The 127,203-nt window shown below is 49.4% G+C and overlaps 1 protein-coding gene and 1 long non-coding RNA gene across 3 annotated transcripts; both read right to left on the bottom strand.

The window, feature by feature from the left end:
• Window positions 1–28,928: 28,928 nt before the first annotated feature.
• Window positions 28,929–48,557, bottom strand: CSF1 (colony stimulating factor 1). 2 transcript variants are annotated; one of them, XM_059375670.1, is made up of 10 exons: window positions 48,399–48,557; window positions 47,932–48,178; window positions 44,654–44,776; window positions 43,349–43,411; window positions 41,570–41,740; window positions 37,990–38,137; window positions 35,702–35,832; window positions 35,100–35,152; window positions 34,706–34,764; window positions 28,929–31,049 (listed from the first exon to the last, which is right to left on the bottom strand). In XM_059375670.1, the coding sequence occupies exons 2-9, from the start codon at window positions 47,968–47,970 to the stop codon at window positions 34,719–34,721; spliced, it is 774 nt and encodes a 257-aa protein (XP_059231653.1). In that variant the 5' UTR covers window positions 47,971–48,178; window positions 48,399–48,557; the 3' UTR covers window positions 28,929–31,049; window positions 34,706–34,718. The 2 variants fall into 2 exon arrangements, with proteins under 2 accessions (XP_059231653.1, XP_059231652.1); XM_059375669.1 differs by having other exon boundaries at window positions 35,702–36,735; window positions 48,399–48,554.
• Window positions 48,558–55,013: 6,456 nt separating this feature from the next.
• On the bottom strand, window positions 55,014–58,193 carry LOC132000702 (uncharacterized). The gene is made up of 2 exons (XR_009399434.1): window positions 58,047–58,193; window positions 55,014–55,278 (listed from the first exon to the last, which is right to left on the bottom strand). It is a non-coding gene; the product is annotated as an uncharacterized LOC132000702 (long non-coding RNA).
• Between the last annotated feature and the right edge of the window lie 69,010 nt (window positions 58,194–127,203).

The following is a 127,203-nucleotide window of genomic DNA, read 5'->3' as shown; positions in this document are numbered from 1 at the left end:
GTAAAATTTATTTATAAATAAATAAATAAAATCTTAAAAAAAAAAAAACAAAACTTTCAGAAGAAAACAGGAGAATCTTCATGACCTGGGGGTTAGGCAAAGCATTCTGAGATTTGATGAGAAAAACATGATCCATAACTATATTGGACTTCATTAAAACTTTGAGGGGCTCCTGGGTGCCTCTGTCAGTTAAACAAGCGCCTGCCTTCCGCTCAGGACAAGATCCCAGGGTCCTGGGATTGAGACTAGAGCCTGAGCCCCCTCTGTCAGGCTTGCTCCCTTGCTCAGTGGGAAGTCTGTTTCTCCCTCTCTCTCTGCCCCTCCCCCTGCTCAGGTGCATCCAGGCACTCCTCTCTCTCTCAAATAAATAAATAAAATCTGGGAAAAAAAACACACAAAAAACCTTAATGAGATAGCAGCATACATGTTAGAATGGCTAAAATAAAACCCCTGACAGTATATACTGAGTGCTGTTGAGGATGGTGTCATACATTGGAACATCGTTCCAATACACTGATGGTAGGAATGAAAAAGGGTACAGCCGCATTGGGAAACAATTGGATAAATTCTTATAAAATGAAACATAAATTACCTTATGACCCAGTAGTTGTGCTCATGGGTAGTTACACTAGAGAAATGAAAGTTTATGTTTGCATAAAAACCCGTTCAAGAATATTCATAGCAGTTCATTCATAACTGCCAAACCCTGAAATAGTCCAAATGTCCTTCAATAAGTGAATGGATACAAAAACCAACTGTGGTTTGTCTATACAATGAATTAAAAAGTAATAAACTATTTCTATATAAAACAACTTTGGTGACCGCCGAAGGTATTAAGCTGAGTGAGAGAAGCTACTCTCACTCTCTTTTGGTTAGTATTGGCATGGTATATCTTTCCCCATTCCTTTACCTGTAATCATTTTTATTCATATATATGACCTTTATTATATTTAAAACAGGTTTCATTTAATTGGGTCTTGTTTTTCTGATTCACTCTGGCATTTCTGTCTTCTCAATGGCATGATAGATTTTTGTCATTTAATGTGATTATGGCTATAGTTGTTTTAGGGTCTATCATATTTGTTGCTATTTTCCACTCATTACCCTTGTTCTTTGTCCCTACTTTTGTCTTCCACTCTTTCTGGCTTTTGAAGTTTTAACTGAGTTCCGTTTTCTTTCTTTCCTCAGTCTGTCGATTCTTCTTCCTTTTTATTTATTTTTTTATTTTTACATAATTATTTATTTATTTGACAGACAGAGATCACAAGTAGGCAGAGAGGCAGGCAGAGAGAGAGGGGGAAGCAGGCTCCCCGCTGAGCAGAGACCCTGATTCAGGGTTCAGTCCCAGGACCCTGGGATCATGACCTGAGCTGAAGGCAGAGGCTCAACCTACTGAGCCACCCAGGCGCCCCAGTTCTTCCTTTTTAAACTTTTTATAGCGATTCCCCTAGAGTTTGCAGTATACATTTATAACCAACCCAAGTCCATTATCAGATAATGCTGTACCACTTCATGGGTAGTGTGAGTGCCAACAAAATGTTCCAAATTCCCCCCTCCAAACAATAATCTGTTGGATTAGTTCAGAATAAGAAAAGTAAAAGTTTTTTTGTTTTTGTTTTTTTGCTTTCACCTACTTTCTTTTCCTCTTGTTTCCCCTCTTTTTAATGTAAATCTGAGTTTCTGACCTATATCATATCCTTGTCTCTGAAGGACTTCTAACATTTCTTGCAAGTCAGGACCTCCTGACAACCAGTTCCCTCAATTTTTGTTTGTCTGCGAAAGTCTTATTTCTCCTTAACTTTTGGAAGATCATTTCACAGAGCCCAGAGTTCTATGTTGTGGGGTTTTTTTTCCCCCTCTTACCATTTGAAATATTTCACTCTGTTCTCTTGCTTGCACGATTTCTGAGAAGCCAAATTCATTCTTATCTTTCCTCCTCTTTGGGTAGGGTGTTTTTTCATTCCCTTCTTGCTTTTATCAAGATTTTTTTCTTTAATTTTAAGCAGTTTCAATATGATATGGTTAGGTGTAATTTTTTGTTGTTTGTTTGTTTATTTTTTGCATTTATTCTGACATGAATTTGGAGGACATTCTTAGTCATAATTGCTCCAAATATCCCCCCCCCCTTTCTCTTTTTCTTCTTGTGGTAGCTCATTATGCAAATGTTACCCCTTCTCTAGCTGTCCCCTAGTTCTTGGCTGTTCTGTTCCTTTTTTTCTTCTTCTTCTTTACTCTTTTTCCCTTTGAATTTTAGTTTTGGAAATTTCTATTGACTTATCCTCAAGCTTGAGAGTTTTTCCTCAGCTGTCTCCTGTCTACTAACGAGCCCATCAAAGGCATTCTTTATTTCGGTTACAGTGTTGTTGCTGTTTTTAATCTCTAGCATTTCTCTTTGATTCTTTCTAAGACTTTCCATCTCTCTGTTTACATTACCATCAGTTCCTGCAGGTTGGCTCCTTTTTCCACTGGAGCCATTAGCATATTAATTGTAGTTGTTTTGAATTCCCAGGCTGATAACAGGACACCCCTGCCATATCTGAGTCTGGTTCTGATGCTTGCTCTCCCTCTTCAAACTACGGTTTTTGCCTTTTAGTATGCCTTGCAGAGTTTTTGTTTGTTTGTTTGTTTTGGTTGTTGAAAGCCTAACCTGATGTACTGAGTAAAAGGAACTCTGGAAAACAGGCTTTTAGTGGTGTGGTGGTCACGTGTTGTGGGAGAGGAAGCATTCTTGTAGCCTGATGATTAGGTCTCAGTCTTTTAGTGAGGCTGTGCTCCTGGGCTATGGACTTCCCACAGGGTTCCCCATTCTTTCTCCCTTAAAGTGGAATAAGGGCTGGAATTGGGTATTTCCCTTTCCCCTGTCAAGGATTAAGCTCTGGGAAAACCCCGATAGGTTAGGCTGTGGTAAAATAGTTTCTCCTGGGAGCAGGCCTTTGTTAAGGAGAATGGAATGCTCTGGCATATTTCAAAATGGTCACTTTTTCCCTTCCTGTGTTGGAAGGAAGCACAAGGGGATTTTTTCTCTGATAGCCTCAGCAAGAACCTGGTACAGCTTCTAGGGCTAAAACTCACAAAAGCATGGGCATTCTCCATGATTGGCGCCCCCCCACCCCCTCCGGAGTTTTAACTCTCGGACTTGTCCACACTGATCCCCAGCAACTTGCCAGCTACAATTTAGGTTCTCCTCCCCCAGGACTGATTCCCATGGAGCTTTGTGCTACTTGAAGTTGGAGCTGTGATTCTCCGTATGTACCTGTCTCTCTCTCTCCATTCTGGGGGGCAGCGGTGTGCTCTGCGACCTCAGTTTTTTGATGGATCTAAGAAGAGTTGATTTTTTTCAGTTTGTTCAGCTTTTTACTTGTTGGGTGGACAGGCTGATGATTTCCAAGGTCCTTCCATGCTGGAGTGGAAACCAGAAATCAACTTAATGTTAGTTTAAAAAATAAGGCTCTTAAAATGGTTAAAAGGTAAATTTTATGTTAGGTGTATTTTATGGCATTGAATTTTTTTTTAAAATAACATTTAAAAAAAGAAAAGAATGACACACTTAAAAATGAGACATTAGTGTAAGGAATAAGGTGGGTTTTCCAAATGCTTGCAAGATACTACTACGTGATAATGCCATCAACACATCGGACTCGTCGTGGTTTGAACTGCTTTAATTTGCTTTACTTCCCATGTTCTTAATTTTTAATTACAGGCGACCTTTCTGTTGGTGACCCATCCTCTAAACCTTGGGCCATCTTGGACCACTCTGTCTCTCCAATAGTCATTCAGTTGCTACGTCATGTCTATTAGGTTTCCACAACTCAGTTGTACATCCATTTTCTCTTTTCCTTCCCTCTTGCCCCTCTTCTGGTTTATCACCACTGGTCCCAGTTTTGCAATTACTTTCCAACATGTCCTTCCTTAAGAATTTACTTTAGAGTCAAACGGATCTGAGTTTAAACCCTGGCACTGCTTTTAACAACAACAACAACAAGATTTATTTATTTATTGAAGAGAGAGTGAGCAAGCAAGTGTGGTGGAGCAAAAGGGAGGGACAGAAGCAGAGGGAAAGAAAAGTCCAAGCAGACTCCCGGATGAGCACAGAGCCCTAGGCAGGGCTCCTTTCCATGACCCTGAGATCCTGAGATCACCACTGAGCTGAAACCAAGAGTCTGATGCTCAGGGCACCTGGGTGGCTCAGTGGGTTGGGTCTCTCCCTTCCGGTCAGGTGATGATCTCAGAATCCTGGGAGTCCCGCATGGAGCTTTCTGCTCAGCAGGGAGCCTGCTTCTCCCCTCTTTCTGCCTGCCTCTCTGCCTACTTGTGATCTCTCTGTCAAATAAATAAATAAATAAAATCTTAAAAAAAAAAAAAAGAGTCTGACGCTCAAGGACCGTATCTCCCTGCCCCCGCCCCACCCCAGCACCTAACACTTCTGACCTTGGGTGTAATATACTTAACCTCTTTGCCCCTCAGGCATCATCTGTAAAATTGAGGCGAGAATAATACTCAATTCCCAGGTCTATAGGGTGAAGATTGGAAAAGCCTAGGAGCCAGGCACTGGGTCTTCAACGCCTTATCTGTTACTTTCATCGAATGAGATAATGTGTATAAAGGTCTTGGCATGGTGCTGGGTACAGAGTAAGTATCCAGTCATTGCTGGCTGCTCTGTATGATTATCTTTCATCTCAGTCCATTTTAGACACTACTGTCAAATTAATTTCCCTAATGAGCACTTTCGATTACGTCCTTCTTACTCAGAATCTTTCTCTGACTCCCTCCTGCCTGTTGAAATATGTCTAAACTCTTGTGCCAAACATTCAAAGCTCTTGATCTGTTCCTTCCTACCTTTCAAATGTTCCTTCCTAAATTTCACTACTCACTGGACCTGACGCATCCCCCTGGTTTCCCCTCTCTTTAGCTTTGTTCAAACTGTTCTCTCTCCCTGGAATGCCCTCCCACCTCCCATCTTGCTTGGTAAATATTTGCTGAGTAAATAGATAGTGTCCTTTGGAAAAGCTCCCCTAGAGAAGACCGTTCTAATCTGTGCTGTATAGCCCTCCTGTGGTGGAGACACACAGGGCAGGCTCTGTTTATTTTCAGCAGGCCTCTCTGTGGGAGAGACATATATACAAACGAAGAGGTTTTAAACAAGTCAGTCCTGTTCCACATCCCCTCAACCCCTCCTGAATCCTGACGCCACATGAAACCAATGCCGAGAGAGGGTATTGCTCAACTCTTTTTGCCCAGCTAACCTCTCCAATCAGGGCATATTTATTGAGTACCTACAAGGTGCAACTTACTGGGGACAGTGGGAGTGGGGGATCAGAGCACATTTAAGACCATCTTGCTAATGGAGAGAAGGCCGACGCAAAGATGGCCGCCAGTAATTGGGAATCCAGAATCCAGTTCTAAACTCTGTGATGCCCAAGAGAAGTCTCACCAGGATGAACTTGTGCACAAGAGAAGGAGATAAAGAGGCTACAGAGAAGGAAGCTTTGTGACAGCCCTGACTGGGGTGGGTCTTCATGCCCCTGTACTTGGAGAATGTATGGTATGCTAAGGCAAACAGCTGATGTGTGCCGGGGAAATGCAAACCAATGACATTTTCCATTAGAGGATGAGCCACGCCCAGGGCAGTTTCTTAAAAGGCAGATACCCTAAAACCACTGGTACCTTGCTGCTGCTAAAGGAACAAGTGCAGGTGAAGGGTTTTTTTTTTCCCCCCAAAGTCCACCTCCCCACACCCAGTGCAGTCCATTTGGTCCAGGGAAGCTCCGTTGTTTAAATACTAAGACATCATTAATGATAGCAGGAGTGATAAGCAGGGGTTCATGAAAAAAATGGGTATATAAGTTCTCTCTTTTTTAAATTGGTTTTTATTTATTTATCTGAGAAAGAGAAAGAGAGAATGAGCACAAGCAGGGGAAGAGGGAAAGGGAGATGGGGAAGCAGGCTCCCCCATGAGCAGGGAACCCAATGCAGTGCTAGATCCCAAGACCCTGGATCATGACTGAGTTGAAGGCAGATGCTTAACCACTGAGTCACCCAGGTACCCCTGCGTGTATATGTTCTTGTAATTCTACATAAGTTAACTCAATATCAAAGTTCTTGGCAGGTCTGTAACCTAGGTTTTATTCCCAAAATGTTCTTAGCTCCTGGGTAACTCAGGATGAGGTAGGAGCTCAAACCTAAAGCAAAGCTTTTGAAAAGGATCTGGGTTGAACCCGGTTCAACTGTCTACTATCTCTATGACCTTGAACCTCAGAGAAGGGCTTTGTGGTTCTACTTCCTCTTTTTGACAAATGGGGTGATACCACCTAGGTTAAGGGTTGTTGTGAGGATTTAACGAAATGTTGTGTGTGGAATGCCTAACAGAATTGCTGGTTATTATCACCATAGCAATTATCAGACATCTCCCCACACCTCATCCTGTCCCCAGACTCTTCCCTCCAAAGCTGCCTAAGCTACACATGTAACCACTTCCTCGGTGCTCTCCTCACACCTCTAAGTAGCCATAGTGGTAAATAATAATAACAGCAACAAATTCTAACAGCTGTTAGAGTGGGCCTAGGACATGCCATGCCCTGAGCAGGGTAGGGGGCACTTGGCAAACCTCATCTCCAATCCTCAATATATCAAGTCTACAGAGCAAGCCCCTGAAGCTGAGAAATGAGAGGTTGACTTGTCCAAAGGAGATAGATGGGCTCAGAACTCAGGTGTTCGCTGTCCAAAGTCTATACTCGTCCCACTTGACCTTATTTTCTCCTCTGGAAAGATAATCTCCTTTCTGGACACGAAGACCAGAGATAGCGGCTATCCCTTAGCACCATTCAGACCTTTCCTAACAGTCTGCCTACAGACCATTCACTCATTCACTCCACAAACATTAATTGAGTGTTTACTAAGTGCTAGGGATGTAAAATTGATTAAGACTGTTCACAGATCTAAAGAGTTCACATTGTGATGGGGAAGAGGGATCCATAAAAGGAGAAGAGGGGAAGTCAGCGATTAAAGAAGAAGGCCCAGTGGACCCCCAGAGTCCAGGGGGAGGGTTCAAGGGAACAGTGATGGCATCAAGAAAACTTTCACAGGAGGTGATCTGGGTTCATTCATTATCCTGCTCTTTATCTCATTCATCCCAGAAACACATTTTAAGCAATGACTATGGTTCAGGCTTTAGGCTAAACCCTGGGATTAAATATAGCTGGGGCTGGGTTCAGTCTACGCCCCTAAGAAATGTATGCCTAGCCAGGAGGGATGGAATTAATGCTCTAGGCCAAGGGTAGCTACAGAGGCCAAGTTTCTTTTAAAAGAATTGTTGTTGGGTTTTTTTTCCCCCCTTTTTCCTGTCTGGTCTTTTGGCACTTTAAACACCTTTGAGGATATCCCACAGACCATGCCAAGTAAAAATAGCACATCCCAAACTACATTTATGTTTTACGACATTCTCCAGGGGAAGAAGCCATAATTCAAAGTTCCATCAACGTCGTTTAACCGAGATGTTAGTTATAGAGATAGCGCCCGTTTTGATGTATCATAGTTCAAATTATTACATGCAATATCACAAAATGCAGTATTAGGTATGTTAAAAAATAACATAATAAAACAATAAGTGGGGGCACCTGGGTGGCTCAGTGGGTTAAGCCTCTGCCTTCGGCTCAGGTCACAATCTCAGGGTCCTGGGATAGAACCCTGCGTCGGGCCCTTTGCTCAGCAGGGAGCCTGCTTCCCCCTCTTTCTCTGCCTGCCTCTCTGCCTACTTGTGATCTCTGCCTGTCAAATAAATAAATAAAATCCTAAAAAAAAAAAAAAACCCGCCTGCTCTTTGCCCATGGTTGTCCTCTCTGGAGTGGACCATGGTGGGGTACAAAGTAGAGGTCCGTTAACTATGTGACTCTCGTCTCCTAAATCATTCCTTCCACCTAGTGAGTCTCAGACCCTGTAGGCAAAAGCAGATTCAATAAAAAGTCTTCCAAAGTGAGGAAATTCAATAGATGATAAAGCTGTCCTTTGATATTACAGTCAACTGTATGGCCATTTAGAACAAAAATAAACTTGGAGCCATACTATATGCCTTTATACTAAAATAAAATCAAGACGAATCTGAGATATCTAAACTTTGAAAAATGAAATTCTAAAAGTGCCAGAAGAAAACATGGGAAGGTTTTTTTTTTTTTTAACTTTCATAATCTTAAAGTAGGAGAGGGTTGAAGCCATAAGAGAAAGTATTGATAAATTCAGACACATAAAAATAAAACTTCTCTGCATAGCAAAAAAATCACCATAAATAGTCAAAATCAAATAACAAACTGGGCAGGGGGGAGTATCCGAAACTTAGAATATGGCACAAAGGATAGCATATATAATGATATATCATACCATTTATATTAATATATATTTATTTATATTAATATTGTTTATATGTAATAGATTATATATACAATAAAATATAATGTCCTTATCATATAAATATAAAATTATCCTGTTTCATATTGCAGGTAGATCTAATCAATTAGAGAGGAAATATATATCTATAAAATTTATAATTTTATATAGTAAACATATTAAATTTTCTTCAGAATTGCTAGGATCTCGCTGGGGCTCTCCAGGACCTCAGTTGCTTGCTCAGTGGAGTCCCTTGGCCACTGTCTTCATTAACTTGTCCCCAACACACTGCCTGGTTTGTCCTCCAACAACATGAAGCCTGGGCAAGGGCCACAATTGCATTAGTGCCCAGATCTGGGAGATATGCCTCTCCCCTCTTCTGGACTCAGAAAAACACCATGCCGCAGGACACCCTGTGGGGTAAACATTACCTCTGAGAGATGGCAGATGGGAGGGAACTGACAGAGGATATCCCATTCTCCCCATTCTCATCAGGCCTGGCCCCTGATATTCACACAACCGAGTGATGGTCTGTTTCTTTGTGAAGCTGTGAGCAGCTTGGTAATGGCGCACCTGGTATTTGCTTTCCCTACTCTCTGGCCTCACTCCCATTTCTCCCTTCATTCTTGCTGTCCTGGGATTGCACTCCCCCAATAAAGCACTTGCATGTGAGCTTTGTCTCAGCCAGTTTCCTAGGCCATCTGAGTCAAGACCACATATAAAGAGCTATTGGAAGGCAGTATGAAAAAGCCCAACAATGTTAAGGACAAATAGGCAGATAAAAATAACTAGTTCACAAAAAAGTAACTGCAAAGGCAACTATAAATAACTCTTTAAAAACCTGAAAAGACCCTCAACCCTACTCATGATAAGAGAAATACGAAGTAAAATTATAATGATCTATACTTTTTTATCTATCCCGTGGAACACTTTGATAACATAGTATGCTAGCAAGACTATGGAAATAGGTATTGCTATGACCTCTGGAGAGTAATTTAGTAATATCTTTAAAAATAAAAGAAAATTCAAAAAAATAAAAAATAAAAGAAAATTCACATACTCTGGAACCCACCAGTTTGAGCTCATTGTTGCTTTCTTTGTGAAAAGTCTGGAAATAAACCTAACACCCATTCGTTAGAAACTTGTTCAGCAAATTATGGTGTAACCATAAAGGGACAGTTATACAGCTATTAAAAAGAAGAAAGAGGAGGTTTTTTTTTTTTTAATGTACTGATATGTAAAGATCTTCACCTCATATTAAGTAAAAATATCTGCAAAAAGCTACCCAAGAAGGTTGCCTCTGTTAGGGCCACTAACAAAAGGGCCACTTTGCACCTTTTGTACCTTTTGAATTTTTCTTTTTTTTTTTCTTTCAATATTTTATTTATTTATTTGACAGACAGAGATCACAAGTAGACAGAGAGGCAGGCAGAGAGAGAGAGAGAGGAGGAAGCAGGCTCCCCGCCGAACAGAGAGCCCGATGCGGGGCTTGATCCCAGAACCCTGGGACCATGACCCGAGCCCAAGGCAGAGGCTTTAACCCACTGAGCCACCCAGGTGCCTCTGTACCTTTTGAATTTTTAAACCACATGGATCTTTCCTTGCCGAATTTATTGTTTATTGCATAGGTAAGCCATATCCATTTAAAGGGCACAATGTAATAAGTTTTGAAAATTGTATACATTTGTGAAACCACCATCCCAAGCTGGATACAGAACATTTAGGTCATCTCCCACGGATTCCTTATGCCCTTTGCTGTCTCTCTCTCTCTCCACCCTGGTCCCTTGCAACCCCTGACCAGCCTTCTGTCACTAGAGGCTGGTCTGCATTTTATATAAGGGGAATCGAGCCGTATCTCTTTCATATCTGGCTCTCGCACACCATAGGATGGCTTAGAGATTTATTCACGTTATTTTGTGTATTTAAGAGCTTGTTCCCAAATAGTATTTTGTTGTATGGTTGTACCATATTTTGTTTATTCAGCCACCGTTGGTGAACATTTGGGTTGTTTGCAGATTTGGGTTACGCGAATAAGGCTGCCGTGAACCTTTACCTGTACATCCTTGGGTGAAAATATGTTTTCTTTTCTTTTGAATAAATACCTCAGAGTGGAAAGGTTAGATTGTAGGTGTGTATATGTCAATTTCATAAGAAATGCCGGTTTTCCAAAGAGATTGGACCCTTCTCCATTTCCACTACCAGGGCATGAATTCCAACTGCTCCACATCCTTGCCAATATTTGGCATCTTTGGTCTTTTAAATGTTATGATATATGTATAATGGTATTACCTATTTTACTTAATTTAAAACATTGTTTTATTAGAGAGAGAGGGAGGGGCAAAGGGAGAAGGAGAGAGAGTCCTAAGTAGGCTCCAAGCCCAGTGCAGAATCCGATGTGGGGCTCGATCTCACGACCCTGAGATTGTGACCTGAGCCAAAATCAAGAAAGAGTCAGACGCTAAACTGAATGAGCCAACCAGGTGTTCCTTACCTATTTTAAAAGATACACTTAAGATTAAAATAAACAGATAGATAACAGCTTATAGCCTCTACCTTCAAGTCTATAAATAATGAGATAAGAAAGGCGGGTGTTGAAATTTTGAGAAGGGAGGTGTATTAGTTTTCTATTGCTATGTAACCAATTACCACAATATACTGGCTTAAAAACAACCTACATTTATTATTTCACAGTCTCTCTGGGTCAGGAGTCCAAGCATGGCTTTGCTGGGCCTTCTGCTCAGGGTCACACAAGGCTACAATCAAGGTTTTGGCTGGGGCTACATTCTTTTATGGAGCTTGGAGTCCTCTTCAGACATGGCTGTTGGCAGAATTCAGTTCCACTGATTGTAGGACTGAGCTCCCTGATTTCTTGCTGGCTGTCATCTGGGGCCTGCTCTCAGCGTCCAGAAGTCACCCACATTTCCTGGCATGTGGCCCTCTCCTAGGCTTCCACAACATGGCGGCATACCTTGAAGGCCAGTAGGAAACACTTTCCCTCTCTAGTCCTCTAGTAAGACAGTCTTATCAAACCTACCATAATCACAGAAGTATCACTACCACTACCTTTGCCACACACATTCTGCCCACACTCAAGGGAGAGGCTTACACAGGGACAGGATGCATAGGGGGACATCTACGTCTGTTTGACATATGTGTCAGACTTAGGCAGTGGTTCTCCGATTTGAGTGAGCATGAGAACCCCCAGAGGGGCCCATTCAGTTAAGATGAAGTTAAGATTCCTGGGCTATATCCACAGGGTTTCTGCCTCTATCAGTCTGAGCTGGGGCCTAGGAATGTGTTTGTTTGTTTGTTTGTTTTTTAAAGATTTTAATTATTTATTTGAGAGAGAGCATGAGAGGGGGAAGGTCAGAGGGAGAAGCAAAGCTCCGCACTGAGCAGGGAGCCTGATGTGGGACTCGATGCTGGGATTCCAGGATCATGACCAGAGCCGAAAGCCATCACTTAACCAACTGAGCCACCCAGGCGCCCAGGAATGCGTTTTCTTAGTGAGCAGTTAAGGTCTCAGATATGTTTTAAGTGGGTGGTCCCCAGGCCACACTTACAGAAACGCCGTCATGGAGGTTAGTTCACGGCTTTCGAGGTGGCACACTTGAATCTGAGCCTTCCCTTTGCCCATGAGCCAGTGACATTGGCCAATTCCATCTTTCCTTCTTGAAGACTGAAGGAGAGGCTGGGTACTACTTACCAGCAGAGCCCTACAGAGGCAAAGACCACTGCCAGGGACAAAGAAGACCAGGAAGTAGAGAAACCCCGAAGACAAAATAGTCTATAAGGACATTGCGAAAAGGCAAGGCTAACAAATCAAAGTAAAACCCACTGGCAATATAAGGAAGTTTTCTTTATGGTTCTATCACTTACTAGATGTAAAACATTGACACATCGCGTAACTTCCTTGGGCCTCAATGTCTGCAAAATGAGGATTATAATACCTGCTTCCCAGATCTATTACCACATGTCAGTGAGACACTGCTGGGGAAAAAAGCAAAAAACAAAAACCAAAAAAACCTGCTTTCCAATATCTGCCAAATCCTACCCGAAAAACCTAGAATCTCAAAAAGGATTCCAGACTGTCAAAATATTACCACAAATGTTGGTGCTTCTGTTTCTCCACAGAGACAAGTAAAAGAAAATAGGCAAGTAAAAATAAGAAGAAATAATGATAAATGTAAAGGGCAAGAAAAGATCATACAAGTATATAATTGCTATTACACGTCAAGGGGACAAACCTCCCTATGAGGAGAAAATAAATTTAAAGTCTGGGTTATAAAATACATACAACTATTCCTTACCTATAAGAAAACTAATTAAAACCAAAAGACTTGGGGCACCTGGGTGGTTCAGTGGGTTAAAGCCTCTGCCTTTGGCTCAGGTCATGATCCCTGGGTCCTGGGATGGAGCCCCGCATCGGGCTCTCTCTCTGCTCAGGAGGGAGCCTGCTTCCTTTCCTCTCTCTCTCTCTGCCTGCCTCTCTGCCTACTTGTGATCTGTCTGTCAAATAAATAAATAAAATCTTAAAAAAAAAAAAGACTTTTCAAAAAAAAGACCAAAATGATGGGCGTATTCTGACTATGTAAAAAACAGAATGTCAAATAAAGTAGATTTTACAATCACAAACATTAAAGGTGACAACATACATCAAACAATAAGTGCCTAACAATTCTCAAGTTTTGGGTCCTAAATAATATAGTAGAGACATAAGCCAAAAGCTGGTAAAAATTAAAGAGAAGGAAAGAAAAATATAGTTGCATCTGGATTCCTTGGCACTACATTAGTTAATTTCCATTTTATTTATATATTTATTTTTAATTTCCATTTTAGAAAGAGAAAATGTAGCAAATTAAATCAGAAGTGAAAAAGAAAACTATTTTTTTAAAGTGTGTACTTGTCTAACAGTTGATGAAAAGATAGTCGATAAAGTTTAATATTTATTCCTCATTGAAGCTTTGAAATAAGATGTGGAGATTTTTATTCTTTGAGGAGAAGAACCATGTACTCTTTCTGAAGGGTCAATGTCACACTTACTAGTGATTGAGGATGGTTCCTCCCGTTGAAAGCACGTAGCAGAAGTGTCACCCAGTGCTGTTCTTTCAACATGGTATTGGAATTGCTGGAAATAGCTATTTGCGCAGGACATAAAAATATAGAGATTTAAAAAAAAATAGTACTTTTTGTAGTTGACATGATTATATACCTGAAAGTTCCAAGAAAAGCAATGCCTAAATTACTAGAAATAATAAATGAATCCAGCAAAGATGTAGCCAAAAGAAACCCCACACAGAACAATTTTATTTCTAGCTGTTAGTGAAATACAGCCATGTATTAATAAAAAGATAAAATAAAGAAGAGAGAAAGATTCCATTTATAACCACAAACCAAAAATGAATTTGGTTGAGGGTTTTCTTTGAGCCACAATATATATTCCAAGATGATTATTAAACCGTAACAGGAAAAGGAAAGGAGAATGTGAACAAATGGAGAGATATACTGGATCATTACTGAAAAACAAAATCCAATAAATGTGACAGTGTTTTCAAAGTGGATAGATTTAATGCAATATTAGTTTAAGGCTTTATAAAATACTTATAGAAGCTGAATAATTGATGTCCCTCTTAGAGAACAGTGGGAAAAAGCAAGGACTCTCTCACAGGATTGAAAATGCATTGTAAAAAGCACATTGATCAAAATGAGGTCCCCAAAGAGTTAAAAAAAAAAAAAAAATCAGTGGAACACCTCCGCGTGGTATAGCATCTTAAGCTTAAAGCAGAACCAGTTCAAAACCAGTTCAAAATTCCCACTGTTCCTTCTTCAGTCTGTTTCCATCTCAGTATAGGCAAAACCACCCTTCCAGGGGTGCCTGGGTGGCTCAGTGGGTTAAAGCCTCTGCCTTTGGCTCAGGTCAGGTTCTCAGGGTCCTGGGATCGAGCCCCGCATCAGGCTCTCTGCTCAGCAGGGAGTCTGATTCCCGTTCTCTCTCTGCCTGCCTCTCTGCCTACTTGTGATCTCTGTCTGTCAAGTAAGTAAATAAAATCTTTAAAAAACAAACAAATAAACCCACCCCTCCAATGGTCTGGCCAAAATAAGTGAAGTCATCTTTGACCTTCTTTATTTCAAGTCAAAAATAAATCCAGAACTCACCAGTTCTCACTGGCCCACCACCTGTGCCCCTGAAGGAGGCCCCCCAGCCTTCTGTCCTTACCATAGCTTGGAGCCTCCTCACAGACCCACTGGCTTCCCTTCTCTCTTGTGGGCTTTCTAGCACCCCAGCCAGAGCACGTCAAGAACTTGATGTTCCTTTACAACTGTTGCTCTCTTCTTGCACCTGCTTTCCCCCAGATATGTGTGTGTGTGTGTGTTAAAGATTTATTTATGTACCTGAGAGAGAGAGAGTTCGAGCCAGCACGTCCATGCGTGGGGAAGGGGCAGAGGGAGAGAATCTCCAAGCACACTCCACACTCAGCATGGAGCCTGAGTAGGGCATCGATCCCATCACGCTGAGGTCATGACCTGAGCAGAAACCAAAGTCGCTCAATGGACTGAGCCACACAGGTGGTACCCACCCCTTGCCCCCATATATGCATGCTTGTTCCTCCCCTTCCTTCTTGTCTTTGCTCAAATGTCATCTTCTCAGTGAGGTCGTTAAGTTCCCCTTTGGAAATTTCAACCCCATGCCAGTCTCCTTAACATTTTTCCTACCTTACTTGTTATTTATTTATCCATCTATCGTGTGTTTATTTAAAGATTTTACTTATTTATTTGACAAAGATCACAAGTAGGCAGAGAGGCAGGAAGAAAGAGAGGGGGAAGCAGGCTCCCCGCTGAGCAGAGAGCCCGACATGGGGCTCGATCCCAGGACCCCGGGCTAATGACCTGAGCCGAAAGCAGCTGCTTAACTGACTGAGCCACATAGGAGTCTATCATGCATTTTTAAAGAATTTATTTCCCTCCTTCCTAATCCTTCACCGGAATGTTGGCTCCATGAGGGTAGAAATGCTTGTTTTGTTCTTAGCACCTAGAACAGTGCCTGGCACATTGTAGGTGCTCAAAAAAAATTTTTTTTTTTGTCGAGTGAATGAAACAAAACAAATTCCTGTGGATCAGATGTCCTACTTTATATACTTAATTTAAAACAAATGAGAAACAATACAACAATGTAGAAAGAATTCATTGTTCACTAATTGTTCAGGCAATGGGATAATAGAAAGGAAGTTCATTACTTTATGCCATGTGTTACTTTAGAGAAATACTTTATATCACATTGAATAGCAAATTTCAGAGTAAAATGTGCACTAGTATTTTTAAGAATAAGGAAAAATCTTGTGTTTGAAGGAGTGATAAAGGTCAGACTACTGAAGAGATGACAAATATTGAGGACGAGATAGAGAAATAGGAATATATAGACATAATTCTTAAAAAACAAAGATTATTTAAAAACTTATGGTAGACACGGGCTATAGAAAAAGTAGATGTGAAAATATAATTATTGGAAGCTTATCCCAAAATAGGAAAGAATGGATGCATATATAGTTGTGTCTGGATTCCAGTTTGTAAGTTTCCAGAGACGAGTAGTTTATTAACAAATAAAAAGGAAGAAAAACATCACATAGAAAATATACGGCCTTGAAAGCAATAAAGAAAAACATATCTAAACAACTTTAAGATAATATTCTGGAACTATTAAGCTTGTAAAAACAAATAAAAATGATAAATCTCGTGTTAACAGGACTACAAGGCCCTATGTACCTACATGTTGCTGGTGATGTTATGTTCGGGTAATTCCTTAAACAATCAAATGATATGTACCAAAAGCTATAAAAATTTTCATACTGTCTGGTCATATCTCCCGGACTATTTATTCCATTTTCGGAAGCTGACCCACCAGGAAGTAAATGAAACACCGAGGCTCTTGTCATTATTATGCCCTTGGAGTGACCTGCCCACGTGAGTGAAGTGCCTGGAAGCAGGGGTTGGTTGGAGAATCAGGCCGGGCTAGATCGTTTGATAGCATCGGGAATTTATAGCCCAGAATTGCTAAACCAAGTGAGATTTTACTCAGACTCATTTTTTGGTTTTTGACTTTAATCTGGAAGGAGGAAGAAGGAAGACTTTCAAGGCGTTCACACTGGAGATGCTGGACTGCCTTGGCCAGGTTGCACGTTCCAAACCTTGGGGCCAGACAGGCCGCCGGGCAGCTCACTTCCTCACCCCTAGGAGTCAGCCTCTGGGCCCTGGCTGCAGGCTCTTCTGCTTGAATTTCTTCCTGGGACAGAGGGCTGGTCCCGAATATGGTCCAAATGGGATCACTGGGAAGGAGACACAATGCCTCACAGACTCTGCTGTGGGGAAGACAGATCCAGGAACACACCCAGGAATTTAGGAAGTGGATAGTGTTTTGTTTGGTTTTTTTTCCTTCTTCTTCTAGTGAGAGCCTGCCCATTGGTTGAGCATGGGTAGTGTCAAAATTAAATCCTGATGCTCCTGCATTTTCCCTGGGAACAATGACAAATTTGGCTGCTGCTTGGGGCAGTGGATGGGCAGAAGAAGGGAGAGACTGAGTGAAGGGGTCTGGAGGGGAGGGAGAAATGTCTCCAGGGCATTTTTTTAAAGGAAGCTTTGCTATGTACTGCGCTGTGTGACCTCCTCCTCTCTGTCCCCAAGAGAATTTTGCTAAAGACTGACTCATCTTTTAAGGCTTTTTGAAGTCAGATTTAGATTTCTTCGGAATGTTGTCCTGTGATGATCTGAGGGCAGAAGCAATCCCCAGATATGGGATTATTTATTCACAGAAGCATTTATGAAGTCTGTACGGGATATGAGGCACTGTACTAGGAGCTGTAAATATGGAGGTAAGCAGGGTACAGTCCTCGCTCTCAAGTCGCTCCCGGTACCCTAGAGAGACAGGCATATATAAAATTAAAAGGTGAATGGTCAGTATTAAATAATGATAAAAGTGGCAGCCTGAATAATACTTCCTAACAACACATGAATGGTCTTCCCTGAGGATATTACCTGATCCAGGTGAAGCTAAATGGAATCATGGGTGTCCTTACAAGAAAGAAGCAGGTGGAAATGTGACCCCAAAAGAGAAGAGGGCCATGTGAGGGGAGAAGCAAGAGGCCGAGGGATGTGCTTTGAATGCGGGGTGACAGGGCTAGGAATGTGGGGGACCTCTGGAAACTGAAGAAAGCCAGGAAAAAGATTCTCCCTTCAGAGGCTCCAGAAGGAAGCAGCCCCATTCAAGACAACTGAATTTTAGGCCATTGAAACTGGAAACTGATTTCTGACTAATGTTTTCCAAAACTGTACGAAGATTAGTTTGTGCTGTTCTAAGCCACCGAGTTTGTGGTAATCTGGTACAACAGCAATGGGAAATGGACACACCAGGGTTCAGGGCAGTAAGGAGCACAGAACGGAACGGGTGCTGCATCATGCTGTCGACACAGTGCATACAGGTGTCCGAAGGGAATTCCAAGAGGAAAGGTGTTGGCCACAGATGCTTCCGAGTGGAGAAGGACCATTCAGCCAGCACTCTGAGGAGAAATGAAGGAATCAGCCTAGGCCTATACAGGCGTATTCCCCAAGTACACATTTATTATCTGCTCCGAGCCAGGTCTTGTGTTGAGTTCGATGGGGATCTGAGGATGCATATAGCAGAGTTCTTGTCCTCAAGGAGTTTCCGGTCCAGCAGAGGAAAACCTGGCACGAAAGCCCTGGGGTGTCCTTACTGTGGACCAGTTCCCTCAAGTCTCTGGGTTCGGTTCTTTCTGGGTAAATCATAAAAAGAGCTACTTCACCAGATGTTGTGAGGACCAAATAATAAAATATGGGTAAAGCTGTTTTGTAACCTATGAATCATATTCCAGGGCTGAATACCAGGCTCTTCATTACCCTTCTGGGTCTGCAGATCTCCCTGCTTCCACCACCTTCACCTTAGAGAGGCTCCCAGCAGCTCCATAAGGCCTTCAGAGTTGAATCCTGGCTGGGGGACAGCAATCAGGGCTCACCTCACGATCAGAGCCGTCTAAACCACAGGCGCAGACTTAAGCACTGGGTTTCAGTCACTTTTTTTTCTTCCTTTTAAAAAATACTGCTCAGGTGAAATCTCTCTCCCTTTTTTTTTTTTTTTTTTTTTTTAAATGAGGAAGTTGCTCATTGTCAAATATGTGAAAGGATGAAGAGAATAGTTTCTGGGAAAGATGATCTGTAACTGTAAGCCAGAAAGTCAAATGCTTTGTCAAGTATGCTGTTTGGCTCTCTGCTGATATTCCCTATCAGATGATATCGTGCTGAAAAATTGGTGATGAATGTTTGCAGTGGAACAAAAGTCCCAGCTCAGGGTTTGGCTCCTGGTGAAAACTAAAGAGGGAAATCATCAGTTTAGAAGTTGCAAGTGTCGTCACTTCCTGTTTGGTTCCTTTCGGCTCCACAGAGGCGAACCGAGTGTCTCCTCTGTCCGGCCATGTGCTGGGCGAAGGGCAGGCTCTGGGGGTGGAGTTCACACCTGGTGAGGCTATGGATCAGGTGTGATTCCTCTGCCTCAGTGTTTGGACTTTTAACTCAAAGGGTTATAATTTTTCGGGAAGATTCTAGAGCTCATTTCAGATCTTGCTCCCTCTGTGTAGCTTCACTGATCCTTAGCTGAAACAACTCTGTCTCTCTGTGTCTCTTTTTCTCTGCCTCTGTTTCTTTATGTCTCTCTCTCTGTCTCTCCCTCCCTTCCCCGTCCCCTTTTCTCCAAGGATGGCCTTTACTCTGCATCTCCCAGGACACTTCATAGTTCAAATATTTTCCTCCACAATCCCTACGTTAGAATGTGCTAGAAATGCAAATATTTTGACAACCAAGCAACAGCTTCTGAAATACTTTTGTATCCCCCCAAATAATAAAAACAGCAAACACTGGCATAGTGCTATTTCCCAGGACAGTTTAGAGATAGGTACTATTATCATCCTTACTTTACAGATGAGGAAACTGGGCTATTCGATGACTTACCCAAGTCTCCTTGGTCAGATCTTGTGGACCAATTTCCAGCTCAGAAAATGTGGTCTCCACAGTCACACATCTTGTCTCTTCCATTCTCCCTGGCCTTGTCTGAAAGTTTTGTACGCCTGTGTCATCATCGACACACGTGCCGTTATGGGCTCATCCCTTTGAACGCTCCTCCTTGCCTATCTTGTACATAGCAGATGCTCAGTAAATAATTGTGGATTAGGTGAATTGGCTCAGAAAAATACAGAAGCTAGAAGAATAAAAGAAAATCTGTAAAAGTTGTAATGATGTGGGAGGCATTTCACGATTATAATATTAAGTATAAAATTGCTCTAAAACTGGATATAGGGGCACCTGGGTGGCTCAGTGGGTTAAAGCCTCTGCCTTTGGCTCAGGTCATGATCCCAGGGTCCTGGGATAAAGCCCTGCATCGGACTCTCTGTTCAGCAGGGAGCCTGCTTCCTTCTCCCGCTCTGCCTGCCTCTCTGCCTACTTGTGATCTCTGCCTGTCAAATAAATAAATAAAATCTTAAAAAATAAAAAAATTAAAAAATATAAAGCACATAATTCTTATTTAAAAAACTGAATATACATCACGATATTAACCATATAAAAATATAAACATTGTACTTTATTTTGAACTGGAAGGAAATACAAAAGAATGTTGACAGTAGTTGTCACAGAATGGTGCGGCTAAGAGTAAATTTTTATTTTCTTATGTATGCTTTTTGTCTTTTCCCATTTATGCATCATTGGCTTATGGGAACTTCATAAACAAAAAAATGAAAGTTTGCAAATATATCATCCACTTAGAGGAGAGCAAGAACAACATGACTGGAAGCTCGCCCTGGTGATCTGTGGTCTCCCTGGGGGGTTGAGTGGAATTTAGGTTGTGGTATGGATTTCACAGCCTCTGTTTGTGAGTGTGTGTGTGTGTGTGTGTGTGTGACATCTGTGTTACAATCTGATGGTATACACGGGAGAACATAGTGTAAATGATTACTTATGAATGAGAAAGTGAAAGATTTCTCCCTTTAATATAGATCAAATGGCCCATGGGCTTTGGAGGAAACTGGTCCTAGAAGAGAGAGTAGATTGCCAACTTTGTTCAGGGACTTGATGTGGGTTAATCTCAACAGGAAGGAGAAGGTCGAGATCATAGGTGGAATTCTCACTTCTTGCTCTATCTGGGTCAACCCTGCAGCCTGGTCCTGCCATCCTGGCCGAGGGCCGCTTAGGCTCACCTTTGGTGGTGGGCTACTGTATTGGTCCAGCTCAGTTAGCCTTTCTGATATGTTCTCTACTCTTTTCTAGGCCTGTGCACATCAGCAGACTGCTGTCTGTGACCAAAATGACCATTCAGAGACATCAAACAACCTGTCACCAACCAGCCACTGACCAGTAATTTGCTCAATTGGTCAAACTGCCTTTGTTTGTTTAGGTTTCGGCTCAGAAGGTAACATTTTGTGGTGGGAAGGGTGGCTTCAGGAAGATCATGACTTCGCACATGGAAGTAGAAGTTTCACAAAATATTTTGAATCATTTTTTCCAATTATAAAAGCAATATGAACATTTTATTAAAAATTAGAAAATGCAGAGAAAAGAGAGAAAAGAAATCCCCCATAATCCTAACTTTAGTGATAGCCTCTATTAACATAACTGTTCTTGTAATTAGTGGTTCCTCCTAACCTTTTCCCTCTGTATAGATACATCACGTACTGTATGTATATTTTATTCCTGCTTCTTTCCCTTAAAATAATATGATAAGCTTTCCCCGTATCTCTCGATATTTTGAAAACTTTGATTGCAAAGGACTGCATAAAATTCCACGGTAACAATGAACCATCACTATGTAACCATTCTGGTATCAGGCATTGAAACTGTTTTTGTGTTTTAAAAATAAAAATGTTGTGATGCCTGGGTGCCTCAGTCAGTTAAGCATCTGCCTTCGGCTCAGGTCATGATCCCAGGGTCCAAGGATGGAGCCCCAAGTTGGGCTCTCTGCTTGGCAGGAAGCCTGCTTCTCCCTCTCCCATCTCAGCTCCCTCCTTGTATTCCCTCTTTCACTGTGTCTCTCTCTGTTAAAAAAATAAAATCTTAAAAAAAAAAAAAAGAAAGAAAATAAAAAAGAATAAAATTAAAATTAAAAATGTCATTAAAAAAAAAAAGAGAGACAATCAGCCCTGGGTATCTCTTTCTTAATAGATAAGAAACAAGTGACAGAGAAACACATTAGTGACACTTACAACGCATTCAGAAAAATCTGGATTCTAGGAAACTATAGGACAAATGAACCAGATTTTTAGGGACTGAAACTGCCAGAGTGGGGGTGGGGGAAGAGATGAGCGAAGGGAAATCTAGGACAGAAAGAGGCTTCAGAGGCATGTCAGTCACTGGCAGTGTATGAATGACATTTGGGTTCACATGCAAACAAACTCCGAAAAAATTTTATGAGACTGAAAATTGAAACACCAACTTAGATATTTGATAATATTAAGGAATTATTAATTTTTCAGAGGTGATAAGAAGTTTTTGTGGTTATGTTTTAAAAACCAATCCTTACCTTTTAAAGATGCATGCTAAGTGTTTTACATTTGAAAGGATGTATTTGGGATTTGCTTTAAAATAATGGGAAGGGGGCAGGAGATGGTGAGTGGGGGTAGAGGTGGGTCCAGATTTGCCATAGTTGTTGAAGCTGAATGAGGGGTGTGTGAAGATTCGTTTTACTGTCTCTTCACTTTAGCGTATGTTTGATATTTTCTAGAATTAAAAGTTAGAAAGGAGAACCAAGGAAAAGGAAGCCAGCATCTCTGAAAGCCAAGTGCTGAGCTGAGCTCTGGAGGAAACTGCCCTGTGCTTGAATGAGACAGACTTCATTTAGTCCTACCTTTTACACACTGGCTGTGTGTCCCTGGACTTTTACTTAACCTCTCTGAGCCCTAGAGCCATCACTTATAAAACTGATGTTATAAAGTCTGCCTCATAAGGTTGTTGTGAGGAGGAAACATGATCTTATCTGAGAAAGTGGAAACCTAAGTAACGTTTGAGTATTTTATCTCAAGCGATGAGTAGAGCATAAGGTCCAGGAGAATCTGCCCATTTACCCTCCTCAGGGAGTTAAGGCTCCTCAGTTTTTCATTGACAGCTCAGAGTGAGCCTTTCATAGAAAAACACTCAGGTACACCATTTTAATTCCCTTGTTATTTCTTTTATTATACATTTTTGAATAATTTTCTTTTTGTTTATTGGGGGAGTTGAATTATTTTGTTTTGTTTGGTTGTGTGTGTGTGTGTTTTGAATTGTTTTCTTGGTGGTTATCCTAAGGATTACCATCAGCATTTTAGAACAATCTGGCTTAGATTACACAAACTTAATTTTTAAAATATTTGTAATGTTTACTTTTTCTCAAGCATTGTGACATGAACAGTGAATTGAGTACACTATTTATATTAAAATGCTGTTCTGAAAATTTTCAAAAATCTGCAAAAGCATAGATTAGATGAAAACCAACTCCCATGCAGCTGTCATCTTACCTTGAAAATGGTCAATTCATAAATGATTTGGGTTCTGTTCCCATGGAATGAACCTGCAAACTGAGACTGCACAGTGGGTTTTTAAAATGATTTCATGGGGTGCCTGGGTGGCTCAGTGGATTAAGCCTCTGCCTTCTGCTCAGGTGATGATCCCAGGGTCCTGGGATCAAGCCCCGAATCAGGCTCTCTGCTCAGTAGGGAGCCTGCTTCTTCCCACCCCGCCTGCCTCTCTGCCTACTTGTGATCTCTCTCTCTCTCTGTCAAATAAATAAATAAAATATTTTAAAAAAATGATTTCATTTATTTATTTGTTTTTTCGTTTGTTTGTTTATTGAGAGAGCAGTTGTGGGGGAGAGGCAGAGGGAGTGAGGAGAATTTCAAGTAGACTTTGTGCTGAGCACAGATGCCCATGACTCCTGGCTAAATCAGGAACCCAACACAGGACTTGATCCAAGAACTCCGAGATCATGACCTGAGTGCAGTCAAATGCTTGACTGACTGAGTCACCAAGAGCCCCATCCCTTTCCTTCTTGGACTCCTATTATGCATCTGTTGGTGTGGCTTGTTCTTCTATCTGTCTCTGAGGCTTCACTGGTTTTCCTTCTTTCTGTTATTCAGGCAAGATTATCCCAGTGGATTTATCTTCGAATTCACTGATTCTTCCTCTGGATGTCCAAGCCTACTGTTGAGTACCTCTGGTGAAATTCTCCTTTTAGTTATTGTACTTTTCAGCTCCAGAACTTCTATTTTGATCCTTTTTTGTAATTTCCATATCTCATTGACATTCTCTCTTTGGTGAGATATTACTCGCGTATTTTACTTTAGTTCTTTTTTTTTTTTTTTAGTAATTTATTTTTAAGTAATCTCTATGCCCAACATGGGGCTCGAACTCATAACCCCGAGACCAAGAGCTGCATACTCCACCCACGGAGCCAGCCAGGCACCCCTTCCTTTAGTTCTTTAGACCTGGTTTCCTGTAGTCTTTGAACACACAATACTAGATTTAATACCTTAGCCTAGTAAGTCCAATGTCTGTGTGTCCTCAGGGACAATTTCTATTGAATGCTTTTCCCCCCTCACGTATGAATCAACTTTCTTGTATCTTTATGCATCTTGTAATTTGCTGCTGTTGTTGTTAGAACCAGATTTTCAAAAGTATATAATGTAACAATTCTGGAAATCAGATTTCTACTCCCTCCCCAGGGTTTGTTGTTGTCGCTGCTATAGTAAAATACGCCAAACATAACACAGGCCTTGGGCCAAATTCTCTTCAAGACTAAAGCTGTTCTTTGGGAGACTAGAGACAACTTCTTACGTGTAGGCATGGAGGTCGTATGAGGAAAACCAACGTGGACTGGGTGTCCACAGGGCACTCTAATAATGACGCCTCTTTGAGGTTCCTGCAAACCTCAAAGGCAGAGGGAGGGTTATGGCCTCAGCCTTTTCTCTGTCTCCTCAGAATGATGAGAGTGTGTCAGACCTATGGACGTCACAGTGATCCTGTCATCCTCTCTTGTGCGATTCCAGCCTATGACAACCTCCTCTGGAGATCTGGCTGGTTGTATGGCAAGCATATTTCTAGTCTCTTCTCCCAAGAACGTCATGATCAGGCAAAATAAGAATAATGTCAAAGCCTGCTGCCAACTAAAGTGATCAGTGCCCAGATGTCACCTGGGCCAATAATTAGCCAGGGGCCTGGGAAATGCACAAAGGGTGGACAGGGAGAAAACACAAGGGTCACAAAGGATCCAGCCCAAGGAAATCAGTAGAGGGGTTGCCAGTCAAGAAGGACCTTCCTCTCCTCCCCGCAAATAGGGGTGCTTGGGTGGCTCAGTTGTTAAGCATCTGCCTCTGGCTCAGGTCATGATCCCAGAATACTGGGATCGAGCCCTGCATTGGGCTCCCTGCTTGATGGGGAGCCTGCTTCTCCCTTTCCACCTCCCCTGTGCTTGTGTTCCCTCTCTCACTGTGTCTCTCTCTGTCAAATAAATAAATAAATAAAATCTTTAAAGGGGGTGCTTTTCCTGAGGCCCAGGTGGTGGGCACATACCTGGGAAGGACCCTCCTCTCTTCCTGGTAGACGTAGGGTTAGCAGTAGGGCCAAATATGAATCTGAGTAGGAATCTGTCATAGGTACCCCTGCCCGGTGCCAGACTAAACAATCCTTCTGAGGGGAAGAAGAAGGAGGACACTAAGGCCCTGGGGACCCTCGGTGAGAAGTGGCCGTTTGTTGTGCCAGATGTAATGAGCTTATGTTAAATGCCCACTAGACTGTGATCCAACAAGGCTGACAAGACCTTGAAAACAGCCAGGCTGGGGTTCAAAGCTAGCTTCTGCCACTTACCACCTTCTGTGACCTTGGCCAAGTTCTAAGTGTCACTAGACCTTAGTTTCTACATCCGTGAAAGAGCGTGTTACCACCCACTCATGGGGCTATTGGAGGATGGAATGACGTTGCATGTTTGACAGAGCGCCTCACTCACACCAGGCAATTAGTCAAGGACAGTTGTTCATCTTGTTGGCAGCGCTGGATCAGGAAGAGGGATAGACCAACGCCACACTGCTTGAAATCTTTCTGTGCTTTCCTCTGCCTTGATTTTCCTGCAATCCTGCACGGCACTGTACCCTCTGGTGTAAGCTCTCCCGGCATCTGTATCTTCCAACCTCTATTTCAGCCTTATGCTCACTTATTTGTGTGACTGACTAATACCGGTCTCCCTCACTGACTCCTTGGCTCACCATTCTATGCTCAGTATCTAGCAATTCATGGGGAAAGGGATGAGTGAATAAAGATAAGCCTTTGGCCTCCGCAGACCTTACTAGGTGCACATGCTGGAAGGAACCAGGCAGCAGAGTGGCTGGGGGCAGGTGTCTTTGACCTCAGAACAGTGCTGGGACCTGGGAGCCCCAGCGACTGGAGCTCAGCTTGGGGCTCTCACCCAGCTCTCCTCCAGGAGTGTTTTTGGACAACTGCTTGACCCAGCCTCCTCCACTTCTCCCATCTGTAACCTCTCCTGCCCCAGTGCCCCCCAGTCCCAGAGCTGCATCAATATGGACTCCGGATAAGGTCATGGGGGTCAACCTGCGGGCCTTCCTGTGGTCTCAGACCAGGGATGGCGCTCTATGGCAGCCATAGTCCCTGCAGGCCTCAGTGACCCTCTCTGTGGGTCAGTCACTTTGCCATGGGGCTTTTCCAGCCAACGTGGTCCACCTTATTCCCTCAGCAGTCCCAGCCTCCAGGCCAGCAGAGCCCGGTCACAGGCCCTTCCCAGAAACCGAAGTGGGAAACTAGGGGGCAAATGTGCTGCTCTGGCAGAGGGGGACTTCACTGGAGTAGGGGAAGGTGGGCTCTTCTCCCTTGGCTGCCCAGCAGCTGACCTGGGCACTGCCCATTCCTCCATCACATTAGCACCTTGTTCAAGGTGTCATCAGACGCCCAGCCAGACCCCAGGCCACCACTGGTCCCTTCCTTACAGGGCCAGCCTTCTATAAGAGGTTAACCTCAGGCTTCTTCCTCATCATCTCTGATTCACTTTCCTGTCTCTGGCCGGATAATGGTTTGGGGTTTGGCCAGACCCTTCTCTGGCGTACTCGAAGACAGAGTTCCTGACCCTCCCTGCTGATGGGCACCTACGGCCTCCCAGAGCCACTTTCCTCTGGGTCTCCTACCTGTCCCCTACCTCTGCTCAGAAATCTCTGAGCTACAATGTGTCTGAAACCTCACCCAGTTGGGAAACAGCCAGCTCTGCCAGCTTCTGCTGAGACGAGTCAGGCCATGGTAGGCTCCTGGCTCCCTGGTGAGACGAGTCAGGCCATGGTAGGCTCCTGGCTCCCTGGTGGCTGGCCAGAAGGGAGCTGTGCTTAGACCGGGCCCTCAGGGACCACTTGGCAAGGATAACACCAGAACCCTCTTTATTTGGGAGCAGCCCTTTCGAGTCCATGTGGTCCCTTCTGGTGCGTCCCCTCAGACGAAGTACACCTGATTTGTATTCTGAAACCAGTTCCAAGGATGAGGAGGAAGCCCAGGTTCAGAGAGGGCACATAATTGCAAAAGTCCGCCCAGCTCAGCAGTAGGAGAGCCAAACCAGCTACCTACGTTCTCTTGCTCTGAATCCAAACTATTTTTCCATAGATAAGAAACTCCTCAAGCAGCCGCTTGCAACCTGGGAAACCCAGGAAAGTCCTGCTGAGACTCTCTGGACTTTCTTTGTGGATGTTTCCTGAGGCTTCTGAAAAGGGAGGTGAAGGGCAGCCATGCTTTTTCTTGGTTGGTTGGGGTTTTTTTGGCCAATCTTTGCTTTAAAGTGTCCATTCCATCCATAGCCCAGTGATTAGTGAGGGTTCTAACCTAACCTCATCTCCATCAGAAGGCCAGGAGAACCTTCCTCTGAATGTTCCTCCTCTCCTTGGCTAATGAATGAGTATAGTTATTCAATATACATTCCATGGATTAGGACCAAGTAAGGCCCTAGAAAAGGACATCTGAGAATTCTGGTCAGAATTTGCATTGTTATGCCTTGTTCACTCATTCAGTATTAACCTTTCGACACGCATTTATTGGACACTTACTGTATGCCGGGTAATCTTGGGCACTGGGATACACTGGGAAGGTTGCGGAACATTTCCTCCTACAGTTCACGGCCCAGTGGGATGGACAGACAAATTTGCAAGCTCTCAGTTGGTGGGAGCACAGAGGAGGAAGGCACTAAGCTTGGGTGGGCCTGCGGGGCCTATGACAGGGCAGAAAGGCTTCTCTGAGGAGGTGATTTTTAAGTTGGGCTTCGGAGGAAAAACTATGAGTAAGCTTTTCTGAGGGGCTTTTCATGAAAGATGGGATAAGCTTCGGGGAATGGATGAGGAATAGGATGGTAGTTGGCGGGGGGGTGGGGGTTAAGATACACAGAAGGATGACACTTAGTCCCTGGCCAAGTTTGTTTAGGGCCAGTCCTGGCCCTATAACCTTGGTCCCCTAAGTGCAAAGACCCAAAGTTTTCAGTCAGCATGCTCCAATAAGATTTCTGTGATGGTTTGAAAGATCTTCCGTGTCCTCCAACATGGTAGCCACACGTGTGGCTAGTGAGCCTTTGAAATGTTGCTAGCATGACTGAAGAACTGGATGTTTACTTTTATTTCGTTTTAATTCATTTCAAAGTAAATAAACACCATGTCAGACAGTGCACCTCTACGTGCTTCTCACCCTGGATCACATTTGAATCACTTAAGATATCTTTCAAATTTCTGATGCTTGGTGTCTGCGTCTCTCCCCGTGAGATTCTGATTTTCTTGATCTAGGGTGGGGCTTTTAGGGGCAACAACTCAAGTGACTCTCAGGTGAGCAGGGGTTGAGAACTACCGATCTAAAATCTTGTCTGCTGCATCTCACGGGTAGGGAGGGCCTGGTTTCACAGGGCTACTTAGGGTAAGTGTCTGGGCTGTGCTGGGCCTTCAGTCACCCTGGCCTTTCCCAACACCTGTCTACCCCTCCAGGCCACAGTGCCCAGTGGGAGGATCAGGCCCTAAGACCCTTCACAAAGGATCTCAAAAGAGACCTGTTGACTCTCCCTCTGCCAGCCTCACCCACTCCCTAGTAGAGGTAGCACTCATCCACCTGAGCCCTGCTAGGCCGTAGTCTCCTGTCCCTGGAGAGCAGGGGACAGCCAGGGTCGGTGTCAAGGAGCCCCGTCCTTGCAGGCCTGGGGGCCCTTGGACAGAGCCCAACCAGCCATTTTCCCAGGCTGGGCGAAGCTGGGCTGGAGCAGGGGCCACGGGCCAGGCCTGAGGTTTGGCTGGTTTCTGTCTACTTTCCCACTAAACAGATATGCCAGTGAATGTGTTTGGGACAGCAATGATGCAGGAGGTTTTGGTAACAAGACTGCAGCTTGGAGAGAACCCTCTTTCCCCATGTATCCTGGAAAAAGTTTTCTGAGCTGGGGCTCACCCAGCAGCTGCTGCCCGCCCACCCCTGTTTTTGCCCCCCACGCCCCAAAAGCACTTTTCCATGACTCACACATGGCAGCTTGTGCACTTCTTTTATTATTAAATATATAAGCAGCTTCCTATTTTTTAAATAGATATTTAAATGACTTTATATAAAATAATTCACCACTTCCAAGTATAAAAACAAAATCTCACAGTGTGTGAGCCAATGTTCCCTCTCAGCTTTCTCAATGAAAGGATTCCTGTGCAGGTAGCCGGGGGTGGGGCTCCCAGAGGTCTGGGGGCCTTCCCACACCTGTGTCACCAAACGCCCACAAAGAGCTTCTGCAATGGGCTGGATTTGCTTTCTTCACTTTTAAAATACTATACGTTTGGGATGGGAGAGGAATGCCTTTTTTCTGTGTTTGTATGTTTTTTTTTCCCTTTCACTTTCAAATACATATTTTCTGGCATCAAATATAGAGTCTGTGACTAGTAGGAGCCCCACAAGGCAAGTTCCCCGCTGCCCTTCCTTCAGCAGAGAGCAGCAGGGCAGGGGAGGGGTTGCGGGCAGGAGACCCCCACTTTTGAGGGCAGGAAGAAAAGTTCATGGGCCCTCGTCCAGCGGCCAGGAAGGCCGGGATCTCTCACTGGTGGGCCCAGGACAGCAGGAGAGGAGGGGCACAGCAGCACAAAGGGACCAAGGCGGGGTGATCAATGGCCCTGACACCTCCTGCCAGCTCTCAGAGCAGTGGCCGTGGGCTGGCCCAAGAAGCTGAAGCCCTCAAGGCAGACTTGGAAGTGGATGCCTGGTCTCTTTCCCACCCCGGCTGGCCTGGTCAGAGAGATAGTGGAGGGGCGACAGCTGGGGAGATCACTGCCTTCCTGGGTGGGGAAGGAGAGGGTGGGAACAGGATGGGACCTGGGTGCCATGCTGTGAGGTCGGCACAGGCTTGCTGCTGTGGTGGGGCCAGGGACTGGTATGGGAAAGGAGACCAGGTGGCAGGGTCGGGGTGCAGACCTCCTCCCCCAACCACCTTGGCACACCCATAACTGCGAAGACCCAGTTTCCGTGGGAGCGCCCCCTGCAGCCTTCCCCCGGGGGTGGGGGGGGGGTCTGCCTCTGCCCTCCCTTCCACTAGTCACTTCCCTCTTGGGAATGTCAAAGTGCAAGACGCAGAAACCTGCGAACAACAATAAGGATGCAGCCTGAAGACCAGCTCCGGCTGGAGGCCCAGGCGTTTCTCCTGCCCCACCCACCCTGGGGAGTCGAAGCCTCGGTCAGCAGAAGGTCAGGGGCTTAGGGGCTCCCTCAGTCGACACACAAGGCCAGCTCGGGCACTAGGCGCAGGCTGCTGGCAGGAGGCCGGAGGGGCGGGAGGATGGACGGACGTTCGCTCACAGGGATGGACAGGGCAGGCTGTTCAGCAGGCAGGTTCAGTATTCACAGTGCAATGGCTTCCTTCAGGAGGGGAGCCTCTGCGCAGCCTCCCGGAGAAGCTCTGGCAGAGCTGGAGGGAAGGTGGGGCAGATGCTGGAGCTGGCTCTTCCCCTTGGCCTTGGAGCCAAGCCAGACAGGTCCTGAGGGCAGGGTTGACCTCCCCTCTCCACCTGGCAACCAGCAGAAGACACCTGGGCAAGCGGAGGGTGTAGGCACCCCCCAAGCTGTCAGCACGGACCAGCAGGCCCAGAGGCCTTCTCTTCCCGGCTTTTGGGCTGCACATCTTGACGGGAAATCTAGCCGACGCTGGCCCGCCCTGCCGAGCTCATGCTTCTCTCTCCGGAGACAAGTCCCTGCTTGTCGGTGTTGGGATCCCTTGGCACCAGGCAGTCCTCTGAGCACCAAGGCTCTTCCATTCCTCAGTGCCCATCCTGCTCTCCCAAGTCCTTTGGGCATCTGGGTCCCTGGCCCATCACGGTCCCTGAGGCACAGAGGGTCCTCAGCGGGGCTTCCCAGCCTTCCTCTAGTGAATGGGAGCCTCCAGGGCCCATGATAAACATTAGCAGCGTGGGGGACATCCTCCAGCCCTCTCGTAGTCAGTCCAGAGTCTGAGGGTCGAGGGCAGAGGGACCCCAGCCTCGCTGCTCTGGTCTAGTCCTGGCAGGCAGGAGCTCTTGTGGTGGGCAGGTCACATTCCCAGGAGAACAGCTGGGGGGGAGGGGTGGTGGACACTCCCATCACATCTCTCCCGTGGAGAGACTATCCTATGTGCCCAGCTGTAGGGGAGAGAAAGAAAGACCAGTCAGCTGAGTGGGAGTGGAGGGAGGGGTCACTGAGGACATGAGTGGGGGAGGCTTAGCGTTCCTGTGGGCTCATGGCCATGCTGCAGGCAAGACTTCCATCCGTCTGCTCCCTCGCCTTCCCAGCCACCCCAGACACCGCAAGGGACCCAAGCCTCTGGCCAGACTGGCCTCACCTCCTACCTCCTCCTGGGGAACTAGGGACCGCAGAGGGAGGTAATGGGGCCTGGTAGAGGCTTAAGCAGGGCTGGGGGAGGGTGTTGATCACTGCTTGAGTGGCAGAGGCTAACGGGGAGGGAAGGGGCATTAGAGGACCCTTAGACCCCTTTCAGACGAGATCGGGCGCGTTCAGGGTGGTACGGCCGCAGACTAGACCCCTTTTCAGATAAGACCATCTCACTGGCCTTGGGCCAAGGACTGAAGGGTGATTCCAGCTAACTCTAGCAAAGAGTTATACCCTACACCATTCATCACAGAGGGTCATCACACGTGTTACTCTGGACAGCAAGTCATGGGTAACGAAGAGGAAGAACCAGAGGCAGTTCCGGAACAAGGAAACTCCCATTTTGCCAGTTGGCATGCTAACCCCTAAGCCACCCAGCCTCCTTCCCAGTGGGCTGAGGGACTTGCCTCCCTGCACCATCCATGGGAGCCGGGGCCCTGCTCCCTCCAACCCCACCCCCATCGTACTCCCTTGCCCAGCATCCTTGGAACGCTTTGTTCCCAGAGCAGAAATCCCCTGGACCCTATCCAAGAGTTTGACTTTGGATCCTGTGTGGAGCTTCCCATCCTGACCATCCATAGGCCTACTGGCAAAGTCTATGTTGGACAAGGAGGGCAGATGGGACCACAGCTTCTGGCTCCCAGCCCATTCCCATGCTCTGGAGAGGGAAGAAGGGAGAATCATAAAATGGACATGAGCCTCCCTGGGTACAGCTGGGCCACAGGCCCTGCTGGAGCTAGGAGGGAAACAGGACCAAGTGGGTGAGCTCCACTGCCCCTGTGTCCTCGTTCCTTGGAGTGGAAGGATTAGGGTCTGTGTTTTCTTTCTGAGCATCCCTCTATCAATCTCTCTGCCTGTGTTTTTTCCTGTCTCTTTGTCAGAGTGGTAGGTACCCTACGGACATGCCCTGAGTCTCCTGTGGCTCCTGGGGCCTGGGCTGGACCTACTGATCCGAGCGGAGTCTGGATATGGCCCCTGCCCTGGGTTCCCTCTCCCAGTGAGATTTTGAAGGGAGAAAGGGGGAAAGCTTGTCAGGGCCTGAGAACAGGCAGGCAGGGAAAACAGAGAAGGAGTACAGAGGAGATGAGGCAGAAGGTCAAGACCAAGGGGGGAGGCTGGCAACCAGTCAGAAGGAGGTGTAGCCTTGGGCCATGAAGGCCCCAGGGTCCTTGGTCCCTCCTCTGCTTTCCCAGTCTTGAGGAGGTCTGGGCTAGTCTCATAGCCCTGCCCGTGTCCCATCTGATCCGCTCACCCATCTTAGCCTACTCCACCAACAAGGGGGGACCCCGGGGTTCCAGATATGTTGCTTCGTGCTCTTTTCTAAATAGACTTTCCTGATTTTGAGTGCTCGTTAGGTCCCTTTCACGTCGAGGAGTGGCCCAGACCTGTCACTGTACACATGGGAAGGTCCTAAGGTACTCACTTGCTTTTGGCATGTGGTATAACGAGAAGCCCAAATGGGTTACCGCAGCTGGTCAGCCAGCCGGCCAGTTAGTCAGCAAATCAGGCTATTAGCCAGCTAGCTAGCCAATCAACCAGTCAGCTCACCAATCAACAACCAGCCAGTTAAGAAGTTACCAGCTAGTCAGTTGGTCAGTCAAAGTCACCTCAACAGCTGGTCAGTCAGTCTGTCAGAGTCTATTAGTTAGCTGGCTAACAGGTCACCCAGAAGACCGGTTGGTTAGAAACAACCAGCCAGGCTCAGGTGGTCAGTCAACCCTTAAGCCAACCAGGCCACATTTATTGAGTTTGTGACAAGTATGGAGAAGCCCTCTCTGTATAAGAACATGGGACAGAAGAAAATGGCAAAAAAAGTGGAAGACACAGTCCCTGCCCTCAAGGGGCTTACAGCCTCCTTAGGGATGCAGACTATACATACACACACAGAAGAAGGTTTGAATATGTATAAAAACAACTTCCAAGTAAGTGCAAATTGATATAATATGAACCAAATACAGAAGGGCTGAGAGGTAGGAACTGAGGAGCAGGCAGGGGGTGGGGAAGTCAGTCTGGAAAAACGGGAGGTGGTGGGGTGGGGGGGCTGCCTGGAATTGGGGAGCCAGGGCTGAGGAAAGATAAGGATCACATCTTTATCAACAACGTGGGTGAGGACAACAGAAGGCGCTCCTCAATGTGCAGGAGACACACTTGGGAGGGCTAGGAAGACAGAATGAGGATTTAAAAACTATTTCCATGGGCTCAGGTGCTGGGCAGAAACCAACGAGGTGGTTTCAACAAGAACACACAGAAACTCCTACACCCGGGTTAAAAAAACAAATCTGTCCATGTAAGGGAAAGAAGGCCTGGCTTGACAGAGGTTTATGGGAAATGGAATTTGGGGTTTTAACAGACCACAAGCTCAACATAGGACAAAAGCACGAGGTAGCTATTAAAAAACAAAGCAGAAAACCCACTAACGCAATATGAATCTGTGCAAATAGAAGATTACTGTCCAGATCAAGGAAGGTAACAGTCCCACTGTACTTGGAGCTGGTAGACAACATCTGATGCACCATGTCCAGGGCTGCAGGCCCCATATTCAGAGGGACATTGACAAACAAGTGTGTCCAAAGGAAGGTCGCCAGGATGGTGAGGGGTCTGAAAACCGCAACATATAAGGAACGTTTGAGGCACTTGGCCACACTCAGCTTAGAGAATTCTTTAAGGGGAAATGGATAACAGACTTGAGACACTGGAGGGCTCTCATGAGGAGGGAGAACCATCATGGAGGGAGCAGGGAAGCTCCCTAGAGGAAAGACCCCCTCCCAGCGCTCCTGGGAGATGAGAGGGAGCTTGCCTGGGACTGGGAGCACGGGCCCAGCAGCTGGCTGACCCCGTCGGGTGTGAAAAAGGAAGACCCCCATGGTGGGGGATGCTGGCCAAATGACCTCTAAGAGCCTTTCCAAGACTTAGGTTCTGTGGATCCATGAATCTAAGGCAGGGACATAGAAACGATCTTGGCTGGGGTGCAGGCCGATAGGAAGCCAGTGAGAGGCGGAAGTTAGGGCTAGCTGCTGGAGGAGCCTGGGAGCCCAGTTGAGAATGGTGGGTTTGAAGTGGGTAGCGGTGCAAATTCCCCAGGAGGGTAAAGACTTTACACAAGATTTTGGTTGCTCTGGAATGAAGAGTGGCAGCAAGACTAAAAAGCGAATACAGAAATTAATAACCCAATACACGGGTAATAGTGCCTGGCTCAGACTGGGGGGCAGGGAGAGGGAGCGGGGAAGACCTGAGGATCCCGAAAGGAGACAGTTGGCAGGATCTGGTGATGGGTGGAAAAGGGAGTGGGAGGGGAGGAAGTTAAGTGTGGCCCAGCCTTGGGGGAGTTGGAGGTTTCCCCAAGGTCGAATGACTGGAAAAGGGCTAGCTCATTTTAAGGGGTGGAAAGAGATCCAAATCAGAGTCTTACCTTAGAGACCCCTCTACACGGGCAGTTCTACCTGTCTGTCCTCATCCTGGGTCAGGGGGCTGCAGGCAGAGCATAGGGCTGGTATAAGACTTCAGCAGAGGCTGAGGAGTGAGGGAACCCCTTACATTCGTCCCCCAACCCTCCCATACATGTGCTCCAGCCCTCTCAGATTCAGAAGACCCAGAACTGCCTAGCCCTAAGAAGAAATCGGGAAAAATCCCAGCTATCTGGTAAAGAAGAAACGCCCTTCCTCCTCTCCGCCTCCCATCCTGCTCCACTTCCTCAGAGCAAGAGAAAGAAAGTCTCCCCCAGGTCTAGAAGGGAGACAGATGCCAAGACACACCCCCCCACCCCCGTGCCTTCCAGAGCATTCCCACCCCGTGGAAACTCTCACCTGCCCTCTGGTCGCTCCATGGGAGAATCCACTGTCTGAGGCTCTCGATGGCTCTGGGGACAGACAGCAAAGAGCAGGTTCACTGAGGAGCTGGGGACTGATGTGGGAACTGTGGCCTCACCCCCAGGCAGGGGTGCCCAGGGGAGTAGCTGAGTGAGTTATCAAAGTCGCCCCCAGCTACCCAGATGTGGGGATGAGCCACAGGCCAGGAGAGATTTCTGAGGCCTCCCTTCTAGGTCTCACCCTCTCTTCTCCCCAGGCTGGCTGCTTCCAATCCCGGGGGTTCCCTGGGCCCAGGTGCCACAGAACTTCCAGCGAACACCCTACCCTCATAGCACTTTGCTTGGCCATGTGGGTTCTCTTCCCATTCTTGGCCCAAGAATATTCTCTCCCCGTCCCTTCCCGTTGACTTTATAAGCTTGGGTTTCTCGCATTTTTAAAGAAACCTTCCATTTCAACCTCTTATCTTCTGTGTTCGGTTGGGCCCCCGTCTTGCTGCCTGAGGAATCCAGCAGGGCCCAATAATCCTCTGACCTGCTCCTCCCCCCAGAGTGTGCCCCTCCCCCCATAAGCTGCCCTCCCCTCTTGGGGCCTCTCCTTACCCGCCATCTCCGCCTGTAGAATAGGAGGCCACCGACGGCCAGCAGGACCAGGATGATGCTGGGCACCAGCAGGTGGAAGGTAAACCGGGGGAGCTGAGGGTCAGAGTGTCTCTCCTTCTGCCTCTCATGGCCTGTGTCAGTCAAAGGAATGGAGTTATAAGGGGCGGGGGCCCTGGCTGCCCCCTCACTTGCTTGTCTTCCTTCCAGCTCTGTGGGGCTCCTTCGATCCCTGGTGCTCCTTCTGCCCTCCAACTCCCCGAGGGGCAGCACAAGGCCCCAAGAGTGCCTTCTGGAAAGCTTTGGGCGTGCAGAGAGGGCCGAGGGATTGCTGAGGCTTCGTGGCGGCCGTGACGGGGTCCTGGCAGAGCTTGGCTCCTGGTGGTCTCTGGGCGGGTCAGATGGATGGTCTGTCTTCTCAGGTGTGTGACTCTGGGCCTGGCCAGCGGATCTTGCAGGTCCCACCGTGGGCAGGGGAATGCCAGTCATGTCCTCTGGCTGCTGGCCCCTGGCTGAGTAGGACAGGGGAAAAGGTGTTGACAAGAGGTCACTGGGCCTGGCGGTCGTCTCGGCCTGGAAGCTGCCTCCTTCCAGCCTGGAGGAAGAAAGCTCTGCCCCTTGGGGTACGGGACCCTCACTAGCCTCTCCAGAGGCCTCTTCCACGGTCCAGTTGGTGCCCAACGCAGAGTTAAGAGTGTCCTCCATCCCCAGGTCGGGGGCCCCGACAGAAGGCTGGGGCTGAGGTGACTCTCCAATGGAGCTGGCCCCCACACCTGGGGGCTCCGGAGATTCAAAGCTCTGGCAGGTGCTCCTGGGTGGTCGCTGCTTGGCGCTTCCTGGGTCCAGGTCCACTGTGCGAAGGGGCTGCTCACTGGGCAAGAGGGAGCTGCCCTCTGTCCCCTCAGAGTCAGCCCGGGTCAAACCAGCCATAGGGGCCATGGAGGGGGCAGGGGGCTGCTGAGGGGAGACAGAGGCCAGGTCACTGCTAGGGGTGGCTTTGGGGTACAGGCAGTTGCAATCAGGCTTGGTCACCACATCTGAAAGAACCACAGAGAGAGGGAGAGAGAAAGACGGGGAGGAGATAGAGTCACCAGCCTCCAGCACAGCTTTCCCAGGTGGGGGAGGGGGTCGAGAGGGGGATATGGGTCCAGGGGCAGTCCCTCACCCCCTAATTCAGCGCTGGGGCGGAGGAGAGGACAGTACTGGAGCCAGAGCTCAGGACACAGGCCTCAGGCAGTGAAGGTACAGATTGCGGGGTCTCACAGGCAGAGAGCAAAGAGTGGGTGTAGAGACACAGATCGGGGGCCAGGGGCAGGGAAGACAAGGGAACACCCTTTCCTGAAGTTCCAGCCGGCTAGGTGCCAAGCCAGGGTTAAGCAGCAGCTAGCCAGGAAGTGGAGCAACGGCCTCCAGGACTAACCCAAGTCACCCCCAAGTCCCATAGACAGTGTCGCTTGGAAAGCAGCGAGGCAGTTTCGTGCACAGCCAGGGGCCACACAGCCAAAGCCATGGGCGAGAACTAGCTGGGGCTGGAACACGGCCAGTACTTGAGGCCTTGGGATTGAAGTAACGAGACTGGACTTGGCCACTGGCAGGTCAGGTCGCGGGGACTCAGGCCCTGCCTCAAGGAGCAAGGTTGAATGTAGGAGGACACAAGTGACATGGGACGCAGAGACGAGGACACGCAGGGTACGCATGTGTGCAGCTGGGCCTGCACTGGGAGCTTCTGAACGATGCTCAGACTTCAAATCCAGCCTTTTCCATTGAGGGGACACTTAAGGCGTCCTGGGGACTTCTGGAGCCAGGGTATCCTGGTGGTTCACAGCAGGGCTCCTGGCGCAAGGCCCTGGGTCCCAGATGGAGCCTCGGTCTCTCCACGGAACCCCCTGTATATTCAGCCAGCCTGCAGAGCTGGCAGGGAAAGCCTCCAGGCCTGCAGTGTTCTCCGAGGGGGGCCCCTTTCCCCTGCCCTAATCTTACAGCCACCAGCATGATCCTTCTCAATGCTTCCACATGCAGACATAGTTGGTGTGCATGCACACACATGTCGGAAAAGACATGTGCCCAGGCCCACCCAGAGGCACAGGAAGCCACATATGTACACAAGGAAAGCACATCTGCACACACACAGGAGCACGAGTAGCAGCCAGGCTGCCTCCCCAGGGTCCCTCCAGCCTCCCTCTGGCCTCCCTCCAGCCTCCCTCGGGGCCCCATGTCTCACCTCCCAATCCCTGCTCTGTTGCCCTCCCTCCTCCCCTTGTCCTGCACTCACTGGCCTTTTCAGTGCTGACCTTGGATGGAGCACTTAGCAAAGCTGTCGTTGCAGTTCTTGCTGAAAATGTTCCAGTCCTTTTTCAGGAGAGTCTTGGTTTCATTAAAGACATTCTTGATCTTTTCCAGCAACTGCAGGGGTGTCTCATAGAAAGTTCTGACACAGGCCTGGAAAGAGAGCAGGGACCCCTTGGTGAGGATGAGCATTGCTCTATGTCTCTTGCTTGTTTGCCAAACTCCCCTGGCCTTTCTCACATCTGTCTCCTTTTTCTCTTTCATTTTCTCCTTCCCCTTGCCCCTAGCCTGTGGTGGAATCAGTCCTGAGAACTTGAGATACGTCATTTATTTGCAGATCTATTTAACACATATCTGTGTGCCAGGCATGTGACAATTACCTGGGAATCAAGGAACGAACACCAGAGACATGGTTGGTGGCTGAGTTGGACACTGAGTCCAGCAAGGCATTTGCCTTATATGCACTGTTACAAGTGCAGTGAGTCACATGGAGAAGTGCGGAATGATGTGAGAATATTACAACAAGTGGAACTAAATGAGGGCTCAGGAGAATTTCCCATGGAACCAATGAAAAGAGGAGCAAGAGTCACCCAGGAAAGGAGGCAGGGTTGGAGAAAGCTGTCCACGTGCTAAGAACAAACTGTGCAAAGGTCCTGAGGCAGGAAAAGCCTGAAATGCCCAAAGACTGAAAGATGGCTGGAGTGGATACAGGAAGGCCATCTAGGAAGAAGGTACAACAAGAGATGCAACTGAGAGAGGTCAGCAAGGGCCAGTTCCTGCAGGCCCTGGTTGGCCATGTTGGAAACCGTTAACTCGATCCGTAGAGCGAAGACAAAACATCCGAGGGGTTGCAGGGAGGTGGGTGGTGGCACGATCAGACTTAGGTTTTAGAAGGGTCATCCTGCTGTGGTGTGGAGCAGGCCATGAGGACTTGGGTCCTTCTTCAGCACTGGTATGCCTTGGAAGGAGGGCTGAAGCTACCTGTAGTCCTGTCTGCTGAGCTGTTCTTTTCTATTCTGCTTGTAGGAGCCAGGTTCCCCGCACCCACTGGAGCTCGCTTCACACACTTCTGGCTTTCTTCCCACCTCTTGAGCTGCTCCTAAGTCTCCTTACCAGGCTCCCATCCTCCAGCTGATTTATAAATTCTGGCATTCCTCAAGGCTGTCCTGGACTCACCTCTCCTCTCACCCCAGATGATGCCACACAGGCCCATGGGTTCATCGGTGGCCTACTTGCCGATGAGTTCCAAATACTGAGCTTTCCCTTACCCCCAGGTGCACAGGGGAGAACTGTAAGCTTAACTAGGCTCTGAGGTCCTCAGCGCCATCTCTAAATGCCCACGGCCTGTGTACAGTAGGTCCTGGGGGGATGGTGACCCAAGGGATGAATGAATGAACACAGGCATGAGAAGACCATCGCTCAGCTCCTCCACTCACTGGCGGAGCGGACTACCACGTTTTTGCTCTTTTCCTCCTCTCTAAAGTCAGAGCCATCATCCTTTCCAGCCTCCCCACCAGGGCTGTGGTAAGAAAGAGGGACACTGGCGCTCTCTCGCCCTTCTACGTAAACCTCCGTCTCCTTCGTACCTCACCTCAGTCTTCATAGAGAAGACAGCAGCCATCCGACAGAAGGTCCAGCTGCCCACTTATGACACAGACACTACGCCTTATCTCCTCAGGGGCTCTGATCCCCGCACCAGCCTTCCCCTCAGTACACCGGCTCCTCTAGCCTCAAAAGCTCCCTCCTTCCTCAAGGCTTCCCTGCCACCACTTGCTTCCACACGGGCTCTAGGCCATGTGCAGGGTGGGTGGCTGGTGAAAATGCAGGTTCCCAGGCCCACCCACAGACCCAATGTATCAGACTTTCTAGGGGTGCATCCCGGGAATCTGGAATTTAAGCAAGCTCTCCAAGGGATATGTATGAACTTTAATGGTGGAACACCCTGGCTTCAATACCTCTTGGGACAAAGAGATCCTCCTGCAACCCCACATCCCTCTGGCAACCTCTCCCTTTTTCTGGGCCCTTGTGGAGCTGAGCTCCTCTACAGGGCAACGTCTATTTCCTCTGTGTTCACCCATTGGTAGCCACCTCCGGTGGCAGCTGCACACTCCTAGACCCATCAGACGCTCTCCTACCCTGGTCTTGCTTGGACTTTTCAACCCCATTTGATAAAGGCGACAACTCATTCCATCTTGAGACCCCCTTCTCCATGGGTCCAGTGAAATCAGTCCCCTCAATTTTCCTCCCACCCCTCAGGCTGCTCCTTCCCAGTCTCCTCATCGGGTGCTGTGCCTACCTGGCTTCTGAGGGCCGGGGTTCCGGGGCCCTGTCCTACCATCTCCCGGCCTCCTGCATGACATCCTTGCTGCCCCCTCTTTCATGAGCATCTTGGCAGCCCAACTCAAGCCCCAGCTGTCTGCTCCACATTTCTGCTCAGCTGTTTCACAAGCATCTCGGGGTTGTGTTCCCCAATCTGAGCTCCTGCTCTTCCCCCGAGTCTGCTCCACCTACTGATTTTCCCCATTTCACAAGTTCCGCAGCTCCCTAGCCCAAGCCTCTAGGATCTCCGGTCCAACTTGCGCCCCCTGTTGGCCTCCCGGCCTCCATTCCTGCCCCCCTGCAGTCCCCTCTCTGCAGGGCTACCAAACCCGCCTCACAGTTCCTTTCGGTCACTTCCTGTTCACCAGGGTGCCCCTCACACTTCAGACAACATCCCATGTCTATAAGGCCCCCCGGTGCGCCCCCGCTGGCTTCCACCTCCTCCCCTCTCTCTGTCTCTTCCATGCCTTGGCTCTGATGACTACCGGTTGGCCTCCTGAATGTGTGTGTAGCCGACCTCAGGGTTTGGTGTGTAGCCTTCTCTGTTCTGGAATGTTCTGACCAGCCTCACTGCCTCCTAACTCTTACTCCTCTTTGGACCTCAAATGAATATTCTCTTACTCAGAAGCCTTCTTCTTCCCTGCTTCCTCACCACCTCCCTTTTTAAATGAGAGTGCCCTTTGTCTCTCGGAGCCGGAGCCGCAAGGAGGCCCCCTTCACGGCTCCCTCCCTCGCCTCCTTCAGGCCTTCCCTTGCCTGGTCATTGCCACCCTACATCCCCCATATTTCACTCATATGTTTTGTTAACTGTCTCATCCCTTCCCCCAGACGTAAGCTCCCTGCATGCGAAGGTTTTTGTCTGGTTTGATCCCAGCTGTTTCCTAGTGTCCAGACCAGTAAATGGCATGCAACAGGCACGCAGTGACTATTTGTTGAATGAATGAACGGTCCTCAAGCTTCATAATGCTATTTATTTGTCATTGTTTAATGGTTGTCAGCCTCCCACGAGGGTGTGAACCATGCTGTTCTTGCTCGCGATAACACTGATGACATCATCAAGGCCTAGCACTGTGTCTCCGACCTGGCAAGTCCTTAGCAGAGGTGTGTGGGGTGAATCCATGAATGAGAGCGTGAGTGAGCAATGACCCAGGATTGGGGGAGAGTAGGGGAGACATGGGAACACCCTCTGTGTATCTGGGCAGGCGTGGGACCACCAAAGCCGCCCTCTGCTCTCACTCCAAGCTCCCGGCTCCAGAACACTCCTACCTTGCCCTGCTCTTCATAGTCTTTGGTGAAGCAGCTCTTAAGCCTCAGAGTTAGTTCCTGGAGCTTCACAATGACGTAGGCATTGGGAGTATTGTCTTTGAAGCGCATGGTGTCCTCCATGATGTCTTGCATCAGGAAAAATGCCTTCTTAAGGTAGCACACAGGATCTTTCTGGAAAACGAGAACCTGGAGTTTATGGTCTGGCTGATGTGGTCTGGGAACCCACCAGGCTCTGTGGCGGGTGCCCTCATCCCTGGCTGAACGAGGGCTGCAGCCTACCCTACCCCTGGCCCTGAGGGGGCCTGCCCTTGAGGGAGGGCCATGCCACTCCAGTCCGAAGGGGGGCGCTGACCCCAGCTGCTCTTTCATGCTCTGTGTCTGGGATCTGGGAACTGCTAGGAACTGGGGTAGAGGGAAAGACATGCATGGGCTTCTGATCAGAGATAGCCTCGGATTTCTGGAAGATGAAACTTTAATCAGAATGGGTGCGCATGCGTAGGGTGCGTTCTGGGGGAATGCTCCGTGTTTCTGTCTCTCTTTTGGCTTGCTTTCACAAGTCCGTTACCAGGTGGCTCCTTCTAATCCTCCAGGCCACAGGAGAACTAAAGACCATCTGAGGGCCCAAAGAATAACCTTAGTGTTTTGTCTCCCTGAGAGATGGTAGTTGCTTCAACAGAGATTCGGCTTTGGCTCTGTATTCCTAGGACCTAGTCCCATTGATTCCTAGCAGAAGAAACTTGCTATGCTTGTTGAGGTGTGAAGGAGGGAGTGAAATACTAAGGTGATTCTTTGGGCCCTGATGTGGTCTCCAGTTCTGACAGATGTGTGTATGGGTCAGGTGAGCAGAAGCTCAGAGATGGGAACAACTTCTGGGCACATCACAGTGATTTTGTGTGAGGCACAAAGATGAGCGGATGTGGCCCAAGGGATGGGGTGGGAGCAGTTGGAAAGGCCTCACAGGTACAGGAAGAGCTTGTGCAAAGGCCCGGAGGCCAGAGGAGGCAGGCGACGAGGGCAGTGGGTGGGACTGTGCGGTGTAAACCCCAAGCTGACCAACCTGGGCTTTCTCTTAGAGTGAGGGGGCCCTGCCAGGTTAGGGAGTGAGAAATGAAGATAATAGGTTGGAGTTCCAAGAGCTCCCCCTACTGGTGGGGTGATGAGTGCATTAGAAGCAGCAAGGCCTCTTAGGAGACTCTGGAAACTGTCCAAGCAACTGATTGGGTGAGGCTGGGGCAGAACCCAGAGCTGCTGGGAGGCCGAATGAGCAGCTCTTGGTGGCTGGCTGGGTGTGGGGTAGGAGGAAGAGGGAAAGGGCTGGACCGACTCCCTGGCTGCTGCTCTGTCTATTGGATGGAAATGACATCCTTAAGGAAAGCATGTGACCCAGAAGTCATATTGGTTTGCCTCAGGCCCCTAGAGCCAGCCTGCCTGGGTTCAGATCAGGCCTCCACCACTCAGTAGCTGTGCTCCCTTAACCTCCCTGAGGACAATAACCAAGATCAGCATGTCACATAATTGTCAGGATAAAATGAGAAAGTGCCTGGCACATTGAAGACCTTGACAGGTGCCAGGGCCAGGAGAAGGGAGGCTGTAGGGGGCTTGAGGCCTGGACCTTGTTCAGCCCTGGACCCTAGCACCCCAGGATGGAGCACCAGCGATCCTCCCAACCTCCCCCTACCCAGTTACGGGATTTCTCCTCCCTTCAAGCTCCTACATATACCCACCTTGGGAAGCACACAGAGGGCCGGCACATGGGCCTTGTAAATAACCATAACTCACCAACTGCTCCTGGTCTACAAACTCAAAGGCAATCTGGCAGGAAGTCTCCATCTGACTATCAATCTGCAAGAGAGAGTAGGCCGGTGGTGGCTGGGTGTCTGCAGCTCAGCTGAGCTGGCCTAAGAATGAGAACTGGAGTTTTGATCCTCCTCTACCTCCCCACCGACTATGCTGGGAAAGACAGAGCCAAGGGGAAAGACTTGGGCCTCCCACAGGCCCAGGCTGGGCTATAGAAGAACAAGAAGTCTCCTCCTTCCACCTCCCACTCCATCAAATCTAGCAAACAGCCATTAGTTATAAGGAAAACTCTCTAAGAGGATCTAGGGCCTAACCTTCCATGACAGGTAGTGAGCTCCCTATAGTGGCAGGAATTCAAGCATAGGCTAGACAAGCTCTGGGGATTTGGGATCTATAGGGGTTGGGGCTAGATGTCCTGAAAGCCCTCCTTGGCCCCCAGAGCATTCTAAGCCTCAGAGAATGCTGTGGCTCTTGGCCCAGCTGGGACAGCTGCAGTAGCTACATGCAAGAGGGAAAGTGTAGAGGTAAGAAAGGGAGCAGACCCAGCCTACAGGCCCCAAGCTCAGGGCCCCGGAGCCGGAGCCGGCCTCAGCAAGTGGTACTCCACCCTGCCTGGCTGGCCCAAGTGATAGTAGATTCTCTTCTGAGCAGGACAGCGGCCATGATGGTAACCTGATTCTGCCTGGCTGAACCACATTTGGAATTGGGAACCTCTCTGCCAGCCCAATTAGAATAAGGCACAGGCTCCTTCATGACGGCCTGGGTGTGCAGTACTTCCCAGTCCTAGGCCTCAGTCCAGAGCCAGGAAAGGGAAGGTGGAGGGCTGGGAATGAGGCAGGAGCTTCCCCTCCCACCAGATCTGGCTGTGGCCCTGATGGCAGGCTAGCGGCATGTCTGGGAGCCCGGGAGTCCGGGCCCACACCTGCACACAGCAGGCAGACAGGGCTGGCTCCCTGGAGATGCTTCCTCTCACTGAGGGAGATCAGGCCTCACCAACCCCTTCTGAATCCAGGGGTGACCTTCCAGGCAATCATCAACTCGGGCAAAAGCTGGAAGCCCACCCACTCCACTAGCTGCAGGCAGAATCATGGAGGGCTTCAGGGTTGGGTGTGGGTCAGAGGTCCTGACACTGAGAAGGTCAATGAGGAGAGCATCAGTAGAGCCATGAATCACGGCCTGCACAGCTGTGCTTCTCTGCCTGCAACCCTTGCCTTGGACCCTGTTCCCTGGCTCCTGCCTCAGTTTTCCTAGAGGGGAGAAGGTAGACAGGCACAGCCGCGTACTCACCAGCTGCTGGAGGAATTGCAGGTGTCCATTCCCAATCATGTGACTACAGTGCTCCGACGCCTCCTCGGTAATACTCCCTCTCACCAGGGGACAGACCAGCAGAAGCAGGGGTGTCAGCCATGTCTATAATAGACAGCGCATCATTACTCCCAGTTTTCCATCTCCCTAGGAACCCCCATGCCCTGTCAGGAGGGAAAAAACAAGGACCTCATACCCACAGTGCTCCAGACTACAAAGCCGCAGGATGCAGTGTTCCCCAAATCCACTTTCTCAGGATTTCCTACCTGGCATGCGCAGTCTTGCGCTCCCTTGACAACTACCCACACGTCACCTCCTCCAAGAAGCCTGCCCAGATTCACCCAGGCCAAGCCTGACAATGCACTGAACTTTTCATGAGGACCTGAGAAGTGTTCCTACCTGCCCAAATTTCAATTACACGGGCAAATACTCGAGTGCAGGACTGGCACCTGCTCATTGCTGTGTCCCTGCAACATCAAACACAAACTAGAGAACTTGTGGGTTGCCCACTCTTCTCAGGTTCACTTTCATGCACCCACTCCAGACTTCAAGTTGGAGACATTTCCCCTGGGCCCAGCCCTTCCTCCCACCTGATTCCACACAGGTCTGGCTTTGCTACTGGTAAAACCGGGGCCCCAAACTCAATTTCACTGGGAACTTATCCCATGCTGGAGACCTTTTGGAGCTCTGTGTGTGTGTGTGTGTGTGTGTGTCCAAAGGAGCCCAACTGCTTAACCAGAGGCAGCCCTGCCAGCTCTAGGCCATCCCTGCCCCTTGGAACCCCATCAGGCTCTATATCCAGCCGGCCAGCTCTGATATGACCAGGAAGTGTTCTGAGATCTCTCCCTCCTTTTGCGCCCACCTGGCCTGGGAGCTTCTCACCCTCAGAGTGATGGGACTAGCGCCTGATACTCCATCATTCCCCCTTCCTTCCTCTCTCCCTCCTCCTCTCCGAGGTCCCCTCAACCCTCTCCCTGGCCCAGATCTCCCCTTCTCCAGCCAGAGGCAGCGGGATTCTTGAGCCTTCTTCCCCCCAGCTCAAGGTTGCCTCCTGGCAGCTGATGTCCCCAGATTCAGGGAAATGCTCTCAGGGTGGGGAGAGAGCTGGCACTTTCCTGGGTTCTGGGCTCTGCCTCAGAAACCCAGATGATGAGACAAATACTGCAAATAAACAGCACATTGGAAAAACAAGGAGGCTATGAAACAGCCTACAACAACGACATGCTGATTTACATATAACTACAAGTCCAAAAGCTTGTTAGCTCCTACCAGAGAGGAGAGGCCCTGGCTGGGCTACCAGGGAGGGCGCACAGAGGGGAGGCCTCAGTGAGGCCTTGAGAATGGGGGAGAAGTTGATAGCAGAGAGAGGAAAGGGGAGGTCTGGAGGGCAGAGGCCCAGGACGGCCCAATGCCATTCAGTAAAGGCTGAGGGTCCTGGCCTGATCTGGGGGAGCGAGAGTAGAGAAGAGGGAGGACAGCCATGGGGGTACTTCAGGCTCTGTTGGGCAGAAACCTTCAGTTCAGGACCCACTGGAAATGGGGCCATGCAGAAGGTGTGTCTCCATCCCAGACTGGCTGCCACTGAGGTTCTGAGCCCCCGGTTTTGCATGGTATGGAGGAAAGAGTCCGTGGGAAAAGAGATACTCAGGAAGACAACCTTGCCACAGGCACTTCAAGATCTTGATGCCTCCTGGCTTTCAGAGCTGTTTCAGGCACTGGTGTGGGAATACTGTGGCCACCACGTGGGAAGCTGACTTTGAAGGTGGCCCAAAAGGACCCCCACCCCTGCCTCTGGGGTCCCAGTTTTGCCTCAGAGGATGAGCCATATGGGCACCCAAGGGTTAACACTCTGGTTCAGCTCAAATGTGGCTGGGCAGGCTCTTCTCCCCCTCCATTCTTCCTCCCACCTTCAGGCCTCCGCCTCTGGCAGAGCCACGAAGGCACCTTTTCCCTTTGCGGCAGGCCCAGACATCTCTCAGCCCCACTGACCAGCATCACCTGTCCCTTCCTCCTTGTCAACAAGGGCCCTGGAGGAACCTCAGCGGGACTGGACCTCTGGCTGCTCCCGTCTAAAACCAGCCCCCTGCTCTCTCCACCTTAGCCTTCTTTTTGGTCTCCCTCCAGCCCTTATCTTTGTCTTGTTGCCTATCAGCTCCCCCTCCACGATGTCCCCTCCCAGCCTTGCCTCCTCTCTCTCAGCTGGGCTCTTCCTCCCTCTGGGGATGGATGTGCTCTTCCTCTTCCATCTCAACCCCACCTGCAACTCCTTTCCATTCCCCTCCAAATATGTCTGCTTCTCTCCCAGCCAGGTTTCTCTTCCCATTTTCCTCTAGGGCTCCCCAGAAGCAAACCCACCCAGAGACCACCTTATCGATCATTGACAGTGCCACCCTGCACTTTCTAGAAGATGCCCCAGCTAGTGCCTGCAGTTGGGTCCAGACATCCCCCATGCAGCCCTGAGCAGCCCTTAGCACACCCAGGGTTCTGTGCCACCAAACCCTCTTTCCACCTTCCTCTGCCCCCTCTAAGACCAGGATCTCCCCAGCTGACTGAACCAGATTTTGCAGTGAAACGGTTCAGAACTAGTTCCAGAAAGCTCAGGAGTCCCATCCCCTGCCAAACAGACTTGATCCAGCCACCCAAGTCCCCAGTAGCTCCTGCCCGCTCCCTGGAACAAGTAGAGGCTTGCCCAGCTCCTTCCTTCTGCCAGCAGGTTCCTGGGCACAGGCCTTGGCATTCTGTAAGCCGGCTGACCCCTGAACTTCCCCCACCCAAAAGCGCCCACTCCCCCCAAGCAGGGTCTGGAAGCATGTGCGTGGCCCTGAGGGGAAGATGCCGGCTGCGAAGGCGCCACACTCAGCGCCCAGCCTTTGCCCCTGACTCTTGGCGGTGTCCGGTCAGGGGAGAGAGAGGCAGAGGCTTCCACAGAGCTGGCAAAGAGCCTTGGCTTCTAACCCTTCTCTCCTGACAGCGGGTGGCTCAGTGTGCGCCTCGGTGCAATGGGGTGAGCAGCGTCCCCTTTCCAGGGCAGTACCGCAGCCCCGGGAGCAGCTGCAGGGCGCCAGGGGGCTCAGTCGGGGCGCGCCCGGGACCTCAAGCAGCCGCGACGCAAAGATGGGAAGGACACCGGAGCCCGCGGTCTCCGCGGGGGAGCGTCGCCGGCCGACGCGCCAGGGTTATGGGTTCCAAGGAGCCGCGCCGCGCCGCCCGCTCCCGCCTCAGCCTTGCCGGCCCCCCGCAGCCCCGCGGCCGCCGCTTACCGTGGGAGGGCAGCGCCCGGCGGCGCCCCGCGCGGTCATACGGGCAGCTGGGTCCCGGGCCGGGCGCGTCGGCCGCCCTCGCTAGCTCGCTCGCTGGCCGCCGCAGAGTCTGCTCCCCGACCGAGGGCCGCGCTGCCGTCCGGAGGGTGCGGAGAGCGGGCGGCTGCGCCGATAGCACCCAGGCAACTTTCACTTTCCACCAGCCGGGCTCCACTGGCCAGCTCCTCGGCACAGCCTTTTAAGCGGACTTGTGGGACATGTGGTTTATGGGAAATCACCTTGGATAGGCGCCAAACACACACACACACACACACATACACACACACACACACACACACACACACACACACACACACGCAGACACGCGCGCACGCGCGCGCGCGCGCTGCCACAAAACCCAGACACAGACACACTCCAGAGCCCCCACTCATCCGTCTCCCCTCCCCCGCCCCCGGGGCCGGTCTTACCCGTGGTCCTCCCAGTCGCCCTGTTTTCTGTGCTCAGCTCCGGAGCCCTCAGCAGAGCACGCGGGCTCCACTGACTCCCGCCCCCCCGCGCTCCCGCTCGGACCGAGCCTTTCCTTTTCTTTTCTTCCGCGCTCTTTAGGCAGATCCGGTGCTCGCTCTCTCGCTCGCTCTCTCTCTCTCTCTTTCTAATACTCCTCTCGAGGGACTTTCCCTCCAGGCCTGAAAATTCCCAAATCTGAGCAGGAAATGGTTTGAGAGCAGGGGCAAACACTGGAGCCCGGGGCCTCCCCGGGTGGTGCACGGGGCAGCAACCCGGTGGCGCTCGAGTCAGCGATTTGCAGCAGCCCCCTTCTTCTCTGGCAGCCCGCTCCAGCCGGGCTATTTCATTTGGGGGCAGGGTACAGGCAGGGAGGCTCGCTACCTGGCCCGGGAGGAGAGGGACCGTGTCCTGTGGCACAGAGCCACAAGGCTGTACTCTGTGCCAAGAGACACCCAGAGCACTTGACCTGCCCGATGGCTGATAACCGTGCTCCTTTCTGATGGCCCAAACCTGGGGTGATTGGTACCTGGGCCCTAGATATCTCTTGATGCTTTTGGAAATGGATTTTCTGAGATGGTTAATCGCACTGTGTCTCTCCATGAGAGTGAATCTATATGAAGCCTAATAGGATGAACCTATTAATTATAATGCCAACCTCAGGCTTTTTTTCCTTTTTGCATTCATCATGATTCCATATCTCGGTTCCTCTGGGAGGCCACCCACCCTCACCCCCTGGGAAATACATGATATGAGGCCTGGTCCCAAAGGCGTATCTCTTGTCGCTTGCTCCAAGAGTAAGCAGTAATTTTACATCCTCGTGCCCTTGCTCACACTGGTTCCTCTGCATGGAATGTTCCTCCCCCCTCCTCGTTAAGGCAAACTCCTCATCCTTCAAGCCTGAAATAATACCACATCCGCCACTAGCAAAGCCTTCTTTGACTCCCCAGGCCGACTAGTGGTTCCTATTTCTGTATTCCCACCTTGGCTCCTTCCTTCATGGTGGCCCTGGTAAGTTGCCATTTATTCATTGTCTGCCACATTCTGAGAAGCATCTAAGGGAGTACTGGTAGTTTTATTGGGCCCCCACTCTCACTGAGACTTCCTTCAGGCTGGTCCTTTACCTAAGAACAAGTGCCTAACACACCCTAGGTACCCGGTGACTGAGTCAAATGAGGCCAGTAGAGAACAATTCATTCATTCAACAGATATGCACTGTGCTGGCCCCCAGGGGCTATGATAATGGACGTGCCTACAAGTCCCTGCTTTCAGGGGCTTGAGAGTGGTTAAGAGCTAAGGAGTGCTGGCCAGTGGTGGGTCCTCAGAGCCTAGAGGAAGGAAGATAAGAGACAGAGCCCAGCCAGAGGAAAGAGGTAAGGATTTACTTCCGCCAGGCATGCTTTGTCACTTGTCCCTTGTACAAAAAAACCCACACAACACAGTAGTGCTTACAACTGATAACGGGTTAGAGGAAGTAATGTGAGGAGACAAACCACTTGGCTTGTTGAAAGGAAGTCAAATTTTACTTGCTCCCTCCTTTACCACCCAGCGCTGGCTCAGGCTCCTAGGAAGGCAGCGGTCCTCTCCGTGGGCCCACGGCTGCATCCCTGTTCTCCCTGAACCCTGACTTTGCCACTTAGACATTAATTTCCCTTTCTTGCCAAAGTGGTGAGGATTGAACGGGATGGCGCGTGCAAGTGTTTCCCATGGGGCCTGAAGGGAGTGAGTCCTGCTGTTGTAGTTATTCTTGTTATTATTATTGTCTGTCCACTCACAGGGACCGTGAGCAATGACACAGCAGTGGCGCAGTGGACTTGGGAGTCCCAGAGCCAGATTTCAGTCCCAGCTCTGCCGCTCATTTGCGGTGTAACTTTAGACAAAGCCCTGAATTCTTCTGGGCCCTTCTTTCCCCATTTGTGCAATGACAATGGCAAGCCCTTTCCCCCAAGGAATGGTTGTGAGGTCAAATGGGCGACACATAGAAGTCTCTAGGGCAGGCGACGGCATGGAACAAATGCTTCGTTATGAAAGAACACTCTGGAATCTCGGGCTGTGGGATGCTGGGAAGCTCTGTCTGCCTCCAGCCGCAGAGGGACCAGGAGGGCCCAGGATCACCAGGACACCACAGCCAGACTCACAGCTGTCTCATGTCTGTTTCCTTAAAAGGAGAGGCTGTGACTCTGCTTGACTTCATATGTGCTTTATCACAGGACACGGGGAAATCGAGGCTGGAAGAGCTTATTTACGGTGTGCCTGATGGGCTCCCCTGGGCTGCATCTCCTGTAATCTTTCCTGCACTGGACCAATACTCCTGCTCCCTCTCCCTGCCCATCTGCCTGGGAGACCTCGGGCAGGCGAGGCCTTGTTGGATCTCAGGCCTAACCCAGAAGGACAATTCCACGTGCACACAGCTCCTTAGCTGTTCACACCAGGGGAGGCCTGCCTGTGCCTAGCCACAAGCAGGGAGTGTTGGAACCACACAATTAGAAACATTTGCATCCCCAGTTGCCTTGAGTGAGCAAATGAAAACCCAGACAGGTAAAGGCACCGCCTCCAGAGGATTGCACAAGTCGGTGTATTCTGGGGTGAGGGCTTTAAGAGTGAGGCCTAGAGTGAACCAGCCCCAGGTCCCATGAACCCTCCCCGGTCAGATTTGCTGCCGTTCTCCACACTGACTTCCGGGGGAGTCTTGTCCGGAGCTGGGTCACTGGGGAGGCATGGAGGAATTTGGAACAATCCAAGATTTTGGTTTCGATGCTTTCCTAACGCAGCAGCATCAAGAGGGCAGCACTCAGCTGACCCTGGAGGAGGGCAGAAGGGAGTACGAGAGGGACCCTGCTTACCAGAGGGATGAACCAAGGGTGGGAGGAGAGAGGCTGAAAAGAGAAATGGAGGTGGATGGCAGGAAGTGGGAGGAAAGCCTCATTTGCTGGGCGTTGACATGTCATTTCCTTGAAATTACTTGACAGGCAATATTCCCCTGAGATCCTTTCCAGAGAGCTGACTTCCATCACAATGGGCTTCCTTGCTGGTTCTTTCTTCTGCCCCTTTCTTTCTCCCCCTCCCTCTCTTCCTCTCCTCCTCTTTCCTCCTTTCTTCCTTCCTTCTCCTTTTCTCTCTTTTCCCCTTCCATCCTTCCTCCCTCCTTCCTTCCTCCGCTCTCTCCTTCTCTCTTTCCTCCATCAGTGTGGCCCCACGGCTCTCTGGGAAGTGGCTGGTGGCGGGGTGTGTGCGTGTGGATCGCAGCAGCCGTGGATGCTGGGGGCTAGAGAGGGAATACCGCTTTCCTGCCCCCGTGCTCCTGACAAGGTGCTCCTCAGGACCAGAAGGTGTTAAGACCCCGGGCTGACCAAGTTAGGTATCCCATCTCCAGTCCTTCCCCACATTAGGCGGCCCTTCTAAACATGTCTTCCCCGCTTTTAAGAGGCTGGGTGGGGGGCACGAAATGTGGTAAAGCAGCCATAGTGGAAGGTTCTTTGGCAGGATTTCTCATCAGTTCAATGGGAATGGTAACTCTCAGCCAGCTGGCTTCCCAGGCCTCTGTCGTGAAGACTTTGTATTTGATAAATGAACAAGAGCCCACTATGTGGAAAACTACCAAGCTAGATGTTAAGAGCCCTCTTCACCTGGCTGGGGGGAGAACCTGCTATCCCCCTTGACCGTGAAGCTGAGGAAATACCTGTGCTGGTGTCATAGCATGCCACCCAGAGTCACTGGTGGGAGGCTGTCTGGATCAGGGGCCCCGCTCTGCCCTCTGCTTCCTGCCACCAGCAGGCTGGGCACCGTCTCCTGGATGTGGGCAGCAATGGGCCCTCTCAGGCTGCTCTCATGAACTCTTCAGAGCTGATCAATGTAATCTAGAAATTAAGCAAACCACCCACAGCCAGTTTGGGCTTCCCAAGTGCCCCTCCCCACTCCCCCTAGAGTCACAACCCCTCAGCTGAGGAAATGTCTAGAAGAAAATTTTGTTCCAGTCTTCATTGGAAAAAGAGAATCACAAGGAGGATGAGGTGTCTGCTGGTGTCCAAGCAGCACACAGGCCCACTTCCTATCTTTGGTCCTGTGGGACAAAAAGAATTACCTAGAAACAGGAAGTAAAACCTACGCTCTCTGTATTCATCTGTTAATGCAATAAGCATGGTCACTGTTGAGTTCGTGTTGCATGCTGGGTCCTGAGCTCATCCAGGCCAGCTGAATGACATCCCTGGGCTCCTAGGCCACCAGGGACAGTCCGACTCATGGCAGGGCCAGTCATGACCCAGAAAGGTCCCAGTGCCCCAAGGGCCAGTGTCTTGGCTTCTAGAAGTCACTACAGGGAGTCAGAAACCTGAAGAGAGAAGAGCCTGAGGATTGGAAGAGTCCAGGTGCCAGATACCCTGGCTAACGACCCCTTCCTTCTGCTCCCTGTGATTTAAGGGGATTGCTTGCCTGGGCTCTCTGTGTTGGTTTGCCTGAGGCCAACTGGGAAATCCAAGAGGAACCTTTTTCACTGATAAATGAAAATGTTGGATGTCCTGCTCCCCGCCACCCTCCCCACTGCCTCACCGGCCACCCCGGGAGGAGGGGCGTGAGTGTGGGAGGGAAAGCCTTTCCAGGGTTCCCCTGTGTGAGGGAAGGAGAGGCATGAGTGACTCCCACTCCTGCCTACAGCACTCATCTCTGTGGCCGCCCTAAACTCCAGGCCAGGGGAGCAGACCTGGCCCAGCAGTAGGTTCTCAAGGGGCCCGGTGGCAAGTCTTCCTGTTGGCAGGTGCTGTGCACTGTTCTCCAGGGAGGAAGATGAGTCAGAGGAGCCCTCACCAGTGCAGCCGTGGATGGGGACGAGCAAGAGATCAGTTCTATAGCTGTACCTCTTGGGTTGAAACTCTCGACTCTGCCTCCTGCTAGCGCTATGACCCCACATAGGTTATATAACCTTGGTATGCCTCAGTTTCCTTATCTATAAAATGAGGATAATAATGGCATCTTCTTCAAAGGGCTTCTATAAAGTTGTTATTATGGGTCTAATCCTTAGAATATTGTCTTGGAATACGGTAGGTGCTCTGCAAGGGGGAGAAGCCTTCAGTCAGGAGGGCACTGCATCTTCTGACCAGTCGTCTCTTACCCTATGCTCAATTAAAAGAGGACTCCAGAGTGGCCAGGCTAATGTTTTCTCAGCAGTGCTTGGGCTGGGGGAACAAGTCAGGGTGCGGTAGGGATGTTCCAGGCCAAGGCTGGTTGCCCTTCAGGAAAGCCCCTCCCCTGCTGGGTGAAGGTTCCCCTGGGCCCTGCGGTGGCTGCAGCCCTGCTCTGGAGGCCTGGAGGATGCAGGGCACCCGCTTAACTCTGGAGCCCAGAGGGATGGATGGGCCTGTGCTCCTGCCCTGTCCAGAGCTCTCTGAGTTGCTGACAGGAGCAGGAATGCAGTGTTCCTTGGGAGCCTCTTCCCTCTCCTAACCACAATTGGCCCACGTAACCGCAACCACCAATGGTCCATTCATTGGAAAGCCTCCTGCTCCTCGGGAGCCTGGCGCAGCTCCCTCCCCCTCCCTCACATTCCTGCTCCCCAGCTGGGCTCCCGGAGTGGCCCACCCTTCCTGCCTAAGAGTCCCCTACTTTCTCTCTTCCCCCAGACAGGCATCTGGAGCAGAGTCCAAGGCAAGGCTACGGTGTGGCATGAAGGTTCTTTGGGGCTCTTAGGTGAGAATTTCCTTCCTAGAATGAAATCCTCTTCCTAGAATTCTAGAGCTTTGCTAGAAGCTGGGTGGGGCCCAAACTCCACGATCCAGTCCTCCTTCGGCGTAGCAGAAGGAACACAGGCTTTGGCTCCAGCTCAAGTTCTACATATATAATTCACCAACACGGACTTTTGGGCAAGTTGCTAGAATTCCCTGAACCTCTGTTTGCTCATCTCTTAAATGGGCATTATAATCACTATGACTTCACATGATAGCGATAGGATCCAATTAGATATTTCCTGGAAAATACTTTGTACTCTTGCAAGACTCCTCCAGATGTTGGCTATCATTACTAAGGACTTTGGGTCTGAAACCAGAGAAGCCACACTCAGATCGCAGATCTGCTACTCTCCAGCTGGAAAAACCTCTTTGGAGCCTCAGTTTCTCTCATCTGTTAAGTAGAAATAATGCTACCTGCCTTAGAGAGTTGGTGAAAAGTCAGTAGAAGATAAAAAGCAGACCCTGGTCGCAGGGACAAGGGTTGCACTGAATGTCAGTTACAGTTTTTCATTGGATTAGTAGTGATGATATGGCCAGAGGAACTTGCCTTGAAAAGTAACCCAGGCTCGCAAGCATCTTCCGTTCCACTCAGCTGCAGCTCCCAGCACTGGAATCACTCAATAAATATTTGCTGATTGATTGCGGATGACTGATCCCAGACTCTGGTGCCGACATCCCTCAAAATGCTGGAAACTCCAAACCTCCCGGTGCCAGGCCCTGGGGTGCTCTACGGGGGATGGGACCATCTTGCCTGGAGCACCCCCAGCTCCCTGCACCCCCTCTGTAGGTCAGATAGTTGCTTCCCTGAAATCGCACAAAATGCTATTTCACGAAAGTGTATTTTCACTTACGCAAAAATGCTGTCATGCCAAAAGCTATTTTATTGTGAATAAGCAAAAACCATAGAAAAAATATTTTTAGAACACAACAATAAAAATCATATTCCAGTTCTTCCTTGGATGTTAAAAATAAGACCGCGGACTCTACGCCTGATTTTTTTTTTTTTTTTAAGCCAACTTGAAAAAGGGATCTTCTTAGAGTTGAGTTTTCAGGGGGATCCTGGATTGTGGGCTCATGTCATCCCAGATGTGGTGTCTTTAGGGAGTTTCCCTCACCCTTTCTGCCACTGGGAGCAAGGACCAAAGAGAAAAATTAGACAGGTGTCTCTAAAATCACTAGCATTTCTTCAGATATTAATTAACTCATGCATTTACTGAACTTCTAGGGAGCACCTACCAGCTGCCTGGACCCTTGGCACTAAGGCTAAAATCATCAAACAAGACTTGTCCATACCCTTAAAGAGCTTGTAAACACACTCTTCCTTCACAGAGCAGCAGTGTCCGACAGTATCAAGAGAAGGTATGGGTGGCAAGAGAGCCAGGAAGGCTTCCAGGAGGAGGAGGAGATCTTTGAGCTGCATCAGGAGCAGAAGTGTACCAGGTACAGAAATGGGGAAAGGACATTCCACAGGGAAGAGCATGTACCTCTTGGGTCAAGAAAGGTGAGCCACAGAGCAGTGGGCTTTGGACAGTGTACTTATTTTGGAATGACTGGAGCAAAGGAGGAAGAACGAAGAGGGAGAGAGGCAGACAGGCCTGTAGGGCACATATGACATTTGACTTAACCTAGAGGAGCCACCAAGGAAGCTGGTGTGGGTGCCAGGATGGGATCCATCTCCATTCGATGGATGTTTTCTGAGCTTAGGATGCTGTTCTTGGTTCTGAGGGGCCCAGGAAGGGAAGGAAAGAGCTCAGCTAGGAGTAGGGGGTGTGGGGAACAGGACGGGCGACAGGAGTTTGGGAGTGGGGTTGTCTTTTCCAGATGAGAAATGACCTGTGTTCTTGAAGACCATTCCTTCGTTTATTAATGCATCCATTCAACAAACTTCTGCTGAGCACCTAGTGTACTCGGGTGCTGTAGGAGATAGAAAGCTGTCTCCATCCTTAAGACTCACGTAGTTTAGTTGGAGGAAGGATGAGAAGCAGACACACAAAAGGGAGAGACAGAAACCAAAGCACCAAGAGGCCCAGAGGAGGGAGAAAGCATTCCTGGGGACAGCAAATGGGAAGGGAGGGGACATTTCGGACACCTTTAGGCAGGTGATTTCAACAAGAGGACTTGGGAGGGTTGGGCTGGGGCAGCAGGCTGGGCAGAAAGAGACCAGGACCTCTGGGAGGTGGGAACCACAGCCACAGGGGTTCCTTGGTAAAGCTCCATAATTGTTTGCCTCTTTGAATGAGGCAGTGAACTTTGGACCCTCCTCCTTCCTCCCCACCTGGACCCCCCCCCCCCATCCTTGCCCTTGAACTTCTCTCTCCACAGCACTTAATCTAGGCACTCAATAGAAGTGTGTTGAATGGATCAATTAATGGACAAACGAAAGAACAGACTTCAAGAAACTAGGTCACTCCTCATCTGGAAAAGACCACCCCCCTTCCAGCCCTCCCCCCCCCCCCCCCCCCCCTGCTCCTTAGCTGAGCTTCTCCCTTCCCTTCCTGCGGCTTGGGCCCAGGCTGGCTGCTGGGTCACATGTTTGTTACAGGCCCTCTGGGCTAGGGTGAGGTCACGGCTCTGGCCGGAGGCCAAGCTGCAGGGTTTGAACTCACTCTGTCAGTGAGCCCAGGTGTGAAAAGAACCTGGGGGGCTTGTGCAGGCTCACCAAATGCCCCTGACACCTGCTGACAAGATGCTGGAGCAGCCCTCAGGCCTTCCTCCCTGGTGGTCTCTCTTTTCTCTGCTCCAGCCTTCATGTCCCAGCCATCCGGTCAGTGGACACCCTCAGCTACTGCAGTCACCTAGTGCTCCAGTGTCTCCGTGGGTCACCCATCCCTGACTCCCACCTTGCCCGATGGGTTGGTCCCAGTCTTCTGCTTCAGCCTTAGTTTTCATTATCCACCCACAGGCCCCACAAAAATTGGATACCCACCCACCCTATGAATCTCTCTCTTTTTTTTTTTTTAAGTCTTATTTATTTAGATAATCTCTACACCCAGTGTCGGGCTCAATCTCATGACCCGGAGATCAAGAGTCAACACTTCTTTGACGGAGCCAGCCAGGCGCCCCTAATCGATGAATCTTTATTCAATGTTTACCCTGGCCCAGCTGAAGATTAGTTGCCGGAATTTCTAAAATAAAAGACAGTCCATTCTCAAGGAGCTCACAGTCCTGCGGGGCTGGAGGGGTGAGGCAAGGAAGCAGCCGGCTGGGTGCCCCGCCCCTTCCCTGAGTTAGGGCCCAAGGCAGGAAGCCCAGGTTGCCATGGGAGCGCTAGGAGGAGGGGGTCAGGATGGCTAATAGGGAGGGAAGGGGCACACCCCCCCCCTCGCCATTCCCCAAACCTCCCACACCCCCACCCCACCGGGGAGGAGAGAAGGGAGGGAAAGGGAGGGGTGTTCCAGCCAGAGGGAGTGGTGAGCACAGAGGGGCGGAGGGGACACTAGTTTGGCGTGGCTGGTTGTGGGCAACACGGGGTTTGATAGTCAGGTGGGCAGGGGCTGGACCACAGAACTGTCACTGTGCACCTACGCCCATCCATGCCCACCTGTGGAAAGGAACCCCTCCTTCAAGAACATTCAACACTTCTCCCAGAATTCCTGCTCCCCCAGCCCACCTACTTTCCTCCTTTCCAGCCTCCAGTGGCATTGCGTATCCCTCTGAGGGCCCTTTTCATGTTCTAGCTTATTTTAGCCTTATATGTGTAGCAGCCCTACCTCTTCCACCAGGCTGGCAACTCCTCCAGAGAAGGAACATGTCATTTTTATACTCTCCACAAATATTTAGAGAACACCCGTTCTGGGCCAGGTCTAGGATCCTCGGAAGGCAGCAGAGACCTCCACAAATCAATAGAACCCCCTAAGTCCCCACCTAGAGCACCCGTCCCTTTATCAGGCTCACCTGATTCATCAGGAGGTTGTCTGATGAGCAAGGAGCCCAACCAAAGGAAAGACAGTCATCTGATGCCATTTGCTGTGTGACTTTTGGCAAATCCTGTAGCCTCTCTGATAGGGGCAAAAGTAATACCTGCCTCAGGGATTTGTCAGAAGCAAGCGCACCAACAAATGTGAAAGAGCTAGGTGAAATTTAAAGCAGACTCCAAAGGTCAGAAGTTTCCAGTGTTCCTGGCAAAGTGCCCCTTCCAAGAGATGCTGTGTGCAGATTAGGCGGTCCTGCCTGGACAGAGCCCACCAGCTCAGCTAGGCTTGGCTCACTCCTCTCTGGTTTGCTCCTCTTTTGTTTTTCTTTTCTTCTCTTTTTTCCTCCTTTCTTTTCTTTCCTTCCTTTCCTTCCTACCTACCATCCTTCCTTCCTTCCTTTCTGCTTCCCTTCCTTCCTTCTCTTCTTTCTTTCTCCATTTCCTTCTCTCTTTCTTTCTTCTTTCTGCATTTATCAGCAAGGAAAAGCTTCCAGCTCTGCTAGGAGGCCTCTTCCTGCGTAAGACTGTGATTCCCAAAGCTGCAAAGCATCCTCTGATTCTAGAAGATTTTGCTGCTTGTTTTCTTTAACCTCTGGGTTGAATGGTATCCAAATTTCAACATCAGAATGGGAAGCTCTCAAACATGTTCACATGGTGGAGCCCCTAGAAACCAAAACCTTTTTTGTGGAACTTAAAACAGAAGAAGAAGAAGAAGAAGGTAGTATGTGCCACCTAAGATCATCCTTACCTGTGCCAAACCAGAAACCATGGGATCTTCAGTTCTCCTAGAGACAAGCAGTAGCAGGAGCCACAGGTTTTAAGTTTAAGAAGAATGTCAGAACCTCAAGTCCTAAATAGAGGACATTCTACACTCACCCTTCAGGTGGGTCTTTATGTTTAGGGGTGGGACTCCTGCTCCAAGGAACAGAATTTGAGAGCTCTGGGTCTCAGGCAGGCCAGACCTCAAAAGAAACGGCCCAGGGTCCTAAAGGGTCTGCTGGCCTCCCAGCTGCCCTAGCTTTCCTTACTTTCCATTTTCCTTTCCTTTCTTATAGGCTGACCCCCAAGATGCCCCAGACACTCCTGATCTTCCTTCTCTTCTTATCTCTTCCTAGAAAGGTAATGGCACTTGGCAGTTACCTAAGAATATGGGCCTCAGAGCAAGACTGTCTGGTTTCAAATCCAACCTCTGTACTCACTGTATAAGCTGGGACAAGTGCTCTGTGCCTCAGTTGCCCTATTTGTAAAATGGCAATAAGAATGGCACTGGCTTCGGTGGTACCTGTGAGGCTTGAATGAATTAACACGGGGGCCAGCAGTCCTTTCTGTAAAGTGCCAGCTAGTAAATATTTCTGGTTTTCTAACCCTACAGTTTGGGTCACAACTATTCAACTCTGCCAGTTTATCTCAAAATCAGCCCTAGACCGTACATGCATGATTGGTCAAGCAGGGCAATGAAAATTTATTGATAAATGTGGGCAGAGAGCCAACTTTGCCCCGAAGCCTGTAGTTTGCTGAGCCCGAGTTAAGGCATAAAGAAAGTGTTTGTCATATAGTAAGCATTCAATAAGTGTTAGCAATTATTTTTAAGATTTATTTGAGAGAGAGAGAGACTGTTTATATGTGCGCGCACGCACGCACACAAGGGGAAGGGGCAGAGGGAGAGAGAGAGAGAGAGAATTCTAAGTAGGCCCCATGCTGGAACCGCACACGGGGCTTGATCTCAGGACCCCGAGATCATGACCTGAGCGGAAATCATGAGTCAGATGCTTGACTGACTGAGTCACCCAGGCACCCCAGTGTTAGCAATTATTATTTGTTCATGAGTAAATTAAAGTTTTGAGTACTTACTCTGGACCAGGCACTGGTCTAGGTTCTGGGGATACAGCTCTGAGCCACACAGACCAGATCCCTGAGCAGGTGGAGTAGCATTATTGGGGGTGGGGGCCGCCATGGGAGAGGGAAGAAATGCGGAAACCAATCAGGGAGAAGAGCAGGTGGTGGTTAGGGCTATGAAGAGAATGGAGTGTGGGCTGGGACAGTGATGTCAGGGTGACCTCTATGACAGGTGCACTGAGAGTGGCCTCCCAGAGTGTGTGACATTTAAGCCGAGACCCCTGTGACAAGGTGCCCACCATGTGGCCACTAGAAGAAGAGAATCCCAGGCTGAAGACACAGCAGCTTTCACTCCCACCCCGTAGCCCAGTTCCGGACCGACAGCAGGGGCTGTGGTTCTAAGAGGACCAGGAGGAGGGAGAGGGAGAGGAAGGACAGGACAGAAAGGAAAATCTGGGTGCCTTCTGATCTCCAGCTCTGGTGCCACAATGACTGTAGGGGGCACGTGTCTCCTCACCCTCTTGGTCCTCAGCCCCTCTCCAAGGATATATCCTTTTGCTCAACACCCCACCTGTCTGCCCAGCTCTGCTACTCCCCTCCTCTCCTCCCACCGCCTAAGTCAGAGCTCTTGGTACCCAGGCCTGGCACCTGTCTCTGCTCTTCACATCTGCCTCTAGGTCCCAGGCTTGCGGCAGCCAGTTCCCCTCTACCTGTAGCCAGAGACACTTCCTTTCTGCCATCCAGTGTGTGAGCAGGAGGTCGGATTCCACATCCTTCTGTGCATGGGAGGCTGGACCTCTAGATATAGGGAATGGGGAGACTCTGGTACTGGAAGAAAACCTGGGAGTCCTGCCCTCCGGTGCATGGTTCCCTAACTTTTTGTGGGTTGAGAAAATACCTATGTACCTATATCATCTGGACTGTTTCACATCCCCCGTCTTCCTTTCCTTCACACACAAATTTGCAGCTTCTCTCTCTTTTTAAAAAATCTTTACTGAGGTATAATTGATATAGAAAAAAACCTGCAGTTTTAATGCAAACAAGTTGGTGAGTTTGGACATATGTGTATGCCCGTGAAACCATCACAATTAAGATAGTGGACATAGCCACCACTTCCAAAAGCTTCTTTGTGGCCCTTGGTGTTTTCTTTCGCTTTGTTTTATGTTTGTGGTAAGAATACTTACCATGAGATCTACGCTCTTAACCAAATGTTAAGCGCACCCCATAGCATCATCAACAGTAGACACCACAGCCTTCTCTCACCAAACATCATGGCCCACACAGATTTCTGTGGCACAGCTGAGTCCAGGAACAAGGCGATGTGACATCGATCTTCTGTGAACACATTCTAAACTCCGAGAGGGTTTGGAGGTCGGAGCCAGCCTTCCATGGCAACAGCTCTAGTAGGTTCGCTCTTGCCTGCCTCTATGTTAGAGGGAGGGATTTCCTGACCTGGTCCTAGTTCCAGGTTACACCCTTCTGGGGGCCTGGAGCCCTCTGTCCCCTCGTTCAGTGCTCACTTCCTTAAGAAGCCTTGCCAGACATTGTCCTGACTCTGATGTCCTCCGTGGGTCTAGCGTCTCCCTCACAAGGGTGTGCCTCAGAACCAGCCTGGGCCGGTGTGCCCCCTTCACACTGTCAGGCCTGGGAGGAACAGAAGGGTGCCTCCCCTCTCCTTCATGGCCTACACTACCTCCCCAGATCACTGGAAGAAGGTTTCTAGAACGGCCTGACTCATCCACAACCGGTGTTGTCAGGCTGTCTGTCATGTGGCACGGTGGGTCCCGAGCGGCAAGGCAGGCAGCACGGGTTGGGGTGGGTGGGTGTGCTCCCAGCCCATTTGGGGGCCTCCCTCCCCCTCTGTGTTGTCCTGTGTTGTTGTCTTGGTGCCAAGGAGGCTGGCTGGGGAGGGGAAAGTCTGACCCCTCTTCCTGTCAACAATGACTTTCTGCTGAGAGCTGACCCCTCTGGGGTGAGTCACCGGGAAGGGCCATCAGCCTCTGCCAATGGAGGAGGAAGCCTCAGTGTGTGAGCTTTCCTTCCACAGCCCAAGACTGCCAGGGGCCTGCGGCGAGTTGAGGGCATCCCTCAGAGAGAGGGGCTCACAACAGCCTGCGAGGGCCCCCCAAATGGGGGTGACCTCTAGTCCATCTGATGTTCTCAAACATGGCTTTGGGCACGTCAAGCTTGCTTACAATCTCTGGAGGCTCTTTACTTCCTCTAGAATAAAGTCCAAATGCCTTAGGTTGGCCCCAACCTCCTTTTTTACCTCCCCTCAAGTCCTCGGCTCCAGGCAGCGCGGCTCCTTCACTCCTGAATGTAAGAGCGCTCATGGCCACCTCCACACCTTTGTCTTTGGCTGCTTGAATGTCTCGTCCTTTGCAGACCTGCCCATACTTTAAACCTTATTTCCACTCTCACATCATGCATCTGTTCAAAAAATACTTGCGGAACGCCTTCATGTGTCAAGCCCTGGGCCGAGGGCTGAGGTTTCTACCACCAACAAGCTAGACAAGGTAAGCATTCAGACTTGTGGAGGGTGCAGACACATACATAGGCACTTGCAATGTAGCAAGGGGGGCTCGGGGTGCTGGGGAAACACCTAGGAGGAGCACCTGGCCCCACCCTGAGCAGATCATGGAGGACTTGCTGGAGGAGGTGACAGTGTTGATGTCTTGAGGAGTAAGGAGGAGTTCGGTAGGCAAGGGAACCAGAGAGAGAAGGGGGCAGCGAGGATGTTGGGACCAGCAGAAGAGGAAAATAGGAAGGCCCGAGGAAAGGGATGGTATAATCTAGGAACTGAACATTGGTCATAACGTCTGAAGTTGACAGTGCAAGGGGGCATGTTGGGAGAAGAGGCTGAGAGCTTCCCAGTGTCTCTGCACTGTTTGGACTTTTCCTCAGAGTCACGAGAAGCCGACCCAAGGTTTATTACAACAGAGGCTCATACTAAGTAGACCGGAACCTTAGAGGGTCCAGAGTCATGACAATGAAGGCCACAGATTGGAGGAGGGCAAGCAGCTCCGGCACTGGTTAGCAGACAATTTATGTGGTCTGAGCCAGAGGCATGGTGGCTGGAACTGAGTGTTGGTCCGGGAGCTGAGGCCCAGAGGAAGGATCCAGATCTCCTCCCAGCCAAGAGGACTTGGCGATTTCCTAGCTGGGTGTCAGGGAAAACAGTCAGCATGGCTGATGAAGCAGGGGGGAATTCGGCCGCAAGGAGCAGTCTGTGATGGGTGCAAACCTGGCCGTGTTCAGTCTGGGCTTTCCGAGGGGCCGTCAAGGGCAAGCAGGTGCCCCTGGGGCAGACAAAGCTAGATCTCCCGAGACAGGTCCCTGTGCAGGGATAGACTTGGAGGCCCTGGGTGTATATGGTCATTAAACTGGGAGATGATGAGATGTCCCTCTTCCACGAAGCCCACCCTTGCCCTCCTACTTATTGCTTACTGTACCCAGCCCTAGCCCTCCCTTGACATTGTATGTGCTGCCTTGTAGGATTAGCTGACCTCGCAGTATGTTCCATCTTTCTGATCAGAGAGTTCTCAGAAGTCAGCCAGTTAGGAGACCCTTGCAAAATCTTCCTAGCAAGGGTGAGAGCCTGACCCAGAGAGAGAGGGAAATATTTTAAAATATTTAAAATATTTTAAAATAAAATAGAGAGGGAAATATTTTAAAATATTTAAAATATTTTAAAATAAAATAGAGAGGGAAATATTTTAAAAGGGCTTTTAGTGGGGCTTATGATTTTCTGAGTGTGTGGGGTAAAGGAGAAAGAGGAGTCCCAGCTACTCCCAGTTTACTGAACTGGGGGTCAGTTTAGAGGACAAGAAGAGGGACAGGTTTCAGGAGGAGGAAAACAGGTTCTGTTTTGAACACTGATTTTGTAGTGATGCCTGCAGAAGGAACCTCTAGCTGAAGAAGTCCAGAAAGTCACAGGACACTGGCGCCTGAGGCTAGGAGGAGAAGCTGGAGTCACACATGGAGCAGTCCCATCCGTTATCCCCCTCCCACATCGGCCTTCTTCACAAGCTCATTTCTCACCTCAGGGCCTTTGCACTGGCTCTTTCCTCAGCCCAAAACACTCTTTCCTTACACATACATTCACATGGCTTGTGCACACAAATGACTTGGATCCCTCTGGAACAGCCCCTTACCCCATCACTCTCTAATTGCTTCTTCTGTTTCAGTTTTCACCACAGTGTGAATCACTGTGCTTTCCATTGTGAATCACTGAAGTGTTTTTCTGTCTCTACACCCAGGACTTAGCTTCTTTCAGGGCAAGGATTCAATCTGTCTGGTTCACCCTCACCTTGAAGGCACCTGTGGGCTGTGCAGTACAGGCAGCTGGTGAACACAGGTGGTAGAAGGGCTCGATGGGGAGGGGACCGCTGTGCCAGCAGCAGGGGCAGAAGGGTGTCAAGGGGACACCGAGTGGGAGAAAAGGCTGGGGCAGAGGCTGACACCTCAGGCAGGGGAGAGGAACCTCAGGTAGTGTATGCTGTGCCAAGATGCCCAGGAAGCACAGAGTCCCAACAGAAGGAGGGGACCCAGAGAGTTCTAGGCTGGAAGAGACCCTGGGAGCAGGCTTGTGACGGCAGCCTCTGTGGAGTGCGGGACCAGACCCCAGATACAGTGAGGAATGAGCTGGGAGACTGGAAGGGAAGAGGAGGAGAGATGCGAGAGGTGTTAGACTCTGTGCCAGCTCCCCTGATGGAAACCGGTGGTGGGAACAGAGGTATAGGGACATCGGTGGTGAGGAATGATGATCACAGCCTCCTGCTGGCTCTCCTGGCCCCACTTTGGCGGTGAACTCCAAGCAGAATAATCTCAAAAGCATAAATCAGATCATGTCACTCCCCTGCTCAAAAACATTACTTAGAATAATACCCAAACTCCCTAATGTGGAAAACAAGGCCCTCCGGGCCCTGGCCCTGCCTTATCCTCTGACCTCATCCCCCCACACTGGCCCTGCTCACTCCACTCCAGCCACATGGGCTCCATGCTGGTCCTTGGGCCAAGAACCTCCCTGCCCCAGGGCATTGACACGACTATTCCCTCTGCCTGGAATGCTCTCCTCCAGACTGTCACCTGGCCCTCTCCTGCCCTATTGTCAGGTCTCTGTCCAAATGTCACTTCCTCCGAGAGGCTTTTCTTGAACATCCTAAGAGGGAGCCATCCCATCTTCTGTTGCCTTACCCTGCTTTAATTTTCTGCATGGCAGAACATTATATCTACTCTATATTAAATATGTATTTATTTGTCAGTTTCTTTTTTTTTTTTTTTTTAAAGATTTTATTTATTTACTTGAGAGAGAGACAGTGAGAAAGAGCATGAGCAAGGAGGTCAGAGGGAGAAGCAGACTCCCCATGGAGCTGGGAGCCCGATGCGGGACTCGATCCCGGGACTCCAGGATCATGACCTGAGCCGAAGGCAGTTGTCCAACCAACTGAGCCACCCAGGCGTCCCTATTTGTCAGTTTCTTGTTCACCTTCCCTACTGAAGTGTAAGCTCCAGGAGGACACAGATTTTTGTCTATTTTCTTCACTGCTACATGCTTTTTTTTTTTTTTTAAAGATTTTATTTATTTATTTGTTTGTTTGGGAGAAAGACCAAGAGAACACATGCAGGGGGAGCCACAAGGGAGAGGGAGAAGCAGGCTCCCCACTGAGCAGGGACACCCTCCCCTCAATGTGGGGCTCAATCCCAGGACCCTGGGATCATGACCTGAGCCAAAGGCAGACACTTAATTGACTGAGCCACCCAGGTGCCCCTCACTGCTACATGCTTAGCACATAGAAAAGTGTTTGGCACATAGTAGGCATAGATACATACTGTGTGGGATGGATGTTTAAATAAATGAATAACTAAATATCTAAGGCAAATTTTCAGAGTCCTTATACGCAGTGGCTCTGCATAGCAGCTTTGCAAAGGGGATAGCCTTGTACTGAGCAACAAGCTGAGGCTCAGAGAAGCTGGATGGCTTTGCCCAGACAGAGAGCCAGAGCCCAGCAAGGTGAGTGCAGCAGGCGGGCACAGACCAGACCTTAGCTCTTCTCACGATGTCCCTGCCTCATGGACCTTCTACAGAAAGAACTAGCCTAGCCTCCCTTGCCTCTCATTGCTCTTGGGGCGATGAGAGGAAGACTTAGGGGAATAAAGAAGGGCCAGGGAGGAGTGCTAGGAGGGGAGGAGAAGGAACCCAGGAGGAGCCAGGAAGGGCAGGGAATGCCTGGGAGGGGTTGGGGGTGGGGTAGCCTGCCTCAGGTGGGAACCGTGGGAACCAGGCACCCTGGGTCCCGAGCCTTGAAGGAACAACTGTGGATCCCCGCAGGCAGCGCAGCCGGAGTCTGTGAGTCTACATCCAGGGAATAAACTGGGATTTGTCTCAGGAAGGGGTCCTCTGCTAATGAAATACTGACCTGGTGGCACTTTCTTCCCTTCACTCCTCCCCTCAGAGCTGCTGGGAATTCCCTATTTCCTGGTAGGAACCATAGAACCCCAGGGGGGATTTACTTAGCCCTGGGCGTGGGACACCTTCCAGCTTTTATTAGGACTTCTTCACACTCTTCCTAAAAGTTCTCCCTGCTCCCTGCAGATAAATTTGGGGAAGGTGGGTTGAAGGGAGAGGAGAGAGCCTCCCGGAGACCTCTGTACCTGGTCTAGGAGCAACCCTTTCCCTCACTTCTCCCCACACTTAGGGAACAGGTCCCCTCCATCTGTGGGTCCATCCTCTCCTTAAGGTGACTCAATGGCTCAGGCCACCACTGCAAAGGCATACCTCTAAAATCAAGATGGGGCCCAATCCCAGCTGGGGCAGGAGGCTTCCACTGTGCATCTCAGTGCCCCAGTCCCTTTCCCAGTGAGTCACTCTAGCCGGCTCCCTATAGTTCCTGTCCCTGCCTCTGCTTGCTGGAAGCTTCCCTTCCCTGTGCCTGGGGCCTCATTTGGAAGAGAGTGGCTATAGGGTGGGCTGGAAGGTGTTGTCAGTCAGCCAGCCTCAGGGGGGGTCCCCCAGGACAAGCTGTGACCCACTGGTGCCTGGGTCTAGACAGCAGTCACATGAATCCTGAGCACTCGTCTGGTCTGAGACACATCCCAGGCCAACTGTTTACTCACAGGTCCCCAGAGCTCTTGCTACTTCTGAGCAAGTCTTTCTCTCAGTTCATCATGGCAAATGTTGACCCTGCCATACCTCTTGCAAGGCATGAGAGGGAAAAGGGATGAAAGAATGAAGAAGACACAGCACCTGCCTTCAGGGACCCTGAGGTTCATGCAAACAGATCACTCGGGTGGGCTTTCACGACACTCCATGCTCTGGGTGGGGGCATGGGGACTCGGATGAATAAAGTGTCTTTAAACTCAAGCAACATGGGTTCTGCCGGGGGAGACAGGTGTGCGCAGGTAACTCCACTGTAAGGTGGTGTCTCGCCCATCTCAGCATGCGCCTCAAGGCTCTGTCATTGCCTGTCAGCTAGCCAGGACCCCCACCAGGACATGAGCTCCTTAAAGGCAGGGACTAGTGCTCTCTCTTCCTATCCTCAGAGTCTCACAAAATGAAACATATTTACAAGGTAAGTTACACAAAGGACTTCTAAACTGCTGACTGTATCACGAGACTGAAGATCCTTGCTAACCAGAGATCTTGGCAATTTCCTGCCTTTGTTGGAGAGGAAAGAGTTAATTCTGAATATGAGGATCAGATGAGGGGTGATCAGTTAAGCCCTAGAGGATGGAGGTAGAGAATGAATGGGAAGAAGGACATCCCAGGCTGAGGGAACAGCAGGGACAAAGCCCCACAGACAGGAAGGAATATATGGCTTATTAAAGCAAACGTGAACTAGGCTGGAGGGACTGGTACATGGTGCTGGAGGGAGGAGCTGAAGATGTGGGGGGCAAGGAACATGGGGCCAGGTCAAGAGGAATTATGGAGACCATGCTAAGGAGTTTGATCTTTGGTCTGTAGACACCGAGATCTTCTGGGAAGTATTAAGAACAGGAGTCATGGAGACCAAGCAGTGTTTTGGGAAGATTATACTGATGGCTGTGAAGGGTCTGTGTGGTAAAAGCATTGCTAGGAGTGTCTTTACTTTGGCCTTGGCTTCTAGAAGAGGGGGAGAAGCTGGGGAAAGTCAGGATGGGGGATGTGCTGAGAAATCACTTGGGAAGCCATTGTAATTTGGGAGACAGATGACAATGATGTGAATCAGAACAGGGGTACTGGCAACAGAAGAGGCAGAATGAATAACCAATTTGATATGGGAAATGGGAAGTCAGACTGAACTTTTTACCCAGAGTGGCCAAGAGCACACAAGAGAAGGCACAGGCTCTTAGTGCTGGGGGAAGAAGATGAGGCATGCTATTCTGGGTTGTTACCAGTACTGGCTCCTTGGGCTCCTTAAGTAACGTTGAGAAGAGAAGGACTCCTAGAAGATTCTCTTAGTCCTGCTGCCTATTGCCGACAGGCTGGATGTCTTCAGCCTAGGAGGACACGGAGAAATCTATTTTGCTCGAAGATCACACAAAATCTCCCAGTCCCATCCTGGTTTTAGCCACCGCCACCTCCCCTCTCCCCACCCACCACCATAGCAACCCACGTGGCCTGACAAACAGGGACGCGTTGCCAAGACGCAAGATCTGTGCTGTCACTGTGGATGACGTCAGCCTCCGTGATGTGACCCAGCCCACACCCTAGCCTCTTGGTCGCTTGGCTTCTCTATCTCTGACAACCTTCTGTCCCACTGTGTCATGGCCGCCCACTCCCATAACCACTCCCCAGACCTAGTCACCACCCAGAACTCCCCCACCTCTGAAATTACTAACTCTGACACCCTTCTATCCTCTCTGCATTGTCACTCAGTCATTAGCCTGCACCTGTCTTCTGACTCCATCTGAAGCACCTGTCCACAGCTCCCCCCAACTCCACCCCTTCCTCCCTATCTTTCCTCTTTCTTCACCCTCCTCTCTCATGGCTTAGATTGTGCAGCTCAGAACTTCATTCATCCTTCCCCGGTATGTAAATTCCCCTTGGTTGCACCACCTGGCAAAAACCCAACTGTGGGTCCACGAGCTCTGCTTTTCCTCTCAACCGTACCTATGACGTGGGTGATTTCTTGCCAGGGAAGACCACACCAGCAAGCTGACTAGATACACATCACTGGTGGTCACCAAGCTTGACTGGGTCCTCAGCACTGCCTGCTGTAGCTTCCCCAGGCAACACCTATTCAATTCCTTGTACAACCGCCTTTTAAAGCCTTATCCCCTGTCCTCAAACCTTCTACATGTTTACCTCCATCTTAATTCTCAGTGGATGATATCACCTCTTTCTTCAAAGACAAAATAGGAACCTCGAGGCAGGAAGTCTTTCGCCATCCTGCCATCTGTTCTATCCACCCGCCTGTACCCTCCATGTGCCTCCTGGGGAAATGGAAGATGATATCCTTCTGTCTAATCCTGCTGCTTATCTTCTGGGACTCAACCCTTCCTTTCTGTCATCTTAGGGACCCTGCCTGTCTCCTCTTCTCCCTTGTCTTCAGCTTCTCCCTCTCTACTCATGCCTTCCCATCAACACTTAAACAAGTTCAAGTCCCTAATATTAAATTAAGGTTTAGCCCTGGTGCAGTGGATTTTTCTGTTCTGTGTCCTTTCTACCACCCTTAGATCTGGAACATTCTCTTTTTATCCTCTTCTTTTTTCTCTGCTCCCCAGACCCTAAATGTTGGCATTCATCAGACCTTGTCCTAGGCCTTGTCTCCTCTAAGTATTGACCCTAAACACCTCTACATTTCCAATGCTTCTAGTGCTTCTCTTTGCAGACAGTTGTCAAGCATACACCCCGTCTAGAACTCTCTACTGAGCCTCAGATCCATGCATTCAGTGGCCTGTAGGGTTATCAGGTTTAGCAACATAATGGCCTGATGCTGGTAAACTGAGGCCAAGACCCAGCCACGAGGGCAGCCTTGTCTCTGGGCCTGGCTCCTGAAGTGTGACCTCCAGCATGGTGACCCAGTGCCCTGGAAGCCACCCACCAGTGGATGTGTTGAGCTTGGGGATTACGGAGGGCTTCCAATTGCACCTGCCCAGCAGTCTCTTACAAGCAAGAGAATTGAGAATCAATTATGGTGATGTCCAAGGTGATGATCGATGATGCAGTTTGGGAGACGCCTGGCTTAAGGGATTCAAGAAGAGTAAACTATTCAAGAAGTAGAAAAAGAGGAACTGGAGTTGTAGAGGGAGAATCACGAAGGTGGACAGGCTGGGAGCCCAAGAGATAACATTTAAAGAAGCAAAGATTGAGCAACAGTCAGCTGCCCTCGAGAGGTTAACTCAGAAGTGGAAGGTGGGGTTGGAAAATGGTTCGTCAGTGGTGACCTTTGAAGAGAAAAAATTCGCTTCTCTCTCTTATTCCAGCCCATTCTACCTTCACTCTGAATGCTTTCCCTCCATGTCCCTTTCTATAAGTGAGAGAGCTGTATAGGATTTGGGGAGTCTTCAGGAAGAAAGAGAAAGTCAACCCCAATCAAGCAAGCTCAGGGCTTCTGTGTCTGGCCTCGAGAGCCTGTAACTGTTGAGGAAGGTGGTGGGATGGTCGCCATCTTTCAGAGGCTGATAGTCTACGGGAAGTTCTAGCACCACTGCTCAGTTCTGCCCCTGCTCAGGAAGGGGGGGTTTCCTGGATGACCTCCCTTTCGTGGGCAAGCTCCTACAGCCTGCATGCTTCTCTGTGTTTCTCCCCGCCAGCGCCCACTCTTTGGCCTGGGATTTGCCTTTCACCTCCCCCTTCTCAGTGTCCTAGAACCTGCCTGCAGAGAGGGCCAGAGTCTCCCCAGGTTTCCACGTTGTTCTTTCCCCTGAGACAAGCCTACAACATCCTCCTCTATTTACATCTACTTCAGGGAAACAAGCAGCAAAACAAGTGACCGATCAATCCAGCCTGGGGCTGGGAGTTAGGAAGTCTAGCAACTAACCAAAGATCTTAGAGCTGTGTGTGGTTTCCCTCCTGGGAGCCTCCAGGGGCCTTGACCTCAGAGCTTTGTTTCTGAGGGTAAGGCCTCTTTCTCCACTCCACCCCAACTCAGATATGCAGACCCCACTTCCCAGCCTTCTCCTCTTAGCTTCAGGGGCTACTCTGGCCTTGGAGCTCCCAGGCCTGAGGGACCCCCATTCTACAGAACCTCAGTCTTATTCAGGAGGGTCCCAACGGGAAAGACTCTCTCTTAGAAGAACACAGGGCACATTAATGCTTCATACTATCTTATAATCAACACTTTAATCGTGATGCTGCCAAGAAACTTCCAATGGTTCCCTGAGGCCTGGGATCTGCCTGGGAAAATCCTTCATGGATGCTTTGCTCCTTCAGGGCAGGCTCTGGTGGGAGAAAGTACCTTCCGTTGGGAGGAGAGCAGTGAGAGAGAATCCACTGATTTCTCTGCCCCAGAGGCCCCACTGAACCTAGGCAGGTCTCCTCCCCAACACTGCCCCACCAGAGGCCTCTAGCACACAAGGAATGGGTGTTTGGAAGGGATGGGACAGAAGGTGTGCTGGAGTAAGGAATGAGTTGCCTTGGACTGCCATGTGGCTGACTCCAGATGGCTTCTGCTCCAGCCTGACCCATTTCCTTAGGCTTCCAGACACTCTGGGCCAGAAAGAGCCAATAGACTTATTTCCACTTGACAGCTTTAAGCAATCTATGATGGAGACATTGAGAGTGACTATGCATTCAGGGGCTGTGGAAAGAGTACGACCATCAATTCACAATGTCTTCTGTGGACAAGGGATGGAAGAGAGGTGTCATGCATGCTGTGTATCTGCCAAACTTGATCTATACGCTTTCAGCCCCTGACTCAAGCAATTCCTCCTTCCTGGGAGCTCCCCACTTCTTCTCTCCCTGTCCAAATTCTTTGAAGACCCAGATTCTTCAGGGGCACCTGCTTGGCTCAGTTGGTTAAGTGTCTGCCTTCAGCTCAGGTCATCATCTCATGGTCCTGGGACCGGATCCCGCATTGGGCTCCCTCCTCAGCGGGGAATCGGCTTCTCTCTCTCTCCCTCTGCCCCTCCTTACTCACACACTCTCTCTCTGTTTCTCATTCTCTCTCTTTCAAATAAATAAATAAAATCTTTTTTAGAAAGACCTAGAAATTCAGGAAGCAGGGCTATCTTCCCACTCTCAGAAGAAGCCTTTTTCTCATCTGCCCTGTTTAAAGGTAATGACTGTTAAGGGACATTGGTTTGCTTTTAGTTTCTAGAGGAAATAGAGCTGCTGCTGTAAGCAATAAATACAGAAGTAAACAAATAACCCCCCAAAAGGTAATGACTCTTCTGCTCAGTTGACATGGAACCCAGGCTGCCTTGCCAGGGGGAATTCATTCTGGAGGGCTTATGTGGTCTCTCCCTAACGAGACTGGGAGCTTCTGGGGGGCAAGGCTCGCTAGTATCACTTGCTCTCTTGCTGAGGAGTGAGGCACAGAGCTCAGAGAGGTTGCTGAGTGGAAAACATGTTTCTACACAGGAGACCAGAGAGATCCTGGACCGGAAAGGAGGGTGTGGGTGGGGGGGGAGCTGACAGTGGGGTGCCTGAGCTGGACCCTTGGGTTTAGTCAGATGGGAGGCTTTCCCTAGAAGTCAGTTTCAAAATCAGGGCGGGACCTGTCTGGTGAGAGGAGGAGGAAGTTTCAGGTCTGGGGACAGTGTGAAGGTTCCGAAGTAGGAACCGTGTTATCTGCTGGGGCAAATCTCACTAGAGAACAATTCTAGTCCTTATTCTTTCTCGCCCTTGAGACCATATGTACACTGCCACGTTGTTTTCCAGGTTTTTCCTGCCTCTGCACCATATTGCCCCAAACCGGCATGTGCCGGCTGCCCCCACCCTGAGAATCAGCCCATTGGTGGAGAGATGGATGGTGTCAGTGGTGCCCTGGGCTGGGCTGGGCGGGGCGGGGGGCGGGGTGGGTGGCCCGCAGTGCGAGTGCTCTGAGAGCTGTCAATTCAGGGATGGACCTGAGATGTCACCGATGCCTCACGGAGTCGTGATTTAAGGGAGATATTCTCTAGCCTCTCTCCCGGCTGTGTTTGTGTGTGTGCGCGCGCGCGCGGCGCTGGAGGGGGGCGGGGGTGGGGGGGTGGGGAGCAGGAAGGAGGGGTGGTAGAAGGAAAGAATGGAAATAAAAGACCAGATGCCTGCTGTCTCCACTGCGGCAAGGACCCTCCCCCACAGCCTCCTATTGTATTCGGTCCCCCACGGTTGGCTATGTAACCATTCTCACAGTGATCTGATTTGTGTGTGCTTGTTTACGCTCCCCTCCTATTCCATGGGCCCCTGGAAAGCAGACACTGGCTTCTCTTTCTGCTGTCTGCCTCCCCCACCCCAACCCCGCTCCTAGCCCCATATGGGGCTCCTGGGAAGCCTGGAGACATGCCAGTTGCTTGAGCCGCCTGGCTGGCTCAGTGGAGAGTAGCAGGGGTTAATTAATCCTAGAAGGAAGGGCTCCCAGAAAAGTCCCAGCTGCCTGATCCCTGAGGGCCCACAAACTCTTCATGGCACCCTCTGCCAGCTCAGTGCCTCCAGTGTGGGATCCTGTCCATGCTGGCTCTGGCTGGCCTTTCCCCTCAGCCTCTCCGGGGACTTGTCCCTGGCCTCCAGTTCTGAGCATGTCAGCTGGTTCTGTGACCTGGCTGCTCCAAGGCCCCTCTGAATGAACGTAGCCCCTCCCAGTTTTATAAGTCCCATTCCTCCAAACTTCTGTGGCCTTGCCTTTCTGCACTGCCCAGGCCTCTGCTCCCTCTCTGGGGGAAAGCCAGAGGCTCCAGGCTGTTTCCTCTCCAGGCCTTACAGCACCCCCCCCCCTCTCTGAGCAAAACTTGCTGGGCCCTGGCTCTGGGCGAGGGTGTGGCAGTGATCTGGGTCACAGTAAGAGGACAGCAAGGAAGGCCCCTGTCCTCCTGCAGCTCCAAGTCCACTGGGGTGACCAGGACACATTGCGAAACCTTGCGAGGCCTGCTTGCTCGCTTGATAAGCACCACATGTGTACAGAGAGCGCTGGTCCTGGCCCAGGCTGGGCTCTCCTGGGTGGGCTGGGGTCTGGGAGGGACCCATATAAAAAAATAGAGGGAGGATTCTTCCAAGAGCATGGAAAGACAACCAGTTCAGCTACTCACCAGTTGTGTGACTTTGGACAAGTCACCTAACCTCTCTGGATTTAGGTGGTTTTTTTTTTTAAGGTTTATTTATTCATTTCAGAGACAGGGATGGGGGAGGGGAGGAGGAAGAGGGAAAGAGTCTCAAGCAGACTCCACACTGAGCACAGGACCTGACACAGGGCTCCATCCCAGACCCCAAGATCATGACCTGAGCCAAAATCAAAGGCCAGGCACTTAACCATCTGAGCCACCAAGGCGCCCCTGGATTCGGGTTCTTCATCCACAGACCAAGGCTCCCTGATCCAGGATTCTGATGGTGCACGGCCCAGAGCTACCACCCAATAGCTAGACAGAGAAAAGATCTCTGAGCGCCCAGTGAGGTGGAGGCAGAGGCCTAGGCCAACAAGGATGGGCAGGGGGCACATGACCCTAAGTCAACTTCCCAAGATCAGGAGGTGCAAAGGGTCACTCCTGAGAGAACCACACCCTCGAGTCTGCAGACCAGGTGCCTCAGGCACGAGCGTCACCTCAGCGCTGTGTCCCCCACCCCAGAGCCCAGCTCCGAGGCAGCAGTAGGCAAGGACAGAGGAACCACAGCTGGGCAGGAGGTGGGCAGCTGCAGGAGCCACACCAGCCCCAAGCAGCCTGAACAAAGATGAGCTGTTTCCCCCCCAGCTTGAGGTTGTTTATTTGCAAACAACAGCGTTTGCACTAGCTAGTGTCCTCCGCTGCCTGGGCCAACAGAGGCCATCTGTGTGCCTGTCCCGCCCCCTTCCCAGGCTCTGTCTCTGGCCTCCACCAGGGCCTCCTGCACGTACAGATCCCCTGGCTCTTTGCAGCAGCTCTCCACACACAGAATCTGAGCAACAGAAGGATCAGTGGCAATTTCGGGGGCAGTTTGGAAGGGCGGGATTTGGGGAGAGCCAACAGCATGCAAAGCGGGCCAAGTGTGTGTCCCATCATATCCCGGACACCTGACTCTGACCACCCTCAACATCCCCCCTCTGACTTCCCCCACTGTAGGGCTATAAGGTATCAGCACTGGGAATCTAGGGCTCAGAGCACCTCCAAATTGGTCTCCTGAAGTCCCAAAGCCCTGAACCCAGATCAAACCTCCCTGAAGTTCTGGCAAGGTCAGGGGCAGACTCTTCGCAGTATCCATCTGGGAGGTCAGATGACCTCTTTCTAGCAATTCTCCCCTTTGGGATAAATACTTTCTATGCAGGGCCTTGTCAACCAGGTGATTACCCCACCGGCCCCAAGCACCAGAGAGGTTTTTTTTTTTCTACCAAGAGAAACTGGGTAGGGTCCAGGGGGCTGGGCAGAGGGGAGACACTCAGAGAAAGGGGAAGAAGAGGTAAAAGAGAAGGAGGCTCAGCAAAGGGGCCAATAGAAATATCCAGGGCCCCCCACCCCCTTGCTGAGAGGGAGCCCAGAGGAGAGGTCCCTGGCTTTGGAGAAGAGGCTTTGGGGTGGGACCAGGGAGAGGATGGGTCTGAGGATATCAGAGGGGATAGAGATTGCCCGGTTCAGCCCAGGACCTCCCTAAGGAGGGAGATGCTCTTTCTTACTCACATGCCCCCAAATCCTGGTCTACTCTCTGCCCCCAAAGGACAGGGACGTCAAAAAACATCCCAAAGCTGGGTCAGTGCAGTACCCCCTTCTCATTCCCAAGGTTTAGGTTCTTCCTGCAGGCTTGCCCCATCCCAGGATTGCCTGGGAGGCTCCAGAGAGGGTGCAGTGTCTGGTAAGAAAGCCAGATTGACCCAGCACTGCCCCTCAGCAGACTTGTGGACTCAGTCAGGAAGGAGGTGTCATGGGGGCTGAGGACTGGGCACTGGACATGTCGGAGACCTCTGGCCTTGGGACCCTTGGAGTCGGGCAGCAAAGGGTACAATTAGGGAACCCAGCTGTGCTGGGGACAGGTTCAGGAACCCCTCTAAACCACTCTTGACCTCTCTGAACTTCGGTTTCATTCAGCTGGGGATAATCCCTATGAGAAAGCAGGGTGTGTGTGCATGTGTGTGTATGCGTGTGTGTGTGTGTGTGTGTGTGTGTGTGTGTGAATTAAGTGTTTATGCATGTTTAAAGCCTCCCTTGTGACTCAGGCAGACAGCAGGTTTTTATGTCTGATTCCTCAGCACAACTGCAACAAGGAGCCCAAAATCCATCCAGGAACTCCTAGTCTGGGTTTGCTGCTAGGTTGGACCTTGGCAGCCTTGGACCCAGCCCTGGTCAGGCAGAGCTCTGCACTGATATGTGGGAGAAGCACCTCCATATCTTATTTGAAGTCATCCTTAAAAGGAGGCCCACAGGGGGTGCCTGGGTGGCTCAGTTGGCTAAGCCCCATTTTTGGGTCAGGTCATGATCTCAGTGTTCTGGGATCGAGCCCCATAGGCTCCCTGCTCCCTGGGGAGTATGCTTCTCCCTCTCCCTCTGCCACTCCCCCTGCTTGTGCTCTCTCCCTCTTGTTCACTCTCAAATAAATAAATAATCTTAAAAAAAAAAGAAAAAGGAGGTCCAGGGCATCTCTGGGCTGAGGTGCTGGTGTTCTGACCCCTGACTGATTTGTGCAGGGCATGCTGATTTCCATGCTTCCAGTCCCCTGTCCCTCCCTCCCTAGGCACACACACACACACACTCATGCACGCACATGCATGCACACATGCTGTCCCCATATCTGAGTGAGATCAGGGTCCGATCTCTGAGCCCATGTGTTTTGCCTATAAACTGTGAAAACAGTGGTCTGGAAGGGCAAGAGAAATCCTGAGGGTGGGAAAGGAGCTCCCCAGCCTGGGTGCAGGAATGGTGGCGAGGGGTGTTTCTGAGCTGACTGTGTTCATAGGAATTCCAGATTTAATTGCAGCAGCTGCTGAGCCTCCCTGCCTTCTCCCCAACCTGTTTTCTCCCTGACTCAGACCATCTGTCTGCCAAAGGTCTCTGAGGAAGTCCCCAAACATCATAGCCCTGGCCCCTCTACTTAATTTCTGATACCCAAGTAAGTCTTGAGGAGTATTCAAAAGAAGTCCCCAGCACATAGAAAACATCAGGCCTGGGGAGCTCTGTAGCTTTGAGGCAGATTGACTAAGGGAAAGAGGTGAAGTCCAAGGCCAGAGAAAGTCGGGTGAGGTGAAGGAACTGCTGTCCTGAGTCCTGGGACAGGATGTGCACATCTGCCTCATGGGTCAGACCAGCCTGAGGCTTCTAGGATTTGCCACTTGCATGCTGAATGACCATAGTCAGTTCTTTACTCTCTCTGGGCTGAGGGACCTTCTGGGGTTGTAAGGATGGAATGGGACCAGGGTGCAAAGTGGTTGACCCAGGTCCCAGCCCGGAGTAGCTATAATAACGTGGATGATCTCAGCTAATGGCAACTCCATCCCTCCAGGAGCTCAAGCCCCAAACCGTGGAGTCAAAGGAAACAGCCTATGGAATGGGAGAAGATATTTGCAAACAACACATCTGATCCAGGGCTGGTATCCCAAATCTACAAAAAACTTATCAAACTCAACGCCCCCAAAACAAACTCAGTTAAGAAGAGCAAAAGACAAAAATAGGCACTTTTCCAAAGAAGACATCCAGATGGCTAATAGACACATAAAAAGATACTCAGCATCGCTCAGCATCAGGGAAATACAAACTGAAACCATGAGGAGATGCCATCTCACACCTGTCAAGATGGCTCCAGTTAACAACACACAAAACAACAGATGTTGGGGAGGATGTGGAGAAAGGGGACTCCTCCTACACTGTTGGTAGGAGAGCAAGCTGGTGCAGCCACTCTGGAAAACAGTGTGGAGATTCCTCAAAAAGTGGAAAATAGAGCTACCCTACGACCCAGCAATTGCACTACTGGGTATTTACCCAAAGGATACAAAAATATTGATTTGAAGGGAAACATACTCCCCAATGTTTATAGCAGCACTATGCACAATAGCCAAACTATGGAGAGAGCCCAAATGTTCATCGGCTGATGAGTGGATACAGAAGATGTGGTATACATACACAATGGAATATTACTCAGCCATCAAAAGAACAAAATCTTGCCATTTCCAATGACATGTGTGGAGCTAGAGTGTATTATGCTAAGTGAAATAAGTCAGAGAAAGACAAATACCATATGATTTCATTCATCTGTGGAATTTAAGAAAGAAAGCAGATGAACATATGGGAAGGGGGGAAAGAAAAAAAAAAAGGAGAGAGGGAAATAAGCCGTAAGAGATTCTTAATGACAGAGAACAAACTGAGTGGGGAGGGAGGGAAGGAGGTGGGGTCTGGGCTAGATGGGTGATGGGGATTGAGGAAGGCACATATGGTGATGGGCACTGAGTGTTGTATGTAAGTGACAAATCACTGAATTCTACTCCTGAAACCAATACTGCACTGTGTGTTAACTATCTAAAATTTAAATTAAAAAAAAAAAAAAAAAGAAAAAAGAAACACACACACAGAAACTATGGAGTCAGCCTTGACTCCTTTTTCTGTCACATCCCCCATGAAAACTACCAGCAAGTCCTTGGGCTCTCCCTGTAGCCAACATCCCATCTCTTCTCGCCGCCTCCTCAGTCTTTTCTCAGCATAGCAGCTAGAGCAATCAACACTCCAAGGCTCTCTGTTTGTCTAATGGCCCACAAGACCACTGCTGACCTGCCCACCCTTTCCTCTCTGACCTCTGCTCCCGCCACTCTCCCTAACACTCCCCCTGCCTGAGCCTCAGTGACCAACTCCGGCTCCTCAGGGAGCACAGGGCATGGACTCCCCACCACTGCCTGGGCAGCCTGGGTCCCTGACACCTGAAGCTGAGGTCTCCTCTGCTCTCTGAGGCCCACCCTGATGGCCGCAGTTAATATGGCCCCCACCCCAGCCCAGAAACCCTTCGCCTCCTCACCTGCTCCCACAGTAGTCCTTCACGCCTTCTAACATACCACGGAATGGACTGATCTCTATTTGATGTCTGCAGTCTGCCTGCTGTCGCTAGAAAGGAAGGCGCAGGAGGACAGAGTTCTTCATTTTGGCCTCCCGGGCACCTAGAACTTAATACTTACTCACCGTGTAAGTGATGGGACCCTTATGAGGTGGTAAAGGCGACCGATTTCTTTTAATGACAGAAAACCCCAGGTGTTTTTTTTTTTTTAATTAAATATTTTATTTATTTGACAGAGAGAGAGAAATCACAAGCAGGCAGAGAGGCAGGCAGAGAGGGAGAGGGGAGGAAGCAGGTTCCCTGCGGAGCAGAGAGCCCAACGTGGGGCTCGATCCCAGGACCCTGGGACCATGACTAGAGCCGAAGGCAGAGGCTTTAACCCACTGAGCCACCCAGGTGCCCCAACCCCAGGTTTTTTAACTTGTGATCCTTCCCAGGTGCCTAGGGTCAGGATAGGGGTCACTGCCCTGTCCTCCCAGCCCCCTCCCCTTTTTTATTCTCCTGCCCTGCGGGTGCTGCCCCTTTCACTGTTCCGTGCTTGGCACAAGCATGGAGCCGAAGCCATTCCTTTGGCTCCCTTCTGCACAGCTGAAGCCAACTGGAACTTCCCTGAGCTTTTCCTGCTTCCTGCTATGGTAGAAAAATTAGGGAAATGAACACAGAGAACATAAAAAACACAAAAATGATCTGGTTGACAAAGTGCAGGATTCTGGTCCAGTCTTCAGAGCATGTATGTTCTACCTGGTTTCCAGTACCTTCTGAGATGTCTGCATTCTCGCCTCCGGTGCCCAGCCTGGATTCCCTCCTTCCAGGGTGTCAACTTCCCGCTCTCTACCTCCTTTCTTCCTTCTCCCTCCCACCCCTGAAGCTAGAAACGGAACCCTAAGACTTCCCAGCCATGACTTAGAGAAGGCCACTTTCGGGGGGGGAAAGTTTCTTTTTCTGTAGAATGGGAGGAGGAACGTCTTGGTGTCTGAATCCCGCTGGGAGGAGCAGTTACAATATTGGGGTGATGGGCTTCAGGAACTTTCAGACTTGAATGAACCTAAGATAAGTGGCAGGTGTGCTGGTGGAGGCAGGCCCTGCCCCGGAGCTGACAAAAGAACCTGAAATAGGGGGCTGCGGGTGCTGTTGACACAGCTGGGACCTGCAAAGGTCCCCCTTGCTGGGGGACTTGCAGTCTGATCACAGACAAAAGAACTTTCTTTTGTTTTTAAGTTTTTATTTCATTTCCATTTAGTTAACATACTTCCAACTAAATGAAGAACCTTTGGTCTCCTGACAAACTGGGTACTGATGAGCTGAGAGTGGGGAGCTGCCACACAGGCGAACAAGGCTCAAAGTGGGGTCCTGCTTTGTCTGGCAGAATGAAGTTCCTGAGGTACGGGACTCTTACCGCCATAATGCAGACTGCCTGTGGGGGACACGGACACACATTAAGTGAATACACAGCTCGTTATGATTAACCACAGAGGCAAGAGCTTTGAAGGAGAGGCCCAGGGTGCCATGAAAGTGTATAATAAAGATTCGAGGGGGAGGGGCTGTGGGTGTCTGGAAGGTCTCCCCAAAGTGTAGTTTGCTCTGAGAAGTGGTGATGTAGTTTGGGAATGTTGGTGAGGTCCGGAGCCCATGGCCAAGAAAGAATTCTCAAGAAGTCTTTGGTGCAAAAAGTGGAGTTTATCATAGCGTGGGGACAGGACCCGGGTAGGCAGAAAGAGATGCCGCCCGTCCGTGGGGCAGTGAGAAATGGCTGGTTAGACACTAGGAAGGTGGGGGAGGTCAGGAGAAAGGGGAGTGTCTAAAAGGACTTTCAGATGCTACAGAAGACCCTCGGGCTCCTGGAGACCTGGCTATTGTCAAGCTCCTGTTGTTTTCCTTCTAGGAAGTCATTTGCATTGAGAGAGTTGGGAGCTTCCTAGAGGAAAGTCCTACTCTTTCTCCTGAGTCCTTGTCAATGGGCCACAGGTCCTGAAGAAACTTAACTTTGTTTATTTTCCCTTCTGCCTGTTTCCCACAGTCTCTCCTGGCAGGGAGGGGGACACTAGCGCTCCAGGAAATTGAGGTGTGGGTCTCTGAAAGTTGGGCTATTGGTGAGAATGCTTTTTCCTTGTTAATCACTAAGACATTCGTCCACCACTGGAGACTCCCGTCCTGCGGGATCGTGATCTCTCGCAGTTAACCATCTGTTTCTCCCTCTCGTTAGTCTTAGGGCAGTCAGAAGTGCCCGAGGAATGCACACATGTCCCACAGTGAGTGTGTGTGCCGGGCGGGAGCGAGGGCGGGGAGGTTGCGGGTGTCAGCTTGTGTTTTATCCTCAGCTTGCCTTCTGCTCCCTCATCATTTGCAAGACGATGATCCGTTCCTTCCAGCAAGTCAAAATTGGGCTCGCCACATGTTCCTACAGCCTCCAGGAAGCTGGGCAGAAAGCATGGCTGGGAGGCCCTTGGCAGGGGCTCGGCCCTGGCCGTGATGCAGTGGGGAGGTCCTCAGGGGCGCAGACGGGGCTCTGCCCCACAGTCCTTCCAGACCCCACCCATCCCCCAGCACACGCGAACCACTGGGGACCAAAAAATCCTGGCGGCTGGTCCAGCTGTGGATGCAGCGGGGCCGGGCTCCATGACCTCACTGTAATGGTGTCCTACAGCCCCGCCAGCAGGAGGAGAAAACAAACACTGAAAAAGTCCCCCAGCGCTCCCAGATGTCTGCTCAGGAAGACTCAGGGCTCCAGGCTATGGGCAGCCTGCCCAGCTCAGGAGGCCTGAACGGAATTCAAAAGTGCTTGTTTCTTGCTGAAAAATTCCAAAGATTGCTCAACATTCCTTTGACCCCAGGAGCCGGGGTTTGGCAGGAGGTGCTGGAAGCTGGGGACCCAGTGCCTGTGGGCTTGCCATATGGCTCACTTCGGTAAGGAAGCCCCCCTCTGGCCTGCTCCCCGGGGTGGGGGTGGGGAAGAGGGGAGCAGGAGGGCCTATAGAGACCCCCTCCCCCTCCCACAGGCACAGGGGCACGGATGTTAGAGTGAACTCCGGTGGGGCTAGAAGGAAGAATGGGAAATCTGCAAACCTGCAGGGTCCAGGTTCTTGGGCTCCCGTGCAAAGTCTGTTTTTTGTTTCGTTTTGTTTTGTTTTCAGCTCTCAGGCACCACCAGGGTAACCCACTAAGGTCAACTTTCTGTGGCTACTGGAAAGATGAGCTCCCTCTTCCCAGCTGTCTGAGAAGCTGGGCTTAAATTCCCCCTCTTCCAGGCAGCGTGCTCCCTGCCTGGATTGGGACTCCCTCCCCCACATAAGTTATTTACCACCTTTTGTCTCACATTTTAGTTGTTTCTCTAAATTTCTGCTCTTCTTTCCTAAGGAGCAAAGGCTCTGGAAGGCAGAAGTCTTCTTGCCTCGTGTCAGCATAATTCTGCTGGACTCAGCAGGCCCAGAGACGTAGATACCAAGATGTTCACCATAGCGTTGCTTACAATGGCAAATTATCTAAATGTTTAAGAATACAGGCTTGATTGAATACTTTAGAGTGTGCCCATATGTTGGAACACTAGGCAACCGTTGGCGATCGCATATCCGAAAGTATTTAAAGATAGGCAAGAAACAAAATCAACAAACTTCCATCCCACAGATGACCTACTCTTGGTGTTTCAGTGTTTCCTTCGCCTATTTTTTTCTATGTAGATCTACAAATACAGTAAAATCCTACCAAATTGTGTTGTGTGCAGAGATAAAAATTAAATTGTATTAAGTGTGGGGTGGCATTTTGGAAAACAATAATGGGGGGGGTCTGTATTATCACAAAAGGCACAATATGAAGATGTTGAAAATTATGCTGCACTCAGTACTCTACACTGAACTAAGAAAAACCCTAAAATGACCCTGAGGCTATTGCTTCCTGACCTCACCCACCTCATCCTCAGAAGGGAAGGGCAGAGGGTGGCCAGTTTGAGAATGAGTCCTGGGAGAAAGGAAGCCTACTGATTAGATCCAATTTTGCATACTCCCTAAATTTGACATGTATTCTTTTTAAAAAGATTTTATTTTATTTATTTGAGAGAGAGACAGTGAGAGAGAGCATGAGAAGGGAGAAGGTCAGAGGGTGAAGCAGACTGACTCCCCATGGAGCTGGGAGCCTGATGCGGGACTCTATCCCGGGACTCCGGGATCATGACCTGAGCCGAAGTCAGTTGCTTAACCAACTGAGCCACCCAGCACGCTTGACGTGTATTTTTAATGAAATGAAAATCATACTGTCTGTAATTCAGTGTTTCATATCTTTTCTTATTTCTTATCCTTATCCTTATTTCTTATCCTTATCCCTGGGGTACAAATGCTGGGTCAAAAGGTATAAATATTAGGGCACTTGGGTGGCTCCATCTGTTAAGTACCCAACTCTTGATTTCGGCTCAGGTCATGAGATCAAGCCCCATGTCGGGGTCCGTGCTTAGCATGGAGTCTTCTTGAGATTCTCTCCCTCTCCCTCTGCTGCTCACTCTCTCTCTCTAAAATAAATAAATAAAATCTTTTTTTTTTTAAAGGTATAAATATTTTAAAGATTATTGAGCTATACTTCCAAATTTGCTTCCAGAAAAGTTGTTCCAAATTATACTCAGCAATCAATGAGTGTTGCCTACAGCCCTGTCCATGATGGCTTAGTTGTTGTTCAAGTGAGCAGACGGGTCTGAGACCTGTATTCAAAGGTAGAATTGATGGGGTTCGGTGGATTCCTGGAGTGTGGGGGCATAAATCAAGAAGAGTGGATAGCATTGTGGCCCTTGTCTTGGGTGTGTATAAAGATAAGAAAGCCTTTAGAAGAGAAAGGGAAAGAAGAAGGGGAATTGGGATGCAGAGAATAGATATTCCGTTTGGGATATTGCATAGTTAAACAAACAAACAAACAAACAAACCACACACAAGACCCAGAAGATAAACATTTCCCCCAAAGAAAACATGCAAATCGTTAAAGAATAACAAAGTGTCAATCTCCTCATTCCATGAACAAACATTCATTTGGTTGAAAATAACAGAAATGTTAAGTTTTACATGTTCAGTTTAAGAGGGAGATTTTAGGGAAGATTCACAAAAGATCAAGCACCAGGAACTCACGCACCGACAAGATTCACTCTGCCTCTCTTTGTTTTTCTCTGCAGGTCAATTTTATTCCCTCTGGAACGGGCACTGTCCCACATGGCAGAAAGCATGGCTTCCAAGAGCGCCCACAGCTCACCTTTCACAGTTTTGTCTCTAGAGAGCTGCTAGGACCTGCTCACACTGGTCCCAAAGTCAGAGATGCCAAGGAAGGGCTCTTATTCACGCAACATGGTCCATTAACCAAAGCCTAGAGTAAACTATTGTGACTGACCACCTTCACCTCCATGAGGACCCTGCCTTGGGTCAATAAACTGGGGGCATGATTTGAAGGAGAATCAAACAGGTATGCAACCCACATGGTTAGTGGGGAAAGAACTCTGCTCAGAAGAAGGGGGTTTCAAAACAATGGACAGTCACTGGATTCCCAGCATATCCATGTTTCTTTCCATACAAATAATACCTGCAAATTGTCATCTCTTATCATGTGCAATCATCCCCTTCCCAATGGGATGTAACTCAAAGTTGTCTACTCTTCCACGTCTCACTTGCACATCCCACTCTGGACTCCAAGTCCAGAACCTACAAGATGAAAATCTCTTTTTCCTCTGGTAGTTTTTAAGATTTTCTCATGTAATCTTGATGGTCTGCAGATACAGAACAGCGTGGATCGGTGAGGATTTATTACATATTCTACTTAGTGTTCGGTGGGTGCTTTCTGTCCAAGGATTCTGGCGAATTTCTCCTTATTATCTCTCAGGTCTTTTCCACCACTTGCTCCTTTTTTGGAATCTTCTCTCAGATGGAGCCTCCCAAACTCTCTTCCATGTCTAGCAATTACCTTTTTATAATTTTCCATTTTTCTTTTTTTTCTCTCCTGTGCTGGGCTCTGGATGAATTCCCCAGCTCCATCTTCCAAAGCACTAATTGTTCATTCATCTCTGCTTGACCCAAATCTTCCCCCTTCTGCTGTTTTTATTTCAAGTATGGGATCTTTTTCATTTCCAGGGTTTCTAATAAATAATTCCTCTTCCATATCCGCTGACTCTGGTTCGCTTCATCCCTCATCTTTTGAGGATTCTAAATACACTCCCTTTACAATCATTTTCATCTTGCTCTACTGTTTTCTTTTTATCTGGAGGGAGTTCATCTCCTGCAGATTGCTTTTGTTGGCAGTCTTCCTTCACATTAGTTTTCCCTGTTTCTTTTCGTTCTCTATCCACAGAGATGTTTATCTTCTTTTGAAATGTGGCTGCGTCCTTCTATCTTCCTCTTTCCCTTGTCTCACTTTCCCTGGAGGGGCAGCATGGAGTGCTGGGTAAGACCTCAGGTTCTGGAGGTGGCCTGCATGCAGGTCTTGGCTCCATGACTGAGTGACTGTGTGACCTCAAGCAGGTTTCTTCGCTGCTCTGAGCCCTAGTTTCCCCACGGGTAACTGAGGGATAGTAATAGTACCAGTTGGGGGGATTGAGTGAGCTGGTGCCTAGAAAGCTCTTAACCAATGCCTAGAACATAGTGAGTGCTAATACACGTTAGGTATTATTTTTACATGTTTGGAGAAAATGAGTGAGTTTGGGTGTGGATAGAAGTGATGCTTGAAGCATTAACTCTGAGGACCATTTAATGGCAAGTCCAAGTCCAGGATTCCTGAGCATACTTGTTCCTCTTGGCTCCTCACATCTTGCTCTCTTTTGTATGTGATTCCTGGAGTCACCAACCACCTCCAACACACCTCATGTACAATGCCGGCAGGAAGCAGGGTGACTGTTATAAATGCCACCATTTAGAATGGGTGAAAAGGAGGTGACACACAGTGGTCACTGGTCCAGCATTTAAACCACATCCAGCTGGACAGGAATGGTGAGGTCAGAACTGTGGTTGGTGAATATCACAGCCTCTTGGCAAAGACTGAGTTCTCCGGTCCCCAGTCTGACTCTCCAGGTTTTGCCTATTAGTAGTATTTCCCTTGCCCACATCCACCGACCCTTCATAAGCAGAGCAGTGGAGACGATTCTCCCCCTTGGGGCTAAACTGCCTCACAAACTACTTCCTGTTGGTCCAGTTACCTAGGAAATACCTCATGAGAGAGTTTCCAAACCTGCTGGAGGACAGAAATTTCATGGGGAATTTGGTGGGGGAAAAAAATGATTCTAAATCACACCCCACATTTACTGACTCTCCAGGGGGAGGTGCTTGGGAATCTGTATTTTCAACAATCATCCCAGGTGGCTCTTATCATCACGAACATTTGAAAAATAACTACCTTAGTGGCTGAACAATCACACACCTCAGTTTGGCAGACTTGGGCTTTTATAGCACTTTGACCTTAAACAATCTTAATCACATGACTTCGAGTTTCATTTTGGGGGTCTCTGTTGGCCAATAACCAACCCCAGAAAGTTATAAGGCACAAGGGGCGTTTGAAATCCCACCCATGTGGCTTCCATCGTCTTAGAGCAGCTCTGAAGGCTCTATCTTTTCCCTGCAGCTCAGCAGGAGATGTGAGATGGGAGGGCACTGCTGGTTGCCCTGCCCTCAACATTGACCTTGCTCTGGGATTTTCACATCGCACTGGGGCGGGGTGATTTCTCATCAGGCAGGGAATGTACAACATTTTGGCAGGTTTGGTCCTCCCCAGGTACCACAATCCTGATTTCTAGGATTCTATAGCTTCTTCCTCAGTACAGAACCTGTAGTGTGGGACAGAGCACTAGGCTTTGGCTGTTGAACAAAGGGCATGACTCTGTGACCTTGGCCATTTGGGATCTCTAGCTACCAACAAAAAGACCGCTCTTAAAACCATCACTGTCCAGCGGCTCCTCGAACGCTTGCTTCTCCTGGGCCCACACGTCGTCTCTCTCACAGCACCCTCCCAAAGGCTATGAGGAATCATCGACTCATCTTTTTATCCTGGTATTTTAGCACCAAGTCTCCCAAAGTGTAAATCGGAATGACACATGGTCTGAGTCCCAAGAGCCACTGGAAAATAATCTAACCAACTGCCTTGCTGACATAAAAATTAGGGAATGCAACTTTCCCAGCCTAGGATCTGCAGCTGAATGCCCCCCAGGAATGCCGCCTCCTTAACCAACCTCGATGCATCCCTTTGGGTGCTCATCAATTTCCACTTCCCAGTTCAGGTTCCAATGTCTGTATTAAGATTCTTGTAGTGGGAAGTGACAGAAACACAAACTAATTTCTGCAAAAATGACGTTTATTGGAAGAGTCACCCAGCCAGAAAAACAGGGTTGTGGCTGACTTCAGTGACCAATCCCGTGGAGACATTCTCTCTGCCCCTCTGCCTGGTTTTCCTCTGCATGTCAGTCTCTCTGCCAGGTTTTATGCTGGTGGCAGAAACATGTCCTTGGCAGCCGCTGTGACTCACCTCACTCCGCACTCTATAGAAGGAAGGGGTTTGTATTCTTTAATCCTAAAATTTTTAATTACAAAGAAAGGCTCTGAATGGCTTAACCTGCTTGGGGATCCAACTTGATTTTGGACCATGTGCTTATAATGGAGGAGAAGGTGCACTTCCCAGTAGAGTCTTTCTGGGTAGACAGAACAATAGATGTGCTCTGCCTAGAAAATCAAACAAATACAAATTAAATTGGTATTAAATACCACTGGAATGAAACAAAATGAAGATAACCAATGTAGTTTTCTACCGCTGGGGTAACATATTAAAAAAAAAATTAGTGGTTTAGAATAACCCGATGTATTTTCTTACATTTCTAAAGTCAGAAGTCCAACATATCTCTTTGGCTAAGTGTCAGCAGAGCAGTGTTCCTTCTGGAAGCTCTAGGGGAGAATCCATTTCCTTGCCTTTTCCAGGCTTCCAGACCTCTCCCACATTCCTTGGCTCGTGGCCCCTTCCTTCTTCAAAACCAACAACCTAGAGCGGAGTCATTCTCATTCAGTTGTCCTTCTGGTTCCCTTCTGCCTCCCTCTTTCACTTCTAAGGACTCTTGTGATTACATTGGCCCCATCTCAAGATCAGCTGATTAACAACCTTAATGCCCCTTTGGTAAATAAAGTAACCTATTCAAGTTCCAGGAATTAAAGGTGACATCTTGGGATAAGAGGTAGGGAGGGGCTAGTTTTCCACCCACCACAGCTGGTAAGAGTGTAGTGAGTAGATCATCTCAAATTCTTCCAGTAAAGGTAGACATTCGTATAAAATTTCTGAAAAGAAAGTTGGTAGTTTGATAAAATTGGCCTTAAAATGTTCATATTGGCTCATTCAATGATTCTAAAAATCTGTCCCAAAGAAATCATGCTAAATATGTGCGGGGGTGGAATTTATACGGGAAAATATTCATTGCCACTTTACTTATACCACCAAAAAACTGGAAACAACCCTAATGTCCAGTGGCGGTAAGGCTAAGTAAACCATATTCCATCCATATAAGGAAACATTTTGTTGACAGTTAAAAGTTTGTTTCTCAGAAGCTTTTAATGAAATGAAAATATTTGTATGCCCCGATGTTAAGTAAAAAGAGGAGGAAAACGTTTGTACTTTCTACTTGGTTTTACTGTGAACTTAAACTGCCCTAAAAAAAAATAAAGTGGGGCGTCTGGCTGGCTTAGTAGGTGGAGTGCACAACTCTGGATCTCAGAGTTGTAAATTTGAGCCCCATGTTAGGTGTAGAGAAACTTAAAAATAAATTCTTTAGAAGTAAATAAATAAAATAGGCTCCCTTAAAAAAATAAAATAAAGCCAATTACTTTTTAAAAAATAAGAGTTTCGATTTCTAGAAGAAAAACCATGCAATCCCAGTGTTCAACACAAAATTTTATAAAATCTGAATCATTGTGTAATACCTGTCAAAGCCTTTTTGTACATTTTTTGCTTTCAGTGTTTGGAACTTGTTTTGACTTCTCAGTGCACACATTACAATGAGAATAAAAAAGAGAATACAAAGCAATCATAGATAACAATATACTCTTTAAAAAATGTCCAAAAAAAGCCTAGAAAGGAAAATGTTAATGGTAGTTGTTACCCTGGCAGGGGGATTATCTGCAGGTGAGTTTTCCCTGTGTATCTAGCTTTTATTTCTTTTTAAATTGCCCCTTAGGTGCAGAGAACTGGGTTGATCATAATCCTTCAGGCAGAGCCACTTTTATTTATTTATTTGGTCTGTTTTCTGGTTATTTTGATAATGGAATAAATACTCCCACACCTAACATTCAAAATGAAAGCACCCCAAAGCATACATACCCCATCAACACACTCTCCCTATTCAAGATATCTGTGAACCCACATCCCATATTTCTTTTTTCTCTGCTCTCCTTTTTATATAGTTTCATTGCATCTATTGTGGGATTGTCAACTCCCTTGTAAAGTCCTTTTCTTTCATTTTCTTCCTAAAAGTCTTGCAAGGAGGGAAGTGTTTATATTCATAGACAAAAAGAATTCTTCTACACTTGAGCAGGGAGGGTTGATAGAATAGTAACTGATGAAATGCCATTTTAACTATTTATTCTTCAAACTGTAATCATTCCAGTTATACCCATGCTCAGTTCAGAAGTTGTAGTTCAACACCCAAATATATGGTAATCAAATCCCACTCCTGGTGAAGGCAGGTGATGAGAAATATGGGACGCAAGCCTTTCTTGTGAGGACACCCACTTTCCCTGGTCTCGTTCTCTGGTCTATGTGAAGATAGTTACAGGTCATTTCTGCCTCATTAAACACAGTTGACCCAAATGCAGTCCAGATGGATAAATTCAAGGCCAATAGTCGAAGCTTCTTTAGGTCAAATTAATTGCAGGGCCCCCAGCTGGTATCTGCATTCAAGGATTTCCCTTTTAACTCTTGAACACTTGGTAAAAATTTCACCTGGAGAATTCTTATGAAGATCAGTTATATTTCTTCAGACCCATAGGTCTTAACCAAGGCCCCCTGCCAGAATCACTTAGAAGCTTTCACAAAATACAAACACCTGGGACCAACCCCATTCCAGAAGATTCTGTAGGGTTGGTGCAAGAATTTTAAAGTACCTCCCGGAGGCCAGCTATACCCTCTTAGTTAAGAACCATAGTGTCAGACAATGCCTGGCCAAGGCTCATGCCTGTCTTTGTCTTCATCAAACTTTTTAAGGCCACTCCAGCTCCCTAGCTACCTAGCTTTTAGCCCTTTTAGATGGACAGATGTCCATCTTTTGTTTTCCTCGTGCCTCCTGGCAAACTGACATTCACCTTCTGACTATCAGGAAAAGGGCCAACTGTCCTTGAGAGATGCTGGTGTTGGCTATTTCGCATGTTTTGGCCACGGTGGTTTCCTGCAGACATTTTAGATCTCTGTCTTCTGGCCAGTGTCTGCTCTGTCTCTTTTTATCTCTCTGTCCCTTCCCATCTCTCATTTCAGATTACTCTGCAGGTCAGCTTTGCTCTTTTCCCCATGGAATAGGCACCTGCAGCTTCCATCTCCCACTTCTGAGACCTAAGAAGCAAAAGGAATTCTCTCTCGAGGATTAGTTTGAAAAATTCTGCAGAAAGGCCTCATTGGAGGGGCAATTCAAGTAATGGCCTCAAGCAAGGACTCCAGGGCCAGAGTTCCAGTCCTGGCAGTGTGTACACAGCAAATTATTTAAACTCTTTGTGCCTCAGTTTCCCCAACTGTAAAATAAAGATGATAACTGTACCTACTCAGCTGAGCTGTTGGGGATACCCGTGACATGCTCAGAACAGCTCCTGGTATGTGGTAAGTACTGTGTACATAGGGGACCATGCCTCCTGTAGGCCACACAAGAATGTTTAAATTGGTTTATGAACTCAACTTTTGGAAAGTAGAAGAGATATGGTGAGCTCCGTTGTTGAACCCAATTCTAAAACATGTATCAATATTGGTTTGCAAGGTAGAAGTGATATCAGGGAGTCCTTTATGGTACAAAAGGGACTTGGGCCCATAGGACGTGTTTAGCCATGTTCATTTCACTTAAGGAAAGCAAATTTCAACCAATTGGGAAATTTGCATGAGTCAGAAAGTTCAAAGGAGAATATGGCTAAAGAGGGATATAAATCTCCAGGAATAAGCTTCTCATTATACAATCACAGATTAATCAAGTAAGCATGCTTGATCCTTCTCTCCTCCCCCTCCTTCATATGTTTCACCTCCTTCCCAGTGCTGTCCCTATGACATCCTAAATTGGCCTTGGCCTTTCTACACCTCCCAACATTACCCACTCTTTACTTTTCAGCTGGGTTGTAGCTTCAGCTCCCCAACTGGCCTCCTCAAGCCAGCTCTGCCCTTTCTAGAGTTCCAATGTGTTCGTCACTCTCTACACTGTAGCCAGAGTGTTTATTTAGAAATAGAAATCTGATCATATTCTTGCTATCCTTGATCCCATCGCCACACCCTAAAACCACTCAATAGCTTCCTGGGCTCTCAGCATAAAGAAAAACAGCTTTAACAACCTCCCTGGGTCCTGCAGAGTGGGGCCATCACCTGTCTTTCCAGCTCCACCAGGTCCACCAGCCCTGACTCATTCTTTCTACCCACAATGGCCTTCCTCTGGGCCCACATGATCCTCAAACTTTCCTGTTCCACAGGGCCTTTGCATGTGTTAGTTTATTCGTGGAATACTCTCCCTCTTGCCTTAAAAAAAACAAAAACAAAAAAAACCTTTATTTTTCAGAGCAGTTTTAGGTTCACAGTGAAATTGAGAGCACAGAGAATTATCATATACCCTGTGTCTCCCTACCACACACATGTGTGCACATAGGAACACACACACACACAGCCTCCTCTACCATCAACGTCTCACACCAGTGTAGTACATTTGTTACAATCCATGCAACACTGACACACTCCTATCAGCCAAAGTCTATAGTTTACATTATGGCTCACTCTTTGTATTGTACATTCTGTGGGCTTGGACAAGTGTATAATTACAAATATCCATCTTATACAGTATCACACAGAATAGTTTCACTGCCCTAAACATTCCCCATGTTCTACTTATTCAATCCTCCTTCCCCCCAGACCTTCAGCAACTGTTGATTTTTTTTGTTTTTTGGCTGTTTTCATAGTTTTACCTTTTCCAGAATGTCATAGAGTTGGACTCACAGCTTGTAATGTGCAATCTTTTCAGATTAGTCTCTTTCAATTAGTGATACACTTTTATGAGTTTCCTCCATGTCTTTGCATGGCTTGATCACTCACTTCTTTTTAGGGTGGATAGTATTCCATTGTCTGGACATACCACAGTTGTATCCACTCACCTACTGAAGGGTATCTTGGTTCCTTCCAAGTTTTAGCAATAATGAATAAAGCTGCTATAAACATTTTTCTGTGTTGTGTGTGGACAAAGTCTTCTGTTCATTGGGCAAATACCAAGGAGAGTAAGAGTGTGATTAGTTTTATAAGAAACTGCCGAACTGTCTTCTACAGTGGTGGTACCATCTTGGATTCCCACCAGCGATGAAGGAGAGCTCCTGCTGCTCCACATCCTCACCAGCATTTGACATTGTCAGTGCTTTGGATTTGGGCCATTCCAATAGGTGTGTAGGGGTATCTTGTCGTTTTCACTTACAATTTCCTAATGACTATGATGTTGAACATCTATTTAGATGCTATTTACCACCATTTTATCTTCGTTGATGAGGTGTCTTTTAAGATCTTTTGCTCATTTAAAAAGTATATTTTTAAAAAAAAAGTATATTTATTTATTTATCTGAGAGAGAGACAGATTGCTTGGGGAGGAGTAGAGGAGTAGAGGGCCAAGCAGAGCGTGGAGCCCAACACAGTGTTCAATCTCATGACCCTGAGACCAGGATCTGAACTGACATCAAGAGTTGGTCACTCAACTGACTTGAGTCACCCAGGCACCCCTCTTTTGTTCATTTTTCAGTCGGACTATTTTCTTCTCCCTTTTTGACCTCAATAAACACTTCCTCCTCACCTTTTAGGTCTTAACTCAGTGGTCCCCTTTTGCATCTTAGACTATATTAAAAAATAAAACTCATAAATTCTTAGAGGGCTAGGTGCCTCTTCTTTTTCACAGTTGTCAGAGTTGCAATTTTACACTATTTGCTTGATCATTTGAATCCTGTCTTTTCCCCTGACTCTGTAAGAGCACGTACCATGTCTGGCTTCGTTCCCTGGTATACCAGTGATGCCGAGCACTGTGTCCAACACATGGCGGGTGTCGCACTAGTATTTGCAAGGCAGGAAGAAACTAATAACCTTACTGAGAAAGAAGGTAGAGTGGAGGAGGAGAGGTCATCTAAAGAAACCACCGCTAACACAGAATGAGTCCAGAATTTCAAAGAGCACGTCTAGCAGTGGGAGGGGGTGGAGGGCCAAAAAAAAAAAAGCCAAAAAGCACAAACCTGTAAGACTGATGTCAAGAATACTAATGCGTAAAAGGAGCCGAACCTTCCACAAATGGCTGAGACCACAGAAAGACTGATATAGAAGATTATTTGGAGCAAGATAAATAACAAGGAAGAGCCAGGCCCCACACTTAGTGGAAAGGGCACAATGTTTAATGCACAATGTTTTTCTCTCTCAAGAATAGTGATTCTCGGGGCACCTGGGTGGCTCAGTAGGTTAAAGCCTCTGTCTTTGGCTCGGGTCATGATCCCAGGGTCCTGGGATCGAACCCTGCATCAGGCTCCCTGCTTGGCGGGGAGCTTTCTTCCCTTCCTCTCATACTGCGTGCCTCTCTGCCTACTTGTGATCTCTGTCAAATAAATAAATAAAATCTTAAAAAAAAAAAAAAAAAGAATAGTTGATTCTCAAACTGGAAAGTGTAAAGGCAGATTCCGGAAGAAGAATATCGAGCCCAAGATCAGAGAAGAGGTGTGGGAGCATCTGGGCCACATTACACGAACTTCAGCATCAGATGAATCTCATCAGAATGTGGAGATAAGATTACAGAGCCACTGTCCATGAATTCTGAGAAATTTGGGAAAGGAGCCAATAGCCAGGGAAACACGAGATGTTTCTCAGTTTTCAAAAAGGGAAAGAATGTGCATTCGGTTTAAGTTTAATGACCTCTGACTTCCAAATGTGACGTTGATTCACGGCACAAATATGTACTAGAAGTGTGATGGGGTACCTAGGAAATGGAATTTTACCTCTTTCTACTTCGATAAGCCACCATTTCAAAGACACCCGCCAGCAAGGCGGAGGCAGCAAATCACCCTGGAGGAAGTCTTTGTTCCTAGAAATATGTCATGAATGGTACCCTTCAACTACATAAATGTAGGCAGCTAGGCACCATTATCCTGAGAATAGGATATAATTGAACATTTTCCCCGGATGTATAGCTTGACAAAGGCTGTTCTCCATATTTTTGGTATGAATAGCTGGTTTCTGGAAGGAATTGAACAAATTTTTACAGGTGCAAGGGGCCTGGGACAAAAAGGATCAGGACCAACCCCTTCTGTTTGAAGGAAGGTACTGTTAGATGTTCTCTGATGGACTGAAATGGTCATTATCTGACTAGTGGCCAAGAACCCTCTACCACTGAGGGGGAGATGAACCAGGAAGGAAGGGAAAGTGTCAAATGTTGACTTGATTATTTTACAGCATAGTGTGAGGCTGAGGCTGATGCACCCTCCCAGTCCAGCAGCCCCAGAGAGTTTGGAGTAGGAGCCCAGTGTGGCTCATTCTTGTGTAAGCATGACACTAGGGAAGATTCCCGATGGCCTGTGCTGAGGGCTAGACCATTGGCATTAACGCAGCAGGGGCTGGGTGGGGCCTTCTGTTTTCAATAGTAAGACAGATGGTAGCAGCAGAGAGAGAGCCTGGTTCCCCAGGACGAGCAGTGCACAAACTGTACAGCCATACACAGCAGGGAGGTAGAAATTTTTGATTAGTTGATATACTGCGTTGAATGGTGGTTCCCACCCCAGCTCCCCAGCCCCCCAAATTCATGCCCATCTGAAACTTCATAAAGTGAAGTTATTTGGAAATAAGGTCAATGGAGATGTAATTAAGATGAGGTCATCCCGGATTAGGGCAGGCCCTAAATCTAATACAACTTGTACTCTTATAAGATGAGAAAGAAGGACCCACAGAGACATCCAGGGGAAAAGGCCCCGTGACCACAGAGACAGAAATCGTAGGGATATACTACAAGCCAAGGAACGCCAAGGATTGCTAGGAACCACTAGAAACTGGGAGAGAAATGTCTGGAACAGATCTTCTGGCAGAGTCTCTGGGAGGAGGCAACCCTGCCCAAGCTTTGATTTTAGGCTTCTAGCTTCTCAGACTATGGGAAATCACGTTTTTATTGTTTTAAGCCATCCAAGTTTGTGGGACTTTGTTCCAGCAGTCCTAGAAACAAATTGATTTGGGCATGTATGGATTAGAGAGATGAATCTGGAAAGTAAGAAATGATGTGAATCTTATTTGAATTCCAGTCTGGTAAAGCAGGTTACACCAGTTCCAAATTATTAAGCAGCTGTCTTATCTGTTCTGATAAATCAAGAAGATGCTGAAATGACAAGGTCTTGGAGTATTCTTGTGGCTTGACTAGAGAAATGTGGGTTAGAGGATAATACAAGAATGAGGGGTTTTAGCTCGCTGAGCCCTCAATTGGACCGACTGATTGATTGATGCTGGCCAACTGAAGATGGCACGCCACTAGAGTGACTTGGATAAGACTTGGAATGTGTTCTTATCAAATATATAAGTAATACAGAGTTGGTAGAGATAACATGATAGATGGCAGGTCCCACATCCAAATTAATCAAGAGCGAGAATGAGGAGCCCAAAGCCCCAAGATGAAATTTGATGGGGAAAAATGCAAAGTTAAGGTTCAAAAAAGTCAGTGTGCAAGAATGAACTGCAGGAGGTCTGGATTGAGAACAACTCGTCCGGGGAAATTCTGGGGAGACTTACAGTGGATCCCAGCTTAAAAGGAGACAATTCAAAAGGAGAGAGTAACACTCTCTCAAAAAGTTAATGCAGTTTTAGACCACACCGATACAGATCCACTAATAACAACTAACTCTAATCGAGTTCTTCACCCATGGTTAAAATGATTTTCATATAAGTCATCAGTGTGCTTACCGGGAAAACCAATTTCATGGCTAGCTTTGAGACACGGGAATAACGAGGTATGCATACTGGTGAGGCCAGGAAGGGTTCCCAAGGAAAATGCTTAGAATATAGGAAAATAAAATGAGCAGCCTTGAGATTCCAAACTCTTCCTTCCCAATGGTACCCTTCTAGGCCGAGCAGACGGAGAAGCTGAAGCAGATCAGGCAGGAGCTGCAGGCAGGGCCCTGTGCCACACCAACAAGGTAGACCAACAGATGAACAACAGGCTGTGAGCAGAAGCAGTTCCTGACCAGCCCCAGCTGGGACCTCCTCAGCGGTCACCTCTGCCTTCTGTCCCATGCAAATATCTCTTGTGCCCTGCTCCCCCCCCCCCCCCCCCCCCGTGCAGAAAAGGGCATTCTGGGAGTTGTATTTTCAGCTTAGGTCCACTGATAACTGCAAATTCAACCCAACATCTGAAAGACTACTTACCAACTTTTCATTTAAAGAAATAGTATGAGACTTCCAAAAAAATTGCAAAAAACATTCCTATATACCCTTCACCTGGCCTTCCCAAATGTTAACATCTTACACAGCCATAGTACGATGAGCGAAACTACTGATCAACAGTAGAGATCAACAGTAATACCCTTAGTTATTTACAGATGCTATTCAAATTGAGTCACTTGTCCCACTCTTCTCCCTTTTCTGGTCCAGAACCCAATCAGGCTTCCACATGGCATTTACTTGTGATGTCTCCTTAGTCTCCTTCAATTGGAGACAGTTTGTCAGTCTTCTTAAAGATTTTTCCAGTATAAATCTGACAAACCAGAAAATGTCTAGAATGATGAGGGTCTAGAAAACAAGACCCCCAAGCAACGCTGGCCAGAACTGGAGCTGTCAGCCTAGAAAGGAGAAGTCTTAAAGGGGTACATTATTTGTCTTCAAAACCCTGAAGGAACCCCACGCAGAAGATGGAGTAGAGCATTCACTATTGTCTCTAGGGATGGAAATAGAACCAAGAGGCAGAATTACCATTCGGAAGATTTCAGCTGGGCACTAGGCAGAACATTCTATCTGTTAGAACGAACCAGTCATATCCTGGGCCTTGGCAGAACTGAGCAGGATCCAGACAGAAGATAAGCCTGAGTAATAAGAAGCCAGGGAGAGGGAAGGAGGGAGGCGGTGGCAGAGCAGAACAGTCGTGGGGCAGCGGGCCAGGGCCCTCCTGCCTTTAGGGTGTCAGACTCAGGGTAGGGAGCAGAGCAGACAAAGGTCTAACAGAGCAGGTTAGCAAGACAACAGCAGGAACAGAGGGCGCTTCCTCTAACAGGTTTGCTGCCAAAGTCCACTGTTAACTGGTAGCAGGAGGCTTTGCCTACAGCCCTCCCAACAGCTCGTATGTCCAGTCTTCTCACTCTTTTTTTTTTTTTTTAAAGATTTTATTTATTTACTTGAGAGAGAGACAGTGAGAGAGAGCATGAACGAGGAGAAGGTCAGAGAGAGAAGCAGACTCCCCATGGAGCTGGGAGTCCGATGCGGGACTCGATCCTGGGACTCCAGGATCATGACCTGAGCTGAAAGCAGTCGTCCAACCAACTGAGCCACCCAGGCGTCCCCAGTCTTCTCACTCTTGCAAGACTCTCATGGGGGGAGGATGTCCCTGGAGGGGCAGAAATTGGGTTCTTAGGTCTGGGAATTCCCAGTTGGGGCACAAACACAGGGATGCCTCTTAGGAGGTATTAAGGCATGCTGGTGGCTGGAAACCACCTTCAGCTCCGGTCATGATCTCGGAGTCCTGGGATCGAGTCCCGCATCGGGCTCTCTGCTCAGGGGGGAGCCTGCTTCCTCCTCTCCCTCTGCCTGCCTCTCTGCCTGCTTGTGATCTCTCTCTGTCAAATAAATAAATTAAATTAAATTAAAAAAAAAACAACAACATTTGTTTAACTTCTGCTATGCGCCAGTTCTGTGTGGGACACCGGGGGCATAATAATGCAAAAAAAAAAAAAAAAAAGAAGAAGAAAAGAAAAGAAAAAAGAAACAAACAAACAAAAAATCTCTCCTGTTCTCAAGGTGCTAGAGGTATAGTGGACGGTGGGGGAAGGGGGACGGAGGTAACAAAACAATGAAACCATCATTGGGTGAGACACAGACCTAAGCTAAGAAAGTTGAGATTTTCATTTAAAAGTCCCCAGTTGAGCAATTCCTATAGATGATTCAAAGTCATCTGTAAGGAATAAGTAAAAGTGATTTGAATTTCCACAGGCAGCTTCCGATTTTATGTGACTCATGAGAAATTCTTGGGATTGGAATCAGAGTCAATGGAATTCAATTTACTAAATACATATCAAGAGGAAAGGGCTCCATGCCCCAATACTTCATACTCCTTTCTCAGGCACAGGATTCTGAGAGCCTCTCTGATGAGTTGACGCAGTCCTACCTGTGGACTACTGGTGGGACAGGCCCCCCAAGAGCTGCCAGCCGGAGGGAAGGGGACTGTGAAGAGGAGAACTGACCACCATTTTCCAACTCAGATGCACCAGCAGGATGACCTGTGTGTAGGAGCCCATCTGTGGAGTTTTCTCAAGTGTGTGGCTGAGACCATGGGCGTGTTCCCTCTAGACAAGCTGCCACGGCCTATGCAGGGATCCGAACTGTTGACGTCTTACATCTGTGAGGGGTGGGGAGGGGGGAGGACATGGTCAGTGCTCATGGCCATCAAAGGACCTGAGTTGCAGGCACGTCTCTGTCGCTCACTGGCCACCTGAGACGGCTCACTTCCCCAGCCACCGACGGCGGACCTTACAATTCCCTTCTCTACGAGGTTCTTCAGGGGCTCGCCAGCCGCATGGAGAAGCTCTGTAGGCAGCCTGTGCAACCAAGCAGGGCCATGTTTCCAGAACCAGCCCTGGCCACATTTTCACATCCTTAGATGGGGAAGCAAGCATCACCTCCTACTAATTTTGGAGGGTGAAAGAAATTGTTGACAGAAACTGAAAGTACTCATGGTGTTGCCCTACTTTAAACAATCATTTCTTTGCTTTTTTTTTTTTTTTTTTTCCTTCTGTCCTAACTTTTCTAAGCCTAACTGTGCTGAGAGCTAGGGTAACACGATGTACTCACAGGGTGACTGTAAGAATTAACTGAGGTATCGAGTGTCCGCTACGACTAAGGCTGGCCTGGCCTAGGCGGGGCATGTGAAGTCAATCTCCCCGGCTCCTGACTTGCTCCCGTCTTTAGCTCTATGAGCGCATGCAGTGAAAATAAAGACCGGCTGATAACAGCCAACAGTAAGTGAGCACTTACCGTAAGTCAGGCACTGTGTTATGTGCCCCTTTGTGTTACCTCATTTCACTCTCACATCAGCCCTACGGGATGCACACAATTGCTATCCCCCTTTACAGGAAGGACACAGGAGCACAGAGGAGTTCAGTCACTTGGCCAGAGTCACACAGCTGGGAAAGAGCGCAGCAGGCATGCGTATCCACATGTTCCATTCCTGAATGCTGTACGATGCCGCCTTGTTAGTGTGGCGGAGACACAAACTCTGTCCCAATCCAGCTTGGAAGCGGCTAATGGTAATGAAAGGAAGGTTACCTCTTCTTCTTCTTCTTCTTCTTTTAATAGAGGGAAAAAGAGAACGTGAGCAGGAGCGGGACAGAGGTAGTGGAGAGTCTCAAGCGGACTCCACAACCCAACCTGATGCAGGGCTCGATCTCATGACCTTGAGACCATGAGTGGATCTAAAAACTGAGAACCAGATGCTTAACCGACTGAGCCACCCAAGCACCCTGAATGAAAGTTACTGCTAATTCGTACTAAACCTTAGCCCAAGTGGAGCTTAGTTCCACCTGCTTTTCTCTGCCTTTCTGAATCATCTGAACGATATGTTTTAGTCTGCTTGTCTCCCTTGATTTGTTTATACTGCTCACCTCCTTAGCAGTAATTTGACTTTTTATACTTTAATAGTTGCTAAATGATCACATGCTTGAGGGAGAGAGAGGGAGGGAGGGAGAGAGAAACAAGATTAACACAATACCGTGTATAATAAATAGTAGCCTGGGTCCAGCTGGACATAAAAACTCAGGCCAAACTGGAGGGGGCAGTTAGGCAGGGAGGAGGATCATTTTATGAGTAATATGTTCAGAAATAAACATTTGTCCCTGAAAGGCACAGTGCAAAATAAGAATTTTCCATGTCAAAGAAGGCTGGGGATGGTAGAGACTGTAGCCCCAGACACCATGATCAGTGTGAAACAGAAGTTCCTTGGAGTCAGCACCAAGATGAAGGAGGCAAGGAAGATAAGACCTGGAAGCATCACCATAGAAACCTGTAGTGCTGGGAGATGCACCCAGAAGCACAAGGGAAGGGAGAGCCCAGGCCGAGGGTGGGGGGAGGGGCCGGTGGGCTGCATTTACTTGAAGTGGGCTCTGTCTGGTTCTTGGCCCTGGCATCAGAGACAGGAGTGTCTGGTTTTCATATAAACCGGGGTGTACTCTTCCACACTTGTGCTTTGGGCACTCATGCCCTCTGGTGAGCACCAGAATGCAGAGATGAACCAGAGTCCCTCATCCAGGAAATCCCTGCTCAGTAGGGAGTTGACTTGTCCCTCTCCCTCTGCCCCTCCCCCTGCTTGTTGCTCACTCCCCCCTCTCAAATAAATAAATAAATAAATAAAATCTTAAAAAAAATAAAGTGAACCAAAGATCATACCTATCCTCAGAAGTTTATCATCTACTGGGTGCCTTATTGACTCAGTAGGTTTAGTGTCTGCCTTTGGCTCAGGTCATGATCCCAGGGTTGTGGGATCGAGTCCCACATTGGGCTCCCCGCTCCTTGGGAAGCCTCTCTGTCTCAATCTCTCTCAATCTCTCTCATGAATAAATAAAATAAAATACATTCTTAAAATTAAAAAAAAAAGAAGTTTACTGTCTACTGGGACAGACGGACCTACAAGGATATGACAACACACTATATATAATGATTGCTTTTATGGACTTGGGGAAAGCACAGTGAAGAGAATGCCAGTTCCAAGATGATGTCTGGGCTGCAGCTTGGAGCCCAGTGTGGTGATTCCTAGGTGGGCAGCCCTGGAGGGTCCTCATTCCAGCAGAGGAGACTGCATCTGCAAAGACACAGGGATCTGAGCAAGTCTGGCCCGCTCTGGAAAGCATGCTGTTGGACGTGACTGGAATGGAGGGTCTGTGTGGGAATACAGGGATAGGTGGGGCAGGAGGGGTGAGCACAAGTCAGGTCATGCATGCATATGCCTTTAGTTTATCCTGAGGGGGCAACCTCCCCTGATGGTTTGCTAAGAAACTTAAACAGGGTGGGCTCTGCCTGCCTGCTTGCCACGGGTCCCCGGAGCCGGACTTTGCCATATCTTTTCGAATTACAGGTCATAAGCCATTAGTAGCTAATGAAACCAACTTAATGCTTTCAAACCATATCTTTAAAAAATAAAAATGAAATAGACCAGAGCAGTGCCTTTCATGTGACCTGTCATGGATGATCTGTTCTTTTTTTTTTTTTTTTTTTAATTCCTTCGTCCTGGACTGATACTTTAGTAAAATGTAATAAAGCAATAAACATGAATTACTAGCAAAGGGATCATGCTCTTGGATGCCACACCAATCTCAAATTGCTATGGAAATGTTTTTTAAAACACTCTTTAGCAGCTTTATTGAGATATAATTTACACAGTATACAATCCAGCATTTCAAGTGCACACTTCAATGATTTTTAATATATTCACGGAGTTGGGGCCCTGCCATCACTGCCAACTTTTGGAACGTTTTCATCACGCTTGAAAGAAAACTTCTACCCATTAGCAGTCAGTCCTCTTTCCTCCAGCACCTCTCCTGCAACCCTCGGCAATCACTAATCTGCTTCCTATCTTTATAGATTTGCCTGTTCTGGGCACTGTGTGCAAATGGAATCGTATGTGATCTTCTGTGATCGGCTGCCCTTTTTTTAAGCATAGTATTTTCAAGTTACGTCCCCATTGGAGTACAGGTCAGTACCCCAGCTCTTTTCATGACCAAACAACATTCCATTGGATAGATAAAGCACATCTTGCCAACCCATCCTTCCATTGACGGACATTGGGTTGTTTCTACATTTTGGCTGTCATGAATCATGCTGCCCGGAACATTCACAGACAAGTTTTTTGGGGGACATATGTATTCATTTCTCTTGGGTACAGACACCTAAGAGTCAAGTGGCTGGGTCATAAGACTCTGTGGTTCTCCTTCTGAGGAACCCCCTATGTTTTCCTGAACAGCTGCACCTTGCCACATTCTCACCCAGTTTCTCAATGTCCTCATCAACACTTAGATCATAGACATCCCCATGGGCGTGAAGTGACACCTCTTTGCGGTTTGCATTTGCATTTCAGCTGATATGTCAAGCATCATTTAATACTCTAAACACTTATTCTGAAGTTCTGCCCTTATCTCCCCTCTGGAGATAAGTAGTTCCTGGACCTCACCGCGAGGAATGCTGGGCTGGAAAATGTGAGTGTATGTCACAGAATGAGGGCAAGTGTTGCTTCAGAAAACTTTTGTCAGTTACATACGTGCGTTGATGTGTCTGAGATTGAGATGTAAAATGTACTTGTGTTCCTTCCTAGCTGAAAACCTCCCCAACATCCATCTTCATGGAGAGTGAGACAGACCATCTTTGCAAAAGGTCCCTGTGCTTCAAACACACAACATGGCAAAGTGCCACTCCCAAGCCCTGGGAAAATCTGATCAGCAGCTTCAAGATAGGAAGCCAATCAAAAAGGGTTTAAATCCCAAAGCAATTTAATTAAAAAATAAAATAGACCCACTCTTTTGAACTCCGTGAAAAGTTTAAAAGGCTATTTCTCTTCTGTTTTAATCTTCTGATCAATTAATTTGATAAAATTTTCAAAACCTGATGTTCTTTCATGAAAACGTGATTGTGTGTGTATGTAGCACTCGTTTATACGTGTGTTCATGTCTTCATGGACAGGCACACACGTGCAAATGTCCTTGCTTTAACAGATGGTGCTGCTTACCCCATATTCTCTGCAGCATTATTCACAATAACTAAGCGGTCCATTGAAAGATGGCTGGATTTAAAAAATGTGATAAACGCATACAGTAGAACATTATTCAGTCTTAAAAAAATATAAGGACATGGGGCACCTGGGTGGCTCAGTGGGTTAAGCCTCTGCCTTCAGCTCAGGTCATGATCCCGGGGTCCTGGGATTGAGCCCCGCATCTGGCTCTCTGTTCAGCAGGGAACCTGCTTCCCTTCCTCTCTCTCTGCCTGCCTCTCTGCCTACTTGTGATCTCTCTCTGTCAAATAAATAAATAAAAATCTTTAGAAAAAAAAATAAAGACATCCCATCACCTGCTGCAACATGGATAAACCTTGAAGACGTCACGCTGAGTGAAATAAGCCAGTCACAAAAGGAAAATGTGTGGTTCCACTTACATGAGGTACTGGGGTGGTCAAATTCATAGAGACAGGAAGTGGGGTGGTGGGGGCCAAGGGCTGGGGGAGGGGGCATGGGGAGTTGTTATCCAGTGAATTCAGAGTCTCAGTCTGCAAGGTGAAAAAGTGCTAGAGATCCATTACTCCACAGTGTGAAAATGCTTAATATTGCTAAACTATACACTTAAAGACAAAAATGGTGAAATTTATGCTATGTATTTTTTACCACAATTTAAAGTAAAAAAAAATTTTAAGATTTTATTTATTTGACAGATTTATTTACTTATTTATTTATTTGACAGAGAGTGAGAGAGAGAGCACACAAGCAGAGGCAGAGGGAGCAGCAGGCAGGAGAGAGAGAAGCAGACTTCCCACTGAGCAAGGAGCATGATGTGGGACTCGATCCCAGAGACTCTGGGATCATGACCTGAGCCAAAGGCAGCCACTTCAACAACTGAGAAACTCTGGCGCCTCTAAAATAAAAAATTTCTAAAAGACAATGATCCTTGGAAGCCACATCACTTCCCAGATAGAACCTGGGTGTGGAATGCTGACACAACTGGCTTTAAACCCCCGCTCTATCTCTTCAAAGTTATGAGCTGGATGAAGGCTATCAACCATTGACACCTGAGCTGTTTCAGCAGAAAAATAGCTGGTTCTCAACGCCGACAGGTGGGTCAGCTGGGAGAAGAGCGCACTGCAGAGCTGGAGAGAAATCCCAAGTGTTGTGCCTTCCACGTGCAGGAATGCAACCTGCAGCCCCTTCCCATCGCACCCCTGCCTGTCCGTTGTCTGATCTGGGGCAGCCAGTTGAGAGAGTTGTGGCAGTAGTGCCGGGACCCCCTGTGCAATCACAGGGGGCCCCTCTCCCCTTGTTTTGAGTGACTCTCAAAACAAGATCTCTTGCTCCTTGGAAAATTCTCTGAAGCTCAGAAGCATCCAGTCTTGGGGTTCCTTGTGAGAGTCTTTTACCAGCTCAGCCTGGCTTCCTGCCTCCTCAGAGGCAGCCAGAGACAAACAGTGGGATTTTAGGTGTGTTCCAAGAGCAACAGTGGGGACTTTCTGTACCCAGGAAAACTCCCTGGCCAGTCAAGTCCTCATCCCTTGGCTCAAGGCTTTGCCCTCATAAAACACACATTCCCGAGATCATACTAATACTCTTACAATTAAATACTTTCACAGTTTCCTGAGTTTTCATACACAGGATACTTATCCAACCTTATCACTGCCTGTGAATGTGGGGTTATAATCTCTGCTTTTACAAATGAAAATTTTAATGAGCACCTACTACACTTCAGGCACGATTCTAGGCTGTTTCTCCCAGGTTAGCGGTCTCTATTTAGTAAGCGGCCCAGGGAAGACACAGAGCCTGGTCTTCTGCATGCGGTGCTTTCCCCAGAGTCTTTTGTGCTTTAGTGTGAACCATCAGGCCCCTTGCAGGAAGCAGGGTTTCCTGGGGCAAATCACACAGCAGAAGGGTACTTAAAAGAGGCAGGCCCACCAAACCGAGGAGTGTGTAGTCGGGGCGGCAAGATGAGGGGGCCACAGGAATGGGGAACCCAGGACCACCATGACCTCAGCTCGGGGACAACGTGCCCTGCCTGAGGTTGCTGGGCCCTGTCCGTTATGCGTTAGACCATCTCTGAGAGAGTGGCAAGGTGTCCGCTGGAGAGGCAGACAGACGTGGACTAAAGTCTCTGTGCGCCTCTGAATCCGTACAATGGGATACTCTGAGTGTCCCGCCCTTGGTGCTTGTGAGGATTCACAGAAACGATGTATGCGAAACATTCAACACACCCCCTGAAGGGTGATGAGAGCTTGGGGAGTGCCCCCAGGGCCACACCGGTTCTTCCCTTTGGAGACCCCTACCCCAACCTCCCTGTCTCATCCAGGCAAACCTCCACCCCTGAAAAAGCTGCAGGGAATTGCATTAAGATGAGAGCGGTGCGGACAGCAGGGAAGGGAGAGGAGCAAGACGGCAACAGAAAGATTCCACCACCCCCCTGTCCTCACTAAGGACAGGCTGACCCTCAGGCCTGGCACTGGGGACTAAATCTGAACTCCCTCTTTCCTGTTTACTCCACCAGCATCTTGGCATTCAACTCGGCCCGAGGGAGAGGAGCTGTGGGTTCGGCCTCAGTCCTTAGTGTTGCCCAAGGCCCTGGGCTGGGAAAGCCACTGGTCCAAGTCTCCCAGAGGGGCTGTCCCATCCTGTAGATGGGCTAGGAACACAGAAGAAAGATCTAGAGCTGGTAGGTTATGGGGAAGGCCTTGCTGGGTTCACACTATCCAAGGAGTGTTCGACACAAGCTCAGTCTGATGGGGTATCAGACACCTTCTTTCTAGGGCTGCTAGTCACATCCAGATGAAGTCAGAGGTCCTTGGAAATCTTACCCTTTCCCACCTGCCCTGGAATTTTCTCATCACAGTGGGGAGTGTCCCACGGTAGCTGCCAACTGTCACTTGGAGAGATACCCTAACCCACACCCCATCCAACTCCAGGTCTCTTCAGCAAGACAACAGAGAAGGGGTCTTCCTGTGGAGGCAGTATAACATGGTGGGAAGACCAGGGGCTTTGCAGCCAATAGACTTGTGTTGTAGCCATAATATTTACTGAAAGTTCTTCAACCTTTTGAAACGTTGGTTTACTCACATCTGTAGTGACTATAGCAACAGTTACTCTGTAAGGTTGTTGTGGGTCAGAAATAAGATGACATGGGAAAGTACCTAACATACTGGGTACATATAAAAGATACCAATCCATGTTGTTTCCTTCCACTGCTTCCGGAGGGCGAGTCACAAGCCATAGCTCAGTCAATCAACCAATTAGCATCCTGTTCCTCTAAGGGTGTTATTTGGTGCCCCGGAAATGATTAAAAGGAGAAGAAGAAATTGTCTCAGCCCTGGAAAAACTCCCATAATACATAGTCCATAATACATGGACTCTACTTGCAAACCAAGATGGTGTCACCCATGCCTCCTCTGGGTCCTGCGGACACTGGGAAGCCACGAGTGCTGCTCTCAGGGGGCTGGCGTGGCGACCAGGAGTTACTTTTTGAGAGGAAAGTGGGGGCTGCCACACTCACTCAGGGCATCCTGTCTTTCTGCTGAGGAGGAACTCCCCAGATGGGTCTATTAATTATCAAAAGCCCTCTCCTAAAACGAAGCCATGATTTCAAGAAGGCTCTGGCTGTGTCTGCCACAGGCAGAGTTGCACCTCTGCCAACCGGGCTGCCATGGACAAATGCATTCTCGCTGAGGAAGGGACGGGGCCAGTGCTCCTCTCCATTAGATCCCTAGGCACGGGGTGGGGGTGCCCAGCTGTTACTGGCACAAGGGCAAGAAGCTGATGACAATTTTGTGCGCAACGATGTGAGACTCTGGGCACGTGCAGGCACAGCTGCGATGGGACCCAGGGGACAAAGTGAGCCACCCAGGTGGGAAAGGCCACACCCCTGATGAACGTATCTTGCCCTCCTGTATACTTGTATACCTTGTATACTCCTGTATACCTTGTATACTTACCTCCTGTGGGAAGTAATGGCTGGCACATAGGAAAGCTGTTAATAGCAAAAGAGCTGAGCAGACACAGGAGCCACACTGCCTAGGTTTGGAGCAAGCCACTGAACTTCACTGCTTTAGTTTCTTTGCCCGCAAAATGAGGATGAAGTCCCTGCTCCCCGGCAATGCGTGGAGAGTGCTGGGGACAGGGCCCAGCACAGGGAACGTTCTTTCTACATAGGTGTCAGCTGTTATTTTTTTCAGTCATCTAAAATATTTGCCTGTCAGTGAATTCTCCCACGTTTTCTTGTATCATTACTGACTTAAGAAAACCTGGCCAGCTCTTTTTCCATTATCCCACTTCCCATCTCTATTTCCTGCCCATTGACTATCATTAGGCCCTTCTTGGGAGTGGTGAAAACCACGTTGAATTTTCAAGCAGCCGCGGGAAGGATGGACGTGAGACAAGAGTGGTGAGAAGCTGAGCGATGGCTAGGACCCTAGTACTAGTAATAATTTAGCTGTGGTGTGAAGAGGGCACAGCTGTGGATAAAATCCCAGAAAACTTCGAGAACAGGCCCTAGTTCAAAGCTACCTTGAATCAAGGGTAAACAGAATTCGGTGGTGACACTGATGATCAAAATAAGTGGCCAGGGCACCTGGGTGGCTCAGTCGGTTAAACGTCTGCCTTCGGCTCAGGTCATGATCCTGGGGTCCTGGGGTCGAGCCCCATGTGAGCTCCTTGCTCAGAAGGAAGCCTGCCTCTCCCTCTGCTTTCCAACCCCCACCCCCTTCTCAAGCTTGCTTTCTCTCTCTTGCAAAATAAATAAATGAAATATTTTTTTAAAATGGCTAAAATTGACCATCAGTAGAATTCTATTATAATTTACTCATCTTAAAAAGAGAGGAAGAAGGGAAAAATTGACAATCTCATTTTATGATTAGTTCTGAGGCAATGGGTTGGGTAAAGTTTGCAAATACTCTCATTTTCTACTGTATCTCCATAGATTGTTGTCAATTAGTTAGTTCCAAAATAATTTACAATTTTTTAACATTTATAAAAGCATTTTTGGTTCACAAAGCCCACTTACACAATTGACCTTATTTTTTTCTTCACAAAATTCAGCTGCACTGAAGCTTCGGCTATGAGGCATGATAACGTACTGTTTAAGAATATGGCTCTGGAGTTGGAGACCTGGCCTTCTAGCTGTGTGACCTGTGGTAAGTCACTTACCCTCTCTGCACCCCAGTTTCTGCATCTACAAAACGGGGGCAATAATACAACTCCGGTCATGGTCTTGCTGAGTAACATGGTAAGTCCCCTACAAAGGTTAGCCATTGTCATGAACATCCGGAACTTTACAGTGTACAAAGCTCCCTCCCTTTCTTACCTGACCTTCTTTGATACTCACACACTTGTCACACATGCCCTTGCAATCCACCCTGTAGTTAAACCACGGACTGTCCAGGTACAGTATTCCTCAGGAATCGCCTCCATCTCGAAACCCAGGTTCAGTCAGGGCAGTGATGTTCAGCACCATCTGTAAGAGGAGAGAGGGGTGGACCTGAGTGAGTCGCCCTGCTGAGCCCTGGAGGCATGGCATGAGCTCAGTTCCCCATGCCCTCGGGCCCCCTGATCTGAGTGGCCTTCTAACTTAAACCGTTCTTCAATCATCTGTCCAGGGCAACAGGCCAGACCAGAGCTGCACTGAGGCGCCAGCCTACATGGCCTCCTGGCCGATGAGAGATGCTCTTTCTCTCCACGCCAGAGTCTTGGTCTCACATGGCTTAGCCTGGCCCTGCTGACAGGAGGCTCACAAAGGGGCCCCCACAAACAGGGCTCCACAAGAGAATCTGTCTCATGGCCTGTTTTCCTCAGCCATGCCGCCGAGACCTGCACAGAAGAAGGAAGACAGCCACGACCAGAAGGCAGACGTAAGCACGGTGTACCGGGCCCAGCTGCCAGGGCTCAGGGGCAGACGGGGTCCCGCGGGGAGAACGGGGATGCTGCCAGACTCCTGGGGAAACAGAAGACTTCTAAGAGATGGAGGTTTGGAGGAGCAGTCTGAAAGGGTGCCTGGGGAAGGGCAGGGTGTGGTAGGGATGAGAAGGGACCATGAATGCATGAGGCAGGCATGGAAATGGGCTCAGTCCGTGGCAGGGCCAGCAGTGGTGACCTGGCTGCAGTGGAAAATCCCCACTAGAGGCGAGAACTCCATTCAACAAATATTTATGGCACCTACTCAGTACAAAGAAGCGGGCCAGGCTGAGTCACTGGGCACGGCCCTGTGCTGGCACCATGGCATCACTGACAGAGTGACTTTCAGGGTCCCTGGAGCAGATGAGGGGCTGGGAGAGGGTGCAGGAGCCAGGTCAGGTGCCAAGGACCCCCTGGGCCCAAGAGACACCTCAGCCACATGGGGACGTGAGCTCAGCAGCCCACTGGGGGCGCCCCCACCCTTGGCAAGAACTGCTGAGTCACAGACCCCTCAGGACACTGCCAGGGCTAAGCTAGGGTGTCCCTGGGGGCTGGGGGAACTGAATCTGCTACCAGAGAGAGCAGGTCTGAGGAGAGACATCACCAGGGGCTTAGAGCTACAAAGTCCCTTTTCTTTCCCCCTCCAGCCTCACCTCAGGCCCAAGCGTGGTGTGTGGGGCAGGGGGGTGAGGGAATGTGAGGGTGTGGGGGGAGTGAGGGAGGTGCAGGTGGCTCTGTCTGCTCCCTTCACCTGTTTTCCACCCTGTCCTTCTCCCCACGTCCTCAGGTGTCCACCCACTTCCGGCCTCCCTGGCCAGCTGTCCCACTGTCCTATTTGCCTCAGGGGTCCTATCCCCCTGGTCAGGGTGCACAGGGTACCCTGGCCCTACCCCTCCTGCATCATGGTCCCAGCGTCCAGAAGCAGCACTATAGCACCCCGCCATTCTAGATTCAGGCCCTGGGCTCAACACCCCTGGGATCTCCCAAGCAGGCCCCCCAAGACACAGGTTGGGCACCAGTGGACCCCAACCAAAGTGACCCCACAGAGAGGATAGTAGAGGTTAGAAGCCTCACCTTCGGCCTGAACACTGGCCTGCCTGGTGAGAGCAGCCTTTCTGGGGCGCTTCCCCAGGAAATGGCACCTGAAAAGGTCAGCGCACAAGCGGGCTATTGCCGCTGTGTAAGCCCACGGATGCTGCAAATTTGCAGAATTATTTACAGACTGCGAAGCACGGTCACATCTGGTCCTCACAGCAACCCCAGGGCCGCACTGATCCCATCGTACCAAGAAGGAAACTGAGGGTGTTAAGTGGCAGCTGTCAGGTGACAGAACCCCGAACCCAGGCCTGCCTGATTCCAGGACCCACACTCTTTACCTCAGACCGGGGTTCTCTTGCTCCTCACCCAGCGTCAAGTCCAGGGGATGGGTGGATGATTGCAGCCCCCTCTAAGGCAATCCCCTCCCTGCTCAATAGTCTTCATGCCTTCCCCACCCCTTGTGCCTCCTCTGGTTACCCTGGCCCCTGTGTGCCACAGACCCTTTGTCTGGAAATCCCCTTCTTGTTCTCTCTTCACAGCGAGTCACTACTCTTTCTTTAGGAAATGTCACCCCCTCTGTGAAGCCTCCTTGTACAACTGGGCAGAGCCAGCCCCTCTCCCAGGGCCCCCACATGTCTCTGCCCCTGGACCCCTGCATGCTTGGACAGGGACTCACTAAGCAGGAATTGACCACCTGTGCATCTGTGCCCTCCACTCCGCCCATCAGCCTAAAAGTCCTGTTCCTCTCTGTCCTCAGCGGCTGCTGGTGGATGGAAGGGAGGAGAGAAGAAAGGCCAGCCAGAGAGATTGGTCTTGTGTCATTAAGAAAGAGTTTGCATCAGGAGGGGCACCCTGTCATCCTGAGAAGTGGGAGAAGCTGAGGCCAGGAGAAAGAATGACTTCACTGAGGCTCGAGCCACCCGAGGGTCACATGCCCGCCTCATTCCAGCCTCCCCCGTGAGGACATTACTCAACAGCCCTCAGCTCCACCCCTTGTCATTGCTCTACTCAAGGAAGGGACTGCTCATGGAGTCATCTTTCCTGCCCCCCCCCTTTTTTTCCACTGTCCATGGAGTCTCCCTAGAGCCACCTTTGCCCTCACTGCTGTTCCTGTCCCTCTGCCCCCAGAGGAGCCTCCTGGGTTCTCCCTCTGACCTCCCTCCCCTCCTCCAGTGGAGCCAAGGGAGCAGCCAAGCCTGAATCAGTGACTCACTCTGGCCTTCAGGGCCCTGAGTTTGGTGAGGACAGTGGTGCCAGCAGTCCTCTTGCCCTCCCTTTCTAGAGCCAAGGGCCAACATTCTAGCCCTGCTTCCTGCAGAGCCAGACCATTCCCAAGTGGGACCCTGAAACAGAGATCCAGGGAGCCCCAAGGGAAGGCTGTCCAGACCTGCCGAGTGTCTGAGCCATGACGTGGATAACCTCTGACAGCCCCCACCTACACGATTATGCCCCTCATCCTCTCGCCCTGCTGGGATGCTTGATATTCTACCACTAGAATCCATTCCTCTGACAAAGCCCTAGGCTTTAGCTACCTTCTTGGGAAGCCCAGCTGGTGTTGGTTGGTGACTTACATCTCTCTGAGAAGCCAGCTGGCAGAGACGGAGCCTAGAGGAAAGGGCAAGTCTGGAAGAGGGCACCGGCCCCTGGGAATGACCTCAGAACCAAGGCTGCCCTGGGCTTCTCAGGCTGGGATGGCCAGAAGCCAATGATACCATTACCTGAAAGAGAAAGGAAATGCAGGGCGCCTGGGTGGCTCAGTGGGTTAAGCCGCTGCCTTCGGCTCGGGTCATGATCTCAGGGTTCTGGGATCGAGTCCCACATCGAGCTCTCTGCTCAGCAGGGAGCCTGCTTCCTCCTCTCCCTCTCTCTCTCTGCCTGCCTCTCTGCCTACTTGTGATCTCTCTCTGTCAAATAAATAAATAAAATCTTAAAAAAAAAAAGAAAGGAAATGCAGGCTTGACCTGCCCATCCTGCCTTGGGGCTCCCTGGACACTAGAACCCAAGGGAGGGGCCTGGTGTGACATGGCTGGCACTGAAGAGGTTAACCTGGACTGCCCAGCTTCCTGCAGAAAGACCCTTGCTGCTCCAGTACCTTCTGGGTGGAAACAGAGGTGGGGACCTGGTGCTTGTCCAGCTTCCCTGGGCAGCCCCTCACCCACTCCCTCACCCCCCCACCCCCCACCCCTGTCTTGAATGCTTGTCCCAACCCCAGAAGCAACCAGTACTGGCACGGGGCACAGGCAACTGAGTCATCTGCCCACACCACAGCCTCCCCAGCCTCACTTATGGCGGCCCCATCTGTTTCCCTGCGAGCCTGCTCGTCTTTCCAGCCAAGCCGGCCCCACTCCAGCTCTGGGAAGGACGACCTGTCTGGCCCCAGCAGGGACCGTTACACCACTGAACAGTTGTTCAGGTTGCTCACTGTCGAATTCCTCCTCGAAGTCTGTGGATACCGTGCTCTGACAGGCACGGCCTGACCGCTCTCCCCATGCCACGCCTGTAGCCAGGTGGGGCTTTTCCAGAAGCAAGGGTGACCACATCACACACCTGCTTCAATCCTTCAATGCCTGCCCATTGCCCTCGACTGGAGGCCTTGCCCTGCAACCCGGCATTCAGGGCCTCCCCAGTCTCACGGCTGGAATGTGATCCACCCCTTGCGCCTCGCCTCTCACTCTTCCTCTGCTCCAACTGCCCAGCAGACTTGCAATTCACTGAAAAGGCTCTGCTCTCTCACCTGCCCTTGTGCATGCTATTCCCATCCCTAGGGATGCTTTTCCTTTCATTCCTGGCCTGGTTCCTTCATCCTTAAAGGACCTGCACTCTAGGCCTTTCCTGACCTGCCAGCAAGATGTGATATTTCCTATCACCCTCACAGCGCAGGCCCTACTCTTAGGCAGGCAGGAACCGGGTCCCAACACAGTTTCAGGGGCTTTGGTGGGCCTTGGGTCCAGCGGCCCACCACAGCACACCACCGGGCCGGTTGTCAGGTGGCAGAGATCAGGCTGAGGGAAGTCATGAAGCCTGAAGGCTGACTGGCCACGTGACCTGGATGCCCTAAGGATTTAACTCTTTCAGAAAAGAATAAGAAGCCTCTGGAGAGTTTCTGGGGGCCATCCTCATTAGCTATACCCTTAAGCAAACCTTCTCACCCATCCCTGTTGTACAACCCTTCTCTCTTCACCCATCCCCACCCAGCTGGGGTCACCAAGCCAGCAACTACCTAGAAGTTCCCAGTCTCCGAGGGAGATCTCCTCCGTGGCTACCCCCAAGACTTTCCCAAGCCCCTCCCTCACGCCTCCCCCTGCTCTTCTTTCCAGGGCAGGAAGGAGGCCCAGCTGAACACAAAGGGAGAATTCTCTGGCTCCCCAAGGTCTGAGGCTTTTGACGTCCTGAGGCGCCCTGGGGATGACCCCAAGGCCAAGAAGGAGAAAAACCGGGGGTGGGGGAGGGCAGTTATGCTAAGAATGTGGACTCTGGAGTAAACTCACCTGATTCAACTTCTGGCACCAGCCCTGGGTTAGGAGGTGAGTCCTGCTCTCCTCATCTGTAGAATGGGCTAACAATGGTGCCTGTAAAGTTCTCAGCACGGAGCCAGTGAATGGCAGCCACAACAGACCTGGGGCAACAGCCCCCTGCCTGGGAGATAGCCCGCTGCCAGCCAGGCCCATGGGCATGCACAGCCTCTCTGCCAAGACCCCCAGGCCCAGAAATCACATGCCCACCACCTCCACCTCCTGACCACACGCAGAGAAGCGGAAAGACAGTAAGGGCCACACAACCAGCCCACTGGCTCACCCCTTAAATGCTCTTCCCCATTGCCCAGGCATCCCAGGCTCCTAGCTCTTGACCTTTCTGTTCTGTCTTACCCTGCTCCCACCCCCCTTGGCATCCCCTGAAGCCGGTTCCTTTTCCCGGCTGAGCATACTTGCCTGCCTTATCTCTTTCTGGCTGGTGAAGCTGGGCCCATGGGGAGGTATGGGGTTGGCAAGGGCATGATGCCTTGATGTCTCATGGTCTTGCAAAGGCCCAAGTGTCCATGACCATCTGAGTTCCTAAAAGCCATTGTCTAGTGCTGGGGGGTGGGGAGCTCTACTGCCATATACCCACCCCATCCCCAACCCCCATGGTCCCCACAGCGGCTGCCACCCTCAGCAAAGTCCTTGGAGGCTCAGCTCTGCACTTAATTAGCTGGGTGGCCTCTGCAGACTGAGGATCTGCCTCTCCAGAATGGGTGCCACCATGCCTTACCAGCTGTGGGCAGACAGATTGCTCACCCTGCTGGGCGGATATTAGGAAGCCAAAAGGGGAGAAGGGGAGTCTATCCTCTCTGCTCAGAACCAATTGAAATGGAACTGCCAACCCCGCCTAAAGGGACAGAACAGAGCCAGGCAGCAGGGGAGGCAGTGCCCAAACAGAGGTCACAAGGCGAAGACTACACTGAGAGCTCTTGTCCCAAAAGGCAGACCCAGGAAGATAGAATCTTTTAATGACATGCTCAGGCTTCCTGGGCTGCCGGCCAGGGTACACCCAGCCCTCGGCCTCCCCCACAGGCCCAGCAGCAACACTGCCTCCCTCTGCCCAGACTCCCTCTGGGGAAAGAGGGGTCCAGGGCCGCTGGGACAGAGGAAAGGAGGCAGCAGCCCCAGCAGAGGCTGGACCTGGAGCTCTTGTCTCTGAGGAGCGGGTGGGGGTGAGGGTGAGCTGTGGGGTCTGGATCAGTTCCGGGCTCCCCCTCAGGACGCAGCCACTCGTGCTCTGCCAAGATCTGGCTGCGGCCTGGGGTGAGAGCACCCCTCCCCCTCCCTACTGACACCCAAACGCTCTCTGGCCAGCTCATTTGTCAGCTGCACCCAAGCGGGTTACAAAAACATTAAGCTGGGCACTTGGGTGGCTCAGTCCTTTAAGCGTCTGCCTTTGGCTCAGGTTATGATCCCAGGGTCCTGGAATCAAGTCCTGCATCGGACTCTGGGGAGGGAGCCTGCTTCTCCGTCTGCCTCTGCCTCTCTCTCTCTGTCTCTCATGAATAAATAAATAAATAAATAAATAAATAAATAAATAATCTTCAAAAGCATTAAGCAGCCCCAAGTGGGAGCAGAGTGGGTTGGTACTGTGGGTATGTTAACCCAGGGAGCCCTCCTCTCCTACCCAAGGTTCTTGCAGTATGTTTTCAATGTGCTAGTGTTGCTGGGCAAAAACCTGGGTCAGGCCCACGCAGTCCAGAGCTGCCAAGCTGTGATCCCCTTGGCTGGTTGCCTTCCACCTCTGAGAGATCCAGCACTGATACCAAGAGCCACCCTGGTTCAGGGAAGCAGGAGCCTGTCTCCAGGGAGTTCCCCAGGGGCCGGGCTCTGCCCTTGAGAGGAGGAACTTTCCTATGCTATGTCTTCGAAATCAGGCAGCCACCCTGAGATGTGTATTTTTTTTAGCCCAAGGGAATAGAGTCTCAGGGAGAGCAGATGGCTGGGCAGGAGGTGCAGACCAGGAGGGCTGGACTTGGCTGCTTAGGGCTTGCTGCCTCCCCCAAGGAAGCTCAGATTAATACAGCAGTAAGGCGTTTACAAAGGGCTTTCCCCTATCAAAACGCATCTAATTTCTTGGCTTACAGAGGGGAATCTGGGATACGGAGAAAGGAATACCTGGGAGAATGAGGACAAGGCCGAGTCTCCTCACTCCAAGTTCTAGGCTGTTCATCTCAGCCAGTCAGACCAGCCCTGTGAAGGTGCAGCCAGAGTGGGCGCCTGTCCTCTTCACCCCAGGGCACAGGGGAAGGGTCCCTCTGCCCCACCCCTCCCCCCCTAGGGAAGGGAGAAGAGGGAGGCTCCTTGGCTCTCCTTCCGGTCTTGGCAGCCAGAGCCATCCCAGGGCACCTGGTCTGTTTCTCCACCCAGCTGTCAGGTAAACCTGAGCAAGATAAAGCCAGGTTTGGCCCGGAGCCTGAGCCTAGGGACTTTACATTGGTTTCTCTTGGGCACCCATCTGAGGCCCAAGTGGGGAAGGCAAACGGTCATTCCCCACCCTGCTCAATAGTCACCGCCTTTGCAAAGGCTGCAGCAGGAAGATGAGGCGGATGGCATGAGGGGAGAGTTGGCTGGGAAGACCCTTCTGGGCCCCTGCAGCTCTGACCTGGAGAGAGCCAATGGTTCTCCTGCTGGGGAGGCCCTGGTCTCAGCCTAGGTCCCTGCCCAAGACAGCTCACTTTGCACAGAGAGAGGTCTCAGCCACCAGCTGGCCGACTGTAGCCTCTCCACCCCATTCCAGCCAGCCAACATACTATGGGAGGTAAGAGCCTCCCTGCCACCCTTCAGCCCAGGTTCAAACCTCAGCTCAGCCACCTATTAGCTGTGTGACTTTGGACAAGTTTTTAACCTCTCTGTTTTCTCACCTGTAAAATGAGGACAATATGATAGTACCTACCTGATAAGATAAATCATGGGAAGTATATGAGTGCCTGACACATTGTGAGAACTCCATAATCAGTTCGTTTATTATTACAGTTGACCCTTGAACAATGGGAGAGGTCAGGAGTGCTGAACTCTAATGCAGTAAAAAATCCATGTATAACTTATGACTCCCCCCAAAAACTCAGCCACAAATAGCTTCCTATTGACCAGAAGCCTTACCAATAACACAGTTGATTAACACGTTTTTTACATTACAGATGGTCTATCCTGCATTCCTACAATAAAATAAGCTAGCGAAAAATATGTTTTTAAGAAACTCCTAAGGGAAAGTACATTGACAGTACCATGCTGTGTTTATGACCCCAAATCCACATGTAAGCAGACCATGCAGTTTCAATTTGCCATTCAAGGGTCGGGAGTACTATTACTATTACTATTATTACTATTACTATATTACTATTATAATATTAAAAATTACTATTATTTTTCGAGCCAGGGGACACTATGGATATCGGAACAGGCAAAACCCCAAGCCCTAGGGGAGGTTCCGTGGGAGGAAGGAGACATCGATTATGCAAGGGACCGTCACCTTCCGCACAAGCTTGGCTCACCAAGGGGATTACGTCAGGTGGAAACTGCCGCTAATAGTAGTTCCCTCTCTGGCCAGTCACACACCTACAGAGCACGAGGGGGTGAGAAACGTTACCAATTTAGGAGTGAGAGATGTGATGACCAGGAAGAATTCCGTTTTTAGAAATTGGGAAGTTATTTCGGGCAGAGGGTTGGTGTGCATTGTTTTTTTGAATGGTGTCTGTACTCTAATAATACGTGTGTTCTGCTCTAAGGAGAAACCAGGGACAGCGGGGAGGGAGCCCACCATGCCCTCCTGGGGTTGACAGGCAACCCCTCTGCTCTCATATCCGGAGCCGAGGCCAGGCGCAGAGCCAGGGGTGGGTTCCCTGGCCCCTTAGCACGCTGGTCACAAGTACTGGGGCTCATCACCCACCTTGGAGGCCCTGTCTGGCTTTCTTTCTGGTCTAGGTAGTGTGTCTTCAGGAAGGCCAATCTGGGAAGAGCATTTCACAGCTAGCATGCTTCGCTCTCTAAGACTTTATTAGTTTACGACGGCTGCTGTAACAAATTATTATGAAATCAGTGGCTTGACAGAAACACATTCTTTCATAGTACTGGAGGCCAGAAGTCTGCCATCAGCATCACTGGGCCCAAATCAAGGCGTCCAGAGGGCTGTGCTATCTCCGGAGGCTTTGAGGGAAAGTCTGTTCCTCTGCAGCTTCCCTCCGCTGCTGGCATTCCTTGCCTCGTGGCCCCGTCACTCCAGTATCTACCTCTGTAGTCATGCTGCCTTCTTTTCTATCTGCGTCAAGTCCCCCTCTTCCTCTCTCTTTTAAGGACACTTGCGATGTCACCTAGGACTCCCCCCCTCCCGATAATCCAAAAGTATCTCCCTATCTCAAGAGTCTTAATTTAATCTTATATCCACTGACACCTGTTTTCCAAATACAGTAGCATTGACAGATTCCAGGGAATTCAAATCTAGTATCTTCGGGGATCCTCATTCAGCCAAGGTAAGGCCATCTAAGCTAAGGGTTTTCTCCAACAAAACAGAACAGCAGGTCACCACTGAGCCCTCCTGGTATTCTGCTTCATCTCTTTCTACCTGGCACCACCACTTGGGTAAGGACAACTGCCCACACAGCTATGACCCTGAGGTCCTGCCTCTCCTGGAGGTAACTTGTAAGACCTGCCAATGGGCCAGGCCTGGAGCTTCCAGCAGCAAGGATGTGGAACTGTACCCTCAGGCAATGACAGCTCCCTTTATGGCTCCAGTCACCACCACAAAAGGAAATAGAAAGCTATAGCCCAGAGCCCAGGACTGTAAGAAGTCTAAAAATACAGATATTTTCAAATCACAGTATAAAAATTCAATAAAGAAATGGAGAAAAAGTAAGAAAACACAAATCCTTCAGTATCCTAGCCCTCAGAGATAATTTTTTAAAAAATTGTATAAAGCGGGGCACCTGGGTGGCTCAGTGGGTTAAAGCCTCTGCCTTAGGCTCAGGTCACGATGCCGGAGTCCTGGGATTGAGCCCCGAATCTGGCTCTCTGCTTGGCAGGGAGCCTGCTTCCTCCTCTCTCTGCCTGCCTCTCTGTCTACTTGTGATCTCTGTCTGTCAAATAAATAAATAAAATCATTAAAAAAATTTTTTTTTAAATTGTATAAAGCGATCTTCCTTCTAGATCTTTTTCTATTCAGAGAGAACCATATACCTACAGTTTTAAAAAAGGAAAGTGGATTTACACATTTTGTTCTTTGATCTGGTTTTTCCGATAAAGGATATATTTTGGAGGCCTTCCATGGTGGTACCTGCAGCATTTCCTCCATCTTCCTAAAGGCTGAAGGGTACACCACCAGGCAGATGGGCCATAAAGAGTTCCACCGTCAACGGGCATTCGGGTTGCTTGTTTAATTTTTTGGCTGTAACAACATGGTGAGATAATCCAGTGAGTTACCAATATCTGATTTGTTCATGTTACTATGGGAGGCCCACAATGACGAGAGGTATTTCTCTCTCTCCTCCACACTACCCCAACCTTCCCCCAAAGCGATCAAGCCTTGGGTGAAGGAAGCCAGGGTTTCCCAAGCTCCCGGAAAGAATTAATAGGCCTTTGTTTTCCACAGCTGAGCCTCCCAGGGTCAAGGAACCAGACTGTCAGAAAAAAGGAGGGGCTCTGTGTTTGTGGAGATGCTTCCACAGCGAGGGCATAAACATTTCCTCTCCAAAGGGCTTCAGCAACAGGGAGAACGTCCTGCCGCCTGCGTCAGAAAAGCTTGGGGCCTGGGTGAGATTCAGGTGCGGTTTTACCCAGAGGTTGGCAAGATCATCAGGCTCGGGTTTCATTTTTCTGTAATTTTTCTTGGCTCAGTTCTACCCTGTGGGTTAGCGTTGTCCACAAACTCATTCTCCTCCTTGCAGCAGAAAGGGCTAGAGCATCTCAGGGCCCAGAGCCCCTAAGACGTCGCTGTCCTAGGACTTCCGACCAAACGCGTGAGATGCATCCTGATTGGACCAGTTTAAGTCACGTGCGACCACTGACCAATCACTATCATGAGCAGATGGCACGGCCTCCCAGACTTCGTCTAAGGCGCATGCTCCCTCCCTGGGATTGGAGTTGCGGATGGCTTTCCCAAAGTCAGACAGATTGATAAAAATTAGGAGGTTGGAAAATGGGAAATGAGGAGTGGGAAGTCAGAAGGTAACCAGCGGGGGTTCATGAGACTCTTAAAAGGTGAATGGGCTCGAGGAGCCCTGCTTGGAGATAAGCAAGTGGGTTTCTGGACCCAAACGCCGATGCCTGTGGAATCCCAAAGGGGTAGAGCGGAACCACAGGTGTAGGAGGAGCAAATCCTCACTAACTTCCTCAAGATGCACCATGAGGGTACTGATGGGAATGTGTACCCGTATTCTAGCAGAAGTTCCTGCTGGGTCAAAGGGCTTGCATATTCAAACTGAAATAAATATTGCTCAATGGCCTCCCCAAAAAAAGGTTTTTTGTGTTTTTCTCCCACCAACTTCCCATTTACCCGCGTCTTCTCAGAACTAAATATTGTCCATCTTCCTGACATTTGCCATCCTGATAGATTTAATTTGATTTTTAAAAACTCTAAGGTAGGGTGAACATCTTTTCATCCACTTATTAACTAATTATAATTCCTCTGCTATGGATTAACCACTCGTGGCCTCTGTTTCTTTTTGTTTGTTTGTTTGTTTGTTTGTTTTGTTATGTTTTGTTTTTCTATTGAGTTATTTATCTTTCTGTTACTAACTTGTGAAAGCTCTTTGTAGATTAGGGATACAAACCCTTTGTTTTATCTGGTTGGAAATATTTTCCCCAGCTTGTCCTTTGTGTTTTGACTTTGTGTATAGAGCTCTTGTTGTCAGGACTTGACAAATTTTATGTCATTAAATGTGTCAGGCTTTTTTGGTTTTTCTATTTAGAAAGGTCTTTGTCACTCTTAAATAACAACAACAACAAAAAAGATCACCCATGTTTTCTTTCATGACCTCTGTGGTTCCTTTTTCTATTTAAATATTTATTTATCTGGACTTTATTTTATTATACATGTAAGGCCCGGATACAATTAGGATGTAAGAACTTAGTGAGATTCCAGACCCTCCATCGATTTCCTGTGGTTCTGATTTTTGTTAACATCTGTTTCCACGGAGTGATTAGAAGGGTTAGAAGGAACATGACTGGTGCTTGTCTTCACTTTCAGTGACAGTCAGGAAAGGAGGAGGAAGCCAGACAGGGACGCAGGCTTCAGACAACATTGGGAAGAGGGGGTGCAGCCCCCAAGGAGGGGAAGCAGGTGAGCCTCTGCAGGGCAGAAGAAAGGAGGGCGGGTCCAGCCCGGATAAGCGTGTATGTCAAATTGGTGGAAGCTCTTTGTGCAGAATGCCAAATCAACCTAATTAAGATTGATGGCAAGAAACTAGGGGAATGGGTGGGCCTCTGTAAAACTGACAGAGGGAAACCCCACAACGTGGTCAGTTGTGGTTGTGTGGTGATTGAGGGCAATAGCAGAGGATGTCCTTGAGTAATCCTTCAAATGCAAGAAATGAACAAATAAAAAACTTTGTTCTCGTTCCGAAGGCAGGAAGGAAGGAGGGAAGAGAAGGGAAGCGAAGGGAAGGGAAGAATAGGATATGTCTCTTGAGATGAGTTTAGGAAGCAAGAGAAAGACTCCTGTAGCGTCCACTGTACCCCAAGCCTCATACCAAACCCCATACCAAACCCCATAGAGCCTTCTGTACTTTGCCATCTGCTTTCTAGTCTTTTAGCCCAGAAATCTGGACTCCTCAGTATGTGTTCTTTCCACGAGTATTTACTGACCACCTACTCTGAGCTCAAGAAAGGACCGATATCTCTGGTGTAGTGTTAATGGGAGTTTGTAATAATGGCCCTGAAGCAGCCCTGGGCATGGAGCCTGCTTGGAATTCTCTTCCCTCTCCCTCTGCCCAACCTCTCTCTCCCTCTGCCCAACCTCTCTCTCCCTGCTTTCAGAAAGAAAGAAAGAAAGAGCATTAAAAAAATAATAATCCTGAGGCAGCAAGAAGAACGCTGGTGAGGAATTTGGCACACTGCAGGAAGTCCTTTTAGAAAGATTTCCTTCAGACATGGCATTTAAATTTTTGTTCTTTAAATCTGAAAAAGTAATTCCCAGTCTTTTCTGCTGGAAAAAGGAAAATGCCTCATTAGTAACGGTCATGCCCACCTGTACTATGCCACTGCCTCATTTGGGAGAGGTCAGAGGTCAGGAGCACCCTGAGGGACAGGCACCAGCCCTCCTGGCCCCCATTAGCAGAGGCTGGAGTTCAAGAGCTCACAAACAGTGGGCCCCAGTAGCTTCCACAAGAGCACGCATGCATCTGTTCCTGCATGTCCACATTGCTCTGGAATCATCTTTGTTGTGACCTTTTCCCACCAGAAGGCACAGATCATGCATCCTGATGTGGTGGGTGCTCTGGGAAGGGTTGAATGAATGCATGTATCTGTGATGGTGGAGAGCAGGGTGTGGCTCTGGGCCCCTGGGCCAAGCTTAGGTGAGGACGGCCCTTAAGGGAGGCGGAGCGCAGCATGGGGGGGGGGGGGGAGACATGGCGCCTTAATTCTGCTTCCTTGCCTATGGGCTTGGCTGAGAAATAGCTGTCAGCACCCAGACCAGTGTCTGCGGCCCTCCCTGTGAGGCGGGTGAGCTCCAGTGAGTGGGCAGTCGCTCCTCCCCCAGAGCTTCAGCAACAGCAGGCCCTGTTGGTCACCCACCCGCATTCCCTGAGCCTTTTCCTGCTGACTCACTGCAGTCCCCGCCACAGCTGGAGCCAGAGGGACGGGGAGGAGGCCGCCTCAGGACCCGGGAATGCTCTGCCGGGTGGCCAAGGGGGACAACTAATTTCTGAGTTTCCGCCATTCTAGGGGGATGATAACTAGGAAGTGGATGGTCTGATGGCCCAAGTGGACCCCTCTGCCTCTGACTTAGTCATGGCCAGGCCCTCATGAATCCCTGTTTCCGAGAACAAGGCTTCCCCAGCCCCCTACCCCCTCCTGCTGGTGTAAAAGCACCGGTCACAGCTTGGCCTGCAATTTTGTGTTCCATAGGGCCTGTGACCGGATGTGGTCATGGGCGATTGCCTATGACTCTGTGTCCTGATGTGCCAATGAGTGCAGTTGAATGCACAGAAGTTGTGCAGCGGAGTGTGAGTCTGCATGTGACTAGGTGGGCTTCAGAATCCCCATGTGTGCCTGTGTCCTGCTGTGCATGATGAGGGCAGATGGGTGGGTGAGTATGTGTGTATGTGGTTAAGGCTTAGTGCGCACCGCGTGTGTAAACCAAGTGGCTGTGTTTCGCGGCCTGTGGACGCATGAGAGCCTGTGGTCACATGTGACTCCTCATGGCTGCATGCTCCTGAGTGTCCCAGGGTACGACGGATGGGGCAGGTTGCAAAGTGTTCCTCAGGACCATATGTGTGCTCCATGGCACAGGCCTGAGGAGGCTGGGGTCTGCAGCCCCAGATCCATAGCCAGTAACAGATGGGTGTGCGTGTGTGTCCATTGTGTGCTTTCTCTTTTTCTAGCTTCAACCTTCAAGGAGGCTGGCCAGGCTCCCACTTATGAAAGGAAGTGGAACTAAGCTACAGAACGCTCTTCCCCTGGGTCACTGACCGGCTTTAGAGTGGTTTCTTGGAAGTCAGGCTGGGCTTCAGGGCCATGCCAGTGCACTGAAGCCCTCACTGCAGCTGGCTCCCAGCGCTGACAAAGTGTCCGCCCAGCCCTGGCGGGGGGCCAGGCTGCCTCCCACCCCTACTGGGACACAGCCAGCTTCTCTCAGCCCTGGCCAGCTGTTCTCACCCTCCCCATACTTAATCCTGGGGCAGAAGGGATACAGGTACCCAGCTCCCCTTCTCTTCCCAGCCTTTTAAGGGGCTTAGCTCTGACCGCTTCAGGGAAAGCACAGTGAGTAACAAAAACATCCCACAAGAAGGATTTACAGATGCTGCAGACTTTTAGCAGCTGTTACAGTCCTGGGCTGGGATGACAACTACCTGAGGAAGATGGAGGATCTTCCTGTCTGACCTGCCTTAAAGGGACCAGCCTGTCCAAGGACAGGCGACCGCACCCTCCTCACCAATACCTAGGTAGGACCCTCTTCACCGCTACCCCTCCCACATCAGAGGCTGGTCCTCTGCCTCTCTGAAGTGACTCTGACTCCCAGGGCTGTGACTCTGCCCAGAAACAACAGACATGATCTCTCTGGTTTCTCTTCTGCAGATTCGACTCGGGCAACAGCTGCTCAGATGCAAGAGCCTCAAACAGCCTCCGTGTCTGCTGGGATGGAATCTCTGTGCTTAGGGTCTGGCTCATCCGCTATGGCCGGTGTGGGCCCTACTGAGGATGAGAGATGTGGTACAGACTCACCAGAAGGAGCACCTGGAGGGAAGAAAGTGCTGGAAGCAAGGGAGGCAAAGGGAAAGAGGAAATGAGGAACTGGAGAGCCAGAGCACCCTGAATGGAGACCTGGGCTGGGGCAAGGTAAAGTGTGCCCCCACCCCAAGCACCAGTGCGCCCTCAGATCTGAGGGCAAGGGGTGTTGTAGAGAGAAAACCTTGGACCAGCAGCTCAGGATACCTAGGTTCTGGTCTGACTGCCACCCATCCATTGTGTGACCAGGGAAAGCCACTTTCTCTCTCCGAGTTTTCATTCATCCACCTTAAAGACAGACAATAAATGAAAAAACTGAAGCGTGGAGCCAGAGGCATGACCTTGCATCTAGTAACCTAAAGACAGTCGTTGACCCCTTCCCATGGGCTGAGGCCCTTCCCCAGCCCAGACAGTCCATTTCTAAAGGAATCCATCTTTTCTTCCCTCATCATCATGGGCAGGGCCCTCCACACCTTGATCCCACGAAGACTCAGCTGGAGCTGGGGGTAAAGGGAGGGGTATGAGCAGTAAGAAGGGAGGAAAGCCAGGGGTGGAGAGAGGTGGGCAGACATGGCGACAAGGGCCGCAGTGCTTCCCGCAGCAGAACTTGACACTGGTACCTACTGACACTCTTCCTGCTCCTCCCTCAACTCGTGCATCCAACCCGCACTGGGCTCCCTCCCTCCCCGCCAACCACTGCATGTTCCCTAGCCTATAGCTTTGAACTCAGGTCGTTCTGGTTGGTGCTATGACTCAACATTTGTGGAGTTTCCAAGCTAAATTCAACACCCTAGGCCCACCAGATGCTAGAAAAGATACAGGACTTACATGACAAGAACTTTCAATGACAATTCTAAGAACACCTATTTGTTCACACTAGGTAATGCCACCGGGCAGCTTCAACTGCCTTCCAGATCTAGACAGATGATCTAGGTGGCCAGAGCAGCCTGGTGGAAGGCGATAAGGCATTGTAGGGCCTGGAGATCAACTGTGGGCCAACATATCCTCTTTCAAAGTGGGCCAAAGGAAAGATGGCTGCTCCAAGCCCCCTTCAGTGACATGTCTGAGTTCTAAGTGCCAGACACTGTGTGAAGCACTCTCAATTATTATTTTCCTTAGTTCTCTTAAGAATACTATGAGAGAGGATTAGCCTTGTAGGAGACTGAGTCTAAAGTGACCTGCATAATCCCTATATCCTCATGTCCATGCCTTTGGGTAATCCCCTCCCCTTGAGCATGGTCAGAACCTGTGACTTGTTTCTAACCAATAGAATAACAAGGATGCCAATATCTAACCAATAGTGGCAGAGGCAGTGGGGCATCCCTCTCACGATAACCTTACCTCATAAGAGACACAGTCGTGCTTGCAGATTTGTACACAGACTCCTCCCTCTCTTGCTGACATTGAAGAAGCAAGCTGCTGTGTTCTGAGAGAGCCTATGGAGAGGGCGTCTTGGTTGGGAACTGTGGCTGCTGGCCTCTCAGAACTAGGGCAGCCTCCTGCCTCCAGCCAACAAAGAGAGTTCAGTCCCACCAGGCACCAGGAAATGAATTCTGTCAGCCGCCAGTGTGAGCCTGGAAGGAGATCCATCCCCATGGGAGCGTCCAGATGAGAGCCCAGCCCTGACCGACACCTTGGCCTTGCTGAGGACCCAGGGAAGCTGTATCCAGACTCCTGCCCCACAGACACTGTGGCTAACAATTACGTGTTGTTTTAAGTGGCTGAGTTTATGATCACTTATTATGACGCAGTAGAAAAGGAATGTAAGTATTATCTGCATCTTACAGATGAGGACCTCCAGCTCCGAGACTGATGAGGGTCACAGACCTGTCCCCAGTCTCTGCAGGCTGACGTTCTTTCCAAGACTCCGTTCTCTCAGTGGCCACCTAGATAGAGGAGGAGAAAGCTGCACAGCACTGATTCAATTACCCTGCCTTCGTTTCAGCTCAACAGTTGTCACACTCCCTCCATGCGCCTAGCATGTGTGCCAGGCACGAGGGGTACAGCAGTGAGCAGCACAGACACAGGACCTGCTTTGGGGGAGCGGAAGGTACGATGAGGAATATGAACACTGACAAGGGAGATCAGTGTGATGAGGGTTTCAAAACAGGGAGGGATGGGACAGGGCAGGACAGCCGATCTCTGCGAATGCCACAAACAGTCTCCTTGAGGAAGTGGTGGCTCTGTCCCTTAGGGGTAGGGCTGGTGGGGAGTCAGCCCCTCCACATTGCAAGTGAGTGAGTGGGCGGGTGAGTGGATAAGCTTTCCTGGTCACAGGTCCCCAGGGAAGAAGGCTCTCTCCCAGCAATGTGAAATCATCCTGTTTCTGTGTACTGGCTTCCAAAACATCTTGTCCCAAGGACCCAGGGCCTCTGTGACTGGCCTGTGATGCCTATGATCCTGGAGCACACTTCCCGGATTCATCATGGGCAGATGGAGTAGGGAAAGGGGTTGCTTAGCCCGAACTCTCATCCCCTAAACATACCCGGACATCTGGCAAGGAGGGGCAGGTGGGAGTGGAAGGCAAAGCAAGCAGATGAGGAGGAGCAAAGAAATGAGCAGAGCCAGAGAAAAGCGTAGGAATTTGCACACGGACCCCCTCCCCCATGAGCTCAGCTGCAGACCCAAGGGTTTTTGCCAGTGAGCTGGCAGCATGATGTGGATCAGGCAGGGTCCCAGCAGGAAGCAGATAGCACACTCAGATTGGGCCGTCCCAGGATGGGATCTCTTCATCTCTACATTTCAATAAAGCTATGATTTTCAGAGGCCAGAACCTGGACCAAGAGCACCAGTCTGGCCACTGCTAAGCCTGAAGGGGCGAGAGGCAGAAGGGGCAACTAGAACCCATCTGGGAGGAGAGCGCCCCTGATGGGAGCTGCGGCCTCAGTTGAGGGATGCAGACAGATCATGGCCACCCCACAGGAGGTGTGGGGGGGGGGCATACTAAGTGCCACACTCTCTTGCTCCTCTCTGCCTCCCACATGCTGTCAGTGCTCCCCCTGGGTCACTGTGCAGAGTAAGGGCACCTCCCCCCATGCAGTCCCCACAGTCCTGGCTCAGTGCACACAGCAGGGAAGAGAAGGTGGGGAGCAAACCTGGAAGTGAGAAGAGGCCCAATCCCAACCCCATCTCTTCCCAGCTGGGAATGCTGGGCCAGAGATTTGAACTTTATGGGTCTCAGTTTCCTCCTCTGGAAAAAAGGGAGGCTGAACATGCTTATATTCATTTGTGTTTAAGGATTCCAGCTTGGAGTCCTGCATGTTTTGGCTGGCTGCCAGCCCTTGGTTCCC

This window comes from Mustela nigripes, chromosome 14, assembly GCF_022355385.1.
Source record: "Mustela nigripes isolate SB6536 chromosome 14, MUSNIG.SB6536, whole genome shotgun sequence".
Lineage (NCBI taxonomy): Eukaryota > Metazoa > Chordata > Mammalia > Carnivora > Mustelidae > Mustela > Mustela nigripes.
Note: the sequence above shows the minus strand (reverse complement) of the source record. Positions and strands in the feature narration are given on the sequence as shown.

What these genes read in the sequence shown, in the direction of transcription:
- CSF1 (XM_059375669.1), bottom strand. Translation starts at nt 47,970, where the DNA reads ATGACCGCGCGGGGCGCCGCCGGGCGCTGCCCTCCCACG. An exon ending in CCGGGCGCTGCCCTCCCACG is followed by an intron (nt 44,777 to 47,931) that starts GTAAGCGGCGGC and finishes TGTCTATTATAG; the next exon opens with ACATGGCTGACACCCCTGCT. An exon ending in TTGTAGACCAGGAGCAGTTG is followed by an intron (nt 41,741 to 43,348) that starts GTGAGTTATGGT and finishes CTCGTTTTCCAG; the next exon opens with AAAGATCCTGTGTGCTACCT.